This window comes from Tachyglossus aculeatus, chromosome 10, assembly GCF_015852505.1.
Source record: "Tachyglossus aculeatus isolate mTacAcu1 chromosome 10, mTacAcu1.pri, whole genome shotgun sequence".
NCBI classification, from domain to species: Eukaryota; Metazoa; Chordata; class Mammalia; order Monotremata; family Tachyglossidae; genus Tachyglossus; species Tachyglossus aculeatus.
The window spans coordinates 5,883,916-6,028,094 of NC_052075.1; the positions used below are offsets into that span (position 1 = coordinate 5,883,916).

Sequence of the window (144,179 nt, forward strand, 5' to 3'; positions counted from 1 at the left end):
TGTGCAAAGCACTGTACTAAGCGCTTGGGAGAGTACCATATAACAATAAATAGACACCATCCTTGCCCACAATGAGCACAATTGGTGATGCTACCCTCCTTTCTTTGGAACATTTTTCTCTCTGTAGAACTACATTTAGTAAAGTGTACTAAAGGCTAAATTTTAGCGTATGCTACAAATTTTGGGGGCAGGAGGCCGATCGTGAGCTTTTTGTCAGAGTTCATGGATCTGTGAAAATTGTATGCACTTTGTGCCCTTAAATTTTGCAAAAATCAAGAAAGCCACCCTTCATGTGGGATTCTCTGGCCCAGGAGCAGTAGCTGAAGCTAAGAGTCCATGAGCCAGTCTGAGTCGTCTCTAGGGAGAGTGAAAGTGTTGGGGATTGGGGTCTGTCTGGGTCCTTCTCACCTCCCAAACGCCTGGAAATGACACCTGAATCATCATGGCCTAGTGGATGGAGCCCAGGCCTGGCTGTCAGAAGGACCTTGATTCTAATTCCAGCTTGGGCAAGTGTCTGCTGTGTGTCCTCGGGCCAGTCAGTTCACTTCTCTGCGCCTCAGTTCCCTCATCTGCGAAATGGGGATTAAGACTATGAGTCCCATGTGGGACATGGATTGTGCCCAACCTGATTAGCTTATATCTACCCCGGCACTCAGTACAGTACCTGGCACATAGGAATGTTTAACAAATATCATAAAAAGTTATCATGATCGGTTATTATCATTACTCGGTTTGAAAATATTTTTACATCTTCCTCTTCCTTTGGAGTGTAAATTCCCTGTGGACAAGGGGACGTGATTCTCACTTCTGTTGTATTTTCCCAAGCGCTGAATCGAATACAGTGCGACCCAGGGCTTAAAAAGTGTGTCTTTGAATCTGGGTGAGGTCAGAGTCTCTTAATGGTTTTCAAAGGATGATTTTTCCAGCGCCAAAGTGGAGACAATACAAACACATATTCAAAACACCAGTGGCAGGCTCCTTGCAGGATATTTACAGAAAACCCATCAGGTTTGATTTATGGACGGTCTGGGTGTCAAGTATTTTTCTAATTCCAGTTTACTGGAGGGGCTGAAACACCGGCCTCTGAGCAAGCATTTGTGCAAAAGTCATTCTAGGTTGTCGAACCGCTTCAAGTTAGCTCCATGGGCTTTCTCATGTGGTCCGTGTTGCTTCCTAGAGAAGTAGTGTGTCTCAGTGGAAAGAGCCTGGCCTTGGGAGTCAGAGGTCATGGGTTCTAATCCCGGCTCAGTCACTTGTCAGATGTGTGACTTTGGGCAAGTCACTTAATTTCTCTGTGCCTTAGTTACCTCATCTGTAAAATGGGGATTAAGACTGGGAGCCCCATGTGGGACAAACAGATAACCTTGTATCCTCCCCAGTGCTCACAGCAGTGCTTTACACATAGCAAGCGCTTTGAAATGCCATTATTATTATTATTATCATTATTATCCGTAAAATGGGGATGAAGACTGTGAGCCCCACGTGGGACAACCTGATGACCTCGTATCTACCCCAGCGCTTTAGCACATAGTAAGCACTTAACAAATACCATCGTTACTTTATTATTATTATTATTCCTAGGCCCACAACCCTATCTCCTCTGCCTTCCACCGGAGCGGTGACCTCGCTGCTTGGTTTGGAATGGACTCCAAGGGTCGTTCTCTTCCGACCCCACTGAAACATAAAAATAAAAAGAAAAAGGCGGCCAAAGCCGCTTTCAACTCTTCGTCCCTTCCCAAAATAAATCAAACCAGCCTTCGCGGCACCAAAGAAGTCATAATAATAATAAGCACCCTTGGCCAAGGTTGAGACAAACAAACCTTCTGAGGGAAACTTTCTCCCAGAAGTCTAGCCACACTCTTTTTATGTAACCTATTGGCCAATAATTGCCCCGGGTTGGGAGCCTCGGGCCTGGAAACAGATTTTAATAGCCCCCTGCGCACAAAATTTTATTTTGTTGTCCGTCTCCCTCCTTAAAGACTGTGAGCCCATTGTTGGGTAGGGATTGTCTCTATCTGGTACCGAATTGTGCTTTCCATGCGCTTAGTCCAGTGTTCTGCACACATTCAGTCATTCATTCAGTCATATTTATTGAGCACTTACTGTGTGCAGAAACTATACTAAATGCTTGGGAAGCCCAAGTGGGCAACATATAAAGACAGTCCCTACCCAACAGCGGGCTCACAGTCTAGAAGGGGGAGACTGGCAACAAAACAAATGAACAAAATAAAATGAATAGAATAAATGTGTACAAGTAAAATAAATAAATAGAGTAATAAATATGTATAAACATATATACATATATACAGGTGCTGTGGGGAGGGGAAGAAGGTAAGGCAGGGGGGATGGGGAAGGGGAGGAGGGAGAGAGGAAGGAGGGGGCTCAGTTTGGGAAGACTGCGCTCCAGTAAGCGCTCAATAAATACGACTGAATGAATTCATTCATTCATTCATTGAATCGTATTTACTGAGCGCTTACTGTGTGCAAAGCACTGTACTAAGCGCTTGGGAAGTACAAGTTGGCAACATGCAGAGCCGGTCCCTACTCAACAGCGGGCTCACAGTCTAGAAGGCGGAGGCAGACAACAAAACAAATTAACAAAATAAAATAAATAGAATAAATATGTACAAGTAAAATAGAGTAATAAATATGTACAAACATATGTACCTATATACAGGTGCTGTGGAGAGGGGAAGGAGGTAAGGCGGTGGGGATGAGGAGGGGGAAGGGGGGGAGAGAGGAAGGAGGAGGCTCAGTTTGGGAAGACCTATTTTTGTAATAATAATGGTGACATTTATTAAGCGCTTACTATGTGCAAAGCACTGTTCTAAGCGCTGGGGGGGGGGGGACACAAGATCATCAGGTTGTCCCACCGGGGGTTCACAGTCTTAATCCCCATTTTCCAGATGAGGGAACTGAGGCCCAGAGAAGTGAAGTGACTTGCCCAAAGTCACACAGCTGACAGTTGGCAAAGTCGGGATTCGAACCCACGACCTCTGACTCCAAAGCCCACGCTGAGAAGCAGCGTGGCTCAGTGGAAAGAGCACGGGCTTTGGAGTCAGGGTTCATGGGTTCGAATCCCGACTCCACCACATGACTGCTGTCTGACCTTGGGCAAGTCACTTCACTTCTCTGAGCCTCAGTTCCCTCATCTGTAAAATGGGGATTAAGATTGTGAGCCCCACGGGGGGGCAACTTGATCACCTTGTATCCCCCCCAGCGCTTAGAACAGTGCTCTGCACGTAGTAAGCGCTTAACAAATGCCATCGTCATTATTATTATTATTTCCACCGAGCCACGCTGCTCCTCATAGCGAACGAAAGTAATCAATCAATCAATCGTATTTATTGAGCGCTTACTGTGTGCAGAGCACTGTACTAAGCGCTTGGGAGGTACAAGTTGGCAACATATAAGTAAGCGCTCAGTAAATACGACTGAATGAACAAAAAGGGAGGAAATAAGTGTCTTGCCCAGCGCACCTTTCCAAGCGCTTAGTACCTGTATATATGTATATATGTTTGTACATATTTGTTACTCTATTTATTTATTTATTTTACTTGTACATATCTAGTCTATTTATTTTATTTTGTTAGTATGTTTGGTTTTCTTCTCTGTCTCCCCCTTTTAGACTGTGAGCCCACTGTTGGGTAGGGACTGTCTCTAGATGTTGCCAACTTGGACTTCCCAAGCGCTTAGCACAGTGCTCTGCACACAGTAAGCGCTCACTAAATACGATGGAATGAATGAATGAATGAATGAATGAATGAATGAATGAATGAATGAATGACTGGGCACCCCTCTGAGGGGATGATTGACAGGCGCGGAGAGAAGAGCCCGCCTTCCCGGCGGCTCCCCACCAATCGCAGCGGCGCTGCCCCTCCCCCGCCCTCCCCCGCCGGACGAGGCACGCGACCTTCCGCGGCTCCGCCCCGCCCCCCTTCCCCCCCAGAGGTCCGAGTCGAATGGCGAGCGGAGGGTGATTTGCATGAGCCAATGGGCGCGCGGCATGCAAATGAGGCGGGAGCTGGTTGGCTGGACCTGGGGGGGATAAGTGGAGCGGGCGAGGGCCTTTGTCCTTCAGGGGCGGAGGGGACGGCGGTGGCGCCGGGTGGGCGGGCGAGCGGTCAATCGGGCGACCGTCTGTGGGCGAGCGGGCGGGCGGGCGGGCGAGTGAGCGAGCGGGGCCGCGCTGCCCTTCCTTCCCTGGCCTGCTCCCCTCCCCGGCTCGGCTCGGCTCGGCTCGGCTCGGCTCGGCTCGGCTCCTCTCGGCTCCCGCCGGCTCCGGCCGCGCGGCCGCAATATGACTTGGGAGGACTTGGCCACTGGACAGCAGCGGGCTGAAAGGTGAGGCCCGGGGGGCCGGAACACACGTCCCTCTCTCCGTCCCCCCTCACATCTCCTCCTCCGCCCCCCCCCCCTTGCCTTAGCCCCGGCCCCCGCCCGCCGTTGCCCCCTGACATCACCTTTGCCCCTCGCTTTCATTCATTCATTCAATCGTATTTATTGAGCGCTTACTGCGTGCAGAGCACTGGACTAAGCGCTTGGGAAGGACAAGTTACCCCCTTACATCACCTTTGCCCCCCCCCGGTTCCCCTGACATCACTTTTGTCGCCCCCCCCCCCCGTTGCCCCCGACATCACCTTTGCCCCCCCCGTTCCCCTAACATCACTTTTGTTGCCCCCCGTTGCCCCTGACATTACTTTTGCCCCCCCGTTCTCTTGACATCACTTTTGTGCCCCCCCGTTGCCCCCGACATCACCTTTGCCCCCCCGTTCCCTTAACATCACTTTTGCTGCCCCCCGTTCCCCTAACATCGCTCTTGTTGCCCTCCGTTCCCCTAACATCACTTTTGTTGCCCCCCGTTGCCCCTGACATCACTTTTGCGCCCCCCCGGTTCCCCTGACATCACTTTTGTCCACCCCCCGTTGCCCCCGACATCACCTTTGCCCCCCTCGTTCCCTAACATCACTTTTGTTGCCCCCCGTTGCCCCTGACATCACCTTTGCCCCCCCGTTCCCTTAACATCACTTTTGTTGCCCCCCGTTCCCTTAACATCACTTTTGTTGCCCCCCGTTCCCTTAACATCACTTTTGTTGCCCCCCGTTCCCTTAACATCACTTTTGTTGCCCCCCGTTCCCTTAACATCACTTTTGTTGCCCCCCGTTCCCTTAACATCACTTTTGTTGCCCCCCGTTCCCTTAACATCACTTTTGTTGCCCCCCGTTCCCTTAACATCACTTTTGTTGCCCCCCGTTCCCTTAACATCACTTTTGTTGCCCCCCGTTCCTTAACATCACTTTTGTTGCCCCCCGTTCCCTTAACATCACTTTTGTTGCCCCCCACCCCCGTTCCCCTTGACATCACTTTTGTTGCCCCCTGTTGCCCCTGACATCACTTTTGCGCCCCCCCGGTTCCCCTGACATCACTTTTGTCCCCCCCCGTTGCCCCCGACATCACCTTTGCCCCCCCGTTCTTCTAACATCACTTTTGTTGCCTCCCGTTGCCCCTGACATCACTTTTGCCCCCCCATCATTCATTCAATCATATTTATTGAGCGCTTACTGTGTGCAGAGCACCGTACTAAGCGCTTGGGAAGTACAAGTTGGCAACATATAGAGACGGTCCCTACCCAACAGCGGGGCCCCCCCGTTGCCCCTGACATCACTTTTGTTGTCCCCCCCCCCGTTGCCCCTGTTAAGTGACTTGCTCGAAGTCACACACCTGACAAGTGGCAGAGCCGAGATTTGAACCCATAACCTCTGACTCCAAAGCCCGTGCTCTTTCCACTGAGCCACGCTGCTTCCTTTTGTTCCCCCCTCCGTTGCCCCTGACATCACCTTTGCCCCCCCCCCCGTTGTCCCTGACGTAATAATAATAATGATGGTATTTGTTAAGCGCTTACTATGTGCAAAGCACTGTTCCAAACGCTGGGGAGGTTACAAGGTGATCAGGTTGTCCCCCGGGGGGCTCGCAGTTTTAATCCCCATTGTACAGATGAGGGAACTGAGGCACAGAGAAGTTAAGTGACTTGCCCAAAGTCACACAGCTGCCAGTTGACAGAATAATAATGGCATTTGTTAAGCGCTTACTATGTGCAAAGCTCTGTTCTAAGCGCTGGGGAGGTTACAAGGTGATCGGGTTGTCCCCCGGGGGGCTCGCAGTTTTAATCCCCATTGTACAGATGAGGGAACTGAGGCACAGAGAAGTTAAGTGACTTGCCCAAAGTCACACAGCTGCCAGTTGACAGAATAATAATGGCATTTGTTAAGCGCTTACTGTGTGCAAAGCACTGTTCTAAGCGCTGGGGAGGTTACAAGGTGATCGGGTTGTCCCATGGGGAGCCCACAATCTTAACCCTCATTGTCCAGATGAAGTGAAAGGACTTGCCCAGAGTCACACAGCTGACAATCGGCCGAGCGGGGATTTGAACCCATGACCCCTGACTCCAAAGGCCGTGCTCTTTCCACTGAGCCACGCTGCTTCTCTGTGCTTTGTCCCCCGCAGTTGCCCCTCACACCGTCTCCCCCCCCAGCCGGGCAGGAGTGGGGAGCAGAGAGTCCACCCAGGCTGGACCCCCCAGAGTGACTGACCACCTGTTGTGTTGTGTTTGTGTCCACCCCCCACCCCTCTCCCACAACCCGGCAGGATGGACAAGGTGGGGGATGCCCTGGAGGAGGTGCTCAGCAAAGCCCTGAGTCAGAGAACTATCACCGTCGGGGTCTATGAGGCTGCCAAGCTGCTCAATGTGTAAGTAAGTGGTGGCACTGCCACTCCCCTGTGGAATTTTGTGATTTCCCCCTCCTTCAGCACCATCTTCTCTCCCTTCCTCCTCCTCCTCCTCGGCCGATCATCATCAATCGTATTTATTGAGCGCTTACTGTGTGCAGAGCACTGTACTAAGCACTTGGGAAGTACAAGTTGGCAACATATAGAGACGGTCCCTACCCAACAGGGGGCTCACAGTCTAGAAGGGGGAGACAGAGAACAAAACCAAACATGCTAACAAAATAAAATAAATAGAATAGATATGTACAAGTAAAATAAATAGAGTAATAAATATGTACAAACATCCATATATACAGGTGCTGTGGGGAAGGGAAGGAGGTAAGGTGGGGGGGATGGAGAGGGGGACGATGATGGGATGCAAATGGCCCAAGCCCTCTTGTTAGGATGCGCATGTACCTCACCTCCTCCAGGAGACCTTCCCAGACTGAGCTCCCTCCTTCCCCTCCCCCGTCTTACCTCCTTCCCCTCCCCACAGCACCTGTATATATGTTTGTATGTATTACTCTATTTTACTTGTACACATTTATTCTATTTATTTTATTTTGTTAATATGTTTTGTTTTGTTGCCTGTCTCCCCCTTCTAGACTGCAAGCCCGCTGTTGGGTAGGGACCGTCTCTGTGTGTTGCCAACTTGGACTTCCCAAGCGCTTAGTACAGTGCTCTGCACACAGTAAGCGCTCAATAAATACGATTGAATGAGTGAATGAGTGTACCTGTCCGGGCACAGACTTGCCAGCCTCTGTCATTCATTCAGTCGTATTGAGCGCTTTCTGGGTGCAGAGCACCGTCATTTATATGCCCTGATGGATATGCCATTGCATGCAATTACATCATTCCTCAGGTGGACCTAATAATAACAATGATGACATTTATAAAGCGCTTACTATGTGCAAAGCACTGTTCTAAGCGCTGGGGAGGTTACAGGGTGATCAGGTTGTCCCACAGAGGGCTCACAATCTTAATCCCCATTTTCCAGTTGAGGTAACTGAGGCACAGAGAAGTGAAGTGACTTACCCAAAGTCACACAGCTGACAATTGGCGGAGCTGGGATTTGAACCTATGACCTCTGACTCCAAAGCCCGTGCTCTTTCCACTGAGCCACGCTGCTTCTCTGGCGGGGTCATCGGTTAAGACTGTGAGCCCACTGTTGGGTAGGGACCGTTTCTATGTGTTGCCAACTTGTACTCCCCAAGTGCTTAGTACAGTGCTCTGCACACAGTAAGCGCTCAATAAATACGATTGATTGATTGATTTTTAGACTGTGAGCCAGCTGTTGGGTAGGGACTGTCTCTATGTGTTGCCAACTTGTACTTCCCAAGCGCTTAGTACAGTGCTCTGCACACAGTAAGCGCTCAATATGATTGATTGATTGATTAAATAAGGCCGCTGCTTCACCCTCCAGTTGCTTTGTTCCAAGTAGACAATCCCTGGGGCACCTCCACCCGATCGCCCGTGTCTTGGGACGGCGCGGAACCACCTGCGGGTAGCTCGGGAAGCCGGGCCCGTGTCCGAACCGCGCGTGCTGGGAAGGGTTGCCCGCCTGACCACCCTGTCCTCCGTTTGCTCTGCCCCCCAGGGACCCCGATAACGTGGTGCTGTGCCTACTGGCTGCGGACGAGGACGACGACCGGGATGTGGCTCTGCAGATCCACTTCACCCTGATCCAGGCTTTCTGCTGCGAGAACGACATCGACATCCTGCGGGTCAGCAACCCGGGCCGTCTGGCCGAGCTGCTTCTCCTGGGGACGGCGAGCAGCGGGGACGCCGAACAGCCCCCTGACCTGCACTGCGTGTTGGTCACGGTGAGTAATCCAGAGACAGAGGGATGCTGAGACAGAGGGAGACACGCACACACACACGCAGCAGTTTCTCCACCTAATTGTCTCTCGATTCGTGTGTCGCCGGCGTGTGGAGAGCTAGGGGTGGGAGGGATGCCATTTGCTCCACTTCATGTTCCTGGACTTCGGCAGAGATGAGCATGGTTTCATCACTAGGATTTCCTTGTCCGGAACATGTTCGAGCACATTTGATCCTGCCTCCTGCGGAAGAGAGCCATATGAGTCAGCGTTCTTACCCCCCCAGCACCTCCCTACCTACATCTGTCCTTCCACCATGACTAATTCCTTTAGCTGTGCAGATTAGATAAAGAAAAATACATTCCTGCTCACCCTCCTAAAGGGTCAATACCATCCTCTGGCTGTAGTTGAGAGAGCTATAAAAGGGGATGGTTTAGGAGAGGAGGAAAAGAGCAGAGTTTATTACTTTGAAAGACTTGATGGAAACTTCTCTTGAAATAGAGCTCTCCCTCTTTTTTAATTATTTACACTTTCTTGGAAAGAAGTGGCTAGGCAGGGGGTAGGTCATGAGTTCAAAGCCAAACCTATGGAATTAGAGGAATAAGCCCACAATTTTTTCTTTTATATAATTTAAGAAGTTGGGGTTTTTTTCCAGCTCCTTAAACAAGTCAGGGTGTTTGTTCTTGCAGTTTTTCCTACATTGAAAAAATGGTTTTAAAATTGCTTGTGCACTGGGAGGCCACAGATCTGAAATCTTCACCAAAGTTCCTTCCAGTGCATTTGCAATTTAGTATCTGCGGGGACGGTCCGATTTGTGGATCGCGAGGGGGATGTGGAACTTTTTACCTCAAGAGTCCCATGCAACCCAACTGAGACAGGCTTTTACCTGTGAACTGCATGGGTTGCTTCAGACTCTTGCATTTGAGAACACAGTCATGGAGATGTCACAACTCTCTGGATAAGCAGGATTACAAGGAAACTCTTTCCACAGAGGTGGCAAGAAGCCCATAACCACCTTGAACCTGATTTACGCTGATTGCCAGCTGGGACTTTTCTCCATTATACTCAACCAGGTGCATCAGTGGTTTAGTGAGCATTTACTGTGTGCAGAGCACTGGAATAAATGCTTGGGAAAATACAGTATGATAAAATTGGTGGACACGATCCCTGCCCACGAGAAGCTTACAGTCCAGATTGTGCGGTGTAGGCATTCTCCATTAGATTGCAAGCTGCTTGAGGGCCGTGATCAGGTCTTTTAACTCTCCTCTCCTCTCTAATAATAATAATGTTAGTATTTAAGCACTTACTATGTGCCAAGCACTGTTCTAAGCGCTGGGGGGGATACAAGGCAATCAAGGTTGTCCCACGTGGGGCTCACAGTCTTAATCCCCATTTTACAGATGAGGGAACTGAGGCACAGAGAAGTTAAGTGACTTGCCCAAAGTCACACAGCTGACTAGTGGCGGAGCCGGCATTAAAACCCATGACCTCTGATTCTCAAACCCGTGCTCTCTCCACTGAGCCACACTCTCTCAAGGTTTAGTGCAGAATGATCATTCTCCAGTAGACGCTCAGTAGATACAACTGATTGAGTCAGGAGAAGCAGCGGGTCCTAATGGAAAGAGCACGAGCCTGCGACTCAGAGGACCCAGGTTCTAATCCTGGCTCTGCCACTTTTCTGCTGTGCGACCTTGGGCAAGTCACTTAACTTCTCTGTGCCTCAGCTACCTCATCTGCAAAAGGGGGATTAAGACTGTGAGCCCCTCATGGGACATGGACTATGTCCAATCTAATTAGCTTGTATCTACCCCAGTACTTATTACACTGCCTGCCACATAGTAAGCGCATAACAAATACCATTAAAAAAAATCCTTTCTAAGAAGCAGCAGCTGCTGGATGGTTTCTGTTAACCACATGATTTTCACTAACCGTCAAAAACGTGTCTTTTCAGAATCCACACTCATCTCAGTGGAAGGATCCAGCCCTTAGTCAGCTGGTTTGTTTTTGCCGGGAAAGTCGCTACATGGATCAGTGGGTTCCAGTTATTAATCTCCCTGAACGGTGATGACATCCAAATGAAAATAACTTGAACCAAGTTGCACTGAAGTTTTGAAATACTTTTGTAGTTACTCAAGCAGTTGCTCCCCACACTGTAAGGACTACAGAAACTGTCTGAGGTTAAGCTACGTGTGGGGGACTGAGAAGAGATGCCTTCGCAGTTGGAAAGAGATGAGAATGAAGAAGGAAGTTGTTTTGAAACAGGAATAAAAGTCAAAAGGAACAAAAAAAAAAAAGAAAAAAATGCATTCAGGAAGAAAAGCAAAACAAAAAAAGTATTAAAATTTAGAATGGTGGTTACCTTCTGAGAAGCCAAAAATCCTTTGAAGTTTAATTGTGCATCTGTAGTTGGGTTTGTTTTGGTTTGCCCAAAACTAAAAATGCAAAAGGATTAAATATTTTCCAAGCATTGTGTTGTTTTTTGAGGGGATGTTAATTCTCAAAGTTTTATTACAAAATGTACTAAGTTATTTTATGACATTAAAGGTTATTTATGCTATATACATTTTTGAAACAGTATCTGCAATAAACTGGTATAGCGTAATCATGCTCTGTCCTAGTGTTATTTTTGGAAAAAGCTTAAGGGTTTTTTAAAAATGGGAAGTTGTTGAGGGGGAAAAAAAAGGTACACTTTCCTGTTAGAGTAGTTTCTAAGTCAAACTTCATCCCTAACTTCATGTCCTAATTACCCTTAAGGCTTAATCTTGTAGGCTGCAGCTTTGCACTTTGGTGCAGATAAGTAGGGCAGTCAGTGTATTTCCAGATTGCGGGTGGCCTCCCCTAGTTGAACTCTCTGGCTCATACTTCCCCCTCCCTTTCTGCCTGCTGCCCTTTTCGACAAAAAGGGACTGGTTTACTTCTAGAGGGTGGGGAAAGAGGATTAGAGAGAAAAACCAAAATGTTAAACCAAACCTTTAACAATGGCACCGCTTTACTTGTTGAAGTTGTTTAGGTGGGAAGCAGCATGGGCCTGGAGTCAGAGGACCTGGGTTCTAATGCTGGCTCTGCCACTTGGCTGCTGTGTGACCTTGGGCAAGCTACTTCACTTCTCTGGGCCTCTGTTACCTCATCTGTAAAATGGGGAGGAAGATGGTGAGCCCTGTATGGGAAAAAGACTGTGTCCAACCTGATTAGCTTGTATCTATGCCAATGCTTAGTATGGAGCCTGGCACAGAGTAAGTGCTTAACAGATACCATAAAAAGATGGGATTTTCTTCAGGTCTGATACTTCTGGCATTTAATAATAATAATAATGGCATTTATTAAGTGCTTACTATGTGCAAGGCACTGTTCTAAGCACTGAGGAGGTTACAAGGTGATCAGGTTGTCCCACGGGGCTCACAGTCTTAATCCCCATTTTACAGATGAGGGAACTGAGGCTCAGAGAAGTAGTGCCCAAAGTCACACAGCTGACAAATGGCAGAGCTGGGATTTGAACCCATGACTTCTGACTCCAAAGCCCGTGCTCTTTACACTGAGCCACGCTGCTTCTCATTCCTGAATTTGGTCGAGATCACCCCTCAGCTGCTTTTGCAAGAACGGAACCATGATGTGTATTTGGGTCAGAGGTTGTTTCCCTTGGGTTCCTGGCATGGTGTCTCATGGGCCTTCACTGGGTCTAGCAGGATGACTGTAAGCAGTCACTTCACTGTGCTTCAATCAATCAATTGTATTTATTGAGCACTTACTGTGTGCAGAGCACTGTACTAAGCGCTTGGGAAGTACAAGTTGGCAACATAGAGAGACAGTCCCTACCCAACAGTGGGCTCACAGTCTAGAAAAAAATAAAGGGCAGGAAAAGCTTCAGTTACCTCTTCTGTAAAGTGAGGAATAATAGTCATATTTATTGAGCACTTAGTGCACAGCACTGTACTAAGCTCTTGGGAGAGTCCAATATAACAACAAACAGAAACATTCCTGCCCACAAAGAGCTCACAGTCTACAGGAGGAGGTAGACATCAATGTGAACAGATAAATTACAGATATATACATATGTGCTGTGGGGATGGGAGAGAGAGAGAATGAATGAAGGAGCAAGAAAGAGCAGGCAGGAGGGAGTGGGAGAAGAGGAGAGGAGGCCTTAGTGAGGGAAGGCTTCTTGGAGGAGATGGGCCTTCAATAAGGCTTTGAAATGGGGGAGAGGAATCATCAGTCTGATAGGAGGAGGGAGGGCATTCCAGGCCAGAGGTAGGATGTGGGTGGGAGGTCGCCAGTGAGATAGTCGAGTTCAAGGCACAGTTAGAAGGTTAGTATTACAGCAATGAAGATTGCGGGCTGGGTTGTATTGTGGCTCAGTGGAAAGAGCACGAGCTTCGGTGCCAGAGGTCATGGGTTCAAATCCCTGCTCCACCACTTGGCAGCTGTGTGACTTTGGGCAACTCACTTCACTTCTCTGTGCCTCAGTTACCTCATCTGCAAAATAAGGATTAAGACTGTGAGCCCCCCCGTGGGACAACCTGATCACCTTGTAACCTCCCCAGCGCTTAGAACAGTGCTTTGCACGTAGTAAGCGCTTAATAAATGCCATTATTATTGAGTAGTGAGTTGAGGTAGGAGGGATCAAGGTGATTAAGCGCTATAAAGCCAATGGTGAGGAGTTTTTGTTTGATGTGGAGGTGGATAGGCAACCACTAGAGTTCGTGAGGAAGAGGGAAACAAGGTCTGAACATTTTTGAAGGAAAATGATTCGTGAGCCCCATGTGGGTCATGTCCTGTGTCCAACCTGACTAGGTTGTATCTATCCCAGTGTTTAGTACAGTGCCAGGCACTTAGCACTAAACAGATACCATTACCAAAAAAAAAAAAAAAAGATCAGGACATGAGCCAGCCCATACCTCCTGTTTTTCTGGATGCATCACTGGGTAAGTAACAAGAAGCTAGTTTCTGGGTCTCCCCTCCAGGAGATTTACAGTCTAAAAGATGGTAAGTTCCCTGAGGGCAGGGAACATGTTTCTGACTTTAGTTTAGTCCCCCAAATGTTTAATATAGGAAGCTCAAGGGTAAGGAATATGTCTACCAACTCTGTTATATGTGAGAAGCAGCGTGGCTTAGTGGAAAAAGCACAGGCATGGGAATCAGAGGATGGGGGTTCAAATCCTGGCTTCGCCACTTGTCTGCTGTGTTATCTTGGGCAAGCCACTTCACTTCTCTGTGCCTCAGTTACCTCATCTGTAAAATGGGGATTAAGACTGTGAGCCCCCCGTGGCACAACCTGATTACCTTGTATCTACCCCAGCACTTAGAACAGTGCTTGGCACATAGTAAGCACTTAACAAATACCATTATTATTATTATTATTATTATTATTATTAATATTACTCTCCCAAGTGCTTAATACAGTGTTCTGCACACAACGCTCATTAATTATGATTGATTGACTTGCACTAGGGTGCTCAGTAGATAGCACTGATTCATTTCTGAGAGAGCACTGAGAGAAGCAGCACTGAGAGAAGCATTGAGCACTGAGAGAAGCAGCATGGCTCAGTGGAAAGAGCACAGGCTTTGGAGTCAGTAGTCAGGCATTCAAATCCCGGCTCCGCCAATTGTCAGCTGTGTGACTTTGGGCAAGTCATTTAACTTCTCTGTGCCTCATTTACCTCATCTGTAAAATGAGGATTGACTGTGAACCCCCCTGGGACAACCTGATCACTTTGTAACCACCCCAGCACTTAGAACAGTGCTTTGCACATAGTAAGTGCTTAACAAATGCCATTATTATTATTATTATTATTTCCAAGTCTCTGGAGCCTATGGGAAGACCTACTTTTGTGGGTCTCAGCCCCCTAATAGAAGGTCAGGTCCAGCTGGAATTCAAACAGAGCAAAGATCCACACTCAGATCACCACCCAGGTTCTGATCTAAGTAGGGCTCTCCCTCTCACGTGAGGAGCCGCCAATCTGATAGTAATAATTGCGGCATTCGTTAAGCCCTTACTATGTGCCAGACATTGTACTGAGCTCTGGGGTGGATATTAGTACACTGGGTTGGACACAGTCCTTGTCCCACATGGGGCTCACAATCTTCATCCCCTTTGTACACATGAGGTAAAAGGCACAGGAGAGTGAAGTGACTTGTCCAAGGTCACACAGTGGACAAGTGGCAGAGCTGGTATTAGAACCCAGGTCCTTCCAATTCCCAGGCCCATGCTCTATCCACTAGGCCACACTGCTTCTTTGTTTCATCCCTTTCCCACCACTGCTGCTACCCTCCAACGGGAACATGAACATGAACAACATGAACAACGGGAACAGAGAAGCAGCGTGGCTCAGTGGAAAGAGCCCGGGCTTTGGAGTCAGAGGTCATGGGTTCAAATCCCAGCTCCGCCAACTGTCAGCTGTGTGACTTTGGGCAAGTCACTTAACTTCTCTGTGCCTCAGTTACCTCATCTGGAAAATGGGGATGAAGACTGTGAGCCCCCCCCGTGGGACAACCTGATCACCTTGTATCCTCCCCAGCACTTAGAACAGTGCTTTGCACATAGTAAGCGCTTAATAAATGCCATTATAAAAAAAAAAAACAAAAAAAAAACATGAAAGCACACCAGAAACAAAAACCTCAAAATGAACAAATCATCCCAGCCAGAATAAGGAAACCATTTTTCAAACCCAGTAAATGTGCATTTTCTGTATTTGACAAATAGAGCAATTGTATGAAGTATTTAGTTCAGTGTGGACTTTAAACCTGTCTCCCTATTGACTAAAGCGTTCTCCAGGTGGCAAGATCTTATCAGCTTGTATGGATGAAGCTGAAGAAACTGATGTGTAACCAACAGTATCCTCCACCCAACACAAGAGTGTCCTGTGTTTGCTAAACACTGCTACTACTGTTGTGTGTGTTGCCTGCCGGTGTTTTCAATACCTTCTCTTGCTCCCCAGATCTAGACATCTCACCTTTAAAAAGGCTCTGTGTATGTGTACCAGTACAGTCAATATTTGTTGTTGCTGGAAATACCCAAATCACTTGCAAATTTTACTCCCAGATACATGGATGTAGCCCTCAGATAATTTCTGCTAGCTATAGTGGTACCGGTATTTACTGAGCTCCTAAAAAATAACTGTGGTATTTGTTAAGTGCTTAGTAGAATAATAATGGCATTTATTAAGCACTTACTATGTGTAAAGCACTATTCTAAGCGCTGGGGAGGTCACAAGGCATTCAGGTTGTCCCACAGAGGGCTCACAGTCTTAATCCCCATTTTACAGATGAGGTAACTGAGTCCCAGAGAAGTTAAATGACTTGCCCAAAGTCACACAGCTGACAATTGGCAGAGACAGGATTTGAACCCATGACCTCTGACTCCAAAGCCCATGCTCTTTCCACTGAGCCACGCTGCTTCTCCTATGCACCAGGCACTGGGGTAGATACAACAAATCTGATAGGACACAGTTCCTGTCCCATGTGGAACTCACCATCTCAATTCCCATGGTACAGATGAGGGAACTGAGGCCCAAGTGAAATGATCTGCCCGAGGTCATACAGCAGACAAGTGGGTGGAACTCGCCATCTCAATTCCCATTTTACAGATGAGGGAACTGAGGCCCAAGGAAGTGAAATGATCTGCCCGAGGTGTCACAGCAGACAAGTGGGTGGAACTTGCCATCTCAATTCCCATTTTACAGATGAGGGAACAGAGGCCCAAGGAAGTGAAATGATCCACCCGAGGTCACACAGCAGACAAGTGGTGGAGCCAGATTTGAACCCATGACCTTCTGACTCTCAGGCCTGGGCTCTAACCACTACGCCCTGCTGCTTCCCAATGAGTCCAAATGAGTCTAAATGAGTCCAACTGGTGGTACTAGACGGTAAGCTCGTTGTGGGCAGGGAATGTGCTTGTTTATTGTATTGTACTCTCCCAAGCACTTAGTACAGTGCTCTGTACACAGTAAGTGCTCAATAAATACGATTGAATGAATGAATGAATACTAAGTGCTTGAAAAGTACAACAGAAGCACCAGATATGTTCCCCTCCTACAAAGAGCTTACCCTCTAAAGGACTCCCACAATTTCAAGCGGGAAAACACTGAAATAGGGGATACCTAAATGAAGTCCCTGGGCACGTGTTAACCTGTAGGCTGGAGGAGTTGCAATCCAAACAGGTTGGGATGCAGAAGACAAAGAAGGAAACTGATGCCAAAGTTCTATTTTCCTTCTTAGTCATCAGGTTTCCCAACATCCAAGTCTCACAGCCTTGAATATGCTGAACCAATGGTTCATCCCAAAGAAAGAACAGAAACGTTCTGGGCATACCCCCCGCCACTAACCCCCACCTCAAAAATCTCCAGTGGTTGCCTATCAACCTTCATATTCCTCACTATTGGTTTAAAAGCTCTTCTATCCTCTTGCCCGCTCCTACCCCACCTCCCTTCTCTCCTTCTACAGCCCAGCCTGCCCACTCCTCTCCTCTGGTGCCGCTAACCTCACTGGGCTTCATTCTCGCCTGTCCTGCCGTCAACCGCTAGCCTCCATCCTACCTCTTGCCTGGAACGCCCTCCCTCCTCAAATCCGCCAAACAATCATACTTTCCCCCTTAATAATAATAATAATAATGGCATTTATTAAGCGCTTACTATGTGCAAACTAGTTCTAAACGCTGGGGAGGTTACAGGGTGATCAGGTTGTCCCACGGGGGGCTCACAGTCTTCATCCCCATTTTACAGATGAGGTAACTGAGGCCCAGAGAAGTGAAGTAACTTGCCCAAAGTCACACAGCTGACAAGTGGCAGAGCCGGGATTTGAACCCATGACCTCTGACTCCAAAGCCCAGGCTCTTTCCACTGAGCCACACTGCTTCTCTACTGACCCAACTGAAGGCTCACCTCCTCCAGGAGGCCTTCACAGGCTAAGCCCCCCCTTTCCTCTGCTCCCTCCCTGGCCATCGCCCCGACTCGCTCCCTTTATCCCCCTCTCTGCCCCACAGCACTTGTGTATATATGTACACATTTATAATCCTTTTTATTTATAGGAATGATGTGTTTAGATCTATAATTCTATATTTATATTGATGCTGCTGATGCCTGTTTCCTTGTTTTGACGCTTGTCTCCCCCCTTCTAGACTGTGAGCCCGTTGTGGGCAGGGATTGTCTCTGTTGCTGACTTGTACTTTCCAAGCGCTTAGTACAGTGCTCTGCACACAGTAAGCACTCAATAAATATGATTGAATGAATTGAATGAATGATAAAAGCACCTAAACAGGTAGAATAGTGGTGGTATATTTTCCTCTTCTCTCTTTATAGAGAATGCGGGGTGATATTGGGGTCTAGAGAAATGGACACAGGTCATGGAGTCAGTAGAGCCAGGTTTTAGTCCCCGCTCTGCCACTGGCCTACTGTGTGAACCAGAGCAAGTCACTTAAAACCTCTCTGGGCCTCGGTTTCCTCACCTGCCAAATGGGTGTAAGATCCCTGTTTCTCCCTGCCTCTTCAACTGTGAGCCCCATGTGGAGGTGAACTTTATCTGACCTGATCCTCTCCTATCTGAGAAGCAGCATGGCTCAGTGGAAAGAGCCCGGGCTTTGGAGTCAGAGGTCATGGGTTCAAATCCCGGTTCCACCAGTTGTCATTCATTCATTCAATCATATTGCGTGACTTTGAGCCTCAGTTCCCTCAACTGTAAAAGGGGAATGAAGATTGTGAGCCCCATGTGGGACAACCTGATCACCTTGTAACCTCCCCAGAGCTTAGAACAGTGCTTTGCACGTAGTAAGTGCTTAATAAATACCATCATCATTATTATTATTATTACCCCAGCACTTAGCACCAAGTAGCTGCACGGATAAACACCATAAATAAATCAGCTAAGGATTCTCAGTCTCTCTGGAGCATTTAAAAATTATTTCCCAGAGAGGAGCTCCAAGCAGTTTGAAAGGAAAGCTATCCCTTCGTTCTGGGGCTGGTCACAGGAAAAGCCCAGTTGGGAATTTCTGTTTTAAGAACCAACTATATTGCAAGCAAAGTCACATTTCACATTCTTTGGATGTGGGTGGGTTTGCACCAGGAAAATCTCAACCACCAGCCAAAGAGATTATGCATTTTGTAACTGTGGTGATCTTTTCTCCCGGACCAAGATAAATTCAATGTGACCTTGAAAAACAGGCTCACAATAGTAATTCAGCTAATAGCACCTGACTTCACAATTCAGTGGACCGGACCCACCTCTAGGTGATATCAGAATGTCAAAGGTTTCATGCATTTCCACCACCTTTCCCTTAAAAACCATTAAATCCATCGAAACGGCAATCCAAGTAATTAAGATTCCTTCGGTTTAGCAACAACAACAATAACAACAAGGGACACTCCACCCAGACTCAAATTTGCTGGGAAGGGGGCAGACCGTATCTGATTTGTTTTAGTAGCAATTCTGCCTGCCTGTCACAAATGACACTACTTTCTTCCCACAGCTGAATACTGTAGGAAGACCTATTCTTTGTGGGAAAAAAAACTGTAGCTCTAAAAGAACTGTGAACTCTTGGTGAGCAGGGAACATGTCTACCAATTCTGATTACTGGATTGTACTCTCCCCCAACTTCAAGGCCTTAGTGAAGGAACATCTCTTCCAAGAGGTCTTCCCTGACTGAGCCCTCCTTTCCTCTTCTCTCAGTCCCTTCTGCATCACCCTTGACTTACTCCCTCTGTTCATCACTGCTCCCAGCCAATGGCACTTATGAACATATCTGTAATTTATTTATTAATATCTGTCTCCCCCTCTAGATTGTAAACTCACTGTGAGCAGGGAATGTGTCTGCTTATTGTTATATTGCACTCTCCCAAGTGGAAGACCATGGTAAATCACTTCCGTATTTTTACCAAGAAAACTCTATGGATCAGAGTTTTCTCTGATGCAGAACCAGAACGATTGCAGATGGAGGTGGGGCATTCCAGAAGAGATGTGTTCGTGGAGTTGCTGTGGACAGCATAAAACAAGACAAGACTGTCCCAAGTGCTTAGTACAGTGCTTTGCACACAGTAAGCGCTCAAAAAATATGAATGAATGAATGAATGAATGGATACACTCTCAAGTACTTAGTACAGTGCTTAGCACACAGTCAGCATTCAATAAATACCATTGATTGAATATTCTCCTCATAGTTGTTTCCCTTGCAAAAGAAGCAAAGCGTCTTATGTCTAGCATTTCTGCAGTTGGGTGACTTCAAACCCTTGTGAAACCCTTCCATTTCCTTAATTTTCAGCCTCCTGGGTCACGTTTTCTTTGAAATCAGTAGCGAGATGCTGGAAATGGTGTTGAAACATATGCTTTCCAGCTAGTGCGGTTATGGTTTTCTAACGTAGAACATCTACTCTACTGACCTCGGGTCCAAAGTAGCAGGGCTTTTTACCCTCTGTGATCCTCCCAGACAAAGGTGCTTACCCACAGGAAATGTCTGGTTGGGTCCGAATCGTAAAACTCTGACACTGTTAGATTGCACAGCTTCTGAGCAACAGGACAGCACAAAGTTCAGTGAAACTCATTGTTCTCTTCCTCCAGGAAAAAGATGTACACTAAGTACCTTGGTCCACAGCAAAATAAATCAAATCACGACTGTGGGAATCTTTTCTCTCCGTCTTTTTTAACCATCTCGGTGAGCTCGATACAGATCATTGCCCTCAGTGGGCACTTAGTAAATACCATTTCCTTCATCCATCATTCAGTAGTATTTATTGAGCGTCCACTGTATCTCTAGAGCTCTACTAAGCACTCAGAAGCAGCATGTCCTAGTGGGTAAAGCACAAACCTGGGAGTCAGAAGGACTTGGGTTCTAACCGCGGCTCTGCCACTTGTCTTCTGAGTGACCTTGGGCAAGTCACTTCACTTCTCTGTGCCTCAGCTCCCTCATGTGTAAAATAGGGTATGAGACTGTGAGCCCTATGGACTATGTCCAACCCAATTTGCTTGTATCCACCCCAGCGCTTAGTACGGTGCCTGGGACATAGTAATAAGCCCTAACAAATACCACAATTATTATTATTAGTACAGTAGAATTAGTAGTCCCTCTCAGGGTTGCACCTAGAGAGTTTCCAGTACTCTACCAGTTGCGAGTACAGGAGGAAGAGTCAAGCAGAGACTTACCCATTTCTTTTCTAGCTTGGCTAGCGAGTGGAAGGCAATCTGCAACAAATCAAAACTCACCCATGCTGGGCAGCAGCAGCATGGGAAAGAGTCGAGGGCGGAGACTCATTTACTGCACGTAAGGAGGCAATGGTAAACCACTTCTGGATTTTTACCAAGAAAACACAATGATTATACCATCAGAACAATATTAGATGGAAGTGGGGCATTCTGGGAGAGATGTGTCCATGGCGCCGCTATGAGTCGGACACAATTCGACAGCGTAAGACAACAGCAACAGAATCAGTAGACGTGATTCTTGGCTGCAAGGAGCTCATAATCAATCCGGGGAGGCAGACCCTGAAATAATTTGAAGATAATTACATTCATTTATTTTAATATCTGTCTCCCTCTGTAGACTGTAAGTTCCTTGAGGGCAAGGATTGTGTCTTCGATGGTCAGAGGCCCTGTCTTCGAATCTTGGCTCTGCCACTTATGCTGTGCGACTTTAAGTCACTTAACTTGTCTGTGCCTCAGTTTCCTCATTTATAAAATGAGGATTCAATAGCTGTTTTCTCTTTTCCTTGGACTGTGAGCCCCATGTGGGACAGGAATTGTGTCTGGCCTGATTATCTCATATTTACCTCAGTGCTTAGTTCAGTGCTTGGTACAAAGTAAGTGCTTAACAAATGCCACTAATTATGATTATTATTATTACCTCCCCAGCGCTTAGAACAGTGCTTTGCACATAGTAAGTGCTTAATAAATGCCATTATTATTATTATTATCTTGATCACCTACCAGAACTGTGAGTGGTTGCTCATCGATTAAGTTGAGCAGGGGTGCAACAAATACCAGATGATCGAAATGTGGAAATGGACTAGTGAGGAAGGTGTGGAGTCTTCTTCTCTAGAGATCTTTAAGGAAAAAAATAAACAACCTCCTGACTTGGATGCTTAGTGATTCACCTGCCTGGAGGCAGAGGGCTGGATCAGATGACCTCTTGAGATTTTTTTTTCCCTCCAAGTCTGTGACTCTCTGATTCTGTGATATGACAGGTCGACTTCAACAATTCATTTTGCCTAATGAATTCTTTCCAGTCCTGCAGATGATTCAGAAACAGTTATGTCAGGTGGTAATTCTTTAAATAGTCTTTAAATACACCTCATTGCGCTTTGCTAAATTGCTTCTTATTTGACCCTATGTCTTGAACTTGTACTATATGTTGCCAACTTGTACTTCCCAAGCGCTTAGTACAGTGCTCTGCACACAGTAAGCACTCAATAAATACGATTGATTGATTGAACTTTGGACCTTCAGTTCCTAATATACAGGTCAACCGAGGAAGAGACATAATGATTTCTGGGGCCTTGAGGTGTAAATTACTCAGCCTTCCCCTGTTTTTCACTTACTTTCATGCAGTGGCACAAATCTCAAGGCACAGGTGTACCAAATCTGTAATTAATCAGTAATGCATCACATGAGTATCTCTGAAGAGCTTGTTTATTCCACTTTTTTCGTTTGCAGAACACACTTCTAATCTCAGAAAGCAGTTGACCGTCTCCTTTTCCTACATACATGACCAGTCTGTTTCTGTATCATTGCAACGCAGCTTTGCTGGGCAGGACTCGTGAAAATGGGTGATAGCAGGGTAACCAATTAGCTGCTTTCAGGTTTTTTGGAGTGGGCCACTTGTAAGCATGGAGGGCAGGGATTTTGGGCAAGGAATGTGTCCACCAACTCTGTTTCATTGTTCTATTGTACTCTTCCACACGCTCTGCGCACAGTAAGTGCTCAACAAATATGACTGATTGACTGATTGATTTCAGAGGCAAAGGGAAACTCAGTTTCAAACAATGGGATACAGCACCAGACCAATGGGAGCCGGGACAGAGAAACCCAGCCTGTTGTGCAGGAATCAATTAATCTGTAATATTTATTGCTCAACTACTGTGTGCTGAGCACTATATTAAGCACTTGGGAGAGTACACTAGAATAAGATGACATCATCTTTGCCCTCAGGCAGTTTATAATCTGTGTGCAAAGTACTCTGGTAAATGCTTGGGAAAAAAGAGGCTTGTAATTATCAGAGAGTGAAAGGAGCAACTCTCCCTGAGCTTAGGGAAGAGACTGGGAAACCAAGAGGCATCTTGCACTTGGATCTCTGAACTTTGGATATTTGATATTCACCCCACCCCCAACCCCACAGCACTTCTGTGTGTGTCTTTGAATTATATATTATAAATGATTTATTCACATTAATGTCTGTTTCCCCTTCTAGACTGTTATGGGAAGGGAACGTATCTGCTAATTCTGTCGTACTCTCCCAAGTGCTTAGTACAGTGGTCTGCATATAGTAAGCGCTCAAGAAATACTATTGATTATACAGAGAGAAGCAGCATGGCTCAGTAGAAAGAGCAAGGGCTTTGGAGTCAGAGGTCATGGGTTCAAATCCTGGCTCTGCCAATTGTCAGCTGTGTGATTTTGGGCAAGTCTCTGTGCCTCAGTTATCTCATCTGTAAAATGGGGATTAACACTGTGAGCCCCCCGTGGGACAACCTGATTGCCTTGTAACCTCCCCAGCGCTTAGAACAGTGCTTTGCACATAGTAAGTGCTTAATAAATGCCATTATTATTATTATTATTATTATTATTATTATTAATTGGTTGATCTTCAAAAACAAATGGCTGGTTCTGTATCGACATGAAATTGAATGACTGTCACCTTCACACAGTATGGAATGGAGAATTGGCCAAGAACAGGTATTTTGAAAGAGAGAGAGAGAGAGAGAGAGAGAGAGAGAGAGAGAGAGAGAGAGATTGAGCACATATGCATGGATTTCTAGCAATCCGCGTGAGGTTGCATCATTTTACTAACAGAGCAGAAAATGCTCCATTCATTAATTCATTAATTCATTCACTTGTATTTATTGAGTGCTTACTGCGTGCAGAGCACTGTACTAAGCGCTTGGGAAGTACAAGTTGGCAACATATAGAGATGGTCCCTACCCAACAGTGGGCTCACAGTCTAGAAGGGGGAGATAGACAATGAAACATATTAACAAAATAAAATAGAATAAATATGTACAAATAAAATAGAGTAATAAATACGTACAAACATATATACATATATACAGCTCAGCTCCATATGCTCAGACTGCTCACATCAAAACACTTTTATCTGTCAACCTGGATTGGGTGTTCTTTTTAATACGTGAAAGCCATTAAGAAACATTCCCAAGCAAAAATTTGATCTCTGTTTTCTTCCTACCTTTACTAGAGTGCAGGATGAACAAGAACAAGTTAAGTTTCAGAACACGCTTCCTGAATACCTGAAAACCTAGTCGCCACCAATGTTTTCAAATCAAAGTGCACTCGATACTGTCTGGCTTTTAGCTTCTTCAATTAATCCAGCCAGAAGAAGTTGCTCAGACAGTCGAATGTTGTCTAAACAACACCTCAAAATTTTTGGAAGCTTCTTCTTGACTCAGAGGCAAATGTAAATGTTAAGTTAGCTCAAGCCACTCATGTATTTTAATTATTTAGCTCAAACCACAGATCTGTCTAGTCAACAACTTGATGCTTATTTTCCTTCTGTATTGGAAAAAGAGTTTCCCCAGTACAATGCATGGCATTAAATTCATTCATATTCATTCAGTTGTATTTTTGAGAGCTTATTCATTCATTCATTCAATCGTATTTATTGAGCACTTACTGTGTGCAGAGCACTGTACTAAGCGCTTGAGAAGTACAAGTTGGCAACATATCGAGATGGTCCCTACCCAACAGCGGGCTCACAGTCTAGAAGGGGGAGACAGACAACAAAACATATTAACAAAATAAAATAAATAAATAGAATAAATATGTACAAGTAAAATAGAGTAATAAATATGTACAAATATATATATATATATATATATATATATATATATATATACAGGTGCTGTGGGGAGGGGGAGGAGGTAAGGTGGGGGGATGGGGAGGGGAAGGAGGGGGAGAGGAAGGAGGGGGAGAGGAAGGAGGGGGCTCCGTCTGGGAAGGCCTCCTGGAGGAGGTGAGCTTATTGTGTGCGGAGCACTGTACAAAGTGCTTGGGAAATTACATTACAACAGTATCATTCCCTTCCCACACCAAGCTTACAGTCTAGATGGGGGAGACAGACATCAATACAAATAAATAAAATTACAGCTATTTACATAAGTGCTATGGGGCTGGGGCAGGTGGTGGGAGAGTAAAGGGAGCAAGTCAGGGTGATGCAGAAGGGAGTGGGAGATGAGGAAAAGTGGAGTTTTGGCAAGGGTTTTTGGAGGAGATGTGTTTTCAGTAAGGCTTTGAAGGAGGGGAGAGTAATCATCTGTTGGATTTGAGGAGGGAGGGCATTCCAGGCCAGAGGCAGAACGTGGGCTAGGGTTTGGTGGTGAGACAGGCGAGAGGGAGGCACGGTGAGAAGGTTAGCACTAGAGGAGTGAAGTGTATGGGCTGGGTTGTAGAAGGAGAGAAGCGAGGTGAGGTAGGAGGGGGCAAGGTGATGGAGTGCTTTAAAGCCAATGGTAAGGAGTTTTTGTTTGAATCGGAGGTGGAGTGCTCAATAAATCCCATCACTACTCTTAATCCTAGTACTACTACTTGCCCTCTCTATGGGGAAGCAACATGGCTCAGTGGAAAGAGCATGGGCTTTAGAGTCAGAGGTCATCAGTTCAAATCCCGGCTCCGCCACTTGTCAGCTGTGTGACTTTGGGCAAGTCACTTAAATTCTCTGTGCCTCAGTTATCTCATCTGTAAAATGGGGATTGACTGTGAGCCCCACGTGGGACAACCTGATCACTTTGTAAACTCCCCAGTGCTTAGAACAGTGCTTTGCACATAGTAAGTGCTTAATAAATGTCATTATTATTATTATTATTATTATTATTATAGCACATTCTGGAATCAAAGGGTTGGAAGAGACCATAGATGATCAGCTTTCCTTTCAGAAAGACCCAAAGCATTTGGGGAAATTGCGTCTTGCCCCTAACCAGGTGACCCCCATGTAGCATCAAGCACAACTGTGTTTCAGTGCTAATCCTTTGGAATACAGAACTTGGTACAACTCCTATCCAAGACTCAGCCACCACAGATGTATTACTCTATTTATTTTACTTGTACATATTTACTATTCTATTTATTTTGTAAATGGTGTGTATTTAGCTTTAATTCTATTTATTCTGACGACTTGACACCTGTCCACATGTTTTGTTTTGTTGTCTGTCTCCCCCTTCTAGACTGTGAGCCTGTTGTTGGGTAGGGACCGTCTCTATTTGTTACCAACTTGTACTTCCCAGGCACTTAGTACAGTGCTCTGCACACAGTAAGCGCTCAATAAATACGATTGAATGAATGAATGAATGGACCAGCATAAGCTTAGTTTGTCAGGTGAAACTAAATGCCACTATCAGTGCCCTCTGCCTTAGTATGCTGCCTTTGACCTATCTGTGTGTTTGTTTAATAGCTTATCTCAGTATTTCTCTGCCTCTCCCTGTTAATTAGTAGAGAATTACTGACTCTCCAACATTTTGTTTTCTCTCGCCTCTGGAACGGAGATGAACTATCCATCAATCATGTTAAGAATCACTCATCCTTGTTATCCCCTTCATTGATTGGCCAGCTTGGCCATTAGGATGTATTCTTTTAGACACGATAATGGGCAGTTTGATCAAGGATGGCAATGCCCAGGTTTTCAAAGGCTAAAATTAAGATTGTGTGAGTGGTCATGTCTGTCTCCTTGGGCAGAAACCAGATCAGCCTTATGGGACAACTGGAGATAAGGAAATTCATCTTGAATAAAGACTGAAGATCACATGGAGACTGCAAATCCAATTGTTTTCAAACATACCCAAGTGCTGAGAAAGCCATGTTGCTCATGCATCACTTTTCATCCTCACCTGTCCACATGGATCACCGATGTGTCAACAGTGCTCTCTGCAAGCATCCTGGAATAGTGGATAGAGCACAGGCCCGGGAGTCAGAAGGATCTGGATTCTAATTCCGGCTCCACCACTTCTCTGCTGTGTGACCTTGGGCAAGTCACTTCACTTCTCTGTGCTTCTGTTACCTCATCTGTAAAATGGGGATTAAGACTGTGAGCACCTTGTGGGACAGCGACTGCAAACGGCCTGATAACCTTGTATCTACTCCAGTGCTTAGAACAGTGCTTGGCACATAGTAAGTGCTTAATAGATACCATCACTGATACCATCACTCTGCAAATAGGAGAATCATAGTTAATGTAATTTCAGTAACTCTGACCGAGGAAAGGTGGTTTGGTAAAAGACCTAAATAGGTGTCTGTTGAAGGTGTCAATGGCTTCAATAAAAGAAGTAAAACAAAATGCCAGCCTGAATAGTTTCTCATGTTTAATTTCTTAGTAAGGGACCTGAGTCTATCATCATGTCTGTTTTACTGTTGAAAAATTCCAGGAATTCAGATTTTGACAATTATTGTGTTTGAATCATGCTGTTTTTTGACAGAAGGTTATAGAGCTACCCCACTGAAAAATGACCTGGGTTTTGTGACTTCTTGGTAAACCTAGGGGTGGCTGTACGTGTGTGTATGTTCCCATATACCCATGTCCTCATGCCATAGAAACTTGTGTCTGTACAGCCTGAACTTACCTGCGGGTTGAGAAATGTTCATGGATTTTCACCTGAGTTTCTACAACACTAATGATATCTGACTCATTGGCCACTAATGATAGGGGGATTTGCTATTACTTGTTGGGTCACAATTTAGCAGAGTTGGAATGTGTTTGGGTAGCTCTTTCTGCTGAGAGATTGTTTTGTGTCTAGGGATGCAGAAAGTGGGAACCGGGGGAGGAGGAGCATACAGCATTTGAGTTCCTCCAGGGGGAAGGTAATGAAAAAAACCCATCCCTATGAAGCCAACAGAGGCACACCCAAGTAAGGATGGAATGCAGTCTCTGAATAACAGATGAGAGTTCCATTTGTCCAAGCGTGGTAGGAAAATGTGGCCCATTTTATGTCTTCTACTCCACCAAAACAGAACTGGAGATTGCAAGGAGATTTCCATGTCCTTCTTGCTACCCAATCTGCACATACTGTATTCATCCTGGCTCTGAGTCCAGTGCTTCAACACACACAATTATCACCTTTTCTGCTGTTCGAGTTACCTGCCAACATCCTAGATGCATAAATACCTGGCCCCTAAAGATGATCCATGAGCTATTTTACCTCATCTTTCTTCCTGAGACCTAAGAGGAGGAAACAGACAGAGTGATTTGTTGGACTTTAAGACTCACCTAGACTTCCAAATGAAACACTTAGGAAAAGCATTTTGATAAATAATGCCTTTCCCACCCTCTTCCCAAGGGGGACAGGGGCTGATCTGATTCCACCGTAGGTATTCTAGCACAGTGCAGTGCTTGGCACATAGTAAGTGGTGAAAAATATAACACTGTTAGTATTAGGTTTCTTTTAGTGCCTCTCCTTGCAGAGATGCTTCTGCCTGGAAGCCTATTCACATGTGAACATTTCTAAATCCAGGGGGCAGAGTTTTTGGGTCACCTGGGTTTAGGTTTCCAACTTTAGGTTCATTACCCTTGGATGAGCTTGAGGTCTCTGCATCCCTCAGCTTCCAAGGTGGCAGTCTAGTTAATAATAATAATAATAATGGTATTTAAGTGCCTACTATGTGCCAGGCATTGTACTAATCACTGGGGTAGATACAAGCAAATCGTGTTGGACACAGTCCCTGCCCTACGTGGGGCTCACAGTCTCAATCTCCATTTTGCAGATGAGGTAACTGAGGCACAGAGAAGTTAAGTGACTTGTCTTAGGTCACACAGCAGACAAGTGGCAGTCAGGATTAGAACCCAGAAATGTTTCTGATTCCCAGGCTCGTGCTCTATCTACTACGCCATGCTGCTTCTGTTCCCCTAGTTCTTTAGGAAAGAGGCTTGCCTGTCAGGTCCAGAAGAATCGGAGAGATGCCCACCTAATTGCCCCTCCTCCCCTTTCCTGGTGGTCCCCTAAACACAGACATTAGCTCTACTTGTCCCAGGTCTGTGACAGGATTGAGAGTTTCCAGATAGGGTGGAAATAGCTCCAAATGGAGACTTTTGGGCCTAATGCTCTTTGAAGCCTGTCCCTGACCTGTATTCACCTCTCTTAAGACTCCCGCCCCCTTTTTACCTCATACTCTAAAGGAAAAGCGGGCACCTAGGCCGTTAAACCCTGAGCTTCTACAACTGGCAGACGAAGAGGCAACAAAATTTACCAGAGTGTTAAGTGAGACACTGACTCAGGATAGAAAGCAATGGTGTTTTTAATTAAACTGATTAATATCTGTAGTGCTGAACATGTTAGATGTAAAATAAATGCTTTTATCCTTTACAAGGAAACAGTCTTTTAAACAACAATCACAGTGCTTGGGACAGTAAGACGCTTAACATACAAACAGCCAAGAAGATTAGAAAAACAGCAAAAAATCTGAACGCTATTAAATCGAAGGCAAATTTACCAAGACACCATGAGTACATGAGTTTGTAGTTATGTGAATATAAAGCAGATCATTAAAGTAACCAAGTTTGGATCCCAGAAAAAAAATTACGTGTAACAAATAGATCTCCCAGTTTGTGAGAAAATAATCTAAAAAAACTCCTTCGGAAGTTGCGCAGGCATTATCGTATTACAGAAAGAATGATAATCTAATATTCGAAGCATTCACGATCAAAGCATCGACACATCATTTTGTGGGCAGTTGTAGAACTATCACTGACTGAATGATTGGTATCTTGGCTCGCCATTCTGAAAATAACTTTTTCTCTACACCAGCACCACCTGTTAAATCAGAAAGCCAGGATTTCTTCCTAGTCCTCTTTGGTTTTGCACGGTTTCCCCCATTTCCCCTGGTTCCCTTCTGAGGAACCGGTAACGTGTTTGGTATTTGGCTTACTGGAAAAGACTTACTGGGTGTTGTAATTAATGGTGCAGGCATACTCCTTCAATCAGGATGGACACTGGAATCCTTAGTAAGCAGTCAACTGACGAAATTTCACTGGCCAAGTATAATTCCAAGGTGGTTTAGAAAGACAGTCAAAAAGCATCTAACACCAACGTTTGGCACCTCCTTCCCTTAATTTCCACTCCTAGCTTGGTAGTTAAAAATGAAATCAAATGCTTCCATACTTTTTCTGTGATTATTACTAAATTGCACACCTATAGTAAACTATTATTGGAACAGTCTGTTCGGCTACTTTTAAAGATGTAAAATGTTTGAAAAAAGTACAAAAGTATTTAACCGGGATGGAAAGTGATCATCAGACCTTTCCTTTAAAGAGTGAATATGGCACTTGAAAGTTAGCTAGTAAGCTAAAGAACTAAAAAAATTTGATAGAAAAGAAGAGCCTTAGCCATGACGATTATAAACTCTGTCAGTTTCCATTTACATAAAAGCTTTTCTGCATTCAAGTGAGTTTTCATAAAATTGAAACGGTTTGGCAAAAAGAACAACTCCCGGGGCATTATCACGGCATTTGGACTCCAGGTTTAAATTAAGACCACAGAGAGTAGTGATATAATAATGAAGGCATAGAAATGAACCAGAGACAGATTAAAACGAGCTAAAGTTTCACTGCAAAAGTACATCCTTGGAACTTCATGATGCTGAAAGTCCAGGGGGAATGAAGCCAGGAGGTTAGAAGTTTGTATATATAAAATTAGTACTGCGGTTGTGGAAAAAATATAATACACCTCAGGCATTTGTCCAGAATGATCACTAACCAACGGCTATGGAGCAGTTGAATTGTGGTCATACATGCTGAAGGAGACCTGATAAATTAATGCGGTCTTCACACATTTGCATAGCTATATGTACATAGCTAGCTAGATTTTCTTTTCTCAGATAATCTTTTTGGTTACAAGGAAATTAAGAGATAGCTACCAAGTCCTTCTTGGTCCACAATTGCAAGACTTGATCCCAGGCCTTATTAAGCTTCAGGATATATAGTGTTTCATGCCCAAGGCCTTTATTCCATTGTATTTCTTGAGCACTTACTGTGTGCAGAGCACTATACTAAGCACTCCAGCATGTCAGCCCATTTGAAACAAAAAGGAATTGGGTAGAACATCAAGGGTCTCCCTTTCTACAGGAGCACGGACCGACGACTAGAGATGAGATATCTGGGTAGCAAAATGTGTCTATTTTATAAAAAGAGTCTATTTTTAGGCCTATAGGACACAGTATGGTGGCTACTAATCTTTGTGTATCAAAGTATATTCAAGTTAATCATTTTAAATAGTTGTAACAAGCTGCATTATAAATGATCAATGAAACATGGTTAAAAATTGGAGTGAAAATACAGATTAGAGTTTTCAAACCATCATTAGAAAACTATTATAAAAAGAACAATGTCAACACAGATACAGCACTGAATTTAAGGGATTTTCTTTAGTGTCTGCCTTGGATTTAACTTTGGGGCGGGCAAAAGAAGATGTCTGCTCTCTCAATATATTGTTACACAGCTGTCTGAAATAAATCAAGGCAAATGGCAGCATAAAACAGTAACTTACAAGTGGTTAATAAAGTTTAAATTCCACTTTAGGAATGCACAGTTAGAGCAGTCCACAGGCACGGAAAGAAGGCTTCCAAGAAATACAGAACATAGTTGTAGCCAGTTTCAATACAATATTGCATTCTTTTCTCCCTAAATGACCACAAAACATAAAGCCAGAACAAAGGGTACCAGGGAAATGTTTACAAATTACGGTACCGGGTCAGTGCTGGACAAGACTTTAAACTCTCCATTGAACTGTAATTCACCTGGGGGAGGACTTTTGGTGTTTAAGTTTCAATTAGCGTTGCCCATCTGCAACATGCCCAGGTGTACTGAAGCCTTTCAATAAATCGGTGGTAGCACCGTACTAAGCGCCTGGAAAGGATAATACAACAGAGTTGGTAGACATGTTCCCTGCCCACAAGGAGCTTCCAGTCTAGAGGAGAACACTCCTCTTGTGTCCGAGCGATTTCCTGACCCCTCCAAAATGTCCCTTCCCGGCTGAGGGTTGTTTTGGGCGTTCCTCTCGATTTATGTTCCGGTCTTTGGGTAGAGGGCCTTGGACAGGGTTAGGACAAGGTGCAGAGACAGGCGAAAGCATGGCTAGGCTGTGTTCGGGCCTCCTGTTCATCTTAGGGGCAAGTGTTAACCCAGGAACAGAACCCACCTCCTCCATGGGCGGCTTCGCGTGCCCCTATCTCACGCCAATTATTTTAGAAGCAATGTGGCCTAGTGGAAAGAGGAAGGGCCTGGGAATCAGAGGCCCTGGGTTATAATCCCAGCTCCACTATTTACCTTTTTAAAAAATAAATGGTATTTGTTAAGTGCTGACTATGTGCCAGGCACCATTCTAAGCGCCAGGGTAGATTTAAGGTAATCAGCATGGGCACGGTCCATGTCCCTCAAGGGGCTCACGGGCTTAAACCCCATTTTGCCGAGATAAGGGAACCAGGGCCCAGAGAAGTGAAGTGATTTGCCCAAGGTCATGCAGCAGACAAGGGGGCGGTGCTGGGATGAGAACACAAGTCCTTCTGCTGTGTGACCTTAGGCAAGTCACTTCACTTCTCTGGGCCTCAGTTCTCTCATCTGGCATAATGGGGATTCGGTACCTGTTCTCCCTCCTGCTTAGACTGTGAGCCCCATGTAGAATCTGATGATCTTGCACCTACCCTGGTGCTTAGTACAGTGCTTGGCACTCTGTAAGCACCTAACGAATACCACAATTACTAGCATTATTAGGGGGCTAGGAGGAAAGACATCCTAATCCAATCAGGCACAGCATCTTCCTCAGGGGGATCGCTGGTGCTCTGGCTAGGTAGGTATTTATTAAGGGCTAATTATGTGCAGAGCAAGTACTAGGGCAGAGGCAATACAATCAGATTGGACACAGTCCCTGTCCCATTTGGAGTCCGAGAGGGATTCTGATGCTCAGGCCCTGGGGGTGAAGGCAGCATGGGGTTTAGCACCTCCTCTAGAGACTCACTGACTCTGAAGCCCCCTTTAATACATACTTATAGCAGGCCTTCCACAAGACTCGGCTCCATCCCACCCTCTAAAAAAATCGAGCACAAAACCAGGGGGTCCACAGGTTTTCACCAAAGGCACAGAGCTTCACTTCAGTTTTTATTTGGCACGGTTTATACTCGGGGCTGAGAAGCCTAGCTCCCCATAAAGAGAGAGACGGTTAGGATAAATGTCTAGGGTTCTGCTTCAAACTTTGTCAGAAATCCCAGCAGTAGGATCAAAAAGTTTAGCCCCCTACCACTTTGAAAGCCTAAGACACTTCCAGACAAAGGTATGAACTCTGGGAATTCGTCAAAGGGATGCTGCAGTTGATTATGAAAGTTTTCTACTACAAAATATGCACTTTGAAATATGTATGTACAAAAACATATATGCAAACACTATATCAACTGTATACTGTACATATAGGCACAACTCCTATTAAAATATAAAGTAAATTAAGAATGGCGATGATTTAAATTCTTATTGGCCTTGCTAATCTGGAGAGAAGCTGAGGCAACTTTGGTCTTGACTCTGGGTTCTAACCGCCTTAAAAATAAAATACAAATAGACACTATGCATAGTTAAATAAAGCCAAACCGAACACGCATGCACACATGCACGCACACACACACACACACTCACACACACCCATCAGTGACCTTCCTCTATACTAACCCAACATCGTTCCAACCGTCAAGAAATGAATGCAACTGGCTGTATAATAATCTGATATGGATGTTCTTAAGAAAGGGAAACCGAAAGAGAAAGGCTCGAAAATCCATTTAAACAATTTAAGAGCATTTTCATTTTTAGCCATGGCTACTGAGGGAGAGCCCAAGGGAATTTCTCCAAAGAAAGGCTTGCGATTTGCTTGGTAGACGACTCTAGAGAGGAATTCTCCGCTCCGTTATAATATGATGCACGTTTTTTTATCCTTGAAAGGGTTTTCTGACGTCGGGATCCCCATTAGCAAAGGATCGCTCCTGGCGTGCTCCTCACAGTAGGACATGAGATCGGCGGAGGCTTTGGAAACCTAAAGTGCAAACCGAAGAGGCAAAGGAGAGATTACCACATCGAACTTTTAGATCCTTTCAGCCAGGGAAGGGTCATGCCTGGTGACATCTCCTCAGTCAGACCGGGGAAACAGAGAACCAAATGAGATTTCTGGGCTCCAAGTCAAGTCCTTCGCTTCTGTGGCAAAGGACAGGAAATTCAGAAAGACGGGCTTGGGGAAGGGGAAAAGAGGAAAAAGAGAAAGGTGAGGAAAGGTGCCAGTATGGTAGACAGATTATCCAGGGGGTGAACGGTCTGTAGAAGCCTCTGGAATCACCCCCGGTAGATGCTGAAGGGCTGGACTCGGGATCCCAAGGCGTGTGATTGCAGCATGGCCTTGTGGATAGAGCACGGGCCAGAGGCTCAGAAGGATATGAGTTCTAATCCTGGCTCCGCCACTTGATGATGGCATTTCTAAGCGCTGGGGAGGTTACCAGGTGATCAGGTTGTCCCATGGGGGGCTCACAGTCTTCATCCCCATTTTACAGATGAGGTAACTGAGGCCCAGAGAAGTTAAGTGACTTGCCCAAAGTCACACAGCTGACAAGTGGCAGACCGGGATTTGAACCCATGACCTCTGGCTCCAAAGCCTGGGCTCTTTCCACTAAGCCACGCTGCTTCTTTAGAAGCTATGCCTGCTATGTGACCTTGGGCAAGTCACTTCACTTCTCTGTGCCTTGGTTACTTCATCTGTACATTGGGGATAAAGAGTGTGAGCCCCAAGTGGGACATGGACTATTGAAGCAGGCTGGTCTAGTGGGTAGTGCCTGGAGTCAGAAGGTCATGGGTTCTAATCCCGGCTCTGCCACTTGTTTGCTGTTTGATCTTGGGCAAGTCACGCCTTCTCTGGGTCTCAGTTACCTCACCTGTAAAATGGGGGTTAAGATTGTGAACCCTATTTGGAACAGGGACTGTGTCCAACCTGATTATCTTATATCTACCCCAACACTTAGAAATGTAGCTGGCACATAGTGAGTGCTTAACAAATGTCATAATTTCTATTAGCTTGCATCTACCCCAGCACTTAGAACAGTGCCTGGCACACTGTATGTGGGCTTGGGAGTTGGAGGTCATGGGTTCGAATCCCAGCTCCGCCACTTGTCAACTGTGTGACCTTGGGCAAGCCACTTAACTTCTCTGTGCCTCAGTTACCTCATCTGTAAAATGGGGATTAAGACTGTTAGCCTCACGTGGGACAACCTGATCACCTTGTATCCTTCCAGCACTTAGAACAGTGCTTTGCATACAGTAAGTGCTTAACAAATACCATAAAAAAAATACCATAAAAAAAGGCCCACAGGAGTAAGTCCTCAGGGAATAGCTGATGTTTCCAGGAAACAGCTTCCATCACTAGTTGTCTCAGTCATTCTATTAATTTATGATTATTTATTTATTATTATTTATTCTATTCTATTTATTGTGTTAATGTGCATCTGGCTTTATTTCTATGTATTCTGATGACTTGACACCTGTCCACATGTTTTCTCTTGTTGTCTGTCTCCCCCTTCTAGACTGTGAGCTCGTTGTTGGGTAGGGACCATCTCTATATTCATTCATTCATTCAATTGTATTTATTGAGCGCTTACTGTGTGCAGAGCACTGTACTAAGCGCATGGGAAGTACAAGTTGGCAACATATAGAGATGGTCCCTACCCAATGATGCCAACTTGTACTTCCCAAGCGCTTAGTACATTGCTACATTGTCACGCAGCGTGGCTCAGTGGAAAGAGCACGGGCTTTGGAGTCAGAGGTCATGGGTTCAAATCCCAGCTCCACCAATTGTCAGCTGTTGACTTTGGGCAAGTCATTTAACTTCTCTGTGCCTCAGTTACCTCATCTGTAAAATGGGGATTAAGACTGTGAGCCTCCCATGGAACAACCTGATCCCCTTGTAACTGCCTCACCGCTTAGAACAGAGCTTTGCACACAGTAAGCACTTAATAAATGCCATTATTGTTATGAAGCAGCATGGCTCAGTGGAAAGAGCACGGGCTTTGGAGTCAGAGGTCAGGGGTTCAAATCCCGGCTCCACCAATTGTCAGCTGTGTGACTTTGGGCAAGTCACTTAACTTCTCTGGGCCTCAGTTACCTCATCTGTAAAATGGGGATTAAGACTGTGAGCCCACCCACCCCCACCCCGTGGGACAACCTGATCACCTTGTAACTTCCCCAGCGCTTAGAGCAGTGCTTTGCACATAGTAAGCGCTTAATAAATGCCATTATTATTATTATTATTATTATTATTATTGCTCTGCACACAGTAAGCACTCAATAAATACGATTGAATGAATGAATTCTATTTTCAAAGTCTGTTTGTTCTTCGGGGAAGTCCTAAGAATTCATTCATTCATTCATTCGTATTTACTGAGCGCTTACTGTGTGCAAAGCACTGTACCAAGCTTATGAACACTGCCCCCGGAACAGGAAGGTCCTGGACTGAAAGGTATCAACACATGGGGCAGGACTGAAAGCTGATAGTTGGAAGCTTCCTAAACTCTCAGTGGGCAGTAGTTGGGTTTAACTCATTAGCATTTAGGCCTTCTAGCCCTGGGGAAGCAGTTGGGTGGGGTGAGCATAGCTACAATGCTAGAAGGCTGACTTCATTCTAAAACTTCACTGGCTGTGATCCTGTCTTGCTGTTTGAAGGTGATCGTCAGCAAGTGCCACTGATGGAACTGCTCGAGGGGGTGGTAGGAGGAGGGGAAGGGGAGATCCTTTGGGCTCAAAACCATGTGAAAAACTGGGCATCGCTTCAGCTCTGTAAATCTCCAGCTGGATCTGAAAACTGGGGCCACATGGGTATGGGTTTAGGGGTCACAAGACCCAGGGTCTAGTTCCAGTTCTGTCACTGGCCTGCTGGGCCACCTTGGACAAGTCACACAACCTCTCTGGGCTTCAATTCCCTCATCGGTAAAATAGGCATTACATACCTACTCTCCCTGTGTCTTAGACTGTGCCCAATCCGTTTATCATGTACATACCTCAGCACTTAGCACCTAGTAGACCTGTGTAGAGCAGAATATAAGCACTAAACAAATGCCCATACAATTCAATCAACTGCTAGTCTCCGGAAGAATAAGCCCATCTCCTTGCTTCAATCGTCTATCTTCTCGACATTTGTGGCATGGCTAGGCCTTGGAACACACTTAGTTCCCGGTTACCAATGGAAATCTGCATGTAACTCTGGGTTTGTGTTGGATCTGATTATCTTGTATGTACCTCAGTGCTTAGCACACCATGAGCATTTAGTAAACTAAAAGGCATCTGCTAAATTGCTGTGGCTAGAGTTTCACAACATCGGGCTCTCTGGTTTGGAGGTCACTTGTCAAGGCGGTGGCTGAATTCTCAGAGTGAGGTTGGAACATATTGGATGATGATTAATCTAAATCTCAGCAGCTGAACCTAGAAAGTCATGGAAGAATAATGTGGAAACCGAGCTAGTTTAAATAATCTTATCCCACTTGTTCAGAAGTTCTGTTAAGAGAGGGGTAAGGGATACAGAAGGAGGAGTTCCAGCAGATTATCAGCTTTTATCTTACCTTTATTCTCTCTATGGAGGCTTCTAATCGCAGCTGTTGCACAGTTCTTCTTGCCTGAGCTATGTTGTTGGTGTTTGTCGTTTTGCTAGACATCTTCAGTTGAATTTCTAAATGAAACCTGAAAGCCAAGAGGAATGTTTTTATTTGTGAAAGAAAACAGCAGTTGTCACAAAGTTTCCAACCATGCAAACTTGCACATTATCTCGACCCCAGGGCTGAAAGCATCTTTAAAGGTGGTTGCTGAGTGGCTTATTCAGAGACCTTTAGTGAAGCCAAAACCGAGCCCTTTGCATCTTGGGCCCTGAGGACTCTAGAAATCCAGAAGGCTCTGCTGCTCCAGGGAGCTATCACCATTACCCTCATCAACTCTGTGACTTCCTGAGTGTCTGCTTGCAGAACATGGTGTTTTTTCTAGACCCCTCATTTTCCTGCGTTTTTCTGGAGCATCTTAAATCTGTTTCTCCCGAGCTGTGCTCTTCAAATTCTGCCACATCCTTTTGGAGAAAAACAAACTGCTCAGGCAGGGAACTGGTGTAGCAGTAGCATTCCTACTGTACTTGCAAATGATCTGCATCCATCAGCCCGTTTTTTTCAGGGTACGGTTTTATCTTTGCTATTATTCTCTAGGGCTTTATTTCTTTTCTTTTCCCCACCCGATCCACCCAGATGATTGGCCTTAGGTCCACTGGAAGGGAACAGCCGGGAGGCCCCGGCTGGGAGACAATAATAATAACTGTGGTATTTGTTAAGCACTTACTATGTGACAGGCATTGTACTAAGCATTGGGGTGGATCCAAGGAAATAGGGTTGGACACAATCCCTGCCCCACACGGGGCTCACAGTTTTAATCCCCATTTTACGGATGAGGTAACTGAGGCACGGAGAAGTAAAGTAACTTGCCCAAGGTCACACACAGAACAAGTGGCAGAGCCGGGATCAAAACCCATGACCTTCTGACTCCCATGCCCATGCTCTGTCCTTGTCCTGGAAGAATCGTGTCACTTTTTTGCAGACCTACAACAGGTGACCACTCACCCCCAAGGGAGCCACCTGACGCATTGGTATCAGATACGATGCCACGGAGATAGAAATTGTATTTATTGAGTGTTCCCTGGGTGCTATGGAAGGTATCAAGTGCTTGTATGTCATTATCATTAACAACATCATCATCATCATCATCATAAGTAGCACAGGAGGTGAGAAGGGGGGAAAAAAGGACTTCCTGTAGACCTTGGGCTTTTACTCCCTGTTGTCTTTCTTTGGCATCCCGGAGGCAACCATTCTGGCTCACTACCAGGGAACACAAGGGGAATCAACAAAACACTGCCAGGGAAACACAAGGGGAATTAACAAAAAAGGCACACGTTTAGTGTCGCCAGGGAAACACAAGGGGAATTAACAAAAAAGGCACACGTTTAGTGTCGTGACAAGGAAAAATCCATTCGGCGAGCTAGCCCCATAGTTCTGCAGTTCTGGCGAGGCTTCGCTGGGTGACTCAGGGGTGCGGGTGGAGGAGAGGAGGGGAGGGGAAGTAGGAGGAGGAGAGAGGAGAGGAGAAGGGAGAAGAAGGGGGGAAAGGAGAGGAGAGGGGAGGGGGGAAGAGAAGAGAGGAGAGGAGAGGAGATGCAGCCTTCTGCAAAGCCTCCCCGAGTTCCCTAGGTTTACAGAGAAGAAAGAGAGAGGTCACCACAAGGCGAGATGTAAACTCACACTCCAGAGATTCCGGGGACTCCCGGGTGTGGTTTAGTATTTCAAAAACGTGTCTGATTTGCTCCGGCCCAGAAATGAGAGCTTGGCAAAGGGGGTGAGGATGAAGTTTATTCCCCCGACACCCCAGGGTAGGAACAGTGGTGGCATTCATTCATTCAATTCATTCAATCGTATTTATTGAGTGCTTACTGTGTGCACAGCACAGTACTAAGCGCTTGGGAAGTACAAGTTGGCAACATATAGAGACGGTCCGTACCCAACAGTGGGCTCACAGTCTATAAGGGGGAGACAGAGAACAAAACAAAACATATTAACAAAATAAAATAAGTAGAATAAATATGTACAAGTAAAATAAATAGAGTAATAAATACATACAAACATATATACATATATACAGGTGCTGTGGAGAAGGGAAGGAGGTAAGGCGGGGGGACGGAAAAGGGGGGAGGGGGAGAAGAAGGAGGGGGCTCATTGTGGGAAGGCCTCCTGGAGGAGGTGAGCTCTCAGTAGGGCCTTGAAGGGAGGAAGAGAGCTAGCTTGGCAGATGTGGGGAGGGAGGACATTCCAGGCCAGGGGGAGGACGTGGGCCGGGGGTCGATGGAGGGACAGGCAAGAACGTAGTGGCAGTAGTATTGGGAATAATGGGAATAAAGGGATTTATTGAACACCCACTGAGGGATGCAGGGCACTGTACCAAGTGCTTGGGAGAGCACTACACAGACACGAAGCATGTTTCCTGCCCACAAGGAGCTTACACTCTATTTGCGGAGACAGACATAGAAATCTTGGCAAACAGAGACCGAACCAGGCAGGTGGCTAGAAGGTGAACTTAACGAAAGGTTGTTGCATTGGGGGCAAAATTGGGGCTTTGAGCTTTTAGGAGGATATGAGAAGCACTTAGGACTGCGAGGCATTAACCCTAATCCTTCCTCCATATCTGAGATTCCTCTTTTTCAGCTTAGCCTGGGACCTTCTAGACTGTAAATTCGTTGTGGGCAGGGAATGCATCTGTTTATTGTTCTATTGCACTCTTCCAAGTGCTTAGTACAGAGCTCTACACAGAGTAAGCACTCACTAAATACGATTGAATTCATTCATTCAATCGTATTTATTGAGCGCTTACTGTGTGCAGAGCACTGTACTAAGCGCTTGGGAAATACAAACTGGCAACATATAGAGACGGTCCCTACCCAACAATGGGCTCCCAGTGTAGAAGGGGGAGACGAACAAGCAGCGTGGCTCAGTGGAAAGAGCCCGGGCTTTGGAGCCAGAGGTCATGGGTTCCAATCCTGGCTCTGCCACTTGTCAGCTGGGTGACTTTGGACAGGTCACTTCACTGGGCCTCAGTGACCTCATCTGTAAAATGGGGATGAAGACTGTGAGCCTAACGAGGGACATCCTGCTCACCTTGTATTCCCCCCCAGTGCTTAGAACAGTGCTTTGCACATAGTAATCATTTAATAAATGCCATCATTATTATTATCATTCATTCAATCGTATTTATTGAGCACTTACTGTGTGCAGAGTACTGAACTAAGTGCTTGGGAAGTACAAGTTGGCAACAGAGACGGGCCTTACCTGACAATGGGCTCCCAGTCTAGAAGGGGGAGACAGACAACAAAACCAAACATGGAGACAGGTGGAAGGAAGCACCCATTTTTCCAGCTCAGGCCCCCTTGAATGACCCCGCCGGACCAAGGCCGGCCCCATTTTCTGAGCACGGAAGCGTTAAGTGAGAGCATCACTCTCAGTTGGTGGATGGGGTCCAACTTCAAAATGGAGTGACTCTTCAGTCACAGCTCAATCCACCCTAGTGGTAAATTGTTAAAGGCCAATGTCACACTAATGGAGGTGGAAAGTCCTATTTACTCATTCATTCAATTGTATATATTGAGCGCTTTTCACTTGGGAGAGTACAACAACAGACACACTCCCTGCCCTCAGTGAGCTCACAGTCTAGAGGGGGAGACAGACATTAATAGAAAAAAATTACAGATATAGACATATGTGCTGTGGGGCTGGGAGGATGAGGATGATGGCATTTAAGTGCTTACTATGTGCAAAGCACTGTTCTAAGCGCTGGGGAGGATACAAGGTGATCAGATTGTCGCACGGGGGGCTCACAGTCTTCATCCCCATTTTACAGATGAGGGAACTGAGGCACAGAGAAGTTAAGTGACTTGCCCAAAGTCACACAGCGGACAATTGGCAGAGCCGGGATTTGAATCCATGCCCTCTGACTCCCAAGCCTGTGCTCTTTCCATTGAGCCACGCTGCTTTGCAGCATGAATGAGGATGAATGAGGGAGCAAGTCAGGGCAACGTGGAAGGGAGTGGGAGAAGAGGATGGGAGGGATTAGTCGGGGAAGTCCGATGGGAGGAGGTGTAAGTTTCTTGCCCAAGGCCACAGTGTGACCTAGGTTCTGTCCTCCCAGCTCCGGGCTCAACCCCTCAGGCCGCACTGCCTGGTTAAGGGGAGTGTGCTCAGTTTAAATCCTAAATCCCGCCACGGCTCAGGGGCGGAGGAGGGGTTCCCACCCAGATTACAGCAGGGTCTAATTTTGGTCAGGTGCCTTACACAGTGACCGTTTCCCAGGGCAATGGGTAACAATCCAGGCTGTGGAAATCTCAAATCCCATTTAGGTGGTCACTGGAATAATCAAGAACACGGAGCAGGGTCAGTTCTCCTATAACGTCAGAAGTTGCATTCCCACAGAACCCTGTGTTTAATCAATCGTATTTATTGAGCGCTTACCATGTGCAGAGCACTGTACTAAGCGGTTGGGAGAGAAGCATGTTAAAGTAGATAGAGGACAGGCCTGGGAGTCAGAAACACCTGGGTTCTAATCTCGGTTCCGCTACTTGCCTGCTCTGTGACCTGGGGCAAGTCACTTGACCTCTCTGTGCCTCAGTTACCTCCTTTGTAAAATAGGGATTAAGACTGTGAGCCCCTCGTGGGACAGGGCCAACTGATTTACTTGTATCCACCCCAGTGCTTAGTATAGTAAGCACTTAACAAATACCATTATTATTATTATTATTATTATTACCAACTCTGTTGTAGTTATTCTCCCAAGCACGCTATACTCAGTAAGCGCTCAATAGAAGCCAATGATAATGATGATGATTAAAGCTCCACATTTCTTTCCTCTGGTTGCCCACTTGCCTCATTCACCTGCACTCAGCTCTCCTAGCCTGAGCCCAAGAAGCGAACTCTGGAACTGCCCTTCACAGAAATGTCCCTTGGGCCACAACCTCCAATTTCCAGCTTGCTCAGCGGCAAAATCTCCCTTGGCAGGAGAACAGCACAGAACATCCCCTCCCTCTCTGGCTCTTCGAACATTCCCTGCTGGGTCTCTGGGCGTGAGCTGGTTTTTCTGTACCTCGGGACAGTTAAGACTTATCAAGCCAAGGAGTCATGAGCCGATCGGATTCCTCGTCCCTCCCCACCCTCCTAGAGTTCTGCAGACAGCCCTGTGGCCTTGGCCTGCGTCGCCTGCCCTCTCCTCCCCGCCGGAGACTGGTCTAGAAGCTTGCACTCTGCCATACTTAAAGGCTTCTGACAGCTGCCCGATTCGGCGTTTGGGGACCGAGAAATAAAGCCGACTTTGTTGAGCCTGCACGTGTCAGCACAAGGCAACCGTTCGTCTGCTCCTTAATCCCAGGCACCGTGCGCTTCAAACCGATCTCGGCCCGGTCATTCGATCCGGGCCGAGTGGAGAGAGGGGGGCATGGATCGCCCCGGGAGAAGGCTAGGAGCCAGTGACATTAAGGCGGAGCAGGCCACGCTCATGCTCAAAAGCTCCTCCTGCAAGGACTGAGGCCTTCCCCGGCTCCAACAGCTTCGTGCCATGCAGAAATTAGGGGCACCTCAAGGCCCTGGCTTTCCATGGTGAGCAGCAGTGCTGGGAGATCCGCCTTTCCAGAGGGAAAAACTGACTGGAGAAATCTGGGAGGGGTGCTCGGCCCAGGGAAAGAGGCAGGAAGCATCAGGGGGTCAGGCTGCCTGGAATCCTCCTCAGCTGCTCAAAATTTACAGCCACACATGCAGGGAGAGCTTCCACCCTCCCCTCCTCCACTCCCCCCCACCCCTCTGCAGCTGCTGGGAAACAGAAGGGAAAGATAAGCAGTTTCCCCTCCCCACTTGCCTGAAACCCACATGTCAGCTGCACTGGCAACCTTTTATATTCCCCCTCCCATCCCCCTGCCCTCCACACCATAGCACTTGTGTCCATATCCGTCATGCATTTATTTCTACGAATGTCGGTCTCCCCCTCTACACTGTGAGGTCCTCATGGGCCGGGAACATGTCTACCAATTCTGCTGCATTGGACTCTCCCAAATGCTCGGTACCATGGTAAGCACTCGATAAATACCACTGGGTGAATGATTGATTTTGCAACAGGTGAAAAAAGAATAAAAGGATAAAATGCAACCAGCCAGGGGAAAGTTGGAATTCCAGGTGACATTATCAGATGGAGAAAGACAGACCCTGAGCACGTTGTGAAAGGAATGAGGGGAGGACGACTAAGTGACTCCTCATTTCTGACAGTTACTCTCCCCTGCTTCATTGAAGGCACAACTCCTTCCCTGACTAAGCCCTCTGTTCCTTTTCTACCCCTGTACTTAGTACAGTGCCATGGCAGATGGCAAGTGCTTAACACATACCATTTAAAAAAAATGTTTGAGGGATTGTGACCAACCAGCCTGAGTCTCTAAAATTGTCTGCTTTGGAATGTGAACTACCTTGGCTGGGTCCCTCCCTTGAAATGATGTACACCCGAAGAAATATAAAAGCCTCCTTTTTTTAAAAAAAATGGTATTGGTTAAGTGCTTACTAGGTGCCAGGCACTGTACTAAGCATTCATTCATTCAACTGTATTTATTGTGCACTTACTGTGTGCAGAGCACTGAACTAAGCACTTGGAAGAGTACAATACAACAATAAACACACTGGTATAGATACAAGATCATCAGGATTGACATAGTCCCATATGAGGCTCACAGTCTTCACCCCCATTTTACAGATGAGAAAACTGAGGCCCAGAGAAATGAAACGATTTGCCCAAGATCACATAGCAGGTAAGTGGCAGAGCTGAGACTAGAACCCAGGTCCTCTGACTCCCAGGGCCGTGCTTCCTTCTGCCTCCTTACCTGGTTTTTTTGCTGTCTGGTGCAAGGAAAGTGCAAGCATTTGGAAACCTAAAACCACTTTGGCATTTGGGAGTGAGTCGGATGAGAATGTGGCTAAAGCAGTAATTAGATGCAGGGCTCCTGACAGACACCTTTTTGCCCTCTGTCTATCCCTGGCTTGAGGAGGGTCTGGGGTGGTCACCATTCCCTTCCCTCTCCATGTCCCACAGACAATTACTCTCCCCTTCTTCAAAGCCTATTGGAAGGCCCATCTCCTCCAAGAGGCCTTCCCTGACTAAGCCCTCTTTCCTCTTCTCCCACTCCCTTCTGAACTGCCCTGACTTACGCCATTTATTCATCCCCCTTCCGGCCCCCAGCACTTCTGCACATATCTTATTTATATTAATGTCTCTCTCTCCTCCTCTAGACTGTAAGCTTCTTTGGGCAGGGAATGTATGTTTACTGTTGTACTGTCCCCAGTGCCTAGTACAGTACACATAGTAAGTGCTCAATAAATACAGCTAACTGACATTCCATAGGACACGGCTGCACAGCGGTATGGTCTATTGGATAAAGCACAGGCCTAGGAATCAGAAGGACCTGGGTTCTAATTCTGGCTCCTCCACTTGTCTGCTGTGTGACCTTGGCAAAGTCACTTCACTTCTCCGTGCCTCAGTTCCCTCATCTGTCAAATGGGGATAGGGACTGTGTGTCCAATCCGATTTGCTTATATTCACTCTAGCGCTTAGTACAGTGCCTGGCACATAGTAAGCACTTACCAAATACCATTATTATTAATAATAATAAACACCATAATCATCATCATCTTGCGCTAGAAGAAACGGTTGTGCACGTGATGTGTGGAGTCGGGAAAAACATGTGTGTTACTATGGGAGTTTTCCTTAATGACGGGGTCATCGGGAACAAACCCTGGCATTATTGGAAAACAGGGATGTGCACTTGAAGATTCTAACTCCGCTTGAGCTGATGATGGTGAACTGATAGTCTTGCCACCAAATAACCCCAAATTGTGAATGTACGCAGGACTGGATTAATGTGATTAAAGTCGTGAACCCCCCAGCCCTGTCACAGAAATAAATCCACAATTTTCTAAATAAAAACATATATAGAAAGAAAAATGTATGCTCCATGGACTGGGGTAAGGCCAGTCTATTTTACCAGTATGCACTTTTAACATGACTTCCCAATAACTGTCTGACTTGACTGAAGCAGTATTGCCAAGTGGCAACAGCATGGGCTTCGGAGTCAGAGGATGTGGGTTCTAATCCCAGCTCTGCCACTTGTCTGCTGTGTGACCTTGGACAAGTCACCTAACTTCTCTGTGCCTCAGTTACCTCATCTGCAAAATGGGGATTAAGACTGTGAGCCCCACCTGGGACAACCTGATTACCTTGTATCTACCCCAGTGCTTAGAACAGTGCTTGGCACAGAATACCATAAAAAGAAAATACGATTGATTGAACACCACAAAATCTAATATCTTCTCCAGAGGAGAGTTAATCTGAGCCTAAATGGCCCTTTGCTCTCAGAAGACTTCACCTAGTCCTGTTGGTCGGTACTTTCTCTGAAAGTGAGTGGGAAGGCATTTTGTTCAGTAATAATAATAATTGTGTGGTAATCGTTAAGCGCTTACTGTATCAGGCACGGTACTAAGCACTAGGGTAGGTAAAGATAATCAGGTCGGACACAGTCCCTGAACCACCTAGGACTCAGTCTTAATCCCCATTTTCCAGATGAGGTAACCGAGGCCCAGAGGAGTGAAGCGACTTGCCCAAGGTCACCCAGCAGACAAGTGGTGGGGCTGGGATTAGAACCCAGGTCCTCTGATTTTCAAATCTGTGCTCTTTACACTAGACCAGGCTGCTTCTCAGTATTTGACTCCTTGGAGAAGGAGCACCTAGAAACAATGCCACCTAATCTGCCCCTCCATGGGGTGGGGGTTGGGGGCGGAGGAGGGGTGCCGAAAAGCGCTGACTGGGTCTGGCCAAGGACCACTGACCCATTTGGCTTGCTGAGCCTTAAAAGGCCCAGGGCAGGGCAGAGCAGGAGGCTCTATTCATTCATTCACTCGTATTTATTGAGCACTTACTGTGTGCAGAGCACTGTACTAAGAGCTTGGGAAGTTCAGGCTCCGAACTTTCCCAGTACACTCCGATCCTCCCAGGGGCCTCTCAGCTCACTGGGTGCTGAGGGCTGCTGGGCCCTCTGCCTGGTAATGTTCTTGTTGGGGGAGGGCTCCTCTGATGGGTAGTCGGGAGGGACTTAGACATCCGGGCTCCCGGCGGGCCAGCTGTGGGCTCTGAGCCAGGCAGACCAGTGGGCAGCTGCAGGCTCACGGCATGATGACTGAAGTGGGAGAAGTAGCGTGACCTCGTGGATAGAGCTTGGGGTAGGAGTCAAAGGACCTGGGGTTCTATTGTCTGCTGTGTGACCTTGGGCAAGTCACTTCACTTCTCTGTGCCTCAGCTTCCTCATCCGGAAAATGGGGATGAAGACTGGGAGCCCCATGTGGGACATAACAGATAATTGCTCTGCCCCACTTCAAAGCCTTATTGAAGGCACATCTCCTTCAAGAAGCCTTCCCTGACTAAGCCCTCCTCTCCTCTTCTCCCACTCCCTTCTGCACCTCTTACTTGCTCCTTCATTCATCCTCCCTCCCATCCACACAGCACACATACAAATGTATAAAAACATTACAGATATGCATATAAATCTGTAATTTATTTATCTATTTATATTCATGTCTATCTCCCCCTCTAGACTGTGAGCTCATTGTGGGCAAGAATGTGACTGTTTATTGTTATATTGTACTCTCCCAAGAGCTTAGTACAGTGCTTTGCACACAATAAGCGCTCAATAAATACTATTGAATGAATGAATGAACACAGACTGTGTCCAACCTGCTTATCTCAAATCTACACCAGCACTTAGCATAGTGCCTGGCACATAGTAAGCACTTAACAAATACCATTTAAAAAAAAAAATGAAAAAACCACTCCCCAGGCAGCCTGCCCACAAAAAGCTGAAACAGCAGAGTTGAGAGCTTCAGAATAAAATGCCAGTCAGCATTTAACGGGCTCCACAGTGCACAAAAGGTTTTACAAATGGGAGCCAGACAAATACACAATGAGCGCAAAGAGGGGGCTCCGTCCGACCCCGTCCCCCCGCCCCCCCCCTGGACGGTTACCACCCAGTGCCCTTGCAAATGGGAGGGTGACGTTTCGTTCACTCACTGGCCCATGGTTGAGAATGAACGGAGAGCACGTGCAGGCCCGCTGACCCACGTTAGGGATCGCCGGAATGTCTCACTGTTCCAGAGAGGTCTGAGTGACCACTGGGCCCGCTATCTGCTGGTTGCTCCTGACCCTGGGGCTCTTTGGTTTTGTGCGGGGGACAGGGAGGAGCCGGAGAATGCCCACCACCGAAATGTACCCCATCCTCCAAGATGGCCTTTCACTGAATCCAACCCGGGCAGCGGGGGGTGGTCACAGAAGGGATAAAGAGAGGGTTCCAAGTTTTCTCAGCTCTATAAAATTGGAAGGGGGTCTTAAGGATGTGAGACCCTAATCTCTGGATCAACGGTATTTATTGAACACTTAGTGTGTGCAGAACACTGTACTAAGTGCTTGGGAGAGAACAAAACAACAGAGTTTGGTAGACATGATCTCTGCCCACAAGGAGCTCACGGTCTGTGCTGGGGAGAGTATGATTCCCTTTTGGGTACTTTTCCTTCCTGAAATTTCTTCCCAGAGCCTTAGGTCCCATGGGGAGCTTCAGCTGGGAACTGGGAGCTGCATAACGGGATCGTGATGTCTTTATCCCTGGTTTCCCAAAAAAACAGGCCTGCAAGTTTTTTGGAGTTTTTTTTTCCTGGTATTTCAGTCATTCAAGCACATTTACAGAGTGCTTACTGTGTGCAAAGCACACAGTGGTATTTGCTAATTGCTTACTACATGCCAGGTAGAGGCAAGCTAGCCAGACTGGACACAGTCCGGGTCCCATATTGGGCTCATGATCTTAATCCTCATTTTACAGATGAGGAAACTGAGGACCAAAGTAGTGAAGTGACTTACCCAAGGTCATACAGCAGAAAAGTGGTGGAGCCTGGACCAGAACACGGTCTTTCTGACTCCCAAGCCCACGCTCTAATAATAATAATGGTGGTATTTATTAAGTGCTTACTATGTGCCAGGCACTGTACTAAATGCTGGGGTGGATATGAGCAAATCAGGTTGGACCCAGTCCCTGTCCCACATGGGGTTCATAGTCTCAATCCCCACTTTACAGATGAGGGAACTGAGGCCCAGAGAAGGAAAGCAAATAGGCCAAGTTCACCCAGCAGACAAGTAGCAGAGCCAGAATTAGAAACCATGACCTTCTGACTCCCAAGCCTGGGCTCTATTCTCTAGGCCACACTGTCAGTGCAGAAACCACAGGAAGAAGGAGCCGGGAGTAATTCTGGCCCCCAGCTGGAACCTCCTTGGACTAGGAAAGGGGCGACAAAGGAAAAGCAAACCACTAGGCTCCTGAGAGCGCATGCACGGTCAAGACCCCGGAAGGTGAGGAAGCAATGGAGGGAATCATGGGCCAACAGGAAATAACGGTGGTGCCACCCCCTTGCTCCCACATGGCAGCCCTGTACTGCGCTGTTTCCCAGGCCCTGTGGGGACCGGAGAAATAGCCAAGTGGCATCTCCGGGAAAGCATTTTAATGAGATGGAGGTGATGCCACTGCTCAGTTTATGGCTGCGGGGGATGGAGAGGGGAAGGGAAGGCCCCAATCCAGGGCTGGGGAAGACAGACGGCTCGCTTTCCAAAATAGTTCTCGCTCTGGAGCTTCCTTCTGAACCCCTCCCTGTCTCCTAAACCATGGGAAAAAGAGCCAAGCAAGGAGGAGCTGGCTACATGATGTTGCCCTTTTACTTGAAATTGGTTAGAAGCAAATCAGGTTGGACACAATCCCTGTCCCATGTGGGACTCGCAGTCTAAATCCCCAGTTTTACAGATGAGGTAACTGAGGCCCTGAGAAGTGAAGTGACTTGCCCAAGGTCACCCAGCAGACAAGTGGCGGAGCCAGGACCCACGTCCTCTGACTCCCAAGCCCACATTCTTGCCACTTAGCCATGCTGCTTCCTCTTGTGCTCACATGAGCACAAGTTTCTTGTCCTGCCCAAGTGCCCACACTCTGCCAAAGACAGAATCGGCTGGCATGGCAGGGCTCGTGGGAACAACACCTCAGAACAAGTAGCCTTACCCAGTCTCCCCGGCCAAATGCAGACAAAATTCAGAGGCCACATTCTCTGGCGAGTGGAGAGGTTTGTTTTTTTCTTTTTTTTTTTTTTTTTTAATGTGGGAAAGAGTCAGCCTCTCCCTCCGGGAGCCGAGGGAAACGGATGAAAAGACACATGTCTAATTTGTGGTAAATTCTCGCAGTTCCCCAGAAAATGCCCTGGCATGTAAGAAGACCTCTTTCCTGTTCTTGCCTCATGTGGTGAGTCACAGCTAGCTGCTTTTATACTATGAGCCAGCAAAATCAGATCTTTTTCACTCTGAGTGTGAAAGCCTAAACAGCCATCTTTTGCTTTGGGGACCAGATGTGGGGGCTTTTAATAATAATTAATAATAATTATGGTATTTTCTATGTGCTTACTATGTGCCAGGTACATACTAAGCACTGCGGTGGATACAAGCAAATTGGGTTGGACACAGTCCCTATCCCAAATGGGGTTCACAGTCTCAATCCCCATTTTACAGATGAGGTAACTGAGGCCCAGAGAAGTGAAGTGACTCACCCAAGGTCGCAGAGCAAACAGGTGGTGGGGCCAGGATTAGAACCCATGACTTTCTGGCTCCTAGGCCTGTGCTCTATCCACTACCCCACCCTGCTTCTTTTATTTTCTGATCATTAACTTGTGAGGAAGGAACACTAATCGATTATTAAGCATTGACTATGTATTGTTCCAAGTGCTTAGTACAGTGCCCTGCACAGCGTAAGTGCTCAATAAATACCACTGATCGAATGATTTGTGCAAGGACAGAAGAAACATTGTCAGGATATGGAAAAACAAAGTCTCAGACAAGGCCCCACCTCATCTAAAAACCAGGAGATCGGCACGGTGCTTTGCAATCCAAAAAGGGGCCACTCTGTTGGAACAGAAGATTCGCGAGGAACGTCTCCCCTTCTTACTGTTACATGGTATTCTCCCAAGTGCTTAGCACAGAGCTTTGCACACAGTAAGTGCTCAATAAATATGATTGAAAGAGTGAACATAGTGAATGCTTAATAAATACCATTGGTTGACCGATTGATGGATCGGGAAACAAGGACACAAAAGCCCAATCAGAACTAAGTGTCGTGAGCCACGGGTACATCAGTCCAGCCGAGAGCAGTCTGGGTGTGTGCCCAAGATGTGCAGAAGAGTAGATCCAGCTGGGGCATTTTCAGCACCAAACACAGAGATCACAGGTGAATTTTACCACTGGTACCACGAAACTGGGATACGGGATAATCAGATTGGACACAGTCCCTGACCCACTCAGGACTCACAGTCTTTAGAGGTGAGGAAAGAGGAGGCAACATCCCCATTTTATAGATGAGGAAACAGACCCAGAGAGGGTTTTTTTTTTTTTTTTAAACTGTCTTTGTTAAGCACTAACTATGTTCCAGGCATGTAGTGCTGGGGTAGATACAAGTTAATCAGGTTGGACACAGTCCCTGTCCTACATGGGACTCACAGTCTTAATCCCCAATTTACAGTTGAGAAAACCGAGGCCCAGAGAAGTGAAGTGACTTGGCCAAGGAGACAAGTGGCAGGCTGGGATTGGAACCCAGATCCTTTTGACTCCCAGGCCCATCAATCAATCAATTGTATTTCTTGAGCACTTACTGTGTGCAGAGCACTGTACTAAGCGCTTGGGAAGTACAAGTTGGCAACATAAGTTGGCCCATGCTCTATCCACTAGAGTAATAATAATAACAATAATGATGATGGTATTTGTTAAACACTTACTATGTGCCAAACACTGTTCTAAGCACCGGGGCGGTGTGACTTACGCAAGGTCTCCCTACAGGTGTAGGACTGGGCTGGGATCCGGCTCTCCAGAACCCCAAGCCAGGGGTCTTTCTACTTAGGCCATGTTAATCAATCAACCAGTGGCATTTATTAAGTACTCACTACATACAGAGCACTGAATTGAGTACTTGGATGAGAACAAAACACTAGAGTTGGTAGATACCTTCCCTGCCCACAGGAAGCTTACTGCCTAGAGTAAGAACTGAAAGAACAGAAACAGCAAACAAGAAATGGGTTGGCAGGGAAAGGTGCCTAGCCCAGTGAAAACCTTTCACCTGCTGAGGTGCTTCCTGCTGGGGTGAAGTCCGACGAGCTCGGTCCCCACAAAAAGAAATCTGTTAGCCCACAGTCTAAAGCATCCAGGAACAGGGGCTGGACTTCCTGTGGTGCAATTTATGTAAATGGACCTTGTGTCCTGGATTAGGGCCAGCTGCTTTGTATGGCAGGCATGTGTGAGTAATCTGATCGAAAGGGGGCAATTTGACTTTCCAGAACCTCAACTCACAATCTCTTGTGAGGCTTGCCACACCTTCTCCTCATCTTCCTCCTCAGGCAGCAGCTGTATTGCGTCCCTCTCTGTGGTAGTGAAGCCTTGTACTCCTTGGCATCAGATGATAACCTAGCAACAGTGCTTTGCACATAGTAAGCGCTTAATAAATGCCATCATTAAACTATGTCAGGGGACAGGCAGGCATCGTCGGATAGAGACTTTCAAACCTCAGGGTGGCACAATTAGTTACTCATTCTAGGGTTGGGCTGACAGTGGAACTTCACTCTCAGGACCTTGGGAGCCCAGGACACACAAAGAACACGTGTGCCAGGCTCATTATGCATTTTGATTTCTCCAGGTCATGCACGGGCTGAACACCTGTCCGACCTACAGGGGAGAATGCACAATAATGCCCCCCTTTTTACCTTGTCCTGCCTATCTCTAAACTCTTTAACGGCCGTCTCTCCCGCTGGATTCTATGCTGTGGGTTGGCAGATTTGGAGGTGGAGAGAGGTGCAGGTGGGGAAACAGCATGAAGAATGGGATGGGAGTGGGAGAGTTGACGTCACTAAGTCTCAGTGACGTCATCTGTAAAATAGGGATTAAAAGTGTGAGCCCCATGTGGGTCAGGGACTGTTTCCAACCTGATTAACTTGCATCTATTTCAAAACTTAGAACAGTGCTTGGCACATAGTAAAGTGCTTAACAAGTATCATAATTATTACTATTTATTATTATTAGAAAGATCCAAGGCTGCATTAGACTCAATGCCCATATAGTGGTTTCTTTCTAAGTTTGAACTGAAAAAGTTTCTTCAAGGGGCTGGTGTTATTATGGGCCTTTTCCCTGGTTGGGGAAAGCCTGCTGTGAAAATCCTCAAGAATGGAGTTCAGATTTAGAAACAATTTTCCAGAGGCCACCAAGCGCTCAACGCCCTTTAAAGCAGTCAGTCACCTTGCCTGTTCCTACCTCACCTCGCTGCTCTCCTACTCCAACCCAGCCTGCACACTTAGCTCCTCTGATAATAATCATAATCATAATAATGATGGCATTTATTAAATGCTTACTATGTGCAAAGCACTGTTCTAAGTGCTGGGGAGGTTACAAGGTGATCAGGTTGTCCCACGGGGGGCTCACAATCTTAATCCCCATTGTACAGATGAGGTCACTGAGAATTTAGGTCACTTGCCCAAAATCACACAGCTGACAGGTGGCAGAGCCGGGATTTGAACTCTTGACCTCTGACTCCAAAGCCTGTGCTCTTTCCACTGAGCCACGCTGCTTCTCTGTGCTTCTCTGCTGTCAACCTACTCACTGTACCTTGATCTCCTCTCTCACCACTGACCTCTCACCCACATCCTGCCTCTGGCCTCTTCATATCCGACAGACAATGACTCTCCCCACCTTCAAAGCAGTACTGAATGCATAACTCCTCCAAGAGGCCTTTCAATCAATCAATCAATCGCATTTACTGAGCACTTACTATGTACAGAGCACTGTACTAAGCGCTTGGGAAGTACAAGTTGGCAACATATAGAGACAGTCCCTACCCAACAGTGGGCTCACAGTCTAGAAGGGGGAGACAGAGAACAAAACAAAACATATAACAAAACAAAACCTTGGTCAGGCTTTCCTGACTAAGCCCTCCTTTCCTTTTCTCTCACTCCCTTCTGCATCACCCTTGCACTTGGCTTTGCTCCTGCTATTCATCCCTGCCTCAGCCCCACAGCGCTGATGTCCATACCTGTAATTTATTTTTATTTATATTAACGTCTGTCTCCCCCTGTAGACTGTAAGCTCGTTGTGGGCAAGGAACACATCTGCCAACTCTGTTACAGTGTACTCTCCCAAGCGCTTAGTACAGTGCTCTGCACACAGTAAGCATTCAATACAATTGATTGATTGATCAAGGAGCAATCATAAAAATGGTATCTCCTGAATGCCTGTTGGGCATATTGCACTGGACTGAGTGCTTGGGAAGTACCTGTATATATGTTTGTATGTATTTATTACTCTATTTATTTTACTTGTACATATCTATTCTATTTATTTTATTTGGTTAATATGTTTTGTTTTGTTCTCTGTCTCCCCCTTCTAGACTGTGAGCCCACTGTTGGATAGGGACTGTCTCTATATGTTGCCAACTTGTACTTCCCAAGTGCTTAGTACAGTGCTCTGCACACAGTAAGTGCTCAATAAATACGACTGATTGATTGATTCTAAACAAAGAAGGGACTACTTTTCCTCTCCACAGGGAAATGGCCTCCCTTCCCAACATTGTCCAATCTGGGGAGATTGGAGCCTGGTTCTCTGTCTGAAAGCTGGGAAGGGAGCCTGGGGTTTTCAGAGGAGATTTAATAATAATTATGGTATTTGTTAAGTGCTTACTATGTGCCAGGCACTGTACTAAGCGCTGGAGGTGGATACAAGCAAATCAGGTTGGACACAGTCCTTATGTCCATTTTACAGATGAGGTAACTGAGGAACCATGAAGTGACTTGTCCAAGTTTCCAAGTGACAGAGCCAGGATTAGAACCCAGGTCCTTCTGACTTCCAGGCTCTTGCTTGTATTCACTAGACCGCACTACTTTTTTAAAAAAAAATATGAGCAGGGCTGACTGAGGTGGGTTCAGGACTTGTGGCCCCTAACCCAGGGAATAATAATAATAATAATTGTGGTATTTGTTAAGCACTGACTATGTGCCAGGCACTGTATTAAGTACTGGGCACTGAGGTGGTTAGGATAAGTGGTGGTCTTAGCAATAGGCCTCTTGGACTTACATTCATTCAATTGTATTTACTGAGTGCTTACTGTAAACAAAGCACTGTATTAAGAGCTTGGGAAGTACAAGTTGGCAACATATAGATATGGTCCCTACCCAACAATGGGCTCACAGTCTAGAAGGGGGAGACAGACAACAAAACAAAACATGTAGACAGGTGTCAAGTCATCAGAATAAACAGAAATAAAGCCAGATGCACATCAACAAAATAAATAGAATAATAAATATGTACAAGTAAATTAAATAGAGTAATAAATCTGTACAAACATATATACAGGTGCTGTGGGGAGGGGAAGGAGGTAGGGTGGGGGGATGGGGAGGAAGAGAGGAAAAAGGGGGCTCAGTGTGGGAAGGCCTCTTGGAGGAGGTGAGTTCTCAGTAGGGCTTTGAAGGGAGGAAGAGAGCTGGCTTGGCAGATGTGCGGATGGAGGGCATTCCAGGCGAGGGGTCAACAGTGGGACAGGCAAGAACAACTTGTCATTGCAACTCACCAGGGGAGAAGGGAGAGTTAGGAGCTTCTTCCCGCTCTACTCCTCAGGGGATTACAACCCTGTGGGTAGTGACAGAGAGAAAACCAAGGGGCCCTAGGGTGAGCTACTCATTCATTCATTCATTCCTACTACCCACCCACCACACTGGAGACCAGAATCCCTTTCCCCCTACCCCAGCCAGGAGAACCTAATTTCATCAGGCCTGTCACAGGAAGGCCTTGCCCACATTTAAATAGCCAGTGAAAAGGCAGCGAGCCAATCAGAGCTACAGTACGGACCAAGAATCCACAACAGCTGCCTCCCATCACCTCCTCGCCGCCCCCCCCACCCCCAGCTCCCCCGAGGCCCCCTCCCCTGCCACTCTCCTTGTCACCTGTCTCCATAGCCCACCCACCCACACTGCCTGCTTAAAATGCTCAAAAAGCTGCTTTTGCTCCAATGGGTTTAAATCCTACTCCCTCCCACTTAGATTGTGAGCTCTAAGTGGGATAGAGATGGTGTCCAATCTGATAAACTACCCCAACACTTAGGCCTGTGCTTGACACAGAGTAAGTGCCTAACAAGTACCATAAAAAACAATGAGCAAAACCCAGAGAAATATCCCCAACCCTGACTTGCTCGCTTTTGTCTCAAATACAGAAGAAACTGGGTTCTAATCCTAAAGGCACATAATCTCCAAGAGGTCTTCCCTCACTAACCCCTCTTTTCCTTTTCTTCAGCTCCCTTTCTGTGTTGCCCTGACTTGCTCCCTTTATTCATCCTCCCACCCAGCCCCACAGAACTTATGTATCTATAATTTATTTATTTCTATTAACGTCTATCTCATCTAGACTATAAGCTCATTATATCTATATGTTGCCGACTTGTACTTCCCAAGCACTTAGTACTGTGCTCTGCACAAAGTAAAGCGCTCAATAAATACGATTGAATGAAGGAACTGTAGGCAGGGAATGTGTCTGTTTTACTGTTAAAGTGTACTTTCCCAAGTGCTTAGTACAGTTTTCTGTACACAGTAAGTGCTCAATAAATACGATCGAATGAATCAATTGACACTGTTCTTTCCGCTAGATCACCTTGCCTCGAATGTACATTCCCTTCCTCAGGTCTACAGCATTTAAAGTGAGAAAACTGCTCAGTATCTGCCCATCTTATAATTGAGGCTAGGTTAGGTCACCCCGAACCTTCTCTTCTCCGGCCCAAACAGTCCTGGTTCCTTTTGGTGGTCAAACACACTCCCCCGGCAAGGGACCACTTCCACCCGGGGAAGGGAGGCCTGGAGGAAGCCATCGATGCCATCCTAGCTGTCCCAGTGCTTCTGATTCTATCAGTCTGCAAAATTGTCGTCTGTCCGGTTGACCCACTGTCCGGTTGACCCACGGTAACGTCTCAGCAGAGGGGCCATCAGGGTTGGGGGTGGTGAGGGGAGCCTGAGGGTCACTTTTCTGTTGTTCCATTGTTTGTTGATCTCTGATTTTATGCCGATTCTCATGGGTGGGCCTCACCATGCTTCTTAAACTGTGGGCCGGAATGGATTTGTACGGCAGCAGCAGACAAAAGGACGCACTCAATGCCACTTATTTAAGTCAGGAGAATGGGATGTGATTGATCAATCAATCAATCGGTGGTATTTATTGAGCACTTACTGTGCTAGTCTGTGCTAGCCTCTAGGCAGTCAGTCAATCGCATTTATAGAGTGCTTACTGTGTGCAGAGAACTGAACTAGGCACTTGGAAGAGGACAATATAGCAATAAACAGACACATTCCCTGCCCACAATGAGCATGAAGTCTAAAGGGGGAGAAAGATATTAATAGAAATAAATAAATGACAGATATGCACACAAGTGCTGAGGGGCTGGGCGGGGGATGAATAAAGAGAGCAAGTCAGGGGTCGCAGAAGGGGGTGGGAGAAGAGAAAAGGAGGGCTTAGTCAGGGAATGGTATTGATTGATGGCTTACTATGTTCAGAGCCCTGTACTAAGTGCTAGAGCCAGTACAGCTTGTAAACTCCTTGCAGAATGAGATCACGTCTGCCTCCTCTATTGTGTTTCACTCTTCCAAACGTAAAGTATGGTGTTCTGCATACACTAAGCACTCAATAAATGCCATTGATTGATGGGTTGGTACTGTGACCAGAGCGCTGCACTAAGTGCTTGGGACAGTACAACACAATAGAGTTGGCAGGCATGATCCCTGCCATCAGTGAGCTTACAGTCTTGAGAATGCAGCAGGCTGCTAACTTGCCATGTGACCGTGGGCGAGTTGCTTAACTTTTCTGTACCTCAGTTTCCTTATCTGTAAAATGGGGATAACAATACCCCACCGTCTATCTCACAGGGTTGTCATGAGGGTCGACATGAACCCAATGCTTAGAACAGTGCTTGGCACATAGTAAGCACTTAACAAATGCCATAATTATTATTATTTAACTAAGTCATGTGAGAGTGCTAAGGGAATAAAAGCTCTATAGAAAATCAAGGTACCCCTCTGGACTGTAAGCTTGTTGTGGGTTTACCAACTCTCTTCTATTGTCTCTAGACTGTAAGCTCGTTGTGGGCAGTGAATGTATCTGTTTAATAATGATGGTACTTGTTAAGCGCTTACTATGTGCCAAGCACTGTTCTAAGCTCTGGGGCAGATACAAGGTTACCAGGTTTTTCCCACGTGGGGCTCACAGTCTTAATCCCTACTTTACAGATGAGGTAACTGAGGCACAGAGAAGTTAAGTGACTTGCCGAAAGTCACACAGCTGACAAGTGGCAGAGCCGGGTCTAAAACCCACGGCCTTTGACTTCCAAGCCCGTGCTCTTTCCACTAAACCACACTGCTTTACTGTTATATTGTACTCTCTCAAGCACTTAGTATAGTGCTTGGCACACAGTAAATGCTGAATAAGTAGGACTGAATGAATGAATACTCCCCAAGCACTCAGTACAGTGTTTGGCACACAGTAAGTGCTCAATAAATACAATTGAATGAATTAATACTCCTCCCAAGCGCTTAGTACAGTGCTCTTCATATGGTAAGAGGTCAAGAAATACCACCTATCCATTGGTCCTTTCTCATCTGGTGTCAGGAGATGGGAAAAAGGTTGAGTGGTGGGGAGGAAAGGAAGGGGACAGAATTCACTTTTTTTCTGGTAAGGGGCCAGACTTCCAGCTGAGGCCAGAGCTGATGGGATAATTCAAGGCTTGATGGGATAATTGAATCTCTCATAAACCCCCTGCTGAGAAAGGTGTAATTAACCCAGCTACTGTAAAAGTATAGGAGGACACCTCCCCTTGGTCCTGCTAATTAAAACAGAAAAAAAAGGTAATTGAGTACTCAAATCCACCAGAACGAAAGGGTGCATTCTGAAGAAACACCAAGAGCTAAGCCTGTCTGTTTACCCCTCACAGTTCTGGGTACGGTAGGGGAGGGGACTACTCCTCAGAAACAGGGGGTGTGTGGCGGGGAGAGAGAGATTCCTTGCTGGAAGAGAGAGATAATTTCTGGGAAGCTCACATCAAACAATGGCTTTAGTTTTTTAGGGGTTTTTTTGAAAGAGCAAATTCCACTGGCAAGCTTTATGGGCCCTTCTAAAAATAGATCTTGGCTAAATTTATGGCTATGTTTATTTACGTTTGGTGACATTCTGTATGTTCACCTGTAAGTTCCTCCAGTGAAAGGAATTTTATCTTGCTGTCACAGTCCTGAAACTCAGAGCCTGGGGAGGATGGGTCAGGGGAGCTCAAAGACCATAATTTGAACGTTATTCAAATACTTCTTAAAGTTCCTCCTCTTCTAATAAGCCTTCCCTGCATCCCATCCAATATCCCCAACTCATATAAAATGCATGCACCACCAATGACATTTCTGTGCTCATTTATCCTTTGCCTCAGGATGTAGGTATATAAGTGCATTTATCTTGAATGTTCTGTTTGTAAATATGTCTGTCTAAGCTTATTGTGGACAGGGAATGTGTCTACCAACTCTGTTATACTGTACCCTCCCAAGCATTTAATACACAATAAACGCTCAATAAATATGATTGACTGATTGGTCTAGCACCCTGGCTAGGGTGTTAAGCCTTTGTGAGCAGGGAATGTGTTGCTTCTTCCCTTGGCACTACCCAAATGCTTAATACAGTGCATTGCACCCAGGGTTTTTTTGTTATTTATGGAATTTGTTAAGCGCTATGTGCCAGCATTGTACTGAGAGCTGAGGTACATACAAAGTTGGACACAGTCCATGGCCCACAAGGGGCTCCCAATCTTAATCCCCATTTTACAGATGAGGTTACTGAGACCCAGAGTAGTGAAGTGGCTTGCCCAAGGCCACATAGCAGACAAGCAGCAGAGCTAGGATGAGAACCCAGGTCCTTTTTTAAAAAAATGGTACTTGAGTGCTGACTATGTGCCAGCTACTGTACTAATCTCTGAGGCAGATACAAGGTTTAACACAGTCCCTGTCCCACACGGGGCTCCCAGGCTTAATCCCTATTTTACAGATGAGGTCACTGAGACCCAGAGAAGTGAAGTGACTTGCCCAGGGTCACACAGCAGACAAGTGGTAGAGCTGGGATGAGAACCACAGCTTTTTTACTTCCAGACCCGGGCTCTAGCAAGCCCGTTGTGGTCAGGGAATATATCTGTTTATTGTAATACTGTACTCTCCCAAGCACTTAGTACAGTTCTCTGCACAAAGGAATAATAAATAATCAATAAATACGATTGACTGACTGACACTAGGCCATGCTGCTTCTTTACTAGACATTACCCACAAGCTCCTTAACCAATTGACTCCTTGTGCCTGAGAGGTGCTTTGATGGGGGCCTACATAACAGAAGGCCACATTAAGCATGTCTGGCAATCAGATGGGGCTCCTCAGGCTCTTCCCACTCTTTAGTGCTCAAAGAACATAATTAACCCCCTGCCGGGGATCAATTTCAAAGAAACTTCTTTGTTTCCCAATGGGAGACACCACCACAAGACGGAGCACAAACAGGAATTCTGGATGGTCAGCCCACAGTGAGCACTCAGTAAATATCCATCAATCAGTGGTTTTTATTGAGTGCTTACTGTGTATAGATCATCATCATCAATGGTATTTATCAAGTGCTTACTTTTTTCTTATGGCACTTGTTAAGTTTTTACTGTGTGCTAGACACTGGAATAAGCCCTGGGGGAGATACAAGCTAATTAGGACAGACACAGTCCATGTCCCACATGGGGCTCACAGTTTTAGTCCCTATTTCACAGATGAGGTAACTGAGGCCCAGAGAAGGGAAGTGACTTGCCCGAGATCACACAGCTAGAGAAGTGGCAGAGCTGGTATTAGAAGCCAGGTCCTTCGACTTCTAGGCCCATGTTCTATCCACTAGGGCATACTGTTTGCTGTGTCTAAGTGCTTGGGAGAATCAATCAATCAATCGTATTTATTGAGCACTTACTGTGTGCAGAGCACTGTACTAAGCGCTTGGGAAGTACAAGTTGGCAACATATAGAGACAGTTCCTACCCAACAGAATCCAATACAACAGAGTTGATAGATATGTTCCCTGCCCACAAAAGACTTAAAGTCTTGATAACTTACAGAGGGGCAGCAACACAGTGGTCCTCTGGTCTTGAGGAAGCCCCCGCTGATGGACAAATTCACCTCTTGGGGTACATGCACCTGAAGAGACCACGTGGAAGCCATGTACTTCCCAAGCACTTAGTACAGTGCTCTGCACACAATATGCACTCAATATGATTGAATGAATGAATGGTCTCAGCTGCGTTCTGTTCACACATGGGCTACTGGTTCCCGGGCACTGACAATACCCACTCCCCCTCTTATGGTATTTGTTAATAATAATTAATAATTGTGGTATCCGGTAAGTGCTCACTGTGTGCCAAGCACCGTGCTAAGTGCTGGGGTGCAGACAAGAAAATTGGGTTGAACACAGTCCCTGACCCACCTGGGGCTCACAGTCTTCATCCCCATTTCACAGAGGAGGGAACAGAGGGCCAGAGAAGTGGAGTGACTTGCCTAAGGTCACACAAGCAGACAAGTGGCACAGTGCTCTGCACACAGTAAGCACTCAGTAACTACGACTGAATGAACAGAACCCAGGGCCTTCTGACTCTCAGGCTGGTGCTCGATACACTAGGCTTCACTGCTTCTCACACTGCACCTTACCCTACCATCTAGCAGTCTGTGCTCCTGGCTACAGGGAGACTGGGCCAAAGAGTGTGGATGGTTTGGTGCAAATCATCACCCTCATGAACAGCAGCTGGTGGCTCAACAATATAATAATAATAATGGCATTTATTAAGCACTTACTATGTGCAAAGCACTGTTCTAAGCACTGGGGAGGTTACAAGATGATCAGGTTGTCCCTCAGGGGGCTCACAGTCTTAATCCCCATTTGACAGATGAGGTAACTGAGGCCCAGAGAAGTTAAATGACTTGCCCAAAGTCACACAGCTGACAATTTGCAGAGCTGATATTTGAACCCATGAACTCTGACTCCAAAGCCCGTGCTCTGCCCACTGAGCCATGCTGCTTCTCAATATGTAGCTTCGGTTTTTTATGGTATTTTTTAAGCGCTTACTATGGGTCAAACACTGTTCTAAGTGCTGGGATAGGAACAAATGCACAAATTGTATAGTTTATACAATGATATGTAGAAAAGTACATCGGGCCTCACGATCTAAGTGGAGGGAGAACAGATATCCCCATTTTACAGTTGAAGAAACTGAGGTCCAGAAAAGTGAAGTGACTTGCCCAAGGTTACATTCCTCCTCCCCCTTGGCTTCAAGGCTGTCCATCACCTCGCCCCCTCCTACCTCACCTCCCTTCTCTCCTTCTCCAGCCCACCCCGCACCCTCCGCTCCTCTGCCGCTAATCTCCTCACCGTACCTCGTTCTCGCCTGTCCCGCCATCGACCCCGGCCCACGTCATCCCCCGGGCCTGGAATGCCCTCCCTCTGCCCATCCACCAAGCTAGCTCTCTTCCTCCCTTCAAGGCCCTGCTGAGAGCTCACCTCCTCCAGGAGGCCTTCCCAGACTGAGCCCCTTCCTTCCTCTCCCCCTCGTCCCCCTCTCCATCCCCCTCATCTTACCTCCTTCCCTTCCCTAAAGCACCTGTATATATGTATATATGTTTGTACATATTTATTACTCTATGTATTTATTTATTTTACTTGTACATATCTATTCTATTTATTTTATTTTGTTAGTATGTTTGGTTTTGTTCTCTGTCTCCCCCTTTTGGACTGTGAGCCCACTGTTGGGTAGGGACCGTCTCTATATGTTGCCAACTTGTACTTCCCAAGCGCTTAGTACAGTGCTCTGCACATAGTAAGAGCTCAATAAATATGATTGATTGATTGATTGATTGATTACACAGCAAGCAACTGGCGGAGCCGGAATGAGAACCCAAGTGCTTCTGACTCCCAAGCCCCTGCTCTCTCCGCTAGCCACGCTGCTTCCTTAGAAACTTCCAAAGTACCACTTAGCTTCCAGAGGGGTGACAGGCTATTGCCCTCTGCAGGGTAAAGAGACTGTGATTTTTACAGTGAACCCATTGAGCTGCACACCTCCTGCAACACCTTCACGTTTTGGCATTCCCCAACTTCCCCTACCGGAACAAAACCTCGCGAATGGGTAGGGCTCTCTGCGTGCTGGGAGAATTACTGCGGCTGCCTGGGAATGTACGCTATGCAAACAATGCTGGCACAAGCCACTGCAATCCAGTACGCTTGGACACTGGAGTCAGCCAACCCAGAGACCTCCCTGTTCCCAGCTCCTGGGTGGCATGCACCCAGGGACTTCAGGGCTTCCTTTCTCCTACTCTGAAAAATGGCAGGTAATAATAATTATGACATTCATTAAGCACTGTACTAAGGGCTGACCTCCTTAGTTTCCAGGCAAAGCTTTGTGGGAGGAGGAGGGGAGGCTCTCTGTAGGCAAGGGGGAGAGGAGAGCAAAAGAAAAAAATAGACGAAGGGCACAAATATTTGCCCCTCAGGGGGGAAGACCGAATGGGAGAAGGCTGTAAGGCTGTACAAGGAGCTGTACTTACCTCTAACATAGCTTCATCAGGAGCACTGTACCAAAGGGTGATACAGTAATAACAATAATTGTGGTATTCGTTAAGCGCTTACTATATGCCAGGCACTGTACTAAGAGCTGGAGTGGATACAAGCAAATAAGGTTGGACACAGTCCCTGTCCCACATGGGGCTCACCGTCTTAATCCCCATTTCATAGAAGAGGGAACAGAGAAAGTTCATTCATTCATTTATTTGATCGTATTTATTGCGCTTAACTGTGTGCCGAGCACTGTACTAAGCGCTTGGAAAGTACAATTCGGCAACAGAGACAATTCCTATCCAACAAAGGGCTCACAGTCTAGAAGGGGGGGACGGACAAAAAAACAAGTAAACAGGCATCAATAGCATTGAAATAAATAAATAGAATTATAGATATATACACACCATTAATAAGTAGAATAATAAATATGTACATATATACACAAGTGCTGTGGGTGGGGAGGGGGGTAGATCAGAGGGAGGGAATCGGGGCGATGAGGAGGGGAGGAGGAGCAGAGGAAAAGGGGGGCTCAGTCTGGGAAGGCCTCCTGGAGGAGGTGAGCTTTCAATAGGACTTTGAAGGGGGGAAGTGTGGTTGTTAGGCGATGTGAGGAGGGAAGTCATTCCAGGACAGAGGTAGGATGTGGGCCAGGGTCGGCGGCTGGACAGGCGTGTAAACAGGCAAGAAGTGCTGGGACAGGTAAGAAGTGAAGTGACTTACCCAAGGTCACTCAGCAGTGAGAAGCAGAGCAGCGTTGGAGCAGATGAGAAGAGAAACTGTTCCCACTGTTGCTGCTCCAGAGTTGTGCCTCTTTGAGGAGAGCAAGGAGCAGTGCTGCAAATCCAGAGCCCTAAACCCACTGTGGCCAAGGAATGCGTCTGTTATATTGTTTTACTGTACTCTCCCAAGCGCTTAGAACAGTGTTCTGCACATGTTAAGCGCTCAAGAAATATCACTGACTGACTGACTAAACTCCAGGATATGGTGATGGTGGTGGCAGCCATTTCTCTGGTCCCTTGCTCTCGCTCGTGCCATGCTGCTCCCTTAGTCCTTAGCTCGGTATTCCAAGAGAAGCGGATTGGTCTAATGGACAGAGCACAGGGCTGGGAGTCACAGGACCTGAGTTCTAATCCTGACTCTGCCACCTGTCTGCTATGTGACCTTGGGTGGGTCACTGGTTTCTCTGTACCTCAGTTCCCTTATCTGCAAAAGAGGGATTAGACTGTGAGCCCCATGTGGGACATGGATTGGGTCCAACCTGATCAAGTTGTACCTACCCCTATAGGACAGTTCCTGGACCATAGTAAGTGCTTAAGAAATACCATAAAAAAAATCAATGGTATTTACTGAGTACTACCGTGTGCAGAGGTCTGTACTAAGCATGCTTGGGTGAGTACAATATGATAAAGTTGGCAAACATGATCCCTGCTCTCAAGGGCAGGGTGAGGGGGTGGTGGGGAGAGAGAGAGATTGCGTGCAGGGGGGAGGGACTAGAATGACCAGGAGAAGTCTTGAGTTTAAAGGGCTGGAAGGGCACCAAGGGGAAGCAGGGAGCTGAGTGCGAGGATGAAATAATTTCAAGGGAAAACCTCCAGGTGGGAGAGTTACCATTTCAAAATGCAAGTCAGAGCAGGGGGAAGGAAGGACACTGTGGATTGGATACAGCACGGGGCTGGGAGTCAGAAGGTCATGGGTTCTAATCCCTGCTCTGCCACGTGCCTGCTGTGTGGCCTTGGCCAAGTCATTTCACTTCTCTATGCCTCAGTTATCTCATCTGTAAAATGGGGATTAAGACTACAAGCCCCATAATAATAATAAATAATGATGTCATTTGTTAAGCACTTACTACGTGCCAAGCACTGTTCTAAGTGCTGGGGGCGGGGGGGATAGAGAGTAATCAGATTGTCCCACATGGGGCTCACAGTCTTAATCCCCATTTTCCAGATGAGGCAACTGAGGCACAGAAAAGTTAAGTGACTTTCCCAAAGTCACACAGCTGACAAGTGGCAGAGCAGGATTAGAACCCATGACCTCTGACTCCCAAGCCCGTGCTCTTTCCACTGAGCCATGCTGCTTTGCTGAATATGGGGCAGGGACTATGTCCAATCCAATTTGCCTGTATGCACCCCAGTGCTTAGTACAGTGCCTGGCACGTGGTAATCACTTAACAAATACCCCAATTATTATTTTTAATATTATTATTTGGTGTTTCTGAGGAAACCGTCCACTGGCTGGCTCTCCTTTCAAGAAAAGCTAGCGGAGCTTTCCCTTATTAGGTAACAACAGCACATGCCACTCGGAGTTTCGTGTTCCCAGCAAGATGGGAATCACATGACACTTACTCACGGCTGCGGACCGGCAAGCTCGGGAGAGGCTCCCGACGCCAGAACGCGAAGGGAGCGGTCGGTGATCCCAGAGAGGAGTCCAAGCAGGCCGGCCTGCTCTGCCGGAGCAAGAATGTTCTCTCTCTAGGTGGTGGTAGTGCGTGAGATTCTGGGGAACGGCCTGTTTAATAACTGCGCTGTTGCCAAGTGACCGCCTTTCGAAAATTCAGGCCGTTCCAAAAAATCAACACCCTTGTTCCCTGACTGCAACCAGTTGTGCAATCTGTTCGGGAGCTGATCTGTTTTCAAAGGATGAATACCTGCCCCCGCCCTCCTCGACGAGCAGAAAATAGAAACAATGACCAGCGGGACTAATAATTTTCAGGGGAGCAGGAAAATCGAGTTTGGTAGCCCTGGTCTGATCGGCTGTAATTTGTAACAATGAAAGGTGGAGAGGAAAAGCAGAGCTATTGCCTTGGAAGCGTGCTATGGGTCTTTGAATTGAGCCAGTTTTATTCTTCCAAGAAGCATCACCCAGCTCTCTGATCCTCCTTGGGGGCTCGGGTGGGAACTCTTTTATGTTTTAGGGTACCGTTCCTGATGCTTGAAATCCATATTATTCATTCAATCTTATTTATTGAGCGCTTACTGACTGCAGATCACTGTACTAAGTGCTTGGGAGAGTACAATACAACATTACACTTATACACACACACCCCACCTACCTAGGCTTCAGTGCTTACTGTGTGCAGAGCACTGTACTAAGCGCTTGGGAGAGTACAATGCAATAATAAACAGACACATTCCCTATCCACAATGAGCTAACTGTCTAAGAGTCCTTCTACAGCACCACTGAAGGTGAAATTTGAAATTCCCCTCTGGGCATGTTTATGTGACAGTGCTCTGCACACAGTAAGCACTCAATAAATATGATTGAATGAATTGAAAAGCCCAGCAGGCCCCACAATTGCAGCTGTTCCTCATTGCACCGTTAAGGTCAATTTTTATCTTGGGATACCGGATTTGTCCCCGTTCTACCCTGTGGCCCAGGAGGGCAGCCACAGAGTTCAACTCTTCCTTCAAAACCCTGCCTGGAGAATGGTCCAATCAATCAATCAATCAATCGTATTTATTGAGCGCTTACTATGTGCAGAGCACTGTACTAAGTGCTTGGGAAGTACAAATTGGCAACACATAGAGACAGTCCCTACCCAACAGTGGGCTCACAGTCTAAAAAGGGGGAGACAGAGAACAGAACCAAACATACCAACAAAATAAAATAAATAGGATAGAAATGTGCAAGTAAAATAAATAAATAAATAAATAAATAGAGTAATAAATATGTACAACCATATATACATATATACAGGTGCTGTGGGGAAGGGAAGGAGGTAAGATGGTCCAGAGCTCGGCATTCACAGTGAAGATCTGCAGCCTGGGCAACCGATAGTCATGAATCTCAAGAGCTCTCATTTCAGACTCCTCTAAGAAAATCGTCTCCTTGCTTGGTCCTAGAAAGCTAGCTTCCTTCCCTGCTGGACCCTGGGACATGCTCCAGGCATCCCATTGACTACCATTTTTAAAAAAATGGTATTTGTTAAGCCCCTCTCAAGGTCGCACCTGGAGAGTTTCCAGTACTCTACCAGTCTTGACCAAGGCAGGGAGAGTCAAGCAGAAGCCTACCCATTCCATTCCAGTGAGAAGCAATGTGGCTCAGTGGAAAGAGCCCGGGCTTGGGAATCAGAGGTCATGGGTTCTAATCCAGGCTGTGCCACATGTCTACTGTGTGACCTTGGTAAAGTCACTTAACTTCTCTGTGCCTCAATTACCTCAACTGTAAATTGGGGATTAAGACTGTGAGCCCCAAGTGGGACAACCTGATCACCTTGTATCCCCCCCAGAGCTTAGAACAGTGCTTCACACATAGTGAGCGCTTAGCAAATGCCATTATTATTATTATTGTTATTATTATTATTCCTAGCTTGGCCAGTGGCTAGCAAGTGGAAGGCAATCTGCTACAAGTCAAAACTCACCCGTGCTGGGCAGCAGCGAAATGGCAGAGTCGAAGGCGGAGACTTGAGCTTACTGCGCGGAAGGCAGCAGTGGTAAACCACTTCCAGATTCTTACCAAGAAAACTATGATCCACTACCAGAACGATTGCAGATGGAGAGGGAAGTATTCTGGGAGAGATGTGTCTGTGGTGTCGCTATGGGTGGGAATCGACTCAACGGCGTAAGACAATATTTGTTAAGTGCTATGTACCCGGTACTGTGCTAAGCTCTGGGGTAGATACAGGATAGGCACAGTCCATTTTCCACATGGGGCTCACTGTCCTAATCTCCATTTTACAGATGAGATAACTGAGGCATAGAGAAATTTTGTTTTGCTTTTTGAAATGCTATTTGTAAATCCTTACTATGAGAAGCAGCTTGGCTTAATGGAAAGAGCCTGGGCTTGGGAGTCAGAGGTAGTGGGTTCTAATCCTAGCTCTGCCGCTTGTAGGCTGTGTGACTTTGGGCAAGTCACTTAACTTCTCTGGGCCTCAGTTACCTCATCTGTAAAATGGGGATGAAGACTGTGAGCCCCACGTGGGACAACCTGATTACCTTGTACCTACCCCAGTGCTTAGAACAGCGCTTGGTGCTTAACAAATACCAACATTATTATTATTATGTACCAGGCACTGTACTTAGCACTGGGGTAATCAGATTGGACCACAGTCCATGTCATTCATTCAGTCGTACTTATTGAGTACTTACTGTGTGCAGAGCACTGTGCTAAGCGCTTGGGGGAGTACAATACAACAATAAATGGACACATTCCCTGCCCACAAAGAGCTTACAGTCCAGAGGGCCCACATGGGGCTCACAGTCTTAATCCCCATTTTATGGATGAGGGGACTGAAGCTCAGAGAAATGAAGTGACTTGCCCAATGTCCCACAGCAGACAAGTGGTTGAGCTGGAATTAGAGCCTAGGTCCATGCGCTATCCACTAGGTCATTCGGGGTTTCTTCCCTGCCTTCAGAGCGAATCCCAGGGCTGGGGGAGGAGGGGACGTTCTCTCACGCTGATAAGGAGAAAAGAAGATGGGTTTACACTGGGTTAGATCTCTGGGTTGGGAGGATAAGGTCTGCAGTTTGCCCTAATAATCAGGCTTTATCAAGACTGGAAGAGGATATAAAGTTCAGGGCTAGGGTTGTAAAGTTCTGAGTTCCAAATGGGGGTGGGAGGAAAAACTGGAGGAAAGTCGGGCGGCGGGGGTTGGGGGGAGAGAAGGAGGGGGAGGGCAACAAGGCACATGGATAATTCCCAGCATTCATGTAAACATTCCCTTCCCCTTCATAAGAGTATTTTTAAGAATATGGCAGCACATTCATTCATTCGTACTTAAAAAGCGCTTACTGGGTACAGTGCACTGTACTAAGCACACTTACACCAGGTTGGGGGAAGGGGAGGATGGCTTGGGGAGGTCTTTACAGCATAGGAACCCTCTGCCCTCCCAAAACTATCTTTGTGTGTGTGACCTCAGTTTCCTGGCTCCAGTTCCACCACTGTCTTGAGCTGGGAAGATTGAGCTGGAAAACTCCAACTGAGGCTAGGGACCAGTAAAGTGTGGAGGCAGACTGAACCCCTGAGAGACCAAGACAGAATTTTGCTAATATCCACCCCTTGGCAAAGCACCCCAAGCCCAACGAATCCCAACCCCCTCTGAAACCAAACCCTGGCCCCCTGAATCCTACAGGGGCCTTCAGAGGAAGGAACAGAGGTGACCAGAGCCCCTGGGCATTTATCTCTTGATCTAAGACACAGAGAATCGTGCATAGCCAGCAAACACCAGCGCTGAGGGTTTTAAAGCCTCCTGACCCAGGGGGTGGGTAAGCTTGAAAGGTCTCCTATTTCTTGGTAGGACGGAAAGGGAGGCCATGAGTGGAATATGAAGAAAATCTAGTTCCCACGAGCGTGTGCGCATGCATGTATGTGCTGGGCTGACTTAGGGGGCAGGGGGATTTGGTATCTTGACATCTCTTTAGACCTGCACCTCTGGGGACCTTCCCCAAGAAATCTTATACATCGGGGTCCCTGGTTTCACCTTCAGCTTAAAGAGCACCCCGCAAACAAGTAGTGAAAAATACCGCTAATCATGTAGGAACTCAATACATCGAACCTGTGCTTGTGACTGATTTTCCAAGAGGGATCCAAGTGGCCCAGAGAATCAACATGGCCTAGTGGATAGAGCATGGATCTGGAAGAGGATCTGAGTTCTGACTCTCCCGCCTCTGACACCCCTCTCTCATGCTGTTCCCCCCAGCCGGGAACTCCCCCATCCCCAAATCCCAACCTCTCCCCATTGTCAAAGGCTGAAATCCCGCCTCCTCAAGGAAGCCTTCCCCGATAGATTCCCAACATCTTGCGCTGTGTCTAACAGCCACGTCTTAGTGCTAATCCCTCGGTACTTAGGGATAGCTCATCATTTGCCTAGTTCTTTCCCAACACACTGCCACAATTTGTGTCTGTCTCTGTCCCTCCATTAGGATAGGTCTTGCATCAGGTCTTGCATCCCAGCTCTGCCAATTGTCAGCTGAGTGACTTTGGGCAAGTCACTTCACTTCTCTGTGCCTCAGTTCCCTCATCTGTTAAATGGGGATGAAGAATGTGAGCCCCCTGTGGGACAGCCTCATCACCTTGTAACCTCCCCATCACTTAGAACAGTGTTTTGTACATAGTAAGCGCTTAATAAATGCCATTATTATTATTATTATCACTGGAACTCTTTCAAGTGCCCCTCTAGACTGTAAGCAAGTTATGGGCAGGGAATGTGTCCGTTTACCATCACATTGTACTCTCCCAAGAGCTCTTACTACAGTGTTTTGCATTCAGTAAGTGCTCAATAAATACCACCGAATGAATGAATGTGTTTGTTATATTGTATTCTCCCAAGCACACAGCAAGCACTCAATCACTACAAGTGCCTGAAATGCCACTAACTGATCTGCTGAGGTGGTTGAGTTCAGATTCAGCGGGGCAAGGGCAGACAAAAAGCAAGTTGGAGTTTCAGAAGAATGCTTTATTGTGGTTTGATTCACCCTTCCCAATCATTCCCGGTCCCCCGCACTGTTTCACACTGGAAGGCAAAGGCCCTCACAGCCACGGCAAGCTGGGCTCCTTTGCTCCTGCTGGACACTACTATTTTTCTCATTTCCCTGGGTATCTCTCAAGGACCAAGATCCTTTTTTTAACGGTGTTTGTTAAATGCCTACTATGTGTCAGGCACTGCTCTAAGCACTGGGGTAGAAACAAATTAATCAGGTTGGCTACAGTCCCTGTCTCACTTGGGGCTCGGTCTTAATCCCCATTTTTCAGATGAAGGAACGGAGGCACAGAGAAGAAAGGTGAGAAGGAGTGGAGGGGGGAATGAGGAGGGCAGAGAGATAGATAAATATTTTGAGAGAAAGAGAGAGAAGTGTTAAGGGGAAATCACACGTTTTGTAAAAGACCTTCCCCAAGTAATTACTAGTCTTCAGCACTTCCATCTTTGTTTTTAATAGTATTTGTTAAGCGCTTACTATGTGCCAGGCACTGTTCTAAGCCCTGGGGTAGATACAAGTTAAGAAGGCTGAACACAGTCCCATTTTACAGGTGAGGTAACTGAGGCTCAGAGAAGTGAAGTGATTTGCCCCAAAACACACAGCGGACCAGTGGCAGAGTCAGGAATAGAATCCAAGCTTGTTCTTTATCTGCTGCTTCTCTCTCAGCCTCAAGCAGAAGCCCCCAACATACCTTGGTCTCTTGTACTTCCCAAGCGCTCAGTACAGTGCTCTGCACACAGTAAGTGCTCAATAAATACGATTGAATGAATGAATGAAGGGATATATGTGTGTGAGAAAGATATCTGAAAGCCACCTTGGTTTAAAGAAGGAAAAAGGATCTGTAGTATAGGTGGTAGGAAAGAAAAATTTATTTTCCCTCCAAGGGAGGCTATGATAAAGACCTAAATTAAAGCTGCAGCCCAGTGTTAAGAGCCTGGGCTTGGGCGGACCTGGGTTCTAATTTGACCTCTGCCACTTGTCTGCTGTGTGACCTAGGGTAAGTCACTTCATTTCTCCATGCCTCAGTTGCCTCACCTGTAAAATGGGAATTAAGACTATGAGCTCCATGTGGGACATGGACTGTATCCAACCTGACTAGCGTATATCTACCCCAGTGTTTATTACAATGCATGGCACAGAGCAAGCGCTTAGCAAATACCACTAAAAAATTACATGTGCTAATATGTGCTATGTACTAGAGAAGCAGCATGGCTCAGAGGAAAGAGCATGGGCTTGGGAGTCAGAGGTTGTGGGTTCTAATCCTGGCTCTGCCACTTGTCGGCTGTGTGACTTTGGGCAAGTCACTTAACTTCTCTGTGCCTCAGCTACCTCATCTGGAAAATGGGGATGAAGATGTGAGCCCCATGTGGGACAACCCGATTACCCTGTATCTTCTACCCAGTACTTAGAACGTGCTTGGCACATAGTAAGCACTTAACAAACACCAAAATTATTATTATTATTATTACTATGTGCTAATACTTGGGGTAAATACAATTCAATCTGATCAGACACAGACCCTGTCTTCCACGAGGCTGACAATCTAAGAGGGAGGGAGAAAAGGTATCATTCCCATTTTCAGATGAGGAAATTGAGGCACAGAGTGGTTAAGTGACTTATCCAAGATCACCCAGCAGGCCAGAGGCAGCACTGGGATTAGAACCCAGGTCTCCTGGCTCTTTCCACTACGCCATGCTGTTTCAAGGTGCCTCCCTCATTTACCAGATTGGGCTGGGGAACTTGCTCCCTTTGGTCTTCCCCCCTCCCAGCCCCAAAGCACTATGTAATAATAATAATAATGGTGGCATTTGTTAAGCGCTTACTACGTGCAAAGCACTGTTCTAAGCGCTGAGGAGGTTACAAGGTAATCAGGTTGTCCCACGGGGTGCTCATAGTTTTAATCCCCATTTTACAGATGAGGTAACTGAGGCACAGAGAAGTTAAGTGACTTGCCCAAAGTCACACAGCTGACAGTTGGTGGAGCTGGGATTTGAACCCATGACCTCTGACTCCAAAACCCCGGGCTCTTTCCACTGAGCCACGGTGGTTCTCCAATATACGATTGGATGGATGGATGAAAATAAGAAATCCTGCCCCAAAAGAGGCTTATTCTCAGAAAACCTTGCAGGGCTTCAAAGCTCTGTGGGCGGCAGCGTTTGGTCAGCGGCCCCCGGAGGACAGCGCCTCCCGCAGGCTGGTCCGGGTAGTGCAGCGATTTCTCCGGCCGATGACACCACGGCCGACACTGCCACCTAGTGGAGAAACCCGTAAAAAGCAGGAGACACCCCCCCCTTTAATAGGTTTTTTAAGGCTATTTGCTATTCATTCATTCATTTAATCGTATTTATTGATCGCTGGCTGTGTGCAGAGCATCATCATCATCATCATCAATCGTATTTATTGAGCGCTTACTGTGTGCAGAGCACTGTACTAAGCGCTTGGGAAGTCCAAGTTGGCAACAAATAGAGACCGTCCCTACCCAACAGTGGGCTGGCTCACAGTCTAAAAGGGGGAGACAGAGAACAAAACCAAACATACTAACAAAATAAAATAAATAGAATAGATATGAACGAATAAAATAAATAAATAAATAAATAGAGTAAAAAATATGTACAAACATATATACATATATACAGGTGCTGTGGGGAAGGGAAGGAGGTAAGATGGAGGGATGGAGAGGGGGACGAGGGGGAGAGGAAGGAAGGGGCTCAGTCTGTTTTTTAAGGCTATTTGTTATTCATTCATTCATTTAATCGTATTTATTGATCGCTGACTGTGTGCAGAGCATCATCATCATCATCATCAATCCTATTTATTGAGCGCTGACTGTGTGCAGAGCACTGTACTAAGCACTTGGGAAATACAAGTTGGCAACATATAGAAACAATCCCTACCCAATAGTGGGCTCACAGTCTAAAAGGGGGAGACAGAGAACAAAACCAAACATAGTAACAAAATAAAATAAATAGAATAGCTATGTACAAGTAAAATAAATAAATAAATAAATAGAGTAATAAATATGTACAGACATATATCCATATATACAGGTGCTGTGGGGAAGGGAAGGAGGTAAGATGGGGGAATGGAGATGGGGACGAGGGGGAGAGGAAGGAAGGGGCTATTTAAAGCTATTTGTTATTCATTCATTCATTTAATCATATTTATTGATCGCTGACTGTGCGCAGAGCACTGTAGTAAACGCTTGGGAGAGTTCAACTGTGAGCCCATTTTAGACTGTGAGCCCACTGTTGGGTAGGGACTGTCTCTATATGTTGCCAACTTGTACTTCCCAACCACTTAGTACAGTGCTCTGCACACAGTCAGTGCTCAATAAATACGATTGATTGATGGATGGATTGATTCAACAGTTAGCACTCAATAAATAGCGGGGCTTAGTGGAAAGAGCCCGGGCTTAGGAGTCAGAGGTCGTTGGTTCTAATCCTGGCTTCAATCAATCAATCAATCAATCAATCAATCGTATTTATTGAGCGCTGACTGTGTGCAGAGCACTGTACTAAGCGCTTGGGAAGTACAAGTTGGCAACATATAGAAACAGTCCCTACCCAACAGTGGGCTCACAGTCTAGAAGGGAGAGACAGAGAACAAAACCAAACATATTAACAAAATAAAACAAATGCAATAGATATGTACAAGTAAAATAAATAAATAAATAGAGTAATAAATATGTGCAAACATATATACATATATACAGGTGCTGTGGGGAAGGGAAGGAGGTAAGACGGGGGAGATGGAGAGGGGGACGAGGGGGAGATGGAGGGGGGACAAGGGGGAGAAGAAGGAGGGGGCTCAATAATGATGGCATTTATTAAGTGCTTACTATGTGCAAAGCACTGTTCTAAGCGCTGGGGAGGTTACAGGGTGATCAGGTTGTCCCACGGGGGGCTCACAGTCTTAATCCCCATTTTACAGATGAGGGAACAGAGGCACAGAGAAGTCAAGCGACTTTCCCAAAGTCACCCAGCTGACAATTGGCAGAGCTGGGATTTGAACCCATGACCTCTGACTCCAAAGCCCGGGCTCTTTCCACTGAGTCACGCTGTCTACTGTGTGACCTTGGGCAAGTCATTTAACTTCTCTGAGCCTCAGTTCCCTCATCTGGGGATTAAGATTGTGAGCCCCACGTGGGACAACCTGATCAGGTAGGGACCGTCTCTGTATGTTGCCGACTTGTACTCCCCAAGCACTTAATACAGTGCTCTGCACACAGTAAGTGCTCAATAAATATGATTGAATGAATGAATGATCACCTGGTATCCCCCCCCAGTGCTTAGAACAGTGCTTTGCATATAGTAAGCGCTTAACAAATGCCATTATTATTATTATGATTGAATGAATGAATGGACACATTTCCTTCCCACAATGAGCGTTATGCGCTTACTATGTGCCAGACACTGTTCTAAGCGCAGGGGTAATAATAATAATAATAATAATAATGGCATTTGTTAAGCACTTACTATGTGCAGAGCACTGTTCTAAGCACTGGGGGAGTTACAAGGTGATCAAGTTGTCCCACGTGGGGCTCACAGTCTTAACCCCCATTTTACAGATGAGGTAACTGAGGCTCAGAGAAGTTAAGTGACTTGCCCAAGGTCACACAGCAGACATGTGGTGGAGTGGGGATTCGAACCCATGGCCTCTGACTCCAAAGCCCGTGCTCTTTCCACTGAGCCACGCTGCTCCTGTAGATAGAGGCTGGACACAGTTCCTGTCCCACATGGAGCTCACAGTCTTCATCCCCATTTTACAGATGAGGTCGCTGAGGCCCGGAGAAGCGAAGTAACTTCATTCATTCATTCAATTGTATTTATTGAGTGCTTACTGTGTGCAGAGCACTGTACTAAGCGCTTGGGAAGTACAAGTTGGCAACATATAGAGACGGTCCCTACCCAACAACAGGCTCATAATCTAGAAGGGGGAGACAGACAACAAAACAAAGCATGCGGACGGGTGTCATCAGAATAAATAGAAATAAGGCTAGATGCACATGCCCCGGGTCACACAGCAGACAATTGGCTGAGCCGGGACTAGAACCCAGGTCCTTCCTACTCGCAGGCCCATGCTCTATCCACTAGACCACACTGCTTCAGTTCTTAAGTGCTATGTGCCAGACACTGTTGTAGACACTAGGGTAGATACAAGCTAATCAAGTGCCACACTGGGTACTCCCAGTCTTAATCCCCATTTTACATATGAAGAAAATGAGGCCCAGAGAAGTGAAGTGACTTCCCCAAGGTCAACTAGAAGACAAGTGGCGGAGGCAGGAATTAGAACCCAGGTCCTTCTGAGTCCCAGGCCTGTACTCTAGCCAATAAGCCACACTACTTCTTCACCCTCTGTGGATTTGGGGCCGGGGCAGTCTTCCTGGGAGCTCCTGGGTCCCTGAGGCGCACCAAACTTTGGCTCAGCAGGCACTGGCTACAGTTAACTGATCCGAGAGCTAACAGGTGCTGACATTTTCACTTTCAAAGCCCCAACTGACGCTCTTTGGCTGGCGAGCCAGCTCTGGTCATCGTGAAAGGGGCTGGCAGGGACTGGGATCTGGGCCCTGGCCTGTTCCTGCCTCTCATCTATCTCGCCGCTGACCTCTCGCCCACGCTCTGCCTCTGGCCTGGAACGCCCTCCCTCATCATCATCAATCATATTTATTGAGCATTTACTGTGTGCAGAGCACTGTACTAAGCACTTGGGAAGTCCAAGTTGGCAACATATAGAGACAGTCCCTACCCAACAGTGGGCTCACAGTCTAAAAGGGGGAGACAGAGAACAAAACCAAACATACAAATAAAATAAAATAAAATAAATAGTAAACATACTAACAAAATAAAATCTGACAGACCATCACTCTCCTGCCACTTCAAAGCCTTACTGAAGGCACATCTCCTCCAAGAGGCCTTCCCTGGATAAACCCTGTTGCTACTTTTAAAAATGGCCTTCGCATGGGGAAGTGGCGTAGAACGGGGTTAACTTTTTTTGTTTAAACGAGGCTTAGAACAGATGCGGATTTGAGTTATTAAATACTTGTCCCGTCTGCAGCTTGGAGCCTGCTCCCTGAGACACTCACCCACCCCAAGGAGAAGCATCCTGAACGATTCATCTCAACCCAAGCTTCCACCTGGAAATCACCGAGTCCCATTCCGGACAGTACTGGCTTTTATCCACCTTTACTGCCTGCCTCTGGGACTTTCTTACCCCTTCAAAAACCTGGGTTTCAGAACCCTGATTCATGAGAAAATGAGGGTTCTCCAGGGTGGCTGGATGCAGGGAGGAGGAGGGGAAGGGGTAAGTAAGACAACTCAGTGAATTAGGTTAAATATCGCTTAAGGTGGAAAGAAAAAGGTATCCAAAGGGTCAGGGAATACAATCAAGAACTATTAGTAAGGAATGTCAGATTTCTGGTTTTTTAACCTTAAACTGCATGATTCATTCATTCATTCAGATGTATTTGTTGAGCGCATACTGTGTGCAGAGCACTTGGGAGAGTACAATACAATAAGCAGACACATTCTGTGCCCACAACGAGCTTACAGTCTAGAGGGCTTACAGCCAAAATGGGTGGCATTCCCTCTCTCTTTCCCATTATTTTTGAGAGCAAAAAATTGGTCCAATGAAGAGCGGCTCACCAAGGACAAGACAAAAATGTAAATGAAATCTTTGTAAAGAGGGAGTTGGTAGTCTCTGGCTTCTAAGGAATCAGATGAATGAGGGCCAGGGAGTAAGGAGGGGGTGAAGGTGGGTAGAGGGCGGGACTTTAGGAGGGAAGATAATTTTTTTTATATCATGAAAAATGTCACATCTGGGTGACTTCACTTTCAATACGTTCCTTTTGATTCATTCATTCATTCATTCAATCGTATTTATTGAACGCTTACTGTACGTAGAGCACTGCACTAAGTGCTTGGGAAGTACAAATCAGCAACACATAGAGACGGTCCCTACCCAACAACGGGCTCACAGTCTAGAAGGGGGAGACGGACAACAAAACAAGTAGACAGGTTTCAATACTATCAGAATAAATAGAATTATAGCTACATACACATCATTAATAAAATAGAGTAATAAATATGTACAAATATACGCAATTTTCATCATCATTGATAAAGTACAAGCACTTGGAAGAAATGAAATCTATTCCTAAAAATTAATCAGTGGCATTAAGCAACTACTAGTCATAGCAGTAAAGGTATCTACTAGGTTCAGTGCACTGTTCTAAGCGCTTGGGGAGCATGACAGTGGTAAGACATGCATACCCTGTTCTCAAGGAGTTTACAATCTAGAGGATGAGGCAGACACATGGCAAACCTGGAGGAAACTGGAGGATAAAGCAGGAAGCAGTGCGAAAACACTAGGACAAAACTACTGAATAACTGGATGTACAGATAAAAAGGACATTTTCTACTTCAGCAAAAATACATAAGACATGAAGGCTGAGCATAGGGCTGGAGAGCTCGCTGTGGGCCGGGAATGTGTCTGATTATTGTTACACTGTACGCTCCTAAGCGCTTTAGTACAGTGGTTTGGGCACAGTAAATGTTCAATAAACACGGTTGAATGAATGAAAGTACTGACTAACCAGCAACCAGCCAACCCATCCACCAAACCCATCAGTGAAGGTGGCAGTTGGAAAAGAGGTTTTAAAAGTGCAGGGTGACACTATTTCCTAGGATTTGATTTTCCTTTTCCCCCTCGCTGGCCCCACTCAGCCTCGTTTAGAGTGGAAGCAAGGACTCTCCCCACAGTCTCTTGCAGCAGATCTTCCTGCTGAACATGCAGATGAAAGCCTGGCAAAGTCCATGTATAATTTCAAGCATCTGGACAGGATTAAAGTAATTTGGAGAGTTAGAAAGCACAATACCTACCATCTCAGTGTGTGATCTGCCAATACGGGAGAATTCTCGGTACTGAATTAGACTAATTTGAAAACTCTGCCAGCACAAAAAATAGCAGAGAAGGATGAGAATTGACCGCAGTCATAAGAGTCAAGACCTAGATATTGCCCCTTCCCCCACCAAAAAAAAGAGCTAATTTTTAACAGAGATGTGAACCGGAAAGCAGTGTGGCTTAGTGGATAGAGCACAGGCCTAAGGATCAGAAAAACCTTTCTTTTTTATTCTTTTATAGCATTTGTTAAGCACTTACTATATGCCAGGCACTGTTCTTAGTGTTAGGGGAAGATACAAGATAATCAGGCTGGACATAGTCCCTGTCCCACACAGGACTCACGGCCTTAATTCCCAATTTGCAGTTGAGGAAACTGAGGCTCAGAGAAGTGAAGTGACTTGTCCAAGGTCACACAGCAGACAAGTGGCGGAGCCGGGATTAGAATCCAGCTCCTTCTGATTCCCAGGCCCGGGCTCTAGGCACTAGGCCATGCTGCTTCTCTAAGTTTTCAAGACACCCTGAGTTCCAAAAGAAGCTGGAAGGCCAAGAATCCCTTCAGTCGGCCTGTGTAGGGAGTGTAAGCCAAGAGCCACCAGAGTGACCTCTGCCCGATGATTTGGGTGACTAAGTTGGGGAGTTAGTACTGCCAAATGGGAAGAGCAAGGAGTCAGGACTCCTGGCTTCTAGTCCCAGCTCTGCTACAGGTCTTTAGGACAAATCGCTTAACTTCTCTGGGCCTCAGTTTCCTCATCTGTAAAAGGGGGGAGAAGACCGTGAGCCCTGTGTGGGACCTAGGCTGGCTCTGTTCTCATTATCTTGTGTCTCCTCAGGGCTTATCCTAGAGTGAGCACTTCTATTATAATTGAGCAGGCACTTTTTCCAGAAGAAAGATCAAAGACTCAGGAGCATCTCAAGGACTCAAGGACTCAAGGTAGAGGAAGGGGACCCGGGATCAAAAGGGAGCTGTGATTCATGCAGGCCTCGAAGCCCAAGGGCAAGAAAAGTCAGACAGACAGTGTCTGGAGCAAAGTAAGCGCTTAACAAATACCACAATTATTATTATTATTATTATTATTATTATTGTTAGCACAGAGCAAGCACTTTGGAAATATAACAATTATGAGCATCTGTGGAGTTGCCAGGAGTCATTCAATTAATATAATAATAATTATTATTATTGTACTGGTGGTATTTTTTAAGTGATTACTATGTGCTGGACACTATATTAAGCACTGGGGTGAATAAAAGCAAATTGGGTTGGACACTGTCCCTGTCCCTTCTGGGACACACAGTTCTTCATCCCCATTTTACGGAGGAGGGAACTGAGGCCCAGAGAAGTGAAGTGACTCACCCTAGGTCACAGAGCAGACTCCAAGGCCCAGGCTCTATACACTAAGCCATGCTGTTCCTCAACAGTATGTATTAAGCATCTACAATGTGCCGAGGACTGTACTAAGTGCTTGGGATGGGACAAAAGAATTAGTAGTCACAGTTTCTACCCTCAAGGAGAGCCAGGCTTAGGTTTTAGGATTGAAGATTGAGGCTATGGAGAAGAAAGGGAAGAGCCGAAAGTCATCAAACCCTGAGGGTCCTGCATAGATCTCAGCTAGAAGAGACTTTTTTCATCTTTTAAAATCACAACTTCCTTGAAAATACAAAAGGGAATGTATAAATACTGTATCCATTACCAACAGACATGCCATCAATATAAAATACATTTTCCTGTTAGATATCAACCAGTAAGTTGTTCTTCAAGAATAAAACTCAGTAGAACTTACCAGAGTCTGGGGGAAATGATGGGTCTGGATTTAATAGTTCAGCAAATCTGAAAGAATCAAAAGACAAAAGTTTCAGTATCAAAGGAGATTGAGGTATTCTCCAGGATGCTTCTCTTCCACTTAAAAGGTGACCCAAAGTTAATTTAGCATCTCTCACAGTTGAGAGAGGTTTCTTCCCTCTGTGGGGTTTCAACTTTCAAAATGAACAAGGGTTTCTATTTCATATTTTAATCAAACCTTAACAGTCCAATTAGAATGTAACCTTCCTATGGTCAGTAAATATGTTTTGTGCTTTTGTTGATCTCCCATCTCCAAAGGGTTTAAATACCTTACATAACAGTCATTAGGTTCTTTAAAAATATCATTATTATTACTTCAGGTGCATGGCTGATTTATTTTCCAGTTGCTTATTTTAGTTTTCTATCATTGCATATATTCCTTTACTCATATACGTAGCACATTTGTGCATGCTTGCCTTTCCCATTGCCCTCTAACCTCCTTGAGGGCAGGAGCACATTTTATGTCTTCTGTATATTCCCAAACACCTACTACAGTGTCCTATGGGCAAGTGCTCAATGAACACATTTAATTACAATGATTTATATAGGATGGAAGTCTGAGGCAGGTTCTCTTATCTGTACAAAGATGACCATGTATCATTTTCCCCTCTAGACTGTAAGCTCATTGTGGGCAGGGAATGTGTTTGTTACATTGTTATACCGTACTCTCCCACGTGCTTAGTACAGTGCTCTGCACACAGTAAGCTCTCAATAAAGACGGTTGACATTTTTGGCAGGGAACCTGTCTACCAACTCTGTTGTCATGTATTCTATCAAGCACTTACTAAGTGCTCTGCACACGGTAATTGCTCAAATACCATTGATTGATTTAGGAGCAGGAGCAGCACGAGAAGCAGCATGGCCTAGTGGAAAGAGCACGGGTTGGGAGTCAGAGGACCTGGATTCTAATTCCATTCTGGCCACTCGCCTGCTGTGTGGCCTTGGGCAAGTCACTTCTCTTCTCTGTGACTCAGTTACCTCCTCTGTAAAATGGGGATTAAGACTGTGAGCCTCAGGTGGGACAGGGACTGTGTCCACCCCAGAGCTTAGTACAGCGCAGGCACACAGTGAGTGCTTAACAAATACCAGAATAATAATAATAATAATGATGATGATGGCATTTGTTAAGTGCTTACTATGTGCAAAGCACTGTTCTAAGCACTGGGGAGGTTACAGGGTGATCAGGTTGTCCCACGGGGGGTTTACAGTCTTAATCCCCATTTTACAGATGAGGTAACTGAGGCACAGAGAACCAATCAAACAATTGTATTTATTGAGCGCTTACTGTGTGCAGAGCACTGTACTAAGCGCTTGGGAAGTACAAGTTGGCAACATATAGAGACAGTCCCTATCCAACAGTGGGCTCACAGTCTAGAAGAAGTTAAGTGACTTGCCCAAAGTCACCCAGCTGACAATTGGCGGAGCCAAGATTTGAACCCACGACCTCTGACTCCAAAGCTCATGCTCTTTCCACTGAGCCACGCTGCTTGGCCACATGGCCTTCCTCCTCAGGTTGTCAGAACCAGAGGGAACGGCATGACACTCTGGGTATTCGGTGTCTCCGGCTGCCTTGGAGAACGCTAAGGGCGACAGGGAAGGCGGGTCCAGTGAGGGCTAGGACTGCAGGACAGGGCCTGTCTTCATCGCTCCCTTCAGACCCGTCAGGGAGAGGCACAGGACGCTCCTCTGAGGAAGCCGGACAGAGCTTCTCGCCTGGAGCTCGCCCAACAAAGGCAGCTTGTTCACCATCATCATCTCTATGGCCACTCTGTACCACGGGACAGAAAGATCTCACAGAGCTCGCCCGGCCCGCGGCAGAATCCAACGATTCGGTCAAGCTCGATTTGAATCTGCGCTCGGCTCTGGGCGATAATACGCTTATTGTGCCCCGCTGAGCTGTCCTGATGAGCCAATTTCAAGGATGCTAAAGAAAGGACCGCCGGTGGGTCTCAAAAGTAAATGAGTGAGCGTGAAGGAGAAAATAAACAACACCCTGCTTCCCGTGCTCCTCCTCCTCGTCTCACCAGTAAGCACTAGCGACTCTCTGGGGGCTGCCTACCTTCAGTGCTTAATAATAATAATGACGGCATTTATTAAGCGCTTACTATGTGCAAAGCACTGTTCTAAGTGCTGGGGGGATACAAGGTGATCAGGTTGTCCCACGGGGGCTCACAGTCTTAACCCCCATTTTACAGATGAGGTAACTGAGGCCCAGAGAAGTGAAGTGACTTGCCCAAAGTCACACAGCTGACAAGTGGCGGAGCCAGGATTTGAGCCCATGACCTCTGACTCCAAAGCCCGGGCTCTTTCCACTGAGCCACACTGCTTCTTGTAGAAGCTTCTCGTGGAAGAAGAAGCACTTCTGCTTCTCAGAAGCACTCTGAGCCAGTGCTTCTATATTCTTCCTCCAGGCTGCAACTCCCTGCTCCTTTTCATGCCTTCTGGCCCAACGTAACCTCTCCTCAGTGCTTAGTACAGTGCTCTGCATGCAGTAAGTGCCCAATAAATACAATTGACTGAATGAGGTGGCTCACCTCACCTGGCACATTGCTCCAAATGACATCAAGAGAGATGACGGGGCCTGATCTAGGGCTTGATTGGGGGGCAGGGGGCTTCTCGAGGGAAGACAACAGGGAAACGTCCACAAGGGAGTGCCACAGGCTGGATAGGAGGGCCCAGACTCTGACAGATGAATGCAAAAATCTCCAGTCAACCTACGAATCAAGCAAAAACTCCTCACTCTCAGCCTCAAGGCTGTCCATCACCTCGCTCCCTCCTACCTCACCTCCCTTCTCTCCTTCTCCAGCCCAGCCCGCACCCTCCGTTCCTCTGCCGCCACTAACCTCTTCACTGGGCCTCGTTCTCGCCTGTCCCGCCGTCGACCCCCGGCCCACGTCCTTCCCCTGGCCTGGAATGCCCTCCCTCCACACATCCGCCAAGCTAGCTCTCTTCCTCCATTCAAAGCCCTGAGAGCTCACATCCTCCAAGAGGCCTTCCCAGACTGAGCCCCCTTTTTCCTCTCCTCCTCCCCATCCCCCCGCCCTACCTCCTCCCCCTCCCCACAGTACTGGTATATATATTTGTACAGATTTGATGATGATGATGGTATTTGTTAAGCGCTTACTATGTGCAGAGCACTGTTCTAAGCGCTGGGGGTGGGGGTACAGGGTGAGCAGGTTGTCCCTTGGGGGGCTCACAGTCTCAAACCCTATTTTACAGATGAGGAAACTGAGGCATAGAGATGTTAAGTGATTTATTACTCTATTTTACTTGTACATATTTACTATTCTATTTTGTTAATGATGTGCATATAGCTTTAATTCTATTTGTTCTGACGACTTTGACACCTGTCCAAATGTTTTGTTTTGTTGTCTGTCTCCCCCTTCTAGACTGTGAGCCCATCGTTGGGTAGGGACCGTCTCTATATGTTGCCGACTTGGACTTCCCAAGCGCTTAGTACAGTGCTCTGCACACAGTAAGCGCTCAATAAATACGATTGAATGAATGAATGAACATCCCCCAATGCTCTTACAGCACACACAGAATGAAAAAACAAATTGTTCTCGCCAGAGGTCTAAAATGAGGTTGGAACCAGCTTCCTAATGACCAACTGCATTATGCACTCGGGGCATTGGATCTGCTTGAATCTCCCTCTTACGGGGACTGGGCGGGAGGGAAACCGGAGAGAAGGCCTACAATGTAGGAGATGAGCCAATTTTCCTCCCGCTCTGTCCAACCTCACAGAAATTGGCTCCTATTTATATTCACAAGATCTCTCTCTCTCTCTCTGTCTATATGTCTCTCGCTTTCTCTCTCAAGGTCTCTCCCAGCTGTCTGGGCGCTCTTATCGGCTCCTTGGGCAGGGGCTTCAGTGAGTGAAAGTCTGAGCCAGCCTGCTGGAGTCTCATTCCCCAGGAGAGAGGGGTGAGGCAGTCATTGTTCAAGGGTGGGGGTAAGAATAATAATAATGATGGCATTTATTAAGCGCTTACTATGTGCAAAGCACTGTTCTAAGCACTGGGGAGGTTTCAAGGTAATCAGGTTGTCCCACGGGGGGCTCACAGTCTTAATCCCCATTTTACAGATGAGGTCACTGAGGCACAGAGAAGTTAAGTGACTTGCCCAATGTTACACAGCTGACAATTGGCAGAGCAGGGATTTGAACCCTTGACCTCTGACTCCAAAGCCTGTGCTCTTTCCACTGAGCCACACTGCTTCTCAGCATACAGTTCCCCTCCCCCAAGGGACAGCTCCCCCAATTTCCCTGCTTCAGATAATTGTATTTATAGAGCGCTTACTGTGTGCAGAGCACTGTACTAAGCGCTTGGGAGAGTACAATAGAACAGTCACATTCTCTGCCCATAAGGTGCTTATAATAATAGTTAACAATGGTGGTATTCGTTAGGCCCTTACCACGTACCAGTAGCTATACTAAGTGCTGGGGTGGATACGAGCAAATCGGGTTGGATACAGTGTCTGTCCCACGTGGGGCTCATAGTTTTAATCCCCATTTTACAGATGAGGTAACTGAGGCACAATCAGTCAATCGTATTTAATGAGCGCTTACTGTGTGCAGAGCTCTGTACTAAGCACTTTGGAGAGTATAATATAACAATACAGCAGATACATTCCTTGCCCGCAACGAGCCTACAGTCTAGAGATAACAAGAGGCAGAGCCAGCATTAGGCCGCACTGCTTCTCACTTTTATTCATTTATTAGGAACTTCATCTGAGCTAAAGAACTTCATCTGAGCTAAATTGTGGGCAAAGTTGTCGGGGGTAGGTACAGGGTAACCAGATCAGACAGTCCCTGTCCCACACTCTAAGAGATACGAAGAGCAGATGTCCTCACCCATTTTACAGATGAGGAAACCAAAGCCCAGAGAGGTTAAGCACCTTGCCTGAGGTCACACAGCAGGCCAGGGGCAGAGCGGGGATTAGCATCCAGGACTTCTTCTGATGCTCAGTCTCATGATTCCCACTCCCCACATTTCTTTGTAGAGAAAAGTTTCCCCCAATCTGGCTGCTTCTGACAATTAACAAGTCCCAGGGCAGACACTTGCCACGTTCAAAATATAAACGAATCGGTATGCTTTATTTTCCTTACTAAATGGATTTATCAATCTCTACCATTTTAGCACGCAAGTGCATAAAATGTTCTGTTACCCTGACACATATTCTTTCCCCAGGAGAGGCAAACTATGTAATTAATGAAGGGGGGAAAAAATAATCGCTAAATACGAATTCTTCTATCTCAAAAGCTTGAGACTGCCTGGAATCTTTGTGGCTGTGAAGGAACACATTGTTTCTTAAAAAATGCTTATCTCTTCAGGTAACCAATCGCGCTATTTTCTCGGATGAAAGCACAGACCAGAGGAACATTCCCCATTTCAAAGATCTCTCTACGGGTTTGCTCTTTAGCATATCAGCCAGCTATCAAGGACGAGAAGAACCTCAGGGAAACAGGACACCGTGTATGTTCTCACTGAACCACATCCATTCTGTTTCACGTCATGGTCCGTTTCCTTTCTGCATTCATTCAGGCAGTTAGTTTCTTTCTACAAGAAAGTCTCGCCATTGGGTCTGTGGAACGAGCCTGATTCCGGGAAAGAACACGGTCCTAGGAATCAGAGGACCTGGGTTCTAATCCCCGCTCTGTCACACTCCTGTTGTATGACCTTGGGCAAGTAATAATAAATATGGTACTTGTTAAGCGCTTACTATGTGGCAAGCACTGTTCTAATCATTGGGGTAGATACCAGGTAATCAGGTTGAGCACATATGGGGCTCAGCCTCAATCCCCATTTTAGAGGTGAGGTAACTAAGGCCCATAGAAGTGAAGTGACTTGCCCAAAGTCACACAGCAGACATATGATGGAGCGGGGATTAGAACCCAAAGTCTTTCGGACTCTCAGGCCGGTGCTCGACCCATTAAACCACGCTGCTTCTCTTGGCTTCATTTCTCTGTGCCTCAGTTCCCTCAACCGTAAAACCGTAATACTGGTTCTCCCTCCTACTTAAGATTTTTGAGCCCCATGTGGGACAAGGAGTGTGTTTGTTCTGATTAACTTCTATCTACCCCAGGGCTTAGAACAGTGCTTGACACATAATAAATGCTTAACAAATACCATAACATTACTACTACTACTTAAATGCTGTTGTTGCCTGGGCTAAATCTTTTCAAAGAACTGCATTTGTACCCCACCCCCTCATCCCCGCTACCATATGTCCGCACACACGCATGCATGTGCACACACACGCACACACACACACACACATAAACACACCCCGAACAAGTCCTTTAAAACTCTGCAATTACAAAAATAAAAGCGAGGAACATCTGTTTATTATTATTATTATGATATTTGTTAAGCGCTTACTAGGTGCCAAGCACTGTTCAACGCACTGGGGTAGATACACGGTAATCAGGTTGTTCCATGTGGGGCTCACACTTTTAATCCCCATTTTACAGATGAGGCAACTGAGGCACAGAGAAGTGAATTAACTTGCCTAGGTTCACACAGCAGACAAGTGGTGGAGCAGTATTAGAACCCACGTCCTCTGTTTCCTAACATCATGCAGTCACAGGAAGCCATTAAATATAGCTTGAAAAGAAAAGGAACGATGGAGACAGACAAAGTTATGAAAATGGAATCTCCCCAGTCCAAGAGGCTCGGAAAAGACAACACCACTGAACTGGACAGCTTCCAAAACCTGATGATAAAAATCCACCATATTGGAGATTAAGCCCATTCCAGGAATACCGGGACCAAATGATCTAATCGTCCGCTCTCAACCCCCAACTAATCCTGTCAGCTCCTCCCAGTCCCCACGGATCTGTTCTTTGAAAACATTCTGACAGAGTGTACACGATGCATGCTTCTCTGAGCTCCACTCCTGCATTTTGTAAGAAACTCTCCCAGACCTGGAGCTCCAAGGAGTGACTCTGAAAACCCCGAGGTGTGTTTGCGAAGAATCACGCCTCATGATTAAGGGAAGAGGACAGGAAGCAACAGAGCCCGGTCATGTGCACAGGCCAGGAACCAAGGACTTTAAAAAGGATTTTACTGCTGCCTCTGCCGGATCTCTGGTGTGGGAGTTTGAGTGGACACATTTTTCCATGTCTCAGATTGGGGAAAAAAAAAACAACAAACCAAAATACAGAAACTCTTCCCCTCACAGTCCGAGAATCTGCAATACTATGTGGAATTTGTGGGGCTTAATGAATCGAGAGATAGAGCCAGTGACCAAGTAGAAACCGAGGTTGAAAATCTGGATGGGGAGGTGGAGAATGGACACCAAATGGAAACAGATGAGGTGGAGAGTGGACACCGAGCTAGAACAAATAAAGAGATAAGGTAGAGAGTGGAGATCAAACTAGGCCAAACAAAGAAATAAAGTCGAGAGTGGACACCAAACTAGAACAAACAAACAGATAAGGTAGAGAGTGAAAGCCCGAACTACAACAAAGAGATGAGGGAAATAGTGGACACCAAACCAAAACAAAGAAATAAGGTAGGAGTGGACACTAACTACAACAAAGATATAAGGTAGAGAGTGGCCACCCCTCTAGAACAAACCAACAGATAAGTTTGAGTCACCACCCAACTAGAACAATTAAGCAGATAAGGTACAGCATGGCCACCCAACTAGAACCAACTAACAGATAAGTTAGAGAGTGGACACCAAACTACAATAAACAAGTAGCAGAGAGCCCTTGACCAAGGGCAATTTTGCTCCATGAACTAAACACACACCTTTGGAAAGGAAGACCTGCTGAGCAACTGGCGATTCCAAGATTAAAGGGGCTCTATGTTCTAGGAGGCAGATGGCATGCTCCCACACTTCGTACACACAAAATAAGGAGAGTACGCTGCCTCTTACTCTGATCCCTTGACAATCCTCTGCACCCCGGCCTGCAGCCCCCTCGGCACACTGACAGACAGGCATAATGCAACAATAAGAATAAGGCCGACAGCCTAGAAAACCGGCTTGTCAGGCACAACCTCTCCGTTCCCTTCTGCTTTCCACTCCCAAGAAAAGCCACCTCCCTCCATTATTACTAGGATTAATTTTTGCAGGTCCACAGATCCTTTCCATTTTTCATCATCACAGAGCTTAAGCAGATCTGACACCCCTGAGAAGGGGCAAAATACACGCCACAGAAATAGGGTGTGGATGGGCTGAAGCAATCTTCTGAGTGTCCTACTGCGCACACTGTGCAGAGTGTATTAAAATATATTCTCATCAGCACGCTGACTTTACACACACACTTGCAAACACTTTACTGACTCAGGCATACGCAGTCAACCCTCTGGATATTTTCTAACCTGCCTGCCCTACATCACCTTGAAAAAGATTTTTTTTATGATAAAATGATGGTAAATCTGCTTAAGAGAATGAATGGACTTTTCATTCCACCCGCAGAGAGTTGTGAGTGCCCAAGAGAGGTAGTGTGGCATTGTGGAAAGAGCACAGGTCTGACTTGGAGTCAGGAGACCCGGGTTCTAGTCCCCGTTAGGGCACCGGCCAGCTGTATGACCTTGGACAAGTCACTTGACCTCTCTCTCTCTGCCTCGCTTTCCTTCTCTGTAAAAACAATCACTCAGTGGAATGAATTGAGTGTACTTGATGCTTGGGAGAGTACGATACAACACAATTAGCGGGTACGTTCCCTTCTCATAATCAGCTTAAAATGGGGATAACACTCTCAATCTCGGAACCTCTCTTGAGTAGGACTTTTGGTCCCCTTGACTTGTGATCCTAGTAAAGGCCGAGACAAGCAATGAGGCTGGGGAGGGTAGGGTGGCTGAGGCTGTCCGTGTTGATGCTGAAGCCCCAGGGAGGTGGGACGGGGGTTGTGGCTCTGTTCATCTGGAGCCTCCGGGCAGCAGCTGTGGGGGAGGTGGCTGGGGTGACGGGTGGAGGGGCTCAGAGGAGACAGGGCCACCCCTCATCCCTCATCCATTTGCCCTGCGGGTCGTCTTGGGGCCCTCTCTCTCCTCACTTGCTGCTGGCCACTGCCTGCTTCTTGCTGGGATCTGCAGGGGGGGTGTGTGTCCATGTACAGACTGATCTGAGTGGGAGTATGTGTGTGTGTGTGTGTGTATGCACACTCGGGTGTGCGCACACTGACCTGCTCAGGAGTGTGCATTTGTGTGGTGTGTGTGTGTGTGTGTGTATGTGTGTATGCCGACTGACCTGCTGTGGAGTGTGTTTGTGTATGTGTGTGTGTATGCACACGCGTGCGCGCGTGTGTATGCTCAGGAGTGTGTATGTGTGTGTGCTGACTGACCTGCTCTGATGTGTGTGTGTGAGTGTATGCTCGCCCACCATTTACTGATCTGCTCAGAAGTGTGTGTGTGTGCGCGCGCGTGCGCATGCATGCATGTGCTGGCATGTGCACATTGCCTGACCTGCTCAGGAGTGTGCATTTGTGTGTGTGTGTGTGTGTGTGTGTGTGTGTGTGTGTGTGTGTGTGTGTGTGTGTGTGTGTGTGTGTGTGTGTGTTAGCTGACTGACCTGCTCAGGAGGGTGTGTCTGTTGGGCATGCATAATAATTATATTTAAGCTGTTCTAAGCAGTGGGGAAGATACATGAAAAACAGATTGAGACACTGTCTCCGTCCCACATGAGACACACAGACTAAGAAGTAGGGAGAGCAGGTATCTTATTCCCACTTTATTCATTCATTCATTCATTCGTATTTATTGAGCGCTTACGGTGTGCAGAGCACTGTAGTAAGCACTTGGGAAGTACAAGTCGGCAACATAGAGAGACGGTCCCTACCCAACCACGGGCTCACAGTCTAGATAGGAAAACTGAGGCCCACAGAGGTTAACTGAGTTGCCCAGGTTTACACAGCAGGCTAGCGGCAGAGCTGGGATTAGAATCCAGGTCTGACTCCCACAGTGTCAATCCCCATTTTACAGATGAGGTAATTGAGGCCCAGAGAAGTGAAGTGACTTGCCCAAGGGTACACAGCAGAGTAGTGACAGAGTCAGGATTAAAACCCAGGGCCTTCCAACTCCCAGGCCCGTGCTTTATCCACTAGGCCATGTTGCTTCACTGGGGACCAAAGAGGGGCCACAGAATGCCCAGTTGGGGACCCATCTTGGCCGATAGCCACTGACTTCAGTTTCAGGGACCCTTCCCACACTTCGGGGTAGCAGAAACCGTGAAACCCAGAACCCGCATCCCTCTCCACTCCCTCGCCCGGGAGCATGGCGATAAACAGGCCCATTCATGAGGAAAGACACTGGCCTCTTGTGCAATCCTCCGACCGGTGCAGCACGCTGGAAAAGCAAGTCCCACAGAAGTGCCCAGAATGACCATCAGCCCACTTTTGCTTCCCCGCCCGCAGCAAATTCCCGGCACTTTTCCGCACTTCCTATGGCAATTCGGTTCCGGCTGCCTGGGAACTTCGTGAGAAAGATTTGGAGCGGCCTGGCTTGGTGCTGGTGAAAGAGATAGCCATACACTAAGCATGTTTAAACAGATACCGCCGCCGTAAAAAAGATCTCCCAACTATCTCTAAAATTAGGGGCTGAGGGAAAAGAAACAGAGAGAATGTTTGAAAAGTTGGAACTGCTGGCTATTTTCTTACACAAAGATGAAGGTGACTATTGACCTGTTGCTATTCCAAATCGTCATCATCACATTACCTAAATTACGGATAGGGTCAGAGCCAAAGAGAACACATCATTTTTCAAGGTTGCTTGGAAACAAAGGACTAAAACCCTATCTCAGAGACTGTAAACTATTCCTGTCTTTTCCCAATATGTTGCTTGTTCAGACCATCTCGGCAACAGCAAAAGCCTTTCCTAGGGATTTAAATTCGGACAGGTCAAGAAGACTGTCGCCTTAAGAAAAACGAAGACCTCAACCTACAGAAATCAAGTTTAAAAGTGCAGGGAAATCTAGACATGTCCTAAATAAAAAATGAAATTGATTGTGGTTTTTGTTAAGTGTTGGCTCCGTATCAGGCACTGTACTAAGCACTAGGGTGGAATCGAGCAAATTGGGATGGACACAGTCCCTATCCCATAAATGGGGCTCACCTCTTAATCCATGTAGGGATAGTCTGTTTACAGAGAGTCCCTCTGGACATTTGAATGAAAACCAACATTCATACTGTATAAAAGAAGCAGCGTGGCTCAATAGGAAGAGCCCGGGCTCAGGAGTCAGAGGTCATAGGTTCTAATCCCGGCTCCACCACATGTCTGCTGTGTGACCTTGGGCAAGTCACTTAACTTCTCTGAATCTCAGTTACCTCATCTGTAAAATGGGGTTGAGGACTGTGAGCCCCACATGGGACAAACTGATCACCTTGTATCCCCCCAGCGCTTAGAACAGTGCTTTGCACATAGTAAGTGCTTAACGAATGCCATCATTATTATTATTGTTAAAATGATTGCATTTTTAACCAACTGCTTTGATGAGGTGGGAGAGAGCGAGGACCACATCTGGTGGGTTCTGAGCAACTCGGAGCTTGATACGGTCTCTCAAATCCATGGATGTTGGAGTGTAGGAGACGGCAGACTGGCTGAGGTGATTGGGCAGGCCCCTGCTCGGTCTTACCCTTCTAGACTGTGAGCCCACTGTTGGGTAGGGACCGTCTCTGTATGTTGCCAACTTGTACTTCCCAAGCGCTTAGTACAGTGCTCTGCACACAGTAAGCACTCAATAAATACGACTGAATGAATGAATGAATGAATGGTGTGGAGAGTCATGTATCAATAGCGGTGACCCCATCCCCCCAAATCCCGGCCTACCGGCCGCTCTCTCTAACCCCCTTTAAACTTTCCCACACTTCTTCCCCTTGTGGCTTTAAATAAATAATTCTCCATTCTGTACATCCATGGCTCTTCCCAACACACAGCCAGCACCCCAAAGCTAGCTCCATAAAGAGGCTAATTGGGGTAAAGTCCAAACCCAGGTGTTGTAAAGCTCAGACAGGTGTGAATTTAGAAACGTTGTGCCAGTCGCTCACCAGAACTCAAAATGCTGTAAGCCAAGGACTTCCTGTGCCAATGAGTCACCTTTCCCAGTGGGGCAGGAAGGGGGAAGGGGAGTGAGAGTGGGAAACTGCAAAAGGAAGAGAGAGAAAAGGAGCTGGACAGGAAGAGAGGAGACAGGGAGGGGAGGAAGACAGGCAGAGCCAAAGTCCTGACAGCGGGGGGAGAGGCTGCAGTCTGCTGAGAGAAGATGAGAAACTCAGCGAGGAGAGCAAAGGATCACAGGGCCAAAGGGCAACACAGAGAGAGGAGGACATGGACTTGGAAACTGGGAAAGGGATAGTACAATGAAACGGAGATAGAAGGCCCAGATCAGAGAGGGTGACAAATTAGTAAGAATGTGGCAAGTGGAAACAACAAAGGCAGAGACATACACATTAACAGAAGTGTTCAGGGGAGAGAAGAAGAGGGGCGGAGGAGAGGGAAGGGAAAGGGAGGAGAGAATTAAAGGAAGATGAAGTGAAATGGGTGTGGGAAGGAGAAAAAGAGACAGAGTAGAAGAAGAGGGGCAGAGGAGAGGGAAGGGAAAGGGAGGAGAGAATTAAAGGAAGATGAAGTGAAATGGGTGTGGGAAGGAGAAAGAGAGATAGCAGAGAGAAGAAGGGGGCAGAGGAAAGGGAAGGGTAAGGTAGGAGAGAATTAAAGGAAGATGAAGTGAAATGGGTGAGGGAAGGAGAAAGAGAGAGAGCAGGGAATAGGACTGTCTCTCTCCTCAGAAGAAGGCTTACTGCTTGTGTTTAATAAATTGAAAAATAGTCACCAGCCTAAGCCTTTGTGGGAAAACTCTCTCCTTTACTCACAAGAGTTGACCTAGAGAATAGAGCACAGTTCTGGGGGGCAGAAGGACCTGGGTTCTAATTCTGGCCCAGCCATTTATTTGCATAACACCTCAGGCCAGTCACTTCACTTCTTTGTGCCTCAGTTACCTCATCTGTAAAATGGGGATTGATTGTAAGCCCCATGTGGGACATGGATCGGGCCCAACCTGGTTAATCTGTATCTATCCCGGAGCTTAGTTCAGTGCCTGACACATAGTGAGCACTTAACAAATACCATAAAAAAGAGGCATCCCTCTGGGATTTAAAACAAATATGTCTTCAAAGCAGGGGAGCTGGGCGAACAACATGGAGGACTGATGGCACGGTGGCTGACTGAGAAACACTCACTCAATATTTATCAGTTTCCTGGGGCCTTTTCTGAATCAGGCACTCCTAATAAAAAATAGTATTGACTGAGCCTCTACTGTGTGCCAGGTTCTGTGCTAAGTCCTTGAATCGAGTCGGAAAACACAATCACTACCTCAAGGAGCTGAGAATCTGGGACAGGGAGGGGAAGACACAAACAGACCGGGTTGCGTGGCTCAGTGGAAGGAGCCCGGGCTTGGGAGTCAGAGGTCATGGGTTCTAATCCTGACTCCACCACTTGTCAGCTGGGTGACTTTGGGCAGGTCACTTCGCTTCTCTGGGCCTCAATGACTTCGTCTGTAAGATGGGGATGAAGGCTGTGAGCACCCCGTGGGACAACCTGATCACCTCATCTTCCCCAGCGCTTGGAACAGTGCTTGGCACAGAGTAAGCGCTTAACAAATGCTATCATTATTACTATTAATCCCGCCTACACCGCGCTGCTGGGTGACCTTGGGCGAGTCACTTCGCCCCTCTGGGCCTCAGTTCCCTCATCTGGAAAGTGGGCTTTATATCTATAATTCTATATATTGTGTAGATAGCTACAATCCTGTCTATTCTGATGGTATTGACACCTGTTTTGTTGTCTGTCTCCCCCTTCTAGACTGTGAGCCTGCTGTTGGGTAGGGACTGTCTTTATCTGCTGCTGAACTGTACTTCCCAAGTGATTAGTACAGTGCTCTGCACACAGCAAGCACTCAGTAAATACAAGTGAATGAATTTTCAGATAAAGGAACAGAAAGGACAAATGGATGTGTAGGTGAATAAAGATATGGAGTCGAATCCTACATAAGAGATATAGGTGAGAAGGATTTCATTCATTCATTCAATGTACTTATTAAGTTCTTAGTGTTTGCAGTGCACTGTACTCAGTGGCTGGGAAAGAACAATACAACAATAAGCAAATAACAATCCCACCCACAACAAGCTCACAGTCTTGTGGCCTCGTGGATAGAACATGAGCCTTGGAGTCAAAAGGACCTGGGTTCTAATTCCAGCTCTGCCACTTGTTTGTTGGGTGACCTTGGGCAAGTCACTTCACTTCTCTGGGCCTCATTTACCTCATCTGTAAAATGGGGATTAAGACTTTGAGCCCCAGGCAGTACAGGGATTGTGTCCAAACTGATTTGCTTGCAGTCACCCCAGCACTAAGAACAGTGCCTTGCACTTGGGAAGCACTTAACAAATACCATTATTATTATTATTATTATTATTATTATAATTATAAATACTATTGATTGATTGACTTAGCTGCCAAGACAAAGAAACCTGAAGAGTTAAAATGAAAGGCACACCATGCTAGCATCCAACTCTGGGTACTTAAAACTAAACCTTCATAGGTTAGCAGGAACAAAAAGTTATTTATAGTGAGAGATGAATTCAGGGCCCCTCTGCCCCTATTCCCCTCAAGGGCAGTCAAAGCTTTCTGAGGAGAGGGAGTTGGAAGAGGTCACGGGAGGTAAAACACCACGGTCAGCACCCCAGAGTCACATCGGGGTCATACTTCATCAGCCACAGAAACAGATCTACCGACAGGATGAAAACTTGTAAGTTGCATTTAATTATATTCTACCCAACAAAGAGATCAGTCCCCAGGAAGCAGTGAATCTTAATAGAACCTCTTCCTCAAACAGAAAAATTCCACAGCCCATCAACGTTACAACATTATTGTTCTATTGTACTCTCCCAAGTGCTTAGTACAGTGCTTTGCACACAGTAAGCGCTTTATAATTCAATTTATGATTGAATGAATGAATCAATAGGGCAAATTTTTCAAATTTAAAGGCCTAGAATCAAGTGAGAGTGTTATTCACTGCCTGCTCTGCACAGAGCACTGTACTAAACACTTGGGAAAGTTCGAGAGAGGGAAAATTGACCCCACCCACAAGGAGCTTACACTCTATCAGGATAAACCTACAGTCAGGGGTTTACAGATAGGAGGAAGAAGAGTTCAAATAGCAGAGCCCGGAAATTGATATACCACACTGTTGTGTGATGAGAGGCTGCGCATGGAAAAATGCCACAAAAGTGTGGTGATTGCGGAAGGGAGGATTTGACGGAGAGAAGAAAAGTTGCTCAAGAAATCGTTTCCGGAAGAGGTGGGCTTTCAGAAGGGCTTTGAAGATGGGGAGAGACGAGGTCTGCTGTACTTGAAGAGGGAAGAAAAATCTTAATTCAAAAATGAATTATGGTATTGATGAAGCTCTCATTATGTATGAAGCACTTGGCTAAGCACCAGAGATCAATCAATCATATGTATTGAGTGCTTACTGTGTGCAGGGTACTGTACGAAGCACCTGGGAGAGTACAATATAACAGTATAGCAAGATAAAATCAGAACATCAACTCAGACACCATGTGGGGCTCAGTGTCAAAGAGGAAGGCATAGCAAGTATTTTACTCCCATTTTACATATAAGGAAACTGAGCCCCAGAGAGACTGAGTGGCTTGTCCATAGACATGAAGTAGCACGACCTAGTGGATAGAACAGGGGTCTGGGGGTGAGAAGGACCTGGGTTCTAATCTCAGCTTCACCACTTGTCTGCCCTGTGACTTTGGGCAAATCAGTTCACTTCTCCGGGGCTCAGTTACCTCTTCTGACAATTGGAATTACAACTGTAAGCCCCAATGCAGGACAGGGACTTTGTCCAACCCAATTTATTTTATTTCGTTAATATGTTTGGTTTTGTTCTCTGTCTCCCCCTTTTAGACTGTGAGCCCACTGTTGGGTAGGGACTGTCTCTGTATGTTGCCAACTTGCACTTCCCAAGCGCTTAGTACAGTGCTCTGCACACAGTAAGTGCTCAATAAATACAATTGATTGATTGATTGAATTAGCTTGTATCCACCCCCAGAGCTTAGTACAGAGCCTGGCACGTAGTAAGCGCTGAACACCACATAACAGGCCAGTGGCAGAGCTGGGATGAGAACCCAGGTCTCCTGGCATCCAGCCCCAGGTACTTCCCACCCAGCCTCGCCCTCTTTCCTAATTTACCAAGAATTTCCCATGGGGCCAACAATCCGTGCTCACGACTGACTCTCCGCCAACAGCTCAAGATGGTAGAGCTGAGCAGCCCTTACATGTTGCAATCCCACATTGAACCAGGACGAACTTCCAATCATAAAAACCAAGTCAGCGGGAAAATTGATCATTCCAGTCCCTGCAGCTGAATGTGTCAAAGTTGAAAAACTTCCCCGTCTCTGAGGAATGACTGGCTTGCATAAGCCCATCAGTGATCTCTGCCTTTCAGAGGGCTGACAGCGCCTGCTGGAGCAACCTGAGGGGTAGATAAACGCCTCTAGAGCCGAGAGAGAGAGAGAGGAAAAAAAAAAAATGAACCTCCTTGGTTCAAGGGAGGCAGTGGAAAGATTGCACTTTTTGCCTAAAATATACCAGCAGCACAAAGTATTTTGTCTCTGTGGGAGGGGGCTTGCATAAGGCCGTCAAATCTCACCCACAACCAATCCAACAATCGCATTTATTGAGTGTGTTCTGTGTGCAGAGCACTGTTCTGAGTGCTGGAGAGACTGCAATACAATAGATTTGGTAGACACATTCCCTGCCCACAGGGAGCTTACAGTCTAGAGGGGGAGACAGACATTATTATCAATAGATGTTACAGATATGTACCTAAGTCCTATGGGGCTGAGGAGAAGGGTGACTAAAGATTGTAAATCCACCAACAAGGGGTCTTTTTCCCCATAATCTTCCTGGGGAGTCACCACTCTGCCCCAGCCCCCGAGAAGCCGTATGGCCTAGTGGATAGAGCACCGGCCCGGGAGTCAGAAGGACCTGGATTCTAATCCCAATCTACCACTTGTTTGCTGTGTGATCTTGGGCCTGGTTCCTCAGTTTCCTCATCTGTCAAATGGGGATTAAGACCATGAGACGCATGCAGGACAGGGACTGTGTCTCATCCTATTTGTTTGTATCCAACCCAGTGCTTAATACAATTATGATAGAAGGACTCTGCGCCTCACTGGCATAAAATATGCCTCTCCAAGTTGAACCGATGAAGCCTGACTGGAACCCTTCAAAGACAACAAGAGACGCCAGGCTCCAGTGTATCTACCTGTCACCCTCTCTCCCCAGGCCACCCAACACTGTTGCTCACGTGCCACCGTACAGCGTGACCCCGAATGCCACCGAAGCTCTTTAGTCATAGATCATTTTCCCACAGCTGGATTTTCAGGAAGTTGCAGGATCACATGATATTGCGATAAGGAGGGAGCCACCTGGTCAGGTGTTCTTGAGTCCAGAAAACTCTGCTGCTGCCAGGCAGCTGTCTGACAAACAGAGCGTTCTCACAGACCCGCAGCGTGGCTCAGTGGAAAGAGCACGGGCTTTGGAGTCAGAGGTCATGAGTTCAAATCCCGACTCCACCAATTGTCAGCTGTGTGACTTTGGGCAAGCCACTTAACTTCTCTGTGCCTCAGTTCCCTCATCTGTAAAATGGGGATTAAGACTGTGAGCCCCCCGTGGGACACCCTGATCACCTTGTAACCCCCCAGGGCTTAGAACAGTGCTTTGCACATAGTGAGTGCTTAATAAATGCCATCATCATTATTATTATTATTATTAAAAAGAAAGGTCTGGAGCTCAGAGTTGGACATATTACAGTAATAATAATTGTTAAGCGCTTACTATGTATATGTCAGGACTGTACTGAGCGTTGGGGTAGATACAAGATGATCAGGTCCCACATGAGGCTCGCAGTCTAAGTAGGAGAAAGTGCAGGTATTGAATCCCCATTTTTCAGATGAGGAAACTGAGTCACAGGGAAGTGTTTTTCCCAAGGTCACAGGTATGTGGCGGAGCCAGGACTAGAACCCAAATCCTCTGACTCCCAGGTTAATGTTCTCTCCACTACACCACACTGCTTCTCTAATAAAAATCATAATCATAATAGTCATAACTTTTTAATAACACAATCATAATAATCATGACATAACCCTGAATTTCTATAGCACATTTATTTTTCCAAAGCACAAGTAACTTGTACTTCCCTAGCGCTAACTTGTACTTTCCAAGTGCTTAGTACAGTGCTCTACACACAGTAAGCGCTCAATAAATACAATTGAATGAATGAATAGCATCACATATTGTCCTTGCAATGTCCCTGCGAAGTAGAGGGAGGCAGGTCAATTTTCTGTATGGCTACTCTTTGTGGGCAGGAAATGTAGGACCTCTTGGCACTGTACTTTCCAAGTGTTTGGTTCAATGCATTATACCCAATGGGCAATTAATAATAATAATATTAATCATAATGGTGTTATTTGTTAAGCACTTACTATGTGCCAGGCACTGTTCTAAGCACTGGGGTAGATAGAAGATAATCAGGTTGGACACAGTCCCTGTCCACATAGGGCTCCCAATTAAGGTTTTCCCATGTGAGGCTCATAGTCTTAATCCCCATTTTACAGATGAAGTAACTGAGGCCAAGAGAAGTTAAGTGACTTGCCCAAGGTCACACAGCAGACAAGTGGCAGATCTGGGATTAGAATTCACGATCTCTGACTCCCAAGCCTGTGTTCTTTCCACTAAGCCACGCTGCTTCTCTATGTACTGTACTAGGCGCTTGGGATAGTACAATACAGCAATAAACAGGTGCATTCACTGCCCACAACGAGTTTGCAGTCTAGAGGTGGGGAGACAGACATTAATAGAAGTAAATAGATTACAGATGTGTACGTAAGTGCTGTGGGGCTGGGAGGAGGGAAGAACAGAGGGAGCAAGTCAGGGTGACACAGAAGAGTGCCAGGCACTGTACTAAGTGCTGAGATAAATGCAAGCTAACCAGGTTGGACACAGTCCATTGTCCCATATGGGGCTCACAGCATTGCTCCCCATTTTACAGATGAGGTAACTAAGGCACAAAGAAGTGAAGTGACTTGCCCAAGGTCATGCAACAGACATTTGGCAGAGCTGGGATTAGAACCCAGGTCCTTCTGACTCTCAGGCCTGGTTCTATCCATTAGGCTACCTTGCTTCTCAACTGTTCAGTCCACAGTCATCTGGGGCCCTTTTAGTCCCTCATTTTAAAAGTCCTGCCAAGTCAAGTCAAATCATAGGCAAATGTTGGAACCACACAGGAGAGCGGTTAGCCAAATCACATTTTTCTGTGTGGGTGTTTTCTTTTTTCATTCTTCTGCAGAGGGCTCCTAATGGAGCTGGGTGTGGGTGACAGGAATGGTTTACAAGAATCATCTGAGCCAACAAGAGCTTCTCCGATGCCAAGCAGGAGACCAAAGGATGTGGACGGACATTACGTATGTAACCCGACTGTCCTTTCATTCAGTCTGAATGAGAGCTGAGTGCAGAGCACTGTACTGAGCATTTGGGAGAGTACAATATAACAATAAACAGGCACATTCCCCACCCAGAATGCTCAACAATGAATGCTACACGTGACGTTTCTACAGATACGCTGCTTCAGCTTTTATGACACGTCCGCTTCAGGTTTAAGACGTGGCCTCCTTAGAGGTACTTGCTCCGATGACAGCAGAGGGCTTAGCTGGTGGTTAAATGAGTGTGTCCCTTCTCCCTCTTGAAATTTCCCTCCACTCTTCCTGCAAAATTCTTTCCTCAGCTTCCCACTGCTCCTCAGCATCTCTTCTCCAAGAATGTACTTGGATCTGTTGACCTTTGGACATTTGATATTCTCCCCACCCTAATCCCATAGCGCTTAAGAACATATCTTAAAGTTATATATTATAAATTACTTATTCATTCATATTGATGTCTGTCTCCCCCTCTAGACTGTAAGCTTGTTATGAGTGGGGAACATGTCCACTAATTCTGTGGTCCTGTACTCTCCCAAGTGCTTAGGACAGTGCTCTGTACATAGCAAGTGCTCAATAAATAACACTGATTGAATGACTTGTTCTCACGTGCCCGAATCCATGCCTTTCCGACTCCCACCCAGCCTGTGGAGACTCTATCTTCTCCCACCTAACAAAGGTGGTCCCGGGGAGACAGGAGAGGGAAGAGAGGTCGGAAATAGGGAGGTGGGGGTGTATGAGACTGATCACTAAGGAGTCATCAATGCCTGGTCCTCCTCCTACAAAGACTGTGAACCCCACATGAGACAGGGACTGTGCCCGACCTGAGAAGCAGCGTGGCTCAGTGGAAAGAGCAGGGGCTTTGGAGTCAGAGGTCATGGGTTCAAATCCCGGCTCCAACAATAGTCAGCTGTGTGACTTTGGGCAAGTCACTTCACTTCTCTGTGCCTCAGTTTCCTCATCTGTAAAATGGGGATTAAGATTGTGAGCCCCACATGGGACAACCTGATCACCTTGTATCCCCCCAGTGCTTAGAACAGTGCTTTGCACATAGTAAGCGCTTAACAAATATCATTATTATTATTATTATGGTTATTAACCTGTATATACTGAGCCCTCAGTGCTTATCACATAGTAAATGCTTAAAAATACCACAAATATAATAATTGCAGTATTTATTAAGGGCTTACTTTTTGCCAAGCACTGTTCTAAGGGCTGGGGTAGATATGATGTAGTCAGTTTGGACACAGTCCCTGTCCCATATGAGTCTCACAGTCTTGATCCCCATTTTACAGATGAGGGAACTGAGGCACAGAGAAGTGACGTGTCTTGCCCAAGGTCACACACTAGACATGTGGCAGAGCCAGGATTAGAACCCACATCGTCTGACTCCCAGGACTGTGCTCTGGCCACTAAGCCACGCTGCTTCCCACATTATTGAGAAGCAGCGTGGCTCAGCAGCAAGAGCACAGGCTTGGGAGCCAGAGGTCATGGGTTCTTTCTAATCCCAGCTCCACCACATCTCTGCTAGGTGACCTTGAGCAAGTCACTTAACTTTTCTGAGCCTCAGTTACCTCATCTGTAAAATGGGGATTAAGACTGTGAGCCCCACATGGGACAACCTGATAACCTTGTAATAAGAATAATGATGATGATGGTATTTGTTAAATGCTTACTATGTGCCAAGCACTGTTCTAAGAACTGGGGTAGATACAAGGCAATTAGGTCGTCCCACATGGGGCTTACAAATCTTAATCCACATTTTACAGACGAGGTAACTGAGGCACAGAGAAGTTAAGTGACTCGCCCAAAGTCACACAGCTGACAAGTGGTGGAGCCGGGATTAGAACCCACAACTGCTGACTCCCAAGCCCATGATCTTTCCACTAAGTCATGCTGCTTCTCTGATTAACAAATATCATTATTATTATTAATAACTAGTGGAGTTGAAACAAGACAGAAAAAAACCATGTACCCTAGTAGAAAGAGCATGGGCCTGGGAGTAGAAGGACCCGTTTTCTACTCTCATCTCCATCACTTGTCTTCTGTGTGACCTTGGGCAAGTCACTTCACTTCTCTTTGCCTCAGTTACCTCATCTGTAAAATGGATATTAATACTGTGAGTCTCTGGTGAGACAGAGACTGTGTTAAACCTGATTAACTTGTATCGACTTCAATGCTTAGAACAGTGCTTGTCATATGGCAAGCACTGGCCAAATACCGTAATAATAATTTCAATAAAAATACTCTCCCTTCACTATACTATACATCTGTAGTTGATTGAGTACACAATTTGGGGTAATTTGAGTAAAAAATGAGGTATCTGACCTTGGTTCTGGAACCAATCTGCCAATTACAACATTGCTCCTATGAGAAAACTGGTCTGACTGATAATGCTTCAACTTACGACACAGTTCTCAGAAACCTATTTTGCCTACACACCTAGCATCCGTCTAGATTATAAGCTCCTTGTGAGCAGGGAACGTGTCTAGCTATTCTGTTATAGCATGATCTCCCAAATAGTGATTTGCAAACAGTAGGCAGACTGTGAGCTCTTTGTGGGCAGGGAATGTGTTTGTTGTCTTATTGTACTCTCCCAAGCGCTTAGTAAAGTGCTTTGCACACAGTAAAAGTTCAATAAATATGACTGACTGAATGAATGAAGTAAGCGCTCAGTACATACAACTGATTGATTCCAGAGGCTGGATCTCACATCCTAAATAACCCAATGAGAAGTTTGAATTTAAAACTCCTCCAGGGAGACTACACACAGACTCCTTTTTATTGCATTTTGCTGCAAGATTCAAAGAATGACATAAAAATTTAGACTTGTTGTTTAATGAAAACAAGCCCTTTCAAAGAAAATAGGAGAAAGGAATGAAAGGCAGCCCTAAGCAGGAGTGTTCTGCAATATTCTTATGTCCAGAAGGGGAGACTTTTATGCTCTATTAACATTAGTAAAGAACTAAGAACCAAAGAACTAAGAATGGTATCAAAGAACTAAGAACCAAAGTGTATATGTTACACAACACAAATTCTGTACAGACTGTCCCTGCCACATGTAATCACGTAAGTGAACAAGCCAACAATGTACCTATCTCTCTTCCACTCCAAAATGCTCAAACTACCCTCTAGATTGTGAGCTCGCTGTGGGCAGGGAACTTGTCTACCAACTCTGCTATACTATACTCTCTCAAACACTCGGCAGCGTGGCTCAATGGAAAGAGCCCGGGCTTGAGAGTCAGAGGTCATGAGTTCTAATCCCAGCTCTTCCACTTGTCAGCTGTGTGATTTTGGGCAAGTCACTTTACTTCTCTGTGCCTCAGTTACCTCATCTGTAAAATGAAGATTGAGACTGAGAGCTCCATGTGGGACAGGGACTGTGTCCAACCCAATTTACTTTTTTCCACCCCAGTGCTTAGTACAGTGACTGGCACAAAGCAAGCACTTAACAAATACCATAATTATTATTATCATTATGATCATTATTATTACAGTATCAGGAAAGATGTTACCTGTTCCTTTCAGAGCTCTGCTCCATATGGGAATCTCTCTACAGAAAAGATAGCTCCAAGGAAACCGGGAATCCAGTGCCAACTACTCCTTTGACAGCCACTTCTATTTTAGTACGTCGCAAAAATTTCAGAGCAAACATCGATGAAAAAAAAAAAGTATGCCCGAAAAGTTGCAAGACATTTCTACGACACGAGGCGAATTGAAATTCTGACTACCCCAAAATAGTCTGACATTCCACGAATTAAAAAGGAGATGGAATTATATGCATATATATCACTCATGTCAGAGAATCCCTGCTCCTAGGCCTTACTTATTGTCCATACAAGTAGAGTGATTCCTTGGTATTTTGGGGGGGACTGGTAGAGAAACGGTCGTGACAAGAGGCAAAAATCAAGACTGCCTCAGGGGAGATCACTGTCCAACCACCTAATGGAAGTCAGATGCACTTAGGCCACCAGAAAACTTATCCAACAACTCATGAAAAGCACCACTACCTACTGGATAGATCTTGGGCCCGGGAGTCAGAGGATCTGGGTTCTAATCCCAGCTCCACCACTTGTCTGCTCTGTAACCTTAGGCAAGTCACTTCACTTCTCTGGGCCTCAGTTACCTCATTTGTAAAATAGGGATTGTGGCTGGGAGCCCCATGTGAGACAGGGACAGTGTCCAACCCTATTCGCTTGCATACACCCCAGTGCTTAGTACAGTGCCTGATACACAGTAAGTGCTTTGTAGGATACCACAATTATTATTCATTCATTCAACTGTATTTATTGAACACTTCCTGGGTGCAGAGCACTTTACTAAGTGCTTGAAAAGTACAATTTGGAAACAGAGACAATCCCTACCCAAAAACGAGTTCACGGTCTGGGATCTGGTCCAGAGCTCAGGGCAGGAGGGTCAGCGGAGAACTGACGGAGGAAGCCCACCATGGCAGGCCTCTCCTTGGACCCCCTCCCCCAAGCTGGGTCTCTGTTCAGCCCCTCCTCTGACCCTCATGGGAGCACTTCCTGACCCCCAGGGTGGACCGATGCTGACTGATCAGGTGCTTCTGCTCATCAACCAGAGAAGCAGCATTGCTCAGTGGAAAGGGCCCGGGCTTGGGAGTCAGAGGTCATGGGTTTTAAACCCTGCTCTGCCACTTGTCAGCTTTGTGACTTTGGGTAAGTCACTTAACTTCTCTGTGCCTAGGTTACCTCATCTGTAAAATGGGGATTAAGACTGTGAGCCCCATGTGGGACAACCTGATTACCTTGAATCCCCCAGTGCTTAGAACAGTGCTTGGCACATTGTAAGCGCTTAACAAATGCCATCATCATTATTATTATTATCAACCAACAGACACTCTCGTCACGATGAGAGCAAGGCAAAAAGCTGATTCAAACAACATTCTCTTCTGGGCAACCATGACCGAAAAAAATCCCTAAAATCAGAATGTCCTGGACTCTCAATTTTGCTTATGTTTTCTCTCTTCTTATGTTAGCCCCCAGGAACAAAATTGGGGCTTTGAGTTTGGACCCCTCTCACTCACTCTTCTAGACTGTCAGCTCGCTGTGGGCAGGGAACATGTCTACCAACTTGGTTGTATTGTATTGTACTCTCTCAAGAGCTTTTAGTATATTCATTCATTCATTCAATCATATTTATTGAGCACTTACTGTGTGCAGAGCACTGTACTAAGCGCTTGGAAAGTACACGTTGGTAACATAGAGAGATGGTCCCTACCCAACAATGGGCTCACAGTCTAGAAATATGTACATCGTGGCTCAGTGGAAAGAGCAAAGGCTTTGGAGTCAGAGATCAGGGGTTCAAATCCCAGCTCTGCCAATTGTCAGCTGTGTGACTTTGGGCAAGTCACTTAACTTCTCTGTGCCTCAGTTCCCCATCTGTAAAATGGGGATTGACTGTGAGCCCCCCGTGGGACAACCTGATCACTTTGTAACCTACCCAGCAGTTTGAACAGTGCTTTGCACATAGTAAGTGCTTAATAAATGCTATTATAAAAAAATATACATATAATGCTCTGTACGCAGTAAGTGCTCAAAAAATACAATTGATTGATGCCTCAGCCTGGGAGAGGGACAGCTTGGAATACGGAACTCTGAGGAGGCGTTTCCTGCTTCCTCCCCTGTGCCCACCCAAGAATCCCAGACGGTGTGAGAGAGTCTGGTCGGCTCGGAAGCGATGCCTTTAGGAATTTCCCCAAAAATACCCTTGGAGTTGATTCACAAGCTTGTCTGGTCTTCTGGAAGAAAAATTCCAGACCAGAAATGATCCCTATCGTGGCTTATAGAGTTACTCAGTTTATGTAAGCACACTATAAAAGGCCCTACTTTTCTAGGAACCGATTCACTGGGTGTTTAACACTGTTTAGCCTTTTCTCCGAGTTTTTTTTTAAATCAATGTTTATCAAAGTTTCTATTCAGCAGAGTCTTGTGAAGTCACAAAGATAGGCCGAAAAGGACTCGGTAAGAAGGCAAGCCTGAAATTTCAACCCAGCAACTTGGATTTCGGCCACATGCCGTGAACATTTATTTATTTTCTGGGTTTGGATTGTTCCTTTCCTCCAAGGAGGAAGAGTCTGACTAGGCTAAGCCAGGCTGGAAGTGGTTTATGTGTGCTGCGATCCCGGGATTTCTGCAGGCTGCAAAAACCCAGGAGCACTGAAGGCACTGAGCCCAAGAATGCCTCCAGTCAAATATTTACTCGCCCTGCAAGACAAGGCTCACCCCACACATAGCTTCCTCTATCGTCTGTCACTTTTCCTTCCAGAAGCCCAGGCTTTGGAAGGTGTGGCTGTTCATCCTGCAGGGAAGCAGTTCAGAGTCCCTTTTTTTATGGTATTTGTTAAGCGCTTACTAAATGCCAGGTCTGTATTAAGCACTGGAGGGTAGATAGATACAAGCTGATCAGGTTGAGCACGGTCCCTGTCCCACTTGGGGCTCACAGTCTTAATCCCCATTTTACAGCGGAGGGAACTGAGATGCAGAAAAGTGAAGTGACTTGCCCAAGGACACAGAGCAGACAAGCCATGGAGCCGGGATTAGAAACCAGATCCTTTTTGTTTTCTTTTTATGGTATTTGTTAAACACTGTGTGTCCAACATTGTTCTAAGCACTGGGGGTAGATCCAAGTCAATTAGGTTAGACACAGTCCCTGTCCCACACGGGACTCACAGTCTAAGTAGGACAGAGAACGGGAGAGCCGAGGCACAGAGAAGTGAAGTGACTTGCCCAAGGTCACACGGCAAGCAACTGGCAGAGTCGGGATTAGACTCTAGGCTGCAAACTCACCTCTAGACTGTAGGTTCGTTGTGGGCAGGGGAATGTGTCTGTTTATTGTCCTCTCCCAAGCTCTTAGTTCAGTGCTCTGCACACAGTAAGCACTCAATAAGTAGGCGCTTGGGAGAGTCCTTCTCTACCCACCAGTTCTGCATTCATTCATTCAATCGTATTTACTGAGCGCTGACGGTGTGCGGAGCGCTGTACTAAGCGCTTGGGAGAGGACAGTGCGGCAATAGACAGACACGTTCCCGAACCACAACGAGCTTACCTCCTTCCCTTCCCCACAGCACCTGTATATATGTATATATGTTTGTACATATTTATTACTCTATTTATTTTACTTGTACATATCTGTTCTATTTTATTTTGTTAATATGTTTGGTTTTGTTCTCTGTCTCCCCCTTCTAAACTGTGAGCCCACTGTGGGTTAGGGACTGTCTCTATATGATGCCAACTTGTACTTCCCAAGCGCTTAGTACAGTGCTCTGCACACAGTAAGTGCTCAATAAATACGATTGATTGATTGATTGATGATTGAATGAATGAACCCTGGCCCTCTGACTCCCAAGCCCACACTCTTTCCACTAGGCCCTATTCTGTGCCGTTTTCGCCTTTCCACCCTCCTTGGAGATCTGGGCTGAATCAATCAATCAATCAATCGTATTTATTGAGCGCTTACTATGTGCAGAGCACTGTACTAAGCGCTTGGGAAGTACAAATTGGCATCACATAGAGACAGTCCCTACCCAACAGTGGGCTCACAGTCTAAAAGGGGGAGACAGAGAACAGAACCAAACATACCAACAAAATAAAATAAGTAGGATAGAAATGTACAAGTAAAATAAATAAATAAATAAATAAATAGAGTAATAAATATGTACAACCATATATACATATATACAGGTGCTGTGGGGAAGGGAAGGAGGTAAGACGGGGGGATGGAGAGGGGGACGAGGGGAGAGGAAAGAAAGGGCTCAGTCTGGGAAGGCCTCCTGGAGGAGGTGAGCTCTCAGCAGGGCCTTGAAGGGAGGAAGAGAGCTAGCTTGGCGGATGGGCAGAGGGAGGGCATTCCAGGCCCGGGGGATGACGTGGGCCGGGGGTCGATGGCGGGACAGGCGAGAGCGAGGTACAGTGAGGAGATTAGTGGTGGAGGAGCGGAGGGTGCGGGCTGGGCAGTAGAAGGAGAGAAGGGAGGTGAGGTAGGAGGGGGCCAGGTGATGGAGAGCCTTGAAGCCCAGGGTGAGGAGTTTCTGCTTGATGCGCAGATTGATCGGTAGCCATTGGAGGTTTTTGAGGAGGGGAGTAATATGTCCAGAGCGTTTCTGGACAAAGATAATCCGGGCAGCAGCATGAAGTATGGATTGAAGTGGAGAGAGACACGAGGATGGGAGATCAGAGAGAAGGCTAGTGCAGTAGTCCAGACGGGATAGGATGAGAGCTTGAATGAGCAGGGTAGCAGTTTGGATGGAGAGGAAAGGGCGGATCTTGGCAATGTTGCGGAGCTGAGACCGGCAGGTTTTGGTGAATTCCCAGAGCCCTCTGGGCCTTCCACTGAAATGGGTTGGCAGCTTTCTCTCTCTATTGCTTCCTTCCCCTGGGGCCGGCTGGGAGCCGTCCGAGGCTTGAGGGGGGCTGGGGGAAGAGAGGAGGGGGACATGTCGAGCGATGGCTCTGGTAGAGGCTCTGGAAGAAGTAAAGCACAAGACAAGGGCTGGTGGGGGTCTTGGGTCGGTTTGTTTTGCCCCATTTGCCACGTTTCACCACCCCTGCAGCCTCAGCTTCCTGTCCCCCACCCCTCTATCCCTGAGGGTCTGGTCTTGGTCCAGGGAAAGACAGTGATTCTTTGGCCCCCAGTGAAACCCTCTCCCGCATTCTGGGCACTTCCCGGGCCACTTTCTGCCTTGCCAGCATCATATCCCTGAATGAAATGCACTTTGCAAATCAATAAATGCTAATAGCTTTTCCCCCACCACCTCCTCCTGGAGCCAGAAGCACTTTATCTGTTTGCCCTGACTGTGAACCCTGGGAGATTGGGGGAGCGGAGGCGGTTGGGACAAGGAACAGCCCCCCTCCCCTTGCACTGCACGATGCCAAGCACAATATCAATGCTCCACAGATAACAAACAAGGGACACGAAAAACCAAGAAATGCTTTTTCCTCAGCACTGCCTCTGACTTGAGTCTGAGAAAGCCATCGGGGAGAGTAAAGACACTGCTCAACTGCCTGTCCCTGGAGGATTTATTTCTATTCATGTCTGTCTCCCCCTCTAGATCGCAAGCCCACTCTGGGCAGGGAGTGTGTCTACTTATTATTATACTGTACTCTCCCAAGCACTTAGTACAGCGCTTTGCACACAGTAAGTGCTTGATAAGTACGAATGAATGAATGGACGAAGGTGATTTTCAGCATTATTCTCCAGCATTCCCCAGAGCAGCCCAATAATAATAATAATAATAATGGCATTTATTAAGCGCTTACTATGCACAAAGCACTGTTCGAAGCGCTGGGGAGGTTACAAGGTGATCAGGTTGTCCCACAGGGGGATCACAGTCTTAATCCCCATTTTCCAGATGAGGTCACTGAGGCACAGAGAAGTTAAGTGACTTGCCCAAAGTCACACAGCTGACAAGTGGCAGAGCCGGTATTTGAACCCATGACCTCTGACTCCAAAGCCCGTGCTCTTTCCACTGAGCCATGCTGCTTCCCCCACCACCCATGACATGGAGCATCACCCAGACCGTGCTCTTCCCACAGTCCCCTGGGGAGCATCGGCAGTATCCCCCTTCCATCAATCGATGGGGAAGCAGCATGGCCTAGTGGAATGAGCACATGGGCCTGGAAGCCAGAGAACCTGGGTTCTAATCTTGCTTGCTGTGTGGCCTTGGCCGAGTCACTTCACTTCTCTTGACCTCATTTCCCTCAACTGTAAAATGGGATTAAAGTACCTGTTCTCCCTCCTACTTAGACTGTGAGCCCCATGTGGGACAGGGACTGTGCCGACCTAATTAACTTGTACAGACCCCAGCACGTACAACAGTGTTTGACACACAGTTAGCGCTTAACGAATGCCACAATAAACAAGTCCATAAGTGATATTTAATGAGTGCTTACTATATCCTGAGCCCTGTACTAAACTCCTGGGAGAGCACGATACGGCAGAATTAGCCGACACGTTCCCTGCTTGTAACCTAATAATAACAATAAAATTCTAGTATTTGTTATGTGCTTACTATGTGCCAGGCACTGTACTAAGCATTGGGGTGGATACACGCAAATCAGGTTGGACACATCCCCGTCCCCCATGGAGCTAAGTCTCAATCTCCATTTTACAGATGATGTAACTGAGACTCAGGGAAGTGAAGTGAATTTCCCAAGGTGACACAGCAGACATGTGGCAGAGCCAGAATTAGAATTCATGACCTTATGACTCCCAGTCCAGTGCCCCCTCCACAAGTCCCAGTAGCACGCACTGCAGGACAACTGGTATCAATCAATCCTATTTATTGAGCACTTATTGTGTGCAGAGCACTGTACTAAGCACTTGGGAGAGTACACTAGAGCAGAGTTGGCAAATATGTTCCTTGCAGGCAGCGAGGTAGAGAGGGAAGATATAGCTGGTGTTCGGAGAATGGACTATCTTTGAGATATGGGCCACAGGAGAGATGACTCTGTTCTCTCCCAGCTCATACGCACACCTTCAAGTTTGATTGGCAGAGTTCTATTAAGGGTTTGGGGACTCTTTTCCCCTTCCTAGCAAGAACAAGACATGGAGAGCCAAACAAAACACAGCAACAAGAGAAGCATCATGGCCTAGTGGAGAGAGCACAGACCTGGAAATCAGAAGGACCGGTGTTCTAATCTCGGCTTCGCCCCTTGTCTGCCGCTTGACCTGGGGCAAGGTCATTTTTTCATTTCACTTCATTTTGGGGGGCCTTGGTTCTCTCATCTAAAAAATGGGGAGTAAGACTGCAATTCGCATGGCTCATGTGGCTGTGTCCAACCTGATTACCTTGCATCTACTCTGGTGCTTAGTACAGTGCCTGGCACATAGTAAGCACTTAAATACCACTAAAAATAATAGTAATGGCATTTATTAAGCGCTTACTATGTGCAAAGCACTGTTCTAAGCGCTGGGGAGGTTACAAGGTGACCAGGTTGTCCCTTGGGGGGCTCACAGCCTTAATCCCCCTTTTACAGATGAGGTAACTGAGGCCCAGAGAAGTTAAGTGACTTGCCCAAAGTCACACAGCTGACAACTGGCAGAGCTGGGATTTGAACCCATGACCTCTGACTCCAAAGCCCGGACTCTTTCTACTGAGCCATGCTGCTTCTTAAAGCAGCACTAAAACAGCCAACCCCCAAACAGCAGCAGCAAAAGAGGATACATACACACCTCATTGTGCGGTCTACTCCAAACAAGTAAATATGTGTCCACCCTCTCAGGGACCCCAGGAAAGAGCTACATGGCTTTCTACAGTCTCCTTCACAATTCAGTCAATCATATTTATTGAGCGCTCACTGTGTGCAGAGTACTGTACTATGTGCTTGGGAGAGTATAATACAGTAATAGACACATTCCCTGCTGATAAATCAGGCTCCAGGTCAATTCTTTGGATCTCTCTACCTGCCAGTTACCTCTTGTTCTGCAGGAAGTAATATGGGGATGGCTTTTTACCAGGCCCGGATAGGCAACTAGTGGTGGTCATGGTATTTATGCATTTTACTAAATATCCTGGAAAATATCCTGGAAGCACAGAGGCATTCCCTGCCTAAAAGGAGATTATGCTCAAAGAGAATCCAACAGACAAACCTCAAGGAAGGCAGAACCTTAGCTGGTATTGACCTTAAGGATCCTGGTTTTAATTTGCTCCGTGTTTTCTTACTGCATCTTCACCTCAAAAAGTACTGAGCACTTACTACAAATACTAAATAATGGTATTAATGCTGGTTTCTTTTGAGCATCCACTGTGCTGTACTAAACTCTTGGGGAAGTCCAACGGTCCCACGGATTCCCTGCTCCCAGTAAGCTTACGCAGACCCTGGGGGAGATATGGGTGATGGATCGGAGATGGTCCCTGCCCTCAAAGTGCTTACGATCTAATGACAGAAGTGGGTTTCGACACACATGAAGGAGTGAAGAACTTCATGAGTCATGTCAGTGGGGAGCAAGCAGATGCAGTAGCAGTGCCCACTTCACAGGGGTGATAACCCTCCCTCAATAACTGCTTGGCCCCAGGCTCCAAGACTTGCTCATCCCACGGCTCTGACAAGACTGGAGAATTTTCCCAAAGACCCAAGATGATGGCTCTCTGGCCTCTGAGCACTTTGAAGCCTGTCCTAGCCCGCAGCTCATTCCCCACTAAAATCCCACCCTCTGTCTGACTCTGCACTCAAAATGAGAAGTGGGTACCTCCGCTCACAATTCAGAAGCTTTTAGGATATCCGAATCTTTTAAGATATCTGAGTCCCTAAAGGAGTCAGAGGCCCAGGCAACCTCAATAAATAGATCTGCATCATCAAGGGATAGGAGTCGGAAGGAACCTCGCCAGGCGACTCGTGGTTGTGACTATCACCCATCTTCCTGCCGGGGGTCTTTGGTCTCTGCCTGATCCCCACACTCACTTTAAGCCCGGTGGGGGAGGATGGGGTGGGGGGAGTCAAGATTGGGCTAGCCCCCAGCTGAAACATTGGGTTCTGTGAGGGCTGGCAATTCCCGGGTCCTGGGCAAACTAAAGCCTCACTCCTCCCAATGCCTTGCCCAGTGGCTAGAGCCCGGGTCTGGGATCCAGAAGGACCTGGGTTCTAATCCTGGCTCTGACTTCTGTGTGACTTTGGGCAAGTCACAACTCCTCTGGGCCTCAGTTCCAGCATCTGTAAAATGGGGACTGAGACTGTGAGCCCCAAGTGGGAAAGGGCTGTGTCCAACCTGATTATCTCATATCCACCCCAGACCTTACTTAGTACAGTCCTGGAACATAATAAATGTTTAACAAATACCACAATTATTATTATTCCTTGTCTGTTGGTTGACCCTGGACAAGGCACTTCTCTGGACCTTAGTTCCCTCAACTATAAAATGGGGATGTAGACTGTGAGCCCCATGTGAAACAGGGAGTGTGGCCAATCTGATTAGCTTGTATCTACCCCAATGCTTAGAATAATTATAATAATAATATTAATGGCATTTATTAAGCATTTACTATGTGCAAAGCACTGTTCTAAGTGCTGGGGAGGTTACAAGATGATCAGGTTGTCCCCTGGGGGGCTCACAGTCTTAATCCCCATTTTACAGATGAGGTAACTAAGGCACAGAGATGTGAAGTGACTTGCCCAAAGTCACATAGCTGACAGTTGGCGGAGCAGGGATTTGAACTCATGAACTCTGATTCCAAAGCCCATGCTCTTTCCACTGAGCCACGCTGCTTCTCCCAAGAAGAGTGCCTGACATATAGTAAGGGCTTAAGAGATAGCGCAATTATCATTATTATTGTTATTAATGCCCCGCTCCAGGGAGAAGGAGGTCCAGCAAGGCAGCTGGGGGTTCACACACAACAATCCAGCTGGGCCATCTCAGGGGAACTTCGAGTTCCATTGCGGGGAGAGCCCGGCCAGGCTGGCTGCCCAGGCTTCGGAAGGACCATCCTCTGGGAACTCTCGGGGCCTGGGGAGTGGCTCCAGAAACCCAGAAGGAAGGCCGAGGCCCTTCCTCACCACCATCATCCACGCCGGGGATCCGGCTGGGGGTCGGTGGTGGAACAACAGGCAGATCTCTGACGGCTGCAGGAAGGAATCGTTTATCGTTGCGATCCTAGCACAGGGCCCCCAAAGCCACCAGCTTAGTGAGAGGTGCTGGCCGGGGGTAGGAGTGGGGCATATCAGGGGTGACCCAGAGCCAGAAGGAAGACCCCTCACTTCCCGCCCCATCCCCACATTCCCACGGGAATCAAATCCTTGGAGAGGACACTCTTGGAGAAGGAGGGCAGAGGCCCCAACCTCCCTCCCCTCCATCGCTGCTCCACCTCCGTTTCTCCCTCGGTTAGCCCCAGACCCTCCCTTTTTTATGGTATTAGTTAAGTGCTTCCTATGTGCCAGGCACTGTATTAAGCATTAGGGTAGACACAAGCTAATCAGGCTGAACAGTCCCTGTCCCATATGGGGCTCACAGCCTTAACCCCCATTTTACAGATGAGGGAACTGAGGTACAGTGCAGTGAACTGACTCACCCTAGGTCACACAACAGACAAGTGGACTAGAACCCGGGTCCTTCTGATTCCCAGGCCCGGACTCTATCCACGAGGCTACACGCAATCCGGTTCTCCAATAGTTTCACATGAGTAGCCAATAAGTCAAGCCAGCTACCCTGACAAATCTACCCCAGGGAGCTGAAGAGGGAGGATAGTTTCCATTCTTCTTTTTAAACATCCCCAGCTCATCTTCTAGGCACACCAAACAGATCCCTTTGGCGAACTGGAAAAGTTCATAGTCTAGTGAAAAGAGTCCGGAACTGAGAGTCAGGAGACCCGAGTTCCACTCCCACCTCTGCCGCTGGCCTGAGGGTGATTTCAGACAAGTCACTCAACATTTCTGGGCCTCGGTTTCCTCATCTGCAAAATGAGGCATCTCCATCACTGCCTTTTCCTCTTTCTTAGGTTCATTCATTCATTCTTTCATTCAATCGTATTTATTGATCGCTAAATGTGTGCAGAGCACTGTAGTAAGTGCTTGGGAGAGTACAATAGAACAATAAACAGACACGTTCCCTGCCCACAACGAGCTTACTGTCTATATTGTGAGCTATATATGGGGCAGGGACAGTCAGCGGGTTATATTGTATTTAGCTCATTGTGTGTAGGGAATGTGTCCACAACTCTGTTATCTTGTACTGTCCCAAGACCTTAGTACAGTGCTCTGCACACAGTAAGTGCACGATAAATACGAATGATTGATATCGCAGCACTTAGCACTGGGTTTAACCCATAGTAAGCCCCTCATAAATGGCACTGTTATCATTATTGTTTTTATTTTAAACCCAGAAATAGAAGCCGAGTCCAGCCTGGTTCAGAACAGGAAGCTGTGTTTGAGAACCCAGAGGAAAAAACAACTGCCAATCACCCATCTGGTTAAGGAGGTGGAAACTCTCTCTTCTATCCAGAACTAGCCCCTTTCCGTGCTCTGTCCTGTGACAGTGGCAGAGTAAAAAAAAAAAGCAGCTCACTGCCTTCCCCTGCAACAGATCAATTTACAGGAAAACAAAGAGCATTCTCAAAACATATGCTTAAAGGGGAGATTGTTTGGGTTTTTTTTGTTTTTATTCTATGCGAATAACCTGATGTGAATTTTCTGACCACTCCCCCCACAACTTTCTCCAAACTCTGTCAGACCAAGTGGGATTTCTGAATTTATCAACCAATTCCAGACATTTTCCCCAACATTTTACCTATCATGGTGAACATCAGTAGGCAGACTGCAAAAAATACAGTGGCAGTACTGGGGCTGCAGCTCTTGCCATCTACTTTTTACGACGGTTCTTGTTCCTCCTCGGTCTGACTTCTTTTGGCCCTACCTCAAAGTTTTCCAGGTTCTGGTCTTGTGCTAACTTGCATGGGTGCTAGAATTCAATTAAAGGAAAATATCTCATGAAAGGGGTTTGGGCAGCATGGACGTTAGCAGCAGGAACCCGATATTGTTTTGGAAAGGAGACGCCAGAATTTTAAACATATTAACTGCTAACCCTTTAATTTCATTTATTTGGAATTAAACTGATTTAGATTATTACTATGGTACCCACCACCTGCTCTGGAAATTTGAAGCCATTAAGCAATTTCAATAAATGCAAAAAGTATCTTGTAAATTGCAATGCCGGAGTGTCCAAGGGAACGGGAGGAGAAGCCGAATTTACTCAGAGAATGGTGATTTTCCAAGTTCGGGCCTGGCAGTGGAATACCACAGAACTCTCCCAAGAAAATGAGCATTTCAGCACCTATTGAAAACCCATAATGTGCCGAGAGGACTTTACTAGTCGTTGGGAAGGATACAACAAAAAGCTAGAGACCAGATCTCTGCCTTCAAGGAGCTTTCACTCTAAAGAGGAGACTACTGGCCTAGTATTTTATCCTTTCTGCCTTAATTGTAACAGATTAAGTTGTGGTGTAAAAGAGAAGACTGACGTGGTTTGTTTTTCATATACATCTTCGCTTATGTGCCTATCTTTAAATTATCTATTAACTATAAATTATGTATTTATTCATATTCACACCTGTCTCCCCCTCCAGACTGAAAGTTTGTCATGGGCAGGGAACGTAGCCCACTAATCGTGTTGCACTGTACTATCCCAATCACTTAGTACAATGGTCTGCACATAGTAAGTGCTCATTAAAAACCATTTCTTGATGGATTGATTTATAGAGAATGGAATACTGCTAGTAGTTGGCTCTTGGGTCCTATTTCCCTTAATAGCTTACTCCCTCCCTCCTTCCTGCCTGAAAATCCCTCCCCGTTTATAACCAACACACCACAACTCCTCCATGAAGGCTTCCCTGACTAACTTCCCAACCCTGTTTTCCTTCCTTTCTGGGTCACCTGTGCACTTCAATTCATAACCCCAATTGCTTTGATATTCACCTCACCCCCACAAGTAGTTACACACACATCCTTATGTTCTTGATTCTCCCAGCTATGATTTATTTTAAGGTCTGCCTCCCCGGCTAGACTGTCGTCTCCTTGCGAGCAAGGGTCGTGATTACCAACACTACTGTACCATCTCAAGCGCTTAGTACACTGTTCTGCACAAAGTAATCATTCAATAAATACCACTGATTTGTTGATTGAAATTTTTACCTCGGCACAAAGACAAACATCAGCTAAGAGCGGTCAATTTGCTGTTTTTCTAGTTCGCTAGCCTAGAAGACACTCAAATATTGGATTTGGGGAATTGAAGTATGGTCACTGTGGGCAAGGAACGTGTCTACCATTTCTGTTGCTTTGTGCCCTCCCAAAACACTTAGGACAGTGTTCTGCACCCAGGAAGCGCTCCATAAATACCATTGACGATGACGGTACAGACAGTAAAAATGCACTTCTAGAATTGGGGCTAAAATTAGAGGAAAACCAAATGATCTGACTCTTTTTTTGCCTTAAAATACAACCCAGGGGAAGCTGACGACAGAGTGGTAAGCAATATGAGGTCAGATGTTCTGCTGAAGAATCTATAGAAAAGATTGGCTGGTTTTATAGCCTCTTTTCTGAGATGCAGCTGGATCAAATCCAGTGTAGAACGCCATCCCTACTTTGATTCTAGATTGTTCTCACCTAACGGGCTGGGGTTTCTCCTTTCCTTTTCATTTGAGTTTCCAAATAAAAGTCCAATCCGAGGATCCTTCCGCAAACACAAAGAACCAACTCTTCAGCCCTCTGCCAAGACCCTTCCATGGCACCCGAGAACCTTCACATCCAGTGGGCCCAGAAAGCACCAGACAAGCAATAGGTGTAATTCTCAAATAGTGGACTCGAAGAAAACCTGAGGGCCAGACGCTTGCTTATAAAATGGATGAGAAAAGAGAGCCAGGGACCCCTACAGCGATTTAGTCTTCTGACAGCACCCAAAAGCTTCACTCCCGCTCTGGAGGATACAGTTGAGCAAGGAAAATGTAAACAATGAGTCCCTAAAGGCTGGAATGATGGAAAGGATGCTAATCATACAGGGCTTAGATTGGGCATCCCGGGTTTGTCTCCCAACAAATTCCACATTTCTTTCCCAGAGTCAGGGAGGCCAGGAGACAGGATATAGGAAACTAGTAATGGCACTGCTAGCACTATTATTACAGGAATGATAATGGAGAAAAATAAATCATGGTCTTCATTAAGCGCTCACTATACTCCAAGCACCTTACTAAGCACCGGGGAGACACAAGATAATCAGGTCCCACATGGGGCTCACAGTCTAAGTAGAAGGGAGCACAGGTATTGGATCCCCATTTTGCAGATGAGGGAACCGAGGCCCAGAGAATAATAATAATCATAATAATCATAATGACGATTGTGGTATTTGTTAAGCGCTTACCGTGTGCCAGGCACTGTATGAAGCGCTGTGGTGGATTCAAGCAATTCAGATTGGACACGGTCCCCTGTCCCATGTGGGGCTCACAGTCTCAATCCCCATTTTACAGATGAGGTCACTGAGACCCAGAGAAGTGAAGTGACTTGTCCAAGGTCACAGATGGCACAAATGGCAGAGATGGAATTAGAACCCGGGTCCTCCAGCTCCTTTCCACACTGGGCCACACTGCTTCCCAATAACAATGTGAAGGAACAACAGTAAGAATAACCCGACCAGGGTACCGATAACTCCTTGTAAGTTGGGCCAGGAGCTGGCCTCTCTGGGGTGGGCGGCATCGTTTTGGGGGGGGTCCCTGGGGTGAGCAGGGGGTGCCGGCCCTAAATCATGTCTTGGTCTGATCCAGCCGGGTCGGATCAGACACTTCCTAGTGGTTTCACCCCCGTCGACCGGGCCCAAGTTGATGGGGCAGGAGACACTGCAGGGGTGGGCAGGGCAGGGCCGGCAGAGGAGGAGGAGAAGGATCCAGGAGGGAGGAAGGAGCCGGGAGAGGGGGATTGAGAGCAGGAGGAGGAGAAGGATCCAGGAGGGTGGAAGGAACCGGGAGAGGGGGATTGAGAGCAGGAGGGGAAGGATCCAGGAGGGAGGAAGGAGCCGGGACAGGGGGATTGAGAGCAGGAGGGGAAGGATCCAGGAGGGAGGAAGGAACTGGGAGAGGGGGATTGAGAGCAGGAGGAGGAGAAGGATCCAGGAGGGAGGAAGGAGCCGGGAGAGGGGGATTGAGAGCAGGAGGAGGAGAAGGATCCAGGAGGGAGGAAGGAGCCGGGACAGGGGGATTGAGAGCAAGAGGAGAAGAAGGAGGAGAAGAGGGAGGAGGAGGAGAGAAAGGAGGGGGAAGGAGGACGAGGGAGCCAAGAAGGGAGGAAGGGAAGAAGGAGAAATGTAGGGAGTGACCGGGGACGGCTGGGACTGGGAAGAGGGATTGGAAAAGTGGCTAGTCCCGTTGTGGAGACGACCCCCCGTGTCCCCCTGTGCCCCCCAGGCCCGGGCACTGAGCGGGCTTTCTCGGTCCTCCCCCCGGCCCCCGGGGGGCCTCGGGCCGTGCCGGGGGGGGTCCGGCCGCCCCCGGGCCCCGCCCCCCCTCACTCTCGAAGCGGGGGTCCCCCCACCCCCCCGGGGGTCCCCCTCCCCCTCCCCCTCCCCTTCCTCCCCCACCCCCCGGGCCCGTCCACTGGCCTGGGTCTGGGTCTGGGTATCTGTGTGTGTCTGTGTGTGTCGTCTGTGTGTGTGTGTGTGTGTGTGTCTATGTGTGTCCGCCGCCGCCGCCTCCGGGCTCGCTCTGGGGACGCCGGGCACCGGACCCCGGCGCTCCGGACGGACGGACGGACGGACACACCCCGCTCCGGACACACACACACACACAGACACACACGCCGCCGCCGCCGCCTCCGCCTCCTCTGTGTCGGTCCCCGTGTGGGTCTGTGTCTCTGCCCTCCCTCTTTCTCCTCCTCCTCCCCCGGGGAGGCGGGGCCCGCGGCCGGACGGGCCGGGGGCGGGGCTCGGGGCGGACGGACGGATGGACGGACAGGACCCGATAGGACAGGACAGGACAGGACAGGACAGACGGACAGGAGCAGGAGGGGCCCGGGCGGACGGACAGACAGGACCGGACAGACAGGACCGGACAGACGGGCAGGAGGAGGGGCCCGGGCGGGCGGACGGACAGACAGGACCGGACAGACGGGCAGGAGGAGGGGCCCGGGCGGGCGGACGGACGGACAGGACCGGACAGGACCGGACAGACGGACAGGAGGCGGGGCCCGGGCGGACGGACGGACGGACAGGACCGGACAGGACCGGACAGACGGACAGGAGGAGGGGCCCGGGCGGACGGACGGACGGACAGACAGGACCGGACAGACGGACAGGAGGAGGGGCCCGGGCGGACGGACGGACGGGCAGGACCGGACAGACGGACAGGAGGAGGGGCCCGGGAGGACGGACGGACGGGCAGGACCGGACAGGACCGGACAGACGGACAGGAGGAGGGGCCCGGGCGGACGGACGGACGGGCAGGACCGGACAGACGGACAGGAAGCGGGGCCCGGGAGGACGGACGGACGGACAGACAGACAGGACCGGACGGACGGACGGACGGACGGACAGGACCGGACAGACAGGAGCGGACAGACGGACAGGAGGAGGGGCCTGGGCGGACGGACGGACGGACGGACAGGACCGGACAGACGGGCAGGAGGCGGGGCCCGGGCGGACGGACCGGACAGGACCGGACAGACGGGCAGGAGGCGGGGCCCGGGAGGACGGACGGACGGACGGACAGACAGGACAGGACAGGCCGGGGACAGGGCCCGGACGGCCAGACGGATGGACAGAACCGGACAGGCTGGGGGCGGGGCCCGGGCGGACAGACGGACCGGACCGGACCGGACAGGGCGGGACAGACGGACAGGCGGATGGACAGGCCCGGACAGGCTGGGGGCGGGGCCGGGGCGGACAGACGGACCGGACCGGACCGGACAGGGCGGGAGAGACGGACAGGCGGATGGCCAGGGCCGGACAGGACAGGACGGACGGACGGACAGACGGGGGCGGGGGCCCAGACGGACAGGACCGGACCGGACAGGACAGGACAGGACAGGGGGATGGGGGCCCTGACGGGCAGGACCGGACAGAACAGGAGGTGGGGGCCCGGACGGACAGGACCGGACAGGACAGGAGGTGGGGGCCCGGACGAGCAGGACCGGACAGAACAGGAGGTGGGGGCCCGGACGAGCAGGACCGGACAGAACAGGAGGTGGGGGCCCGGACGGTCAGACGGACAGGAGACAGGTGGTGGGGTCCGGGACAGCCTCTCCAAGCCCCGGCCACAGCGTCCGCAAGGCCGGTCACTGACCGCCCCTGGGCCCACTCCGGCGGAGCGGGCACAGAGGGCCCGGGGAGCCGGCCACTGGGATGGGCAGAGCCAGCCGCTGGACTGGGCAAACCCAGTCCAGGCCCAGGACACTGATAGACAGGCGGACGGACGGACGGACGGACAGAGGCTGACCCCGGGCCGATGGGCCGGGGGAGCCGACCTGCTCAGAAAGAGAGATGGACGGGTCAGGGGCGGCGAGGGGGTGGGCTTCGAGAGTACAGGGCCCGCTTGGCCGGCCGAGATCAGGGCTTCAGGGACGCATGGAGGGTGAGGGACAGACAGACACTATTATTAATAATAATAATCACGATGATTGTGGTGTTTGTTAAGCCCTTACCATGTGCCAGGCACTGTACGAAGCACTGAGGTGGATACAAGCAAATCAGGTTGGACACGGTCCCGTGTCCCACATGGAGTTCACAGTCTCATTCCCCATTTTACAGATGAGGGAACTGAAGCCCAGAGAAGTGAAGTGACTTGCCCAAGGTCGCACAGCAGACAACTGGCAGTGCGGGAATAAGAGCCGATGACCTTCCGACTCCCAGGCCTGTGCTCTATCCACTAGGCCATGCTGCTTCTCTATTTCATACTAATACTATGTTGTCCCTTGGGCTTCCTCAGGAAGCCCTCTCTCTTGGCATTTCTTTCCCTCATGTCTACTCCCCTCCTCCAGATGGCCCTCCCATAATAGTAATAATAATAATAACATTTGTTAAGCGCTTACTATGTGCCAAGGACTGTTCTAAGCACTGGAGTAGACACAAGGTAATCAGATTGCCCCACATAGGGCTCACAGTCTTAATCCCCTTTTGACTGATGAGGTTACTGAGACACAGAGAAGTAAAGTGACTTGCCCAAGGTCACACAGCAGACAGGTGTCAGAGCCAGGATTAGAACCCACGTCCTCTGACTCCCAGCCTGTGCTCTATCCACTAGGCCATGTTGCTCCCACCTGCTTCTCCTCCTGACCCGAGGCTGTGGCCTACGACAGATGAGAAGAAAAGGTGGGAGGGGAACTCTAAGCTCATTGTGGGCAGGAAATATGTCTGTTAATTGTCATATTGTACTCTCCAAGGAAGTGCCAGGACAGTGAGACCGCTGTTGGGTAGGGACCGTCTCTATATGTTGCCAACTTGTACTTCCCAAGCGCTTAGTACAGTGCTCTGCACATGGTAAGCGCTCAATAAATACGATTGAATGAATGAATGAATGAGAAGAAAAGGTGGGAGGGGAACTCTAAGCTCATTGTGGGCAGGAAATATGTCTATTAATTGTCGTATTGTACTCTCCCAAGGGTTTAGTACAGTGCTCTGCATGCAGTAAGTGCTCAATAAATACGATTGATTGAATGAATGAATAAGACCTCCATAATGGCCACCCTTTTGAATTCACTGAAAGCAAAAGAGCTGCAGTGGGTGAGCGAGTGTGTCCTTTCTCCCTCAGCTCCTCACCAGGATCTGACACAGCTTCTGAGTTTTCTCTTTGCCCCATCCCAGACCCATTATAACCCTCTTCTAACTTGGGAGCCCCAAGTTTAAAGCACGGTGAGGGGAAGTTTGGGTCTATTCAAACCCTCCAGATCATGCTACATAAAATCAGATTTCAAGAAGTCCCCATGGAACTCCAGGGCCCCAATCTTGGAAAAAAGCATGATTTAAGAAATCATTTTTTTTCTGAATTATTCAATCAATGGGAAATGGTGGGGTTAAGCCCCGGAGGTTTCAGACTTAAATAGAATTTTGACATGTATTTCAATACCGTGCTTAAAATATCAACTCTCTCGGTCTCTGCCTTCCACTCCTGTTTCCCTTTCCCCCGCTCTCAGTATTTGAGACAGGTCCCAGATGGCTCTGTATATTTCCTTTGTTTACCTCCCTTGGCTCCATTCCTGCCCCCTGATTGAATCCCCAGAGGATTCTGAGATGGTTCACCCTCTGAGTTTACTGGGAAGCATCCAAGCCCCATCTCCCATGGGACTCCCAACCTTCACCCCTCAGCTCCCTGGAGCTCCAAGAATTGACTGGAAGACAGAGGTCCATGGATTCAGACCAGTTCCTGTGGTCAAGGCCAATAGTCCAGCTGGCCTCTGGGCAACAAACCTTCAGATGTTCCCAAGATTTACCTGTTCCTCTTAAGAGTAGAAGATTTTCCTCCCTGTTTTCCAGAAAATTGTTTTTTTGTTGTTCTCATCCCTGAAATCAGAGCCCATTTGGCCATTGCAGGAGCTCTAATAATAACTGTGGAATTTGTTAAGTGTTTAGTAATAATAATGATGGTATTTGTTAAACGCTTACTATGTGCCAAGCACTGTTCTAAGCACTGGGGTAGATACAAGGTAATCAGGTTGTCCCATGTGAGCCTCATTTTATAGATGAGGTAACTGAGGTACAGAGAAGTTAAGTGACTCCCCCAAAGTCACACAGCTGACAAGTGGCTGAGATGGGATTAGAACCCACAACCTCTGACTCCCAAGCCAGTGCTCTTTCCACTAAGCCACGCTGCTTCTCTTGCACTATGTGCTATTTACTATGTGTCAAACATGGTACTAAGTGCTGTGGGTAGATACCAACCACAGCCCTCGTGTCACATGTGGTTTTTGGCCTAAGAGAGAAGGTGAACAGGTATCTTATCCCCATTTTACCAATGAGGAAAATTAGGCCCAGAGAAGTTAAGTCACTTGCCCAAAGTCACCCAGCAGGCAAGTGGCAAAACTGGGGTTAGAACCCAGGTCTTCAGCGTGGCTCAGAGGAAAGAGCCTGGGCTTGGGAGTCAGAGGTCATGGGTTCAAACTCTGGCTCCGCCAATTGTCAGCTGTGTGACTTTGGGCAAGTCACTTAACTTCTCTGTGCCTCAGTTACCTCATCTGCAAAATGGGGATTAAGACTGTGAGCCCCCCGTGGGACAACCTGATCACCTTGTAACCTCCCCAGCGCTTAGAACAGTGCTTTGCACATAGTAAGTGCTTAATAAATGCCATTATTATTATTATTATTCCCAGTTCTGAGCTCTTTCTAGTTCTAATAGAGGCTCATAGGACAACATCCCTGTCAAGGAGAAGCTTACAGTCTAAATGGTTGAAATCCAATAAATACAGACACAAGAAAGGACACCTCCCATGCCAGGTCATAGATGCACAGGTACAGGTGGTTCGGGAACATAATTATGGAATTTATTAAGCATTTACTCAGTGCCAATCACTAGAAAAAATAAAGGTTAACCACACTGGACGTTGTCCCTGACCCACACACGACTCACAGTCAAGGAGGTAGAGAGGGCAGGTGTCTTCCTAAATTAAAGAAGACTAAACAAAAGTCAAACTGCAGGCTGATGTTAAGAGTTGGGATTAGAACCCAGGTCTCCTGGCTCCCAGCCCCACGGCCTAGTCTACTAGACCTTCTATCTATAAACTATCCATAAGATCCCCAGCACAAACTGCCAAAGCTCAACCACACCTATGAATTTTAAGTGTATAGACGTGTCAAGCGTTGCTCATCCAGTTAGATCAGGTAAGCACACCCGGGACACAGGGTGGTCTAGTGGAAAGAGCAACAGGCCTGGAAATCGGAAGACAAGGGTTCTAATCCCAGCTCCACCACCTGCTTGCTGTATGACTCTGGGTGAATCGCCTATCTTCTCTGGGCCTCGGTCCCCTCATCTGTAAAGATAAATACTCGTTCTCCCTCCATCTTAAACTGTGAGCTCCTTGAGGAACTGGGACTGTGTCTGATCAGCTTATATTTGATTAACCCCAGCACTTAGTACAGTGTTTGGCACATAATAAGCGCTTGACAAATACCATTTTTATTGTGATTATCACTGGAGCTGAGGAGGCAGTCTTGTTGTTCCTGGGGACAAGAGTCTGTGTCATCTCATCCCTGGAATCTCCAACACTGGAACTCAGTGGCAGATGGGGTGGAGATAGGGTTGGACCGTGGAAAGGTGAAGGAAAGGCCTGTTTAGTGTCAGAGCAGAACACCTCCAATTTACTCAGAAAATGCTGGGGAGACAGACCTCCAGTTTACATCATTGCTCTTGTCCACTTTGACAGATATTTGAGCAAAGCAGGGTGTTTATTCAAGGAGATGCACAGGACAGAAGCCATCTTCCCATCGAATCAGCGGCAATATAGTCGCCTGAACTGAATGTTTGTTAGAACATTCAATCTTATCTGCTCTGATTCCACCTGCTCTTAATATTTCTGTGCTGTTTTTCCCGTTAGAGTATAAGCTCCTTGTGGGCAGGGAATGAATCTTGTGCTTCTGTTGTGCTTAGCACAGAGTATTGCACTGAGTAGATGCTCACAAAATACCACCACTAGCACAGTCCACCAATATAGAGCACTGTGTTGGCAGAGTATAAGAAATAAAGCAATTTGACACAGTAACTGGCCCCAAGGAGTCCATAGAAAAATGTAAGACCAAGGGAAATGTCACTACTGGATCAAATTATTGGCCCATCCAACCTGGTATTTACTACTGTTAGATGATGCTTCTTACTAATAACAATAATAGCGCTTAGTACAGTACTCTGCACATAATACGTGCTCAATAAATACGATTGAATGAATAAGCATCATCATTGTGGTATTGGTTAAGCATTTTGCTCCAAGCACTGTACTAAGCGCTGGGGTAGATACAAAATAATTAGCTCCCATATGGGGCTCACAGTCTAAACAAGAGGGGGAACAGCAAGCACTCAATAAATACCATCGATTTAATCCATTTTACGGAGAAGGGAACCGAGGCACAGAGAAGTTAAGTGAGTTGCCCAAGGTCACGCTGCAGGTAAGCAGCAGAACTGGGATTAGAACTCAGGTCTTCCGACTCCCAGGCTCTGGCTCTTTCCATTAGGCCACACTACTCCTAATCTCCGTATGTGGTCTCTGAGGGTGGCAACAGGATGTTTGGAGGACCAATGTGAGGTGTTTTATGTTGTTCTTGTTTTTAAGGGGATTTTTTTAAGCATTTACTATGTGCCAGGTGCTGAGCTAAGTGCTAGGACAGATACAAGGTAATCAAGTTGCACATTGGCCTTGTCCCACATGGGGCTCACATTCATTCATTCATTCATTCATTCATTCATTCAATCCTATTTATTGAGCGCTTACTGTGTTCAGAGCACTGTACTAAGCGCATGGGAAGTACAAGTTGGCAACATATAGAGACGGTCCCTACCCAACAGCGGGCTCCCAGTCTGGAAAGGGGAGACAGACAACAAAACAAAACATGTGGACAGGTGTCAAGTCATCAGAATAAATAGAAGTAAAGCTAGATGCACATCATTAACAAAATAAATAGAATAGTATATATGTACAAGTAAAATAAATAGAGCAATAAATCTGTACAAACATATATACAGGTGCTGTGGGGAGGGGAAGGAGGTAGGGCGGGGGTATGGGGAGGGGGAGAGGAAGGAGAGGGCTCAATCTGGGAAGGCCTCCTGGAGGAGGTGAGCTCTCAGAAGGGCTTTGAAGGGAGGAAGAGAGCTAGCTTGGCGGATGTGCGGAGGGAGGGCATTTCAGGCCAAGGGGAGGACGTGGGCTGGGGGTCGACGGTGGGACAGGCGAGAACGAGGCACAGTGAGGAGGTTAGCGGCGGCAGAGGAGTGGAGGGTGTGGGCTGGGCTGCAGAAGAAAGAAGGGAGGTGAGGTAGGAGGGGGCGAGGTGATGGACAGCCTTGAAGCTGAGTGAGGAGTTTTTGCCTGATGCGTAGGTTGACTGGTAGCCACTGGAGATTTTTGAGGAGGGGAGACATGCCCAGAGCGTTTCTGCACAAAGATGATCCGGGCAGCAGCGTGAAGTATAGACTGAAGTGGGGAGAGACAGGAGGATGGGCGATCAGAGAGGAGGCTGATGCAGTAATCCATTCGGGATTAATCTTAAATCTAAATCCCATTTTACAGATGAAATAATGAGGCACAGAGAAATTAAGTGAATTGCCCAAGATCCTGCAGCAGACAAGTGGCAGAGATGGGATTAGAACTCGGGTCCTCTGACTCTCAGGCACGAGCTCTTTTCACCAGGCCATGCTCTTTCTCTGCTTCACGGTTACCCTCTCTGCCATCTTTCCTATCTTTCCCTGTCTCCTCCTTCTAGCCCCCTCCCATGTTACTGGGGGGTTTGGGATACACCAAGTGGACCTCCCTGCACCTTCCATTATTTGGGAAGGATTTTTTTTTCTTTAATGGACTTTGTTAAGAGCTAACAATGCACCAGGCACCGTACTAAGCACTGGGGTAGATCCAAGCTCTTCAGGTCAGGCACTATCCATGTCCCACGTGGGGCTCACAGTCTTAATCCCCATTTTACAGATGAGGTAACTGAGGCACAGAGAAGTTAAAAGGCTTGTCCAGGGTTCCCTGACTTCAGTCCATACTTCAATCTGCTGCCTGGATCATTTTTCTATAAAAACGTTCAGGGCATGTCACCCCACTCCTCAAAAAACTCCAGTGGTTGCCCATCCACCTCCACATCAAACAAAAACTCCTTACGATCAGCTTTAAAACATTCCATCACTTTTCCCCCTCCTACCTCACCTAGCTACAACCCAGCCCACACACTTCGCTCCTCTAACGCTAACCTTCTCGCTGTGCCTCCATCTCATCTATCTTGCTGCCGACCCTTCACTCATGTCCTACCTCTGGCCTGGAACGCTCTCCCTCCTCAAATCCGACAGACAATCACTCTCCTTCCTTTCAAAGCCTTATTGAAGGCACATCTCCTCCACAAAGCCTTCCCTGACTAAGCCCGTCCTCTCCTTCCTTTTCTCCCACTCCCTTCTGTGTCGCCCTGACTTGCTCCCTCTGTTCTTTCCCCCTCCCAGCCCCGCAGCACTTATGTACATATCTGTCATTTATTGTTTTATATTAATGCCCGTCTTCCCCGCCTCTAGACTGTAAGCTCGTTGTGCATAGGGAATGTGTCTGTTTATTGTTGTATAGTACTCTCCCAAGCTCTTAGTACAGTGCTCTGCACATAGTAAGTGCTCAATAAATACGATTGAATGATTGAATGGCAGAGTCGAGATGAGGATTCTGCATTCTCCTGAGCTCCCGTTCCCAGAGGATCTGCTTCCCCATTTGGGATTCGCAGCAGGAACCAAGGACATGGGCCATCAATCACCCTGACAGGTGTTCCTCCCTGCCCCCCTGAATTAACCTAAGTAGGTAGTTTCTGGACCTAAATGGGGAAAACCAGACAGTCAACTAGGCCCGGGATATCAGCAAGTGTCCCCGAACGCCGATTTTCGAGTAAGGATGCCACACCGGCTGAGTCAGGGTTATTATCTGCCGAGTTTGCCCTTTCCAACTGTGGGCTCTGCCTGAACCTGTCCCGGGAAGAGGAGAGAGCCCCGTTGGAGGAACTCTGTTGCCCGGACAGGAGGAGAGTGCGTCAGAAACTGGTTTCGCAGCTCCGGAAGATCCAGCCCTGCTCCCGCAATGAAGAAACCTGTGACATTTTGGAAATCCCCCATTCGCCCACTGCAGCCCCAGGCTGGGGGCAGGGGAGAGGGGCAGGCACAAGCACCTCAACAATTATATTGTTTCATCTGAGGCGGGATTTGTATAAACCGAGGCCTGCGGGGTAGGAGGGGAGGGCGCAACGATGATTGCAGAAAACATGTCCACTTTGAGCCTCACTTTAGTTGGACAGGCCAAGCCTCTCTGAAATCACATATCCTCAGGACAAATTTGTAATCCGTCACCACCTCCTATCCCCTACTGCCTATTCAGACTTTCCTGTCACCTATGCATTTATACACTCACCACCTCCCTAGCACTTTCGCACACCTCTCTCACACCCTTTTACATAAGCACTAACTCATTTCTCCTTTTTCTTCCTCCTCCCTGGTTATTTTTTTAGTGTCTGTCTTCCCCTCTAGATTATAAACTCCTTGAGGACAGGGATCATATTCACTAATTCCGCTGTGTCCTTCCAAGCATTTAGTACAGTGCCCTGCACCCAGTAGGTGCTCAATAAATACTGTCACTTGCTTACTTGACTGACTGAGTTTCAGCTACAGTGAGAATCACAGAGTTTGTCTGCCATTAGGATAGTCTTTCAATCCAGGAGAGTTGGGATGTGAGGAGAGGTTGCTCTCTACACAAGAGGCACTCAGTAAATATTATTGATTGATTCATTCATGGCCATGAGAAGTCTCGCCTCCCTAAATGGAACATAACAGGAAAATCTCCAGAGATCCAGAATAATTCCTTTCTCACGATTTCTTGAATCTCAAGCCACATGTACATAGCTGGTGCTTAACATACACCGCAAGTAGTAAGTAGGTCTGCCCAAATGACAGAGTCTGAGACAAGTTGTGCCAATGGGGGTCAGAGGTAGTGACAGAAGGTAATCTGGGTTCTAATCCCGGCTCCACCTCAGTGGAAAGAGCATGGGCTTGGGAGTCAGAGGTCATGGGTTCAAATCCCTGCTCCGCCACTTGTCAGCTGTGTGACTTTGGGCAAGTCACTTAACTTCTCTATGCCCCAGTTCCCTCATCTGTAAAATGGGATTAAGACTGTGAGCCCCACTTGGGACAACTTGATCACCTTATATTCATTCATTCATTCATTTCATTGAATCACATTTATTGAACGCTTACTGTGTGCAGAGCACTGTACTAAGCACTTAGGAAGTACAAGTTGGCAACCTTGTATCCTCCCCAGTGTTTAGAACAGGCTTTGTACGTAGTAAGCACTTAACAAATGTCATTATTACTATTACTATTATTATTATTATTATTATTATTATTATTATTATTATTATGTGACCTTGGCAAGTCACCTCAGTTCTTTAGGCCTCAGTTCCCTCATCTGTAAAATGGGGATTGAGACTGTGAGCCCCAGTGGGACAGGGACTGGGTCCAATCTGATTACCTTGCATCTACCCCAGTACTCATTAATGCATGGCACATAGTAAGCACTTAACAGTTACCAAAAATAACACACACAAGAAAGATAAGGAGATCTGTCTAACCCATAAGGTGTTTCCAGTTGCTGTGAGAATGAAAGTTATCTCTAGGGTGGAGCAGTATATGAGAACCCCAGTCATGACTGTCAGCTTCATCCTTGCCAACTGTGTGCTCTGCAAGGGTGCAGAGACTTGTCCTCCGTGCAGGCTGGTGAGACTTGTGCTTACCTGCAATGGCTTTGTGAGCCACAGCTTTGAAGGTGAGAGCCGTGAGCAAACTCCAAGACAGCACATCCGTTCTTTGAGGCAAGGATGGGGGTTCAGAATCCAAAACCTTCCAGGGAAAGTCTGGGTTTTTTGAGTTATGTATATAGATATATATATAATAATGATGGCATTTATTAAACACTTACTATGTGCAAAGCACTGTTCTAAGTGCTGGGGAGGATACAAGATTATCAGGTTGTCCCATGTGGGGCTCACAGTCTTACTTCCCATTTTACAGATGAGGTAACTGAGGCACAGAGAAGTCAAGCGACTTGCCCAAGGTCACACAGCTGACAAGCGGCAGAGCTGGGATTAGAACCCATGACCTCTGACTCCCAAGCCCGGGTTCTTTCCACTGAGCCACACTGTTTCTCATCTATTAATAGTATTTGTTAAGTGTTTTTTATGAGCCAAGCACTGTACTAAGCACTTGCGTAGATACAAGCTAATCAGGTTGGACTCAGTCTATGTCCCCCATAGGACACCCAGTCTTAATCCATCTTAATTTTACAGATGAGGAAACTGAGGCCCAGAGAAGTGAAGTGATTTGCCTAAGGTCACACAGCAGACAAGTGGCGGAGCTGGAATTAGCACCCAGGCCCTCTGACTCCCATGTGTTTATTACTTACGTCTACTCACTCGCTCTTAGCTATTGAGGATTTGTTCATCCTGATATCTGTAATTTATGTTAATTTCTGCCTCTAGTCTAGACTAATCTCAACATGGACAGGGAATGAGTCTGTTTATTGTTACATGGCACTCTCCCAAGCACCTAGTATCGTGCTCTGCACACAGTAAGTGTTCAATAAATATGACTGACTGAATGAATGAATCTGTCACCCACTATGAGCCTGGAAGCTCCCTGCAGGCAGGAGTCTCACTCTTTTACTAACAATAATAATTGCGGTACTTGTTAAGCGCTTACTATGTGTCAGGCATTGAACTAAGCACTGGGGTGGATACAAGTAAATCTGGTTAGACACAGACCCTGTCTCAAATGGGGCTTACAGTCTCAGTACCCATCAGTCTCAATCCCCATTTTACAGATGAGGTAACTGAGGGCCAGAGAATTGAAGTGACTTACCCGAGGTCCCACAGCAGACGAGTGGAGGAGCCAAGATTAGAACCCATGACCTTCTGACTCCCAAGCCCATGTTCTATCCACTGTGTCATGCTTCTTTTCTGAATGTCTCTCCAGAGCCAAGAATTGACTTCTGCAACCCAGGAGGCCTAAAGACTGCGACACTCCCTGACATTGTTTCTTTCTGAAGTATGTTGCGTCTTCCCACAGTAAGGATCGCCCACTAGACAAGAAGATTTGAAAGGAAGGAGCCAACCTGAAAGAGAAAGTATTCCAGAGCGGTTGACGTGATGGATTTTTCTGATGAATATTATCCTAAGAGAATGAAGGAGCGCTGATTAATAAGCTCTAATGGGCCAGTTCTGATTACTCAGCACTTGCCATTTCAGGGTCACCAGTCATTTTTCAAATCCTCATGGCCAGTTCCGCATGGGAAGGGAATTTTTGTAAAGCACATTTTTTTTTTAATGGGAAAATTTAACTAGAGGGCTGAATCAGAGAAGCAGCATGGCTTAGTGGCCAGAGCACAGGCTTGGGAGTCAGAGGATGTGAGTATTAGAACCCCCCACCACTCCCCCACTTATCTGCTGTGTGATCTTGGGCAAGTCACTTAACTGCTCTGTGCCTCAGTTCCCTCATCTGTAAAAGGGGGATGAAGACTGTGAACCTCACATGGGATGGCCTGATTACCTTGAATCTACCCCAGCGCTTAAAACAGTGCTTTGCACATAGTAAGCCCTTAACAAATACCATAATAGTAATAATAAATAATCAGCACAGGGTAGACGGAATCCTCGGGGTCGACCCCGCATTTGTGGCTATGATTATTATTCTAATTCTTCTTCTTCTCGTTGTTGTTGAATTTATCAAGTGCCTATTAAGGAGAAGCAGCATGGCATAGTGGATAGAGCACGGGCGTGGGAGTCAGAAGGTCATGAGTTCTAATCTCTGATCCTCCACTTGTCTGCTGTGTGACCTTGGGAAAGTCACTTCACTTCTCTGGGCCTCAGTGATCTCATCTGTAAAATGGGGATTGAGACTGTAAAGCCCACGTGGGACTGGGACTGTGTCCAGCCCGATTTACTTATATCCACCCCAGTACTTAGTACAGTGCATGGCACATAGTGAATGCTTAACAAATACCACTATTATTATTATTATTATTGTCAAGCACTGTGCTAGATACCAGGGTAGATGAACAAGAATTTGATCTGACCCGCCATCTTTCACAACCTATGAAGTTGGAAGAGAACGTACTGGAGAAGCAGCGTGGCTCAGTGGAAAGATCACGGGCTTTGGAGTCAGAGGTCAGGGGTTCAAATCCCGGCTCCGCCAATGGTCAGCTGTGTGACAGTGCTCTGCACACAGTAAGTGCTCAATAAATACGATTGAATGAATGAATGAATGACTTTGGGCAATCACTTAACTTCTCTGTGCCTCAGTTACTTCATCTGTTAAATGGGGATGAAGACTGTGAGCCCCCCGTTGGACAACCTGATCACCTTGCAACCTCCCCAGCACTAAATGCCATTATTATTATTATTATTATTATTATCGCCATCATCGTCTCTCCCATTTTTCAGATGAAGGAACTGAGGCTCAGAGAGATAAAGTGACTTGTCCAAGGTCACGGGGCAGGCCAATAACAAAACTTAGGTCTCCTGACTCTCTCCCCAAGGCCACACTGCCTTCGCATGCGGCCAGTTGTGTACTGACAACTCTGGATTGGTTTTCCAGGCTTCCCCCTCCGCTGGCTCCTTCCCTTCCAATCCCTCCAAGACTGCGGGCGACCTGTGACTAAGCTTCTGCTTGGCATATCCCACCGGGCCGTGGATGGAGCCAGGCTGCAGTCCTCCAGAGAACGAGCCGGCCAAGGGGGAAGTGATGATCTTACAGAAATGACGAAAATGAAAAATCCCGCAATGGGTTTGCTCTGGCCCAAGAACACAGGAGAGGTTTGAGGAAGGTGCACGCAGAACCATCCTCTGCGTGACTTCCCCAGCCAGTGACCCGAACCCCAGAGGGGCGATCGGGACGCCGGACTCTGCCGTGGGGAGTCACAGGCCCAGCCTCTGTCCTGTCACGAACGCTTGAGAAGAGAAAGCTGGCACGAAGGAATGGATTCTAGTGGATTCGAGGGCAGCTTGGCCTAGTGGAAAGAGCCTGGGCTTGGGAGTCAAACTGGACCTCAGTTTCCTCATCTGTAAAATGGGGAGTCAATACCTGTTCCCCCTCCTACTTAGACTGTGAGCCCCATGTGGGACAGGGATTGTGTCCAAACTGATTAACTCACATCTACCCCATGGTTAAAACAATGCTAGACACATAGTAAGTGCTTAATACATACTATCATTATTATTATTGTGTTGTTAGTGCTGGCAGTTTATGCAGCGTCACGCACACTTTTTCATCCCTGACGGTTGTGTTCCTGCTGGGACCACGCGCTGAGAGTCAGGAGACTTGAGTTCTAATCCCACATCTTCCCCTTGCCTGCTGTGTGAATTTAGGCAAGTCACCTGATTTCTCTGGGCTTGTTTCCTCCTCTGTAAATGGGGATTCAATGCCTCTTTTCCCTCCTATTTAGATTGAGAACCTTATTATCTTATTTCTACCCTAGTGGTTAATATAGTGCTTGGCACACGGTGAAACTTAACAAATACCACAATTATTGTTATGATCATTATTATCGATATTATTATTATTATTGAGTGATTAGCCAGGCAGGGTCATTGCGAAGCATTCACCATGTTTTGATGTGAACAGAACAGCACCGATGCTAGTCCATAGCATCTTGGTCCTGCAGATGGGGGCCTTGGTAGCTGCTGGAGTCCTTTTTTGGCCACATTAGTTGGCTACTTATAGGATTCCTACTGCGCCCAATCAGTGGTACTTTCTGAGCACTTACTGGAGAGGACAATTTTACGGAGCTGGAAGACACATTTCCTGCCACATGGCACAGTGGATAGAGCACTGGCTTGGAAGTCAGAATGGCATGGGTTCTAATCCTGGCTTGGCCACTTGTATGCTGTGTGACCTGGAGCAAGTCACTTCACTTTTCTGTGCCACAGTTACCTCATCTGTACAATGAGGATTGAGACTGTGGGCTCCACATGGGACAAGGACTGTGTCCGACCTGATTTGCTTTTATCCTCCCCAGCGCTTACTACAGAGAAGCAAGAGAAGCAGCATGGCTCAGTGAGCACGGGCTTTGGAGTCGGAGGTCATGGGTTCAAATCCCAGCTCTGCCACTTGTCAGCTGTGTGACTTTGGGCAAGTTACTTAGCTTCTCTGGGCCTCGGTTACCTCATCTGTAAAATGGGGATTAAGACTGTGAGCCCCACATGGAACAACCTGATCACCTTGCCTCCCCCCCAGCACTTGGAACAGTACTTTGTGCATAGTAAGCGCTTAATAAATGCCATCATAATCATCATTATTATTATTATTATTATTATTATTATTTATACAGTGCCTGGCACACAGTAAGTGCTTAACAATACCATTATTATTATTATTGCTCAGTCATAAACTCGTTGTGGGCAGGAATATCACTGTTTGCTGTTATACTGTACTCTCCCATGAGCTCAGTACAGTGCTTTGCACATAGTAAGCACATGATAAATACAATTGAATGAATACATAAATGAATTAATGAAAGAAACTTTCACCTCTGGTAGGGAGGGAAGCCTGTGGCCCAGCAGATGGCAATGTTCCTTTATGAAATCCCGGCTCTTCCACAGCTTGGAAACAGGAGAAGCAGACAGGGCAGGACCCAGACCAGGCCTCTGAAGGGAAATTCCTGGGGCTGGAAGCCTGGTCTGCCCAGCCTTGATCCCGCTGAAGGTGGGGCCTTCCTCCTCGGCTGCCCTCCACAAAATCCCCCGCTGCAGGACCCCCCTCGCCCTCGCTCGCCTTAGGTTACATCCGTTTCCCGTCTGTGTGCGTCAAGTGGGCGAGTCAAGCCAGAGACCTGTGAGAGGGTAAGTGGGTTACAAAGGTTGTTCCCTGGGTTCCCAGCAGGCATTTCCCAAACGGGGAAGACCCTCCCTGGATGTGTAGTGGATGGAGCCCGGGTCTGGGCATCAGAAGTCATGGGTTCTAATCCCAGCTTCGTCACTTATCTGCTGTGTGACCTCGGGCCTCACTTCCCTCATCTGTAAAATGGCTATTGAGACTGTGAGACCTGTGAATGGGACAGAGACTGTATCCAACCCTATTTGCTTGTAACCACCCCACCGCTTAGGACAGTGCCTAGCACATAGTAAATTTTTAACAAATACCACAATTATTATTAGAACGGAACCCTCCAGAAGGTCGACAGAGTGTCGGTGGATTTGAGAGCAGGACCCTTACTCAAAATAGGGCAGGCACTTGGCGATCTCCTTCTGTTTCGGTACTCTCTGAGGGGTTGATCAAATCAGTCTCCCCAACACAGCTTCTGCCTGTCAAGCTGCTTTGCCGCTTGGGATAGGCAGCGTAAAATTCTTCCCCTTTCTCTTCCCGTGTAATGGGCATCCATGAAAAAGCTACGATAACGTGCAATTCGGGTGCATTTTTCATTCTATTTTCCTGCTCCCTTTAGAGTAATGAATAAGATCAATCGTCTGGCACACATCTGGACTGAGGAGCTGGTTAATCCTGTTCTTACTTTAGCTTCACTATATGCCCGTTCCGTCTGAGCCTGGGATGGTCAGAAAAGCTGAAGACATCACCTTTCTAGAAAATGGAGTGCTCCACAGACCTTTTCTGATTAAAATTGAGCAATGCAATTGAAATGGTAATAACTGCTTGATTATTCTGAGATCAACACAACACAGCATCCTCTAGAGTGCGTCAGGGAACAAATCAGCCAGGTTCAAGTTTCCACTCGATGATGGCCTTTTTCTTGGGAAATGGTCTAGTTTTGGTAACCGAAATCTCCGGAGAAGATTTCTCCATTCGCTGAGTCACAGCTCTTTGCCGAACAGGCGTCATCCCCATCAGTGTGGCTCGGTCGGCCGGGCCGTGGGATAGACTTTCATTCGTTCAATTGTATTTATTGAGCGGATACTGTGTAGAGAGCGCTGTACTAAGTGCTTGGGAGAGTCCAACAGACAATAAACCGTCCAATATAACAATAAGCAATCGACTTCTAAAAGTGAGCCTAGGGATAAACATTAGACAGAGGAGGCCCCAGATAAAGAAATCTACCATGAGTCATCTTACAAGGGGAAGAGTTTCTTTACCCCAGCCTATTTCCACATGATGAGGCCAATTCATTCAGTGGTATTTATTGAGCGCTTACTGTGTGTGAAGCACTGTACTAAGCATCTGGGAGAGTACAATATAATAATAAATAGACACATTACCTGCCAATCCATAGGACAATCCATTTTCCCCATTACCCTGATTTCCACTGTTCTGGCCCACCCTGCTCAAACACTGGCTTGCTGTCTTTAAAGTCCCGATTTGATCAGACTCTTAGCCGACGCGAGCCATCTGCCCGTGGCCGGATCAAACCAGACTGAACAAATGAGGGATTATTTTTCCTTTCAACTGGGGCCGTGGGCTTTTCAGTTTTGGAGTTTGTAAAGCTTACAGAATGCAGGAGAAATAATTGCCTCGTTTCCAGCCTCAGATAGATTGAAAAGCTTTTGAAACGCAAGCCAGCTATTTTATAATTTCAAGAAGGCTTTTTGAAAAAAATTTTTGCTTTGTTTTTCTTTCTGTAAAAAGAAAACGCAAACTAGCTGAGCAGAAGCAGGGAAGCGCTCGTTATGGGCAGGGGATGTGTCCGTTTGTTGTTCTATTGTACTCTCCCAAGGGCTTAGTTCAGTGCTCTGTACACAGTAAGCGCTCAATAAATATGATTGAATTGAATGAATGACTGAATGAGAGCTGGGTGAGGGCCTCTTCCTGTCACACTGTACCCTCTTTCGTTCATTTACATTAATTCATTCAATCATATTTAATGAGTACTTACTGTGTGCTGAGCACTGACCTAAACACTTGGGAATGTTCAGTGCAACAATAAACAGACCTATTCCCTGCCCACAGCGGTCCTCTCCCACATGCTTAGCACAGTGCTTTACACTCTGTAGGCATAGATTTGATGGACTAGGTCTTCTACGTCTATGGTACGCTGTCTCAGGTGCTTAGTACAGGAAGTAAATAATAAAAGAGAGATAAATAATAAATAAATACCCTTGTTCTTCCTCTGGCTTCCTCTATTCGTGTCAGTTTCCCCCATTATATTGGAAGCTTTCTGAAGACAGGAAATGTGTCTTCCTGTTGTTGCCATGAGAAGCAGCGTGGCTCAGTGGAAAGAGCACGGGCTTGGGAGTCAGAGGTCATGAGTTCAAATCCCGACACTGCTTACTTGTCAGCTGTGTGACTTTGGGCGAGTCACTTAACTTCTCTATGCCTGCAGTTACCTCATCTGTAAAATGGGGATTAAGACTGTGAGCCCCATGTGGGACAACCTGATCACCTTGTATCCTCCCCAGTGCTTAGAACAGTGCTTTGCACATAGTAAGCGCTTAACAAATGCCATTATTATTATTATCTCCCAAGCCTTTAGATCAGGGATTGTTCATTCTGGGCAGGGAATGTGTCTATTGTTCTTTTGTCTTCTCCCTAGCTCTTAGTACAGTGCTCTGCACACAATAAGTGCTCAATAAATACTCTTGATTGATTGACTGATTACAGTATCCAGCACACAGTAAGAGTTTAATAAATACTACTGACTGATGGATTGACTGATGGAGGGATTGGAGATTTGGAATGGGAGAAGAACCTACTACAGCAGCCAAGGACGTAAAAGCCTGCTGTCAAGTCTCCAGAGACGTACCAGACATTGAATTAGACCCAGACATCTGACCAAGATAAGCAAAATGGCAACAAGAAATAACATAAGGATTAGTTAGCCAGGAAGGAAGGGACCAGTTAAAATATCCAATCCCTCCTCACCACCTTCCTCCTTCGTGGGGACGATGGGAAAGTGAGAGTGATTTTCTTGGAGAAGCACATTATGTCCCCTGTCAGGATTACACCTAGAGAGGACTGGAAACCAGTCTTGGTTACAGGAGGGAGAGTCAAGTAGGGCCTACCTATTCCATTTCTAGCTGGGGCAGTGGCTAGTGAGTGGAAGGCTATCTGCTACAAGTCAAAACTCACCTGTACTGGGCAGCAACAGCACGGGAGAGAGTCAAGGGCGGAGATTCAAGTTTACTGCATGGAAGGAGGCAATGGTAAAACTCTTCCGTATTTTTTCCAAGAAAACTCTATGGGTACACTACCAGAACAGCTGCAGTTGGAGAGTGGGACATTCTGGGAGAGCTGTACATTAGTTCTTTGGGGCTGGTGTTGGGGGAGTGGTGAATAAAGGGAGCAAGTCGGGGTGACACAGAAAGAAGTGGGAAAATCAATCAATCGATCAATCATATTTATTGAGCGCTTACTGTGTGCAGAGCACTGTACTAAGCTCTTGGGAAGTACAAGTTTGCAACATATAGAGACAGTCCCTACCCAACAGTGGGCTTACAGTCTAGAAGAAGAGGAAATGAGGGCTTAATCAGGAAAGACCTCTTGGAAGAGATGTGCCTTCAATAAGGCTTTGAAGGTGGCGGAGCTGGGACGCGTCCAGACCAAACTGTGAGCCCGTTGTTGGGTAGGGACCGTCTCTATATGTTGCCGACTTGTACTTCCCAAGCGCTTAGTACAGTGCTCTGCACACAGTAAGCGCTCAATAAATACGATTGAATGAATGAATGACTAGAAACCAAGTCCTTTTGACTCCCGGGCCCATACTTGATCCACTAGGCCACAGTGCTCCTCAAAAACCCTCACCTTTTCCATTCATCCTATTGAATCGAATGCACGGTGTAGTTGATAGAGCATGGGCCTGGGAGTAAGAAGGTTATAGGTTCTAATTCCATCTTCACCACTTGTCTGCTGTGTGACTTTGGGCAATTCTCTTCACTTCTCTGTGCTTCAGTTACCTCATCTGTAAAACAATAATAATAATAATAATAGCTTTTGTTAAGCGCTTACTATGTGCCAATCACTGTTCTAAGCACTGGGAGGGATATAAGGTAATCAGATCGTCCCACGTGGGGCTCACAGTCTTATCCCCATTTTCCAGATGAGGGAACCGAGGACCAGAGAAGTGAAGTGACTTGCCCAGAGTCACACAGCTGACAAGTGGCGGAGCCGGGATTAGAACTCATGACCTCTGATTCCCAAACCCGGGATCTTTCTACTGAGCCACGCTGGTATAGAGACTGTGAACCCCATATAGGAAAGGGACTGTGCTCAACCCAATTTGCTTGTATCCTCCCCAGAGCCTAGTGTAGTGCCTGGTACATAATAGAGGTTTAGTAATACCACAATTTTCCCTCTAGACTATCTGCTTGTTGTGAGCAGGGACTGTGTCTGTTTACTGTTGTATTGTACTCTTCCAAGCACTTAGTACAGTGCTGTGCACACAGTAAGTGCTCAATAAATACTATTGAAATAAAATAGACCTCTAGTGGGCAAAGCCCTTAACAGGCAGAGTCAGGGGGAAGGGGTTGGTTCTACAGATTCGACTGTGCTCTTTTGGGTGCTTAATAGAACACCCTGCAGAGCTCAGCACTTACTACAGTGCCTCGCACATAGTAAACACTTAAAAAATACCATTATTATTATTAGCAGGTTCCCAATGAGAAGCAGCATGGCGTAGTGGATAGAGTGGAGGCCTGGGAGTAAGAAGGTCATGGGTTTTAATCCCGACTCTGCCACTTGTCTGCTGTGTGACCTTGGGCAAGTCACTTCATCTCTTGGGGACTCAGTTACTTCATCTGTAAAATGGGGATTGAGACTCTGAGCTCCATGAGGGACATGATCTGTGTCCAACCCGATTTACTTTTATCCACCCCGGTGCTTAGTACAGTGCCTCACACATAATAAGTGCTTATCGAATACCATAATTATTAAATACTCCTGATGGGTTGTTCAGAATCTACCTGTCCCGGCTTCCAGCTCCAGGTACTTTCCTCCGGGCCAAAACTTCAGCGGGGAGGTAGTCACCAAGTCAAAAAGGCAAAACCTTCCGACGGATGCGGATACCTCTCAGCCAATGTGGGGATGCGTAACTCCCTCCTTGTGGGGGTGCAGGAGATAGAAGGTTGGAAAAAGGATTCTCTAGACACTTGGAGTCTGGATTCTAGCAGACCTCCACAAGGGAGACCCACCTTCTCAGGCTCATACAGGGCAGGTTCAGCTAGCCAAACTGGGACTTTCCTAAGCATTCAAAACTGATGAGGTAACTGAAGCTCAGAGAGGTTTAGTGACTCACCCAGAGTCCCCCAGCAGGCTAGCAGCAGCTTAATCAATCAATCCGTCAGTGGCACAAAGGGAACACTTATTGTGAGCAGAGCACTGTACTAAGTGCTTGAGAGGGTAGAAAACTCAAAACCAGTTTCTTGACACCCAGCCCTGGGATTTTTCCATTAGACCACACTGCCGCTCCAGGAGGGGCATCAATGGGGGCCGTTACCTTGAGAAGCAGTATGGCCTAGTGGATAGAGCATGGGCCTGGGTGGCAGAGGTCCTGGGTTCTAATCCTGGCTCTGCTACTTGTCTGCTGTGTGACCTTGGGTAAGTCACTTCATTTCTCTGGGCCTCAGTTTCCTCACCTGTAAAATTGGGGATCTAGACTATGAGCCCCATTTGGGACAATGATTGGGTCCAACCTGATCAGCTTGTATCCACCCTAGAGCTTAGTACTGTTCCTGGCATATAGTAAGTGCTTAACAAATGCAATAAAAATACTGGGGGACCAGTGAACCCCCCCACCCCCCACCCGGGGCCGTGAGGAGGCTAGTGTGTGTTCATTCTGCCCAGGGGAAGCCGGGGTTCCTTGGGGAACTGTGGAGTGGGCCATTTCCTGCAGCAGCTTCTGAAACATTTAACAGTCTGTGTGAGTCACGAAGCAGTCAAACCCGATGGAGGGGGAGGATTGGGGGAGGAGGAGGAAGAGAAGGGACGTCTGGGGAAATGAACACATTTCTCAGGCATGCAAAGAACTCGGTCGATTCTGAGGGAAGAATGAGGCACTGGGAAGTTTAAAGGTTTTTGTGGGAAATCACCAGCAAACCAGAGATGGCTTCCCTTATTTCCTCTATCCCTCTCTGCTCCTCTTCATCTTTCCCTCTCTCCCTCTCTTCCACTCTCCCTCATTGTTTCTCTTCACTGCTCTCTCTCCTGCTTTTCTTCTTCTCTCCCTCTTCCCTTCTCTCACTCCAACTCTCCTTCTCTCCTCTCCCTCTCTCCCCTCTGCCCCCAGCCTAAATGAAAAGATAATACACTTGGTGCTTTATTTATGTAAGGATTTGTTGCTTAGGAATTGAGGATCTGGAGCCGGCCTCTCCGACAATTCAGACCTGCAGCCACAGCTTTGCTGCCTCTGTGTCTCTAGTTAACAAACATTTACCCTGAACTCTCGGCTTCTCTTAGCCTTTAAGGAGGGTGAATTGTGGAACAAAGAGCTCAAGGCCCGTTTACGCATATTTCCGTCTCCCTTTTCCCCTTGGGCTTGCTCAGCAGCTCTGTGGGAATGCTGGACAGATGCCCATCCTTCGGGAAAGCTTCGGGAAATCAGTCATCAAATGCTACCCCTCCTTTGCACCCCCCAGTCCTCTGGGCATCAACCAGTCCTGGGGTAGGAGCCAGGTGGGCAACAAAGACCAAGAGCTGGTAATGGAAATTGGATCAATCAACCCATAGGTGCTACTTATCATCTTCAATCTTCAATCGTATTTACCGAGCACTTACTGTGTGCAGAGCACTGTACTAAGGGCTTGGGAGAGGACAGAAGAACAATAAATGGACACATTCTCTGCCCATAGCAAGCAATCACTGGACTAAAAGCTTGGGAGATGACAACAGCAGGAAGACATATTTTCTGTCTTCAGAAAACTTACAATCTAATGGGGGAGACTGACAAGAATAGTGGGAGCAGGAGGAAGAACAAGGGCATTTATTTATTATTTATTTTTATTTCAGGGTGTTTGTTAATGCACTAACTATGTGTCAGGCACTGCACTAAGTGCTGGGGTAGATATAAGCTAATCAGGTTGAGCACAATCCCTGTCTCACATAAGGCTCACAGTCTTGAACCCCATTTTACAAATAAGAGAGCTGAGGCACAGAGAAGTGGAGTAACTTTCTCAAGGTCACACAGAAGACCCATGGTGGAGCCGGGATTAGAACCCAGGTCCTTCTGACTCCCTGGCTGTGCTCTATCCACCAGACCACACATTATAGGTAATGGTAGAAAGTTGTCAGGGTGATATTGAGAAGCAGCGTGGCTCAAAGGAAAGAGCCTGGGCTTGGGAGTAAGAGGTCATGCATTCAAATTCCGGATCCGTCAAATGTCAGCTGTGTGACTTTGGGCAAGTCACTTAACTTCTCTGGGCCTCAGTTACCTCATCTGTAAAATGGGGATAAAGACTGTGAGTCCCACGTGGGGCAACCTGATCACTTCGTAATCTCCCCAGCACTTAGAACAGTGTTTTGCACATAGTAAGCGCTTAATAAATGCCATAAAAAATAGCTGATGGTTGAGGAGCCATATAAATGCATAAGGGCTAAGTGGAGCTTTCAGTTCAATCAATCAATTAATTGTATTTCTTGAACACTTACTGTGTGCAGAGCACTGTACTTAGTACTTGGGAGAGTATAATATAACAGAGTTGGCAGACACATTTCCTGGCCACGATAACCTTACAATCTAGAGAGGGAGGCAGACATTAATGGGTGTTGGGAATTAATCAGTGAAGTCTTCCCAGAGGAGGAGGACTTTGTAAGCTCAGAATCCCAAGGTGGAAGGGCCACTGAGCTAAGCAGGGCAGGTAAGTCTCCACTTCACACCTGCTCCAGGAATGCCCTGCTCCACCCACACAAACTCCTAAGGCTGAGCTCGGTGCCCAATATCGAGCCACGGCAGATATCTGCCCTGCTGCAGGTTGGATGGAGGAGATGAGTCCCAACGGAATCTCTCTGACTTTAGGGACAGAAGAGCCAAAGCAGTGTCATTCTAGACTGTGAGCCCGTTGTTGGGTAGGGACCGTCTCTACATGTTGCCAACTTGTACTTCCCAAGTGCTTAGTACAGTGCTCTGCACACAGTAAGCACTCAATAAAGCTGGAGAAGCAGTGTGGCTCAGTGGAAAGAGCACGGGCTTTGGAGTCAGAGGTCATGGGTTCAAGTCCCGGCTCCACCAATTGTCAGCTGTGTGACTTCGAGCAAGTCACAACTTCTCTGTGCCTGTTACCTCATCTGTAAAATGGGGATTAAGACTGTGAGCCCGCTGTGGGAACACCTGAACACCTTGTAACCTCCCCAGCACTTGGAAGAGTGCTTCACACATAGTATCTGCTTAATAAATGTCATCAAAAAAAATTAAAGAAATAAATACGATTGAATGAATTAGTGGGTCAGACCACTGGTTCACCCAGCCTAGGATTCCATCTCCAACAGTGGCACTGGGACCCTTGCGGGAAGCGTGGATATTCATTCTCATGATTAGTAATGGCCCATCTCCTATCCCTAGTTTTTTCCCCCCCTTTCCATCCCTTATTTCTGTGAATATTTGCAAAATAGCTCTTCTACATATGGAACACCAGCAGGTATGTGTAAAGGAAGGCACAGATGCAGAAGATGGGGGAAGCGGGAGATTTGCTCCTTTTATTTATCCCCCCTCTCTCAGCCCCATACCACTTATATCCATATCTGTCATTTATTTATTTCTATTAATGTCCATCTCACCCTCTAAACTGTAAGCTCGTGTGGGCAGGGAATGTGTTTACCAGTTTTGTTATATTGTATTCCTCCAAACACTTAATATAGTGCTCTGCACACAATAAGTGCTCAACAAATATGATTGATTGATTGAAGTTAAGGCCAGGCCCTGGTTAGGGAAGTCAGCGAGTGAGGAAACTGCCTCAGTGAACATCACTAGGGGTGATTCAAAATTGAAAGCAGCCCCCAGGGACCTGAGGAAGGAGATGGAAATAGCTCTGGGGCAAAGACAGTGGGAGGTCAGAGGTCATCCCTGAAGACTTGCTCTAGGCCCAAGGGTTTGAACAGTCTTCCCAACGATGGCAGCATTACCTCACCCTACCTGCACCCTCATCCTATCATATGGTTGTCTTAGAGAATTCTATGTTCACACATAGGGTGATATCAAGGTGCCACAGAGAACACCATCTGCGCACACAAAAGAAGGCCAAAGGGAAGATTATTTGCCCACGCAGCTTGTGCCATAAAGGTTGCTATGCAGGCATGCAGGATGATGAGGTAACTACATGGCACAGAACCAGAAGAGGCAGTGAATTTTTCCCTGCCAAACAAACAAAGCCAGTCCCGGGCTTGGGGGCAGTCAGTGACGGAGGCA

General features: G+C 47.0%; 2 protein-coding genes across 3 annotated transcripts; one reads left to right on the forward strand and one right to left on the reverse strand.

The window, feature by feature from the left end:
• The first annotated feature begins 4,236 nt into the window (after positions 1-4,236).
• Positions 4,237-11,184, forward strand: GADD45A (growth arrest and DNA damage inducible alpha). The gene is made up of 4 exons (XM_038752612.1): positions 4,237-4,344; positions 6,646-6,747; positions 8,363-8,588; positions 10,534-11,184. The coding sequence occupies exons 1-4, from the start codon at positions 4,301-4,303 to the stop codon at positions 10,645-10,647; spliced, it is 486 nt and encodes a 161-aa protein (XP_038608540.1). The 5' UTR covers positions 4,237-4,300; the 3' UTR covers positions 10,648-11,184.
• Positions 11,185-32,387: 21,203 nt separating this feature from the next.
• On the reverse strand, positions 32,388-80,224 carry GNG12 (G protein subunit gamma 12). 2 transcript variants are annotated; one of them, XM_038753276.1, is made up of 3 exons: positions 80,173-80,224; positions 37,329-37,446; positions 32,388-33,769 (listed from the first exon to the last, which is right to left on the reverse strand). In XM_038753276.1, exons 2-3 carry the CDS (start codon positions 37,419-37,421, stop codon positions 33,644-33,646), a joined length of 219 nt encoding a protein of 72 aa, XP_038609204.1. In that variant the 5' UTR covers positions 37,422-37,446; positions 80,173-80,224; the 3' UTR covers positions 32,388-33,643. The 2 variants fall into 2 exon arrangements, with proteins under 2 accessions (XP_038609204.1, XP_038609205.1); XM_038753277.1 differs by lacking the exon at positions 80,173-80,224 and adding an exon at positions 51,539-51,599.
• Between the last annotated feature and the right edge of the window lie 63,955 nt (positions 80,225-144,179).

Coding starts and splice junctions, on each gene's coding strand:
- GNG12 (XM_038753276.1), bottom strand. CDS start 37,421: ATGTCTAGCAAAACGACAAACACCAACAACATAGCTCAGGCAAGAAGA. Junction 33,770..37,328: donor CCTCCATAGAGAGAATAAAG/GTAAGATAAAAG, acceptor TTTGCACTTTAG/GTTTCCAAAGCCTCCGCCGA.
- GADD45A (XM_038752612.1), top strand. CDS start 4,301: ATGACTTGGGAGGACTTGGCCACTGGACAGCAGCGGGCTGAAAG. Junction 6,748..8,362: donor GCTGCCAAGCTGCTCAATGT/GTAAGTAAGTGG, acceptor TCTGCCCCCCAG/GGACCCCGATAACGTGGTGC. Junction 8,589..10,533: donor TGCACTGCGTGTTGGTCACG/GTGAGTAATCCA, acceptor GTGTCTTTTCAG/AATCCACACTCATCTCAGTG.